Source organism: Ranitomeya imitator, chromosome 8 (assembly GCF_032444005.1).
Source record: "Ranitomeya imitator isolate aRanImi1 chromosome 8, aRanImi1.pri, whole genome shotgun sequence".
NCBI classification, from domain to species: domain Eukaryota; kingdom Metazoa; phylum Chordata; class Amphibia; order Anura; family Dendrobatidae; genus Ranitomeya; species Ranitomeya imitator.
The window spans coordinates 166,314,067-166,434,262 of NC_091289.1; the positions used below are offsets into that span (position 1 = coordinate 166,314,067).

A 120,196-nucleotide genomic window follows, 5' to 3' on the forward strand; every position below is an offset into this window, starting at 1 on the left:
ATCAATATGCATTATCTGCACTGTTATATATTATACCATCATTGATTATGTATATTGTTTTTATGGCTCTTACCCCATACCTGATACGTTATGTATGGATTTGTGCAGTGGGAATTTGCTGACACTGTGCGCCACTTTTTCCATCGCCTTTTCTTATTATATGTGAGTTATTACCTGTAATTTTGTAATAAAAATTGATATACAGTATATTTTTACATATTTGGACTTTGTATTCTACTCGTATGTCTAGTATAGGATACAGTACATTCATTCTTGGACAATGATGGAACTGCAGTGCGCGCCATGTTTTTTGACTTTTCACGTGTTTTCAATACCTTACAGCCTCTCTTACTAGGTATTAAGTTGACTGACATGGCAGTGGATGAGGGGATGGAGAACTGGATAAGCGACTACCTGACAGGCAGGCCGCAGTTTGTAAGGATGGGGGAGGTGGTATCTGGCATTTTCGGAGCAGTGTTCGGAGCAGTGTTGGAGCCCCTCCGGGTACAGTGCTGTCGCCCTTCCTCTTAACATTGTATACAGCTGACTTTCAGTATAAATCAGATTTTTGTCACCTCCAAAAATTCCCAGATGACTCAGTGATTGTAGGGGGGCATTATGTGGAACCGGGGGGAGGAGGAATATAGAAGGGTGGTTTCTGACTTTGTGGATTGGTGCCGGACTAACTGTCTAGAGCTAAATGTAAAGAAAACCAAGGAGTTGGTGGTGAGTTATGGAAGGAAAAAAGAGGAGTACTTATGGATCGCCCCCAGACACGGGGCCACGTGTTTCGATACCGGGCCTCTCTGGTTCGGTTCTGTGGTTGTCACGGTGGCTAGACCCGGTCCGCGACCCTGCTAAGGGGTGTCCAATGAAGGTGGTGGTACAGTCTGTCAGGGGTTCGTGACGCCACCTGTGGTGTTCGGTCAGGGTGACCGACGCTGCTATGGGGTCCGCTGGGGTGATGGAATGGCAGCTGGACGGTATACCTTCCCACAGGTGAAGTAGGTCCCCAGGGCTTCCCAGTGGTGTAGGTAGTGATGGTGTGAGGTGCAGGCAATAACGAGGACACCAGGTTGCAGTCTCTTTACCTCTTTACTGAAGACTTCAGGATCCTCAATCCAGAGCACGCTTAACAGGGCTATCAGAGACAGGCCGGTCTGATGGGCACTTCCAGAGTTTCCCTCGCAGGTGGAAATCTTTGCCCACCACTAGCGCCTGTGTGTTGTAGTCCTACCCTGCTGAGCATTCGGTATAGTCCTCACAACTGCTGTTCTCGTTCGTTCGTTCTCTACAGCTCTCTCTCTTTTGTTCCAGATGTTACTAGTTTCTCGTCCCCCAGTATGTTTTGGCTAGGACGCACCCGTTTGACGGGAAGGCTTGGAGGTCTTCCGGGACCCTAGAGACGCCCCTCTCCCTATGTTGCCCCCTATGTCTGCTTAGGAAATTTAAGTTAGACAGCCAACCTATAATTAACTGTCCAGCGGAGTTCAAAGTAAGGCCTGAAGTCAGTTACTCCCGCGGTGTTCCGGCCACCGGCTACGCGCCTCAGTAGGATGTTGCCTCGGTCTCACGGCACGACTCTTACTGGCTCTCCTTTTTGCTTGATCTCGTTTACACTGTTCCACAATATCCTTCCCTTCTTATCTCTTTCTTAGGATGCCGCCGCAGGAGGTGCAGGCGCGGCTCTGTATTGTTCTGTTCTGTTCGCTAGGCACCTGCCAGGTTCCCATGCCTGACAGGGACCCCCCTGTGTCTTCTCCCCGCAACACCCTCTGCCACGGGATGTTCCCTGAATCCAACCCAGTCAGCTTCTGACTAACTTCCTCCCCAGCCCCTAGTTTTACCAGTGTGAGGAGTGGCCCAATAAATAAAGCCTTTTTCTCCCCCTAGTTGCCGGAGTGTGAATTGTAATGTGTTCTGGTGATACCTGGTCAGGAGAATTCCTTCAGTGCCATCAGACGTACCGCCACTCTCCTTAGTGGCAGAGTGTCATACTGCAATGACCAGATCTCTGGGGCGCTGCACTTATCCATCAATATTGCTGGCCGGGAGGTTGAAATTGTTGAGAGCTACAAATATTTGGGGGATCACATTGACAGTAAACTCGATTGGAGGTGTCATACAGAAAAGGTTTATAAGAAGGGAATGAGCAGACTGTACTTTCTTCAGAAGCTCAGGTCGTTCAATGTGTGCAGTAAAATGCTGGAAATGTTCTACCAGTCCATTGTAGCAAGCGCCATTTTTTGTGCTATCATATGCTGGAGCCGTAGTGTGCGAGTGTGACGCCCAAGAGACCGGGGTACCCAGCACCGGACCAATGGGGTCTGTCTGTTGAGGGGGGTGTCACGGGTGGCTTGACCCGGTGCTGTGGCCTCAGGCAATGCACAGTGTAAAGGGTATCGTGAGGGAACAGGCACTTACTTGATCAGCAGCAGGTTCTCCCAGCGGTGATGATCCCAATCCTGGATAGATGGCTATTGTCCAAATGAAAGACTGAGGCACTGAAACGTTTAACCAGTTTACTTTAACAAAAAAGGATTTACAACCAGTCCTGTCACCGGAGTCTGTATGGGAACTCTGAGTTACTTTGACCCTGCCGGGGTCTTCGCCTCTTATTGTACGCAATATCTGTGTGGCCCTGCTGCTGTATGTGAACTGGCTGCCGGCCCAATCTGTCCCCTCCGGGTCCTGGTTCGACGGGCAACCCGAGTCCTTTTATCGGCTTACCCCCTCCAGGAGTACCGCTGAACTCTGTGTCTGTTGCTGCGTCCGACCCTAGTGAAGCTGATATCACCTCACGTTTTTCCGGTTGCTGTATTATATGTAATGAATACAGCCACGGATCCGGTATCCATCTTTGCGCCTGTTCTGGGTAGTGATTAATGCTACCCGGTTCTCACAATGTCCTTTTTCTCTATCCCTCTTCTCCTCAGGCCGGTGATTTAGGCCTGGTAACAGTCACAGGGCTGTTAGAGATTCAACTGTATGACCTCTCACTTTCAGCTCCTTAGCCCAACTGCCATTTCTTCTCTCAGACCAGAATGGATCAAGGGGAGTCTCTGGAGCTCCCCCTTCTGGCCGGAGGTGGTAGTGCAGTCTTGCTATTTTAGTATTTGTACTTACTGTCAGTAACTATTTTTGTGGCAAATACCCCTAGGGGTGCCACATTCCCCCTTAGTTAAGAACAGTACTCCGGGACTGTGGGACAATAACATTTTGAAATAACAATTAATATGTACAGAGTCTTAAAAATGAAAAGTTACAAAAACCACTCAAGGAAACAAAAATAGAGTTCTGTAAAAAGTCACTTCAAATAGCGTCCATTAATACAGTTCTATCCTTGAAGGTATTAGGAACGGCACTGTACTTAGTGTCCAGGAATTTAGTTCCATTTTTCCAACGGAGTTATCAATATAAAGTCTAAAGAAAGTTCAAAAAGAGCAAAAAGCAAAGTTCAAAAAGCAGTCTTTCCGGAGCTTTGATTTAGTGCCTCCGGGCTGATAAAAAGTTCAAGAATATGCAATAAGTTCATACAGACAAGTCTCTGTAGGCACTGGGCTTAAACGTTGCAGACTGATAGCAATGACTATACTACATTTTCTGTTTAACTATATACGGCATAACATATATACAATTCACATTATGAGCTTTATAGTTGGTAATCTGCATACCTGGCCGGTAATTGACCCTGGGTACTACGCTGTGATCTACGTAATAGCGGTGTCTCTTCATGTGGTGTACTACTGTCTACTGCGGATGTAGTATCTGCCCGCTCTGCTAAAGATAATTCCACGACTATGGAGTTGGCAAGTCCACCGTGAATGGGATTACTCTGACCAGGAATCTGTTCTTCCTGACCTGGAACCTCCTGTAGTACGGGGTCAGCCTCTTCCTGTCTTGGGACTTCTGGTATTGGGTTCGGTGTTGGGTAAAAGGCCACCATGGGAACCACTACTGCACCATGGTATGTTAGTAGGGTTTTGGGAAAGTCTCCTATACAGGTGTGATACACTTCCTCTTCTTTTTCCTTTACTGGTTGAACCTGTATGGGTTGAATAACTTCTGGTTCTGGCTGGACAACGTCTGGCTCTTTCAATGCTTCCGGACATAATTTAAGATTGTCTCTTGACACTAGTACAGATGTTAAGCCTCCGTTTTTGCTAATGAGACACATTTTAGGATTATCCACTCTTGTTGGTAAAACTGTGTAGGGTACGGCTTCCCACTGATTGTCCAGTTTATTGGTTCGACGATTTCTCTTGAGCACTTGGTCACCTGGTCTTAATGGGGTCGCTAGAGCATTCTGGTTGAAAGTTCGCTCTTGTCTTTCTCTAGTTTGCTGAAGGCTTCTTTCCACACTCTCTTGCACTTGGCGATACTGCTTTTGCCGTATGATATCCCAATTGGAGTCTTGGACTTCTGCGTCTGGTTTCAGAATTCCCATTTCTAGATCGATTGGTAATTGGCCGGGTCTTGCACGCATAAGGTAAGCTGGGGTGCAATTGGTGGAACTCACCGGGACATGATTATACAGATCCACCAAGTCAGGCAATTTCTCTGGCCATTGATTCCTTTCTGCCTCAGGTAAAGTCTTTAGTAGTTCTATTACAATATGGTTCATCTTCTCGCATAAGCCGTTTGTTTGTGGATGATAGGCCGTCGTCCGGATCTTTTTGCAACCATACATATTACAGAATTCTCTGAAGATCTCTGATTCAAAGGCTGTACCTTGGTCGGTGAGAACCTGTTCCGGATATCCATGGGGTCTACAAAAGTACGTTTGGAACGCTTTGGCTGCTGTTTTTGCTGTCAGATCTTTTACGGGTACTACTACCAAGAAGCGTGAATAATGGTCCACGATGGTCAAGGCATAGACATAGCCAGACCGGCTTGGTGTCAACTTCACGTGGTCCATGGCTACAAGTTCAAGTGGTTGTTTGGTGATTATGGTCTGCAGTGGTGCTCTTTGGTTCTTTTGATCGTTTCTTCTGAGGTTGCACGGGCCACAATTTCTGCACCACTGTTCGATTGATTTTCTCATCCCGACCCAATAAAATCTTTCTCTTAGAAGTACTTCTAACTTTTTCCAACCGAAGTGACCAGCACCATTATGGTAAGCTTCGAGGACCATCTTGACATCTTGTTTAGGCACGATAATCTGCCAAACCAATTCATGTGTTTTCGGATTTGTGTACCTTCTACAGAGCTTCCCTTGATACAGGAACATTTTGCCTCTCTCTTTCCAGAGTTGATGCGTCTCTTCTGGGGCATCCTCATCGGGATATGCACTTTGCTCAGTTAACAGTTCCTTCACCAACTTCACAGCCGGATTGCTGTCTTGGGTGTCAGCCCATCTATGGTGTGCTAACGGATTTAAATTCACCTCTTGTTGTTTCTGATAGGTACTTGACTGATGATGTTTTGCCTTGGGATGATGGAAGGCTGGTAGTTCAATTTCTTCAAGCTCCCCCATTTCTTCTTCTACATCTCTCAAGTGTGGCATCCGGGATAGGGCATCGGCATTTCCATTCTTGCGACCTGCTCGATACTTGATCTTGAAGTTGTAATTAGATAACCGGGCTATCCATCGCTGTTCTAACGCACCTAATTTGGCTGTGTCCAGGTGGGTCAACGGATTGTTGTCAGTATAGACAATAAATTCTGCAGCGGCCAGATAGTGTTTGAAACGTTCAGTCACAGCCCAAACTACTGCCAGTAGTTCCAATTTGAAGGAGCTGTAATTTTCTGAATTTCTTTCAGTAGGCCGGAGCTTTCTACTTGCAAAGGCGATGACTTTCTCCCGACCTTCTTGCTTTTGTGACAGCACCGCTCCTAGTCCCACATTACTGGCATCGGTGTAGAGGATGAAAGGTTGATGGTAATCTTGGTATGCCAGAACCTCTTCTTCGGTTAGTGCCTTCTTTAGTTGTTCAAATGAGTCTTCCCTTTCGTCGTTCCACTGAAAAGGAGGGTTTCGGTTTGAAGGTTTCTTCGTCTGCCCTACCAAGGTGTCTTGCAAGGGTGCTGCCAACTTGGTAAATCCTTTTATAAATCTGCGATAGTAACCCACCAATCCCAGGAATTGTCTCACTTCTTTTGCGCTGGTAGGTCTTGGCCAATCCCTTATGGCGCTTATTTTCTCGGGATCTGGTGCTACTCCCTCCGAACTCACGATGTGTCCCAGGTACTGTACCTTTGGCTTGAGAAGGTGACATTTGGATGGCTTGACTTTCATGCCATACCTGGATAAGGCTTCGAACACTTCTGCCAGGTCTATTAAGTGTTGTTCGTAAGTCTTTGAGTAGACGATCACATCATCTAGGTACAGGAGGACGGTCTCGAAGTTCTTGTGTCCGAGGCAGCATTCCATCAGCCGCTGGAAGGTACCGGATGCGTTGCAGAGTCCGAACGGCATGCGATTAAATTCACATAGACCCATTGGTGTGGTGAATGCCGTCTTTTCCTTATCTCGCTCAGCCACAGGGACTTGCCAATACCCGCTTGTTAAGTCTAAGGTGGAAAAATAATTAGCAGATTTCAAAGCAGTTAAGGACTCTTCTATCCTAGGCAAGGGGTAGGCGTCTTTATGGGTGATGTTAATAATCTTCCGGTAGTCTACGCACATTCTCATGGTTCCGTCCTTTTTTTTTACAATCACTAGAGGGGCCGCCCAGGGGCTACAGCTGTCTCTTATTACCCCGGCCTGTTTCATCTCCCTCAGCATATCTTTTGCACATTGATAGTGAGCGGGCGGTATGGGTCTATATCTTTCTTTTATTGGGGGATGGTCACTGGTGGGGATTGTGTGTTCTACCCCTTCTATCCGTCCGAAGTCCAATGGGTGTTTACTGAAGACTTGTTCATATTCCGTCACTAGCCTATACACCCCTTGTTTTTGATGGGTAGGTGTTGAATTTATGCCCACGTGTAGCTGTTGGCACCAATCCTCCATTTCTCCATCTGAGCCATTGCCTTCCACCTGACAGGTTGGTTCTAAGGGCTCAATGGTTGTGATGGCATTGTTGTCAACAGTATATAGCTTTGCCATTGTAGCATACCTTGGCAAAGTGACCTCTTCCTCTCCACAGTTCAAAAGTCGTACCGGCACTCGTCCCCGGTGTACCTCGACTATCCCTCGTGCTGTGAGTATAGTGGGCCTGCTGTCGGTGTACACTGGTTCTATTAAGGCTTGATAATCTCGTCCCTTAGTACCAATGGCTGCTCTACACCATACCAGCATTTCTGTTTTTGGTGGGATTACAATAGATGTTGGATCACTTACCCTCACACTGCCGATTTCTCCACCTGCAACTTCTACCTGTTGCCTTAACATCAATACTTTTATTTCCCTCCGGAGAACTCTCTGCTGGCAGGATTGGGCAGTTTCAGCAATTTGCTGTAAGACAGAAATGACTTCGGGAAAGCAGTTCTCTAACACATTCATTCCTATCAATACAGTTGGTTCACAGTTCCGCCGGTCAACATCAACAACAATTATACCCTGTTTCTTCAATTCTACTTTACCAATCTTTATGGTCATCTCCCTGAATCCTAGTTTCGGTACCAACTTACCATTACTGGCCCATATATCTAGTTCAACATCAGAGGGCCCTTTATCAATATCTGCATCAGCCCAGTACCTCTTATAAAGGATATACGGTATAGATGAAATCTGGGAACCTGTGTCCAGCAAAGCGTTGAGGGGCATTCCGTCCAGCACGATAGGGATAATGGGTCGTCCTCCGATGTACCTGTCGTGCCAGGGTGTTGGGCCTTGAAAGTTCATTCCTGCGAAGCGGCCCGCATTCCCAGGGGATTCCCGTTTAAATCACAATCTCGTGCAAAGTGGCCTGGCTGCTGGCAACGGCGGCAAATGGGCTGTCCATCCGGTTGGTAGCGGTCGCGGGGTCGTCCTCTCCATGTCGGGTATCTCCGGGGTCTCATCCATGGAACACCTTCTCTACAGTTTGACAACTCCATCTTGGGTCCTCTCATCTCCTGCATGGTTTTAGCCATTGAAGCAACAACATCAGTTAAAGAGTCAAGCTTTTGTTGAAGAGCCTCATTAGTACTGGGCCCCAGGGGCTTAGCAATGGCCCCGGACATAGCTGATGTCACTGGTACTCCATGTTGTTGAGGAGCCTCTGCCATGAGTTGCGCAGGATCCTGATCCCGAGGTGCCTCTGCCAGCTGGAGACGTATAACGCTCTCCTTTAATTGGGCAAATGTCAATTCAGGGTTCTTAAAAACAAGCATGCTCACATGCCCCCGGTGAGAAGGGGTGTAGAGTCCCTCAATAAATTGATCTCTTAGCAGTTTATCCGCTCCGGTGTTAAAAATGGGTTCAGCCAGTGTAAGTGATTTAAGGGCTTCCTGCAGGTTTAAGGCAAAGTCTCTCACGCCCTCATTAACTTTTTGTTTGCAATTAAAGAATCGTACTTTAGCTTTGCTGCTGGCAGTGGTTTCAAATGTAGCTTTTAATCCAGCAAATATGCGTTCAACAGTGCCTTTTAGATCAGCTGCCCATGCTGTGACTTCTCGCTTAGCATGGCCACTTAACTGCATCATCAGGAGACTAACACGCTGAACTTCACCCACAGGGAACATGTCAAAATGGGCCAGCATCTTTTCTCTGAAATCGTCAAGGGTATTAGGCTCACCTTCATACATTGGAAGCCATGGGCCACCCGGGGTATATGGCATCAGCACCGGCATGATGGGCGCCACTCCTTGCACCGCTGCGCTACCGGACTCTCTATCGACACTCTGTCTTTCAGCTGCATTAGCGTCGCCGGGTGCTGCGGCGTCTCCGTGCTGCGACATACTGTGCCCCCTTAGTTAATCCGGACCCTTCCGGTCCTCCGCTTCCGTCGGGATAGTGTAGATTCGTTCCGCTGTGCAGCAGGATCGATTTTCCCCTTGCTCTGATGTCAGAGCGCTCAGCTTGGTGCCGCCCACAATGACACGCCCCCTGCTGCTCCCACCCACCTCGCTCTGTAATGGCGGATTCTGAAGTTTTTCAGTTAGACTGGGGCTCAGGTGATGGCGTAGCTCAATTAACAGTCTCGTGCCTAACGGTTATGAAGTGATTACCTCAGGGGATGGCGGCCATCTTTACTCCATTATAACCAATGGGGAAAAGTCACTTTCAATAGTTTTCAATGGAGAATGGATTTTTCTTTAATAAAGTCAATTTTCAAGATTTTTCATCCAAGTTTTCACAGTTTTGGGCTCCAATCACGGCACACAATACCCGGTATACGGGCTGGCTAGATCCTGTTCGTGACGCCAATTGTGACGCCCAAGAGACCGGGGTACCCAGCACCGGACCAATGGGGTCTGTCTGTTGAGGGGGGTGTCATGGGTGGCTTGACCCGGTGCTGTGGCCTCAGGCAATGCACAGTGTAAAGGGTATCGTGAGGGAACAGGCACTTACTTGATCAGCAGCAGGTTCTCCCAGCGGTGATGATCCCAATCCTGGATAGATGGCTATTGTCCAAATGAAAGACTGAGGCACTGAAACGTTTAACCAGTTTACTTTAACAAAAAAGGATTTACAACCAGTCCTGTCACCGGAGTCTGCATGGGAACTCTGAGTTACTTTGACCCTGCCGGGGTCTTCGCCTCTTATTGTACGCAATATCTGTGTGGCCCTGCTGCTGTATGTGAACTGGCTGCCGGCCCAATCTGTCCCCTCCGGGTCCTGGTTCGACGGGCAACCCGAGTCCTTTTATCGGCTTACCCCCTCCAGGAGTACCGCTGAACTCTGTGTCTGTTGCTGCGTCCGACCCTAGTGAAGCTGATATCACCTCACGTTTTTCCGGTTGCTGTATTATATGTAATGAATACAGCCACGGATCCGGTATCCGTCTTTGCGCCTGTTCTGGGTAGTGATTAATGCTACCCGGTTCTCACAATGTCCTTTTTCTCTATCCCTCTTCTCCTCAGGCCGGTGATTTAGGCCTGGTAACAGTCACAGGGCTGTTAGAGATTCAACTGTATGACCTCTCACTTTCAGCTCCTTAGCCCAACTGCCATTTCTTCTCTCAGACCAGAATGGATCAAGGGGAGTCTCTGGAGCTCCCCCTTCTGGCCGGAGGTGGTAGTGCAGTCTTGCTGTTTTAGTATTTGTACTTACTGTCAGTAACTATTTTTGTGGCAAATACCCCTAGGGGTGCCACACGAGTATCTGACACTAATAAGCTCAACAAACTTATCAAGAAGGCAAGCGCGGCTGTTGGCCTCCATCTGGACTCTTTTGAGGAGGTTTTGGAGGATAGGATTCAGAAGTGTAGAGCTATAATGATCAATAATACACACCCACTATACGAGCTGTTCTTGAAGCAGAAGAGCACATTCAGCAGCCGTCTAATCCTACTAAGGTGTAAGAAGGAGAAATTCAGGAAATGGTTTGTACCTACTGCTATGGGGATGTATAATAATTTCCTAAGGGTGGCAGACAACAATGACTGATTGCAGGTGTACTAATGTCAATTAAGTGACTTATACACTTGTACTACCCACATTTATTTGGTATGTAATGTTGGTATACTTGTGCAAGATTTGTATCCTAATATTTTATGTACTGCTGTTTGTATTGCTGCTGTAATACCGTAATTTCCCCTGGGATCAATAAAGTGTATTGTATCGTATCTTGTCGTATCGTATACACGCTACAGCTTTGCACTTGGAATCATCCCAAAGGTTTTCTTTTAAATCTATATAGTAATATACTGTATCAGAAAATTAACGTGAACAGAGTGCATGAACTCAGACTTCCAAAAACATCAAAGTTTTAGGGCATGGGTTAGAAATTTCCAATTAGACACTCTTTGTTGCAGCCTACTAAACAAACAGTGATTGAAATAAATAGTGTTAAGGTACCGTCACACTGGACGATATCGCTAGCGATCCGTGATGTTGCAGCGTCCTGGCTAGCGATACCGTCCAGTGTGACAGGCAGCAGCGATCAGGCCCCTGCTGTGATATCGCTGGTCGGGGAAGAAAGTCCAGAACTTTATTTCGTCGCTGGATCTCCCGCTGACATCGCTGAATCGGCGTGTGTGACGCCGATTCAGCGATGTCTTCGCTGGTAACCAGGGTAAACATCGGGTAACTAAGCACAGGGCCGCGCTTAGTAACCCGATGTTTACCCTGGTTACCATCGTTAAAGTAAAAAAAACAAACGCTTCATACTTACCTTCCGCTGTCTGTCCATCGACGAAAGTCTCTCAGGCTGGGGGAAGAGAGGATCGGTCTTCAACTCTTGACAGGCGTAGTCGGACCCTGGAAGCTTGACCAGTGCAGGGCGCAGATTACAGCTCTGACCAGCTTAAGCCACACTCTGGGATATCTTCCTGGGGATCCGGATCATGCCAGGTGGTGACCGACACCCACTTACCACAGACTCCCTACTGAGGCCTGTTATGTTGGTCTCAGTGGAGTCTCTGGAGCACGTCTGCTCGTGCTCTCTTTTCTGGCACCAAATTCACCTGTGGTTTGGTACTCTGGGCTTTTATATCAGGGCAGCAGTTCTTACAGAGAGTCACCTGATCTCATCCAGCACACAAGGTTCGTCCCTCTGCAAATCTTCTAGCATACTTTGGTTCCGCTTGATTTGGGCTGGTCAGCAGATGGCAGTCTTTCCTCATTAATGACACCAATTTTACAGAGTGGTCATATTGTCTGGTTACATATGTATATACACAAACAGGATCGGACAGGTTCCCTGGGACCAGCGGAGAATTTTTCAGTGGGCCCTGGGGCTTTGGTGGGTCCACAAGCAGGATGCAGAAGGGGCCCGCTGCTGTGAACTGAATGTGTGTCCTCGGATGCACATTGAGTTGAAGTGTATTGCCCCATTGCCATCTCAATAGGCTATCGACCCAGCAGAGGCAGATGGCTGACTTGTGTGCACCCATCGCAGGCGGCGCATGACAGTGACGTTGCCGGTGAATGACGTCACTGTCAGGCGCAGTTGCGCCAGATATGTGCCAGATATAAGAAGACGACGCTGTGCAGTGCTGGGAGTGCAGGCAAGAAAGAGGGATCTTTTTTTCTCTTTCTAATGTCACTGTGGATGCGGCATGATCCTGGGGCCAGGCTAAGGGACCTAGAGGGTATAGCCAGAGACAAGGGACAGAGGCCCACTGGCCTTGGCTAGACCCCCTTGCCCTGGCTAGGCCCCCTGGCACTTGCTGTGCCCCCTAGGTCACCTGGTCATGCTCTCTAGGTCTCCTGGTCCTGGCTGTGCCCCCTATCATAGGGCCAAGGGATTTAGGGGGCACAGATCATGCCAAAGGACAAAGGGGGCCATGATGGGGCACATTATTAAGTAAAGGTGGCAGGATGAGGGACTTAAAGGGAACCTCTTCCGTCCCCCGTGTCCTCCAACCTAGCAGCATTCACTTATTTATGAGTAAACTACCTAACCAGCCTTGTATAACATTTTTTCTGTAAAAGTCAGGTTTTTAAAAAAGAATTATATTGTCCTCGTTTCAGAAGATGGCTCACGGACATGTGCAGTGCACCTCTGAAGCTGGGAAACGTACACCCTGCTGCAGAGGAGCAGTGATGCTGCCGAAATGTGCGGTGCGCGTGCTCAAGATTTACAGGGACTGGCAATGATGACTGCTCCTGCAAATTATGCTATTAGGCCCAAGGGGTCGTGATAACATGGAAGGAGGGGTTGATTTATCAGAGGCAACTAACGCCCCATCGACTAGTCAAAGCCCTCATTAGCATAGGAAATGAGAGCCATAGAAATGCTTTTCCTTCTTTTTACAGAAAAATGTTATACAGGGCTGTTAAGGCAGGAAGTTTACTCATAAACAAGTGAATGTTGCTTGGTTGGAGGACATGGGGGACCGGACAGGTTCCCTTTAATTACTGTATGGGGCCAGAATGAGCAACATACATTATTAGTGTATGGTGGCAAGTGGGAGACATTATTACTGCTGTAATATAATTTACTTTTAGGAGACTGCTTTCCATGAAAGGGGGGTCTTGTTACTGTGCAGGGCGTCACTGTAGCTTTTATTCTTCCTCTGGCATAGTGTAGAAGTCAGGAAAAAAGGGAGGAATGTTCTCTGGAATAGATCAGCAATAAATGACTGTTATTTCCTGTAGAGACAACTCCCGGCAAGAAGAAGAAGTGGCAGTATCTGTAAGATGAAGACGAAAAGTGAAGATATAGGATTTCACCTAGAAACGTCACTGGTGAGTCACTGTATCACATGTACACAGACTCTTAAAGCTATATTCAGAGCTCCTGTGTATGATGTCACCTGTGATCCCTGTAATACCTGTACAATATATACAGAGCTCCTGTGTATGATGTCACCTGTGATCCCTGTAATACCTGTACAATATATACAGAGCTCCTGTGTATGATGTCACCTGTAATCAGGCTCGGACTGGCCCACAGGGTAACGGGAATCCCCAGGTGGGCCCCTGTACAGATCTGGGCCCCCAACCCCACTGTATGGGCAGTACTTGGCATAATTCACTTGATTCTCTCAGTACAGAAAAAAACAGCATCTCATCATTCATTAACCAAACTGCCCAGTTTATTTTTATATAGATGCATGTAAAGAAGCTGCGGAGACACCATCACGTGTTTCTCGACGCAAGCAGTGAATAGCCAGGCCTTTCCCCGGGAAGGAACAACCACGGGAAGGGCAGCATCCTATGAAGGAAAGCCACCTATGCCAAGCATGGTATCCATCCACAGACAGCTGTTTCGGGGTTTTTGCCCCTCATCAGTGTGGAGTAGGAATCTGGCTATTAGGAGCAGTGCCTAGTAAAAAGGCTATAAAGGCACATATGATTGGCCTCGGGGAGACCAAAACATCCAACACCGCGGAGACACCATCACGTGTTTCTCAATGCAGTGATTCCAGAACACTGCCCCCATCCCTTATGGGAAATATGCAGATGCATGTAAAGAAGCTGCGGAGACACCATCACGTGTTTCTCGACGCAAGCAGTGAATAGCCAGCCAGACACGTGATGGTGTCTCCGCGGTGTTGGATGTTTTGGTCTCCCCGAGGCCAATCATCTGTGCCTTTATAGCCTTTTTACTAGGCACTGCTCCTAATAGCCAGATTCCTACTCCACACTGATGAGGGGTAAAAACCCCGAAACAGCTGTCTGTGGATGGACACCATGCTTGGCATAGGTGGCTTTCCTTCATAGGATGCTGCCCTTCCCGTGGTTGTTCCTTCCCGGGGAAAGGCCTGGCTATTCACTGCTTGCGTCGAGAAACACGTGATGGTGTCTCCGCAGCTTCTTTACATGCATCTGCATATTTCCCATAAGGGATGGGGCAGTGTTCTGGAATCACTGCGTTGAGAATCACGTGATGGTGTCTCCGCGGTGTTGGATGTTTTGGTCTCCCCGAGGCCAATCATCTGTGCCTTTATAGTATTTTTATATAGAGATATAGGTAAATTTGTGAATGAGGGCAGTGTAATATTTGTATGCAGGTGAAAAGTGGGCCCCCCAAAGTCAGTAACGGGTGGGCCCTTGGCACCCCAGTCCGACACAGCCTGTGATCCCTGTATTACCTGTACAATATATACAGAGCTCCTGTGTATGATGTCACCTGTGATCCCTGTATTACCCGTACAATATATACAGAGCTCCTGTATATAATGTCACTGGTGATCCTTGTTTTATCCGTAGAGGTACAGTATTGCAGTGTGATGCGTCCAACAGTACAAAGGTATTATTAAACCAATGTTCACTCTTAATCCCCATTTAATAATACCTTTGTATTGTTAGATGCATCACACTGCAATACTGTACAGGTGACAGCCAGATTTGGTACAAATATTGTCATCCTCTGCTGATATACAAATAAGATGGTCTTTTTCATATACGTTTATGTACTCTAAGGGATTCCTGTTGTGAATTCTGTGGCAGAGCTCCCTCCTGTGGTCACAAGTGGTACTTCGGCTGATTCTCTCTGGGAGCTTCCGTTTGTGGAGGAAACTGGTACTGCTGCTTCTGAGTTTCCTTCCTCAGGTAATCTGGTGAGGTCGTTAGGTGCTTCTCTACTTAACCCCACCTAATGCTTTGATTCATGCTTCCTGTCAATGTTCCAGTGTTGGACTTGTGTTTCTCTGGATCATTCCTGTGGCCTGCTGCTCTGCATAGCTAAGTGCTTCTTTGCTATTTGTTTCTATTTTTTCTGTCCAGCTTGTCCATTTTGTTTTGCTGGAAGCTCTGGGATGCAAAGGGTGTACCTCCGTGCCGTTAGTTCGGTACGGAGGGTCTTTTTGCCCCTTTGCGTGGTTTTCTTTAGGGTTTTGTGTAGACCGCAAAGTTATCTTTTCTATCCTCGTTCTGTCTAGAATATCGGGCCTCACTTTGCTGAATCTATTTCATCCCTACGTTTGTCTTTTCATCTTACTCACAGTCATTATATGTGGGGGGCTGCCTTTTCCTTTGGGGTATTTCTCTGAGGCAAGGTAGGCTTGTTTTTTCTATCTTCAGGCTAGTTAGTTTCTCAGGCTGTGCCGAGTTGCATAGGGAGCGTTAGGCGCAATCCACGGCTGCCTCTAGTTGTGTTTGGAGAGGATCAGGGATTGCGGTATGCAGAGTTCCCACGTCTCAGAGCTCGTTCTATTATTTTGGGTTATTGTCAGATCACTGTATGTGCTCTGACCTCCATGTCCATTGTGATACTGAATTGCCTATCATAACAGTACAGGAAGCCAAAAGTACTAATGATTCTCAATAGAGGGAAAAAAGAAGTTCTGAGACCATTTTTTTTTCTTGGCTTTGTGTTTTGTCTTTTTTTTCCCCTAGACATTTGGGTGGTTCAGTACACAGGTGTAGCGATGGACATTAGAAGTCTGTCTTCATTTGTGGATCAGCTCTCGGCAAGAGTACAAAAGATTCAAGACACTATTGATCAGAAATCTATGTTAGAACCAAGAATTCCTATTCCTGATTTGTTTTTTGGAGATAGAACTAAGTTTCTGAGTTTCAAAAATAATTGTAAGTTATTTCTGGCCTTGAAACCTCGTTCCTCTGGTGATCCAGTTCAACAGGTTTTGATTATTATTTCTTTTTTGCGTGGCGACCCTCAGGACTGGGCATTTTCTCTTGCGCCAGGAGATCCTGCATTAAGTAATATCAATGCGTTTTTCCTGGCGCTCGGATTGCTGTACGATGAGCCTAATTCAGTGGATCAGGCAGAAAAGAATTTGCTGGCTCTTTGTCAGGGTCAGGATGAGATAGAGGTATATTGCCAGAAATTTAGAAAATGATCAGTGCTCACTCAATGGAATGAATCTGCGCTGGCAGCTATGTTCAGAAAGGGTCTCTCTGAAGCCCTTAAGGATGTCATGGTGGGATTTCCTATGCCTGCTGGTTTGAATGAGTCTATGTCTTTGGCTATTCAGATCGGTCGACGCTTGCGTGAGCGTAAATCTGTGCACCATTTGGCGGTATTACCTGAGCTTAAACCTGAGCCTATGCAGTGCGATAGGACTTTGACCAGAGTTGAACGGCAAGAACACAGACGTCTGAATGGGCTGTGTTTCTACTGTGGTGATTCCACTCATGCTATCTCTGATTGTCCTAAGCGCACTAAGCGGTTCGCTAGGTCTGCCACCATTGGTACGGTACAGTCAAAATTTCTTCTGTCCGTTACCTTGATCTGCTCTTTGTCATCATATTCTGTCATGACGTTTGTGGATTCAGGCGCTGCTCTGAATTTGATGGACTTGGAATATGCTAAGCGTTGTGGGTTTTTCTTGGAGCCCTTGCAGTGTCCTATTCCATTGAGAGGTATTGATGCTACGCCTTTGGCCAAGAATAAGCCTCAATACTGGACCCAGCTGACCATGTGCATGGCTCCTGCACATCAGGAGGATATTCGCTTTCTGGTGTTGCATAATCTGCATGATGTGGTCGTGTTGGGGTTGCCATGGCTACAAGCCCATAATCCAGTATTGGATTGGAAATCCATGTCGGTGTCCAGCTGGGGTTGTCAGGGGGTACATGGTGATGTTCCATTTTTGTCAATTTCGTCATCCACCCCTTCTGAGGTTCCAGAGTTCTTGTCTGATTACCGGGATGTATTTGTTGAGCCCAAGTCCGATGCCCTACCTCCGCATAGGGATTGTGATTGTGCTATCAATTTGATTCCTGGTGGTAAATTCCCAAAAGGTCAACTGTTTAATTTATCCGTGCCTGAGCACACCGCTATGCGCAGTTATGTGAAGGAATCCCTGGAGAAGGGGCATATTCGCCCGTCATCGTCGCCATTAGGAGCAGGGTTCTTTTTTGTAGCCAAAAAGGATGGTTCGCTGAGACCTTGTATAGATTATCGCCTTCTTAATAAGATCACTGTTAAATTTCAGTACCCCTTGCCTTTGTTATCTGATTTGTTTGCTCGGATTAAGGAGGCTAGTTGGTTCACCAAGATTGATCTTCGTGGTGCGTATAATCTGGTGCGAATCAGGCGAGGCGATGAATGGAAAACTGCATTTAATACGCCCGAGGGTCATTTTGAGTATCTAGTGATGCCATTCGGACTTGCCAATGCTCCATCAGTGTTTCAGTCCTTTATGCATGACATCTTCCGAGAGTACCTGGATAAATTCCTGATTGTGTACTTGGATGACATTTTGATCTTCTCGGATGATTGGGAGTCTCATGTGAAACAGGTCAGAACGGTTTTTCAGGTCCTGCGTGCTAATTCTTTGTTTGTGAAGGGATCAAAGTGTCTCTTTGGTGTGCAGAAGGTTTCATTTTTGGGGTTCATCTTTTCCCCTTCTACTATCGAGATGGATCCTGTTAAGGTCCAAGCCATCCATGATTGGACTCAGCCGACATCTCTGAAAAGTCTGCAAAAGTTCCTGGGCTTTGCTAATTTTTATTGTCGCTTCATCTGCAATTTTTCTAGTATTGCCAAACCATTGACCGATTTGACCAAGAAGGGTGCTGATTTGGTCAATTGGTCTTCTGCTGCTGTGGAAGCTTTTCAAGAGTTGAAGCGTCGTTTTTCTTCTGCCCCTGTGTTGTGTCAACCTGATGTTTCTCTTCCGTTCCAGGTCGAGGTTGATGCTTCTGAGATTGGAGCAGGGGCTGTTTTGTCGCAGAGAGGTTCTGATTGTTCAGTGATGAAACCATGTGCTTTTTTTTCCAGGAAGTTTTCGCCTGCTGAGCGGAATTATGATGTGGGCAACCGAGAGTTGCTGGCCATGAAGTGGGCATTCGAGGAGTGGCGTCATTGGCTTGAAGGAGCTAAGCATCGCGTGGTGGTATTGACTGATCATAAGAACCTGACTTATCTCGAGTCTGCTAAGCGTTTGAATCCTAGACAGGCTCGTTGGTCGCTGTTTTTCGCACGTTTTGACTTTGTGATTTCGTACCTTCCGGGCTCTAAAAATGTGAAGGCGGATGCTCTGTCTAGGAGTTTTGTGCCCGACTCTCCGGGTTTATCTGAGCCGGCGGGTATCCTCAAGGAAGGAGTAATTGTGTCTGCCATCTCCCCTGATTTGCGGCGGGTGCTGCAAAAATTTCAGGCTAATAAACCTGATTGTTGTCCAGCGGAGAAACTGTTTGTCCCGGATAGGTGGACAAATAAAGTGATCTCTGAGGTTCATTGTTCGGTGTTGGCTGGTCATCCTGGAATCTTTGGTACCAGAGAGTTAGTGGCTAGATCCTTTTGGTGGCCATCTCTGTCGCGGGATGTGCGTTCTTTTGTGCAGTCCTGTGGGATTTGTGCTCGGGCTAAGCCCTGCTGTTCTCGTGCCAGTGGGTTGCTTTTGCCCTTGCCGGTCCCGAAGAGACCTTGGACACATATCTCTATGGATTTTATTTCAGATCTTCCCGTCTCTCAAAAGATGTCAGTCATTTGGGTGGTCTGTGATCGCTTTTCTAAGATGGTCCATCTGGTACCCTTGTCCAAGTTGCCTTCCTCCTCTGATTTGGTGCCATTGTTCTTCCAGCATGTGGTTCGTTTGCATGGCATTCCAGAGAATATCGTTTCTGACAGAGGTTCCCAGTTTGTTTCGAGGTTTTGGCGAGCCTTTTGTGGTAGGATGGGCATTGACTTGTCTTTTTCCTCGGCTTTTCATCCTCAGACTAATGGCCAGACCGAACGAACCAATCAGACCTTGGAAACCTATCTGAGATGCTTTGTTTCTGCCGATCAGGATGACTGGGTGTCCTTTTTGCCTTTGGCTGAGTTCGCCCTTAATAATCGGGCCAGCTCGGCTACCTTGGTTTCGCCATTTTTCTGCAATTCTGGGTTCCATCCTCGTTTTTCTCCAGGACAGGTTGAGTCTTCGGACTGTCCTGGTGTGGATACTGTGGTGGACAGGTTGCAGCAGATTTGGACTCATGTAGTGGACAATTTGACCTTGTCCCAGGAGAAGGCTCAACGTTTCGCTAATCGCAGACGCCGTGTGGGTCCCCGACTTCGTGTTGGGGATCTGGTTTGGTTATCTTCTCGTCATATTCCTATGAAGGTTTCCTCTCCGAAGTTTAAACCTCGTTTCGTTGGTCCTTATAGGATTTCTGAGGTTATTAATCCTGTGTCTTTTCGTCTGACCCTCCCAGATTCTTTTTTCATACATAACGTCTTCCATAGGTCATTGTTGCGGAGATACGTGGCACCTATGGTTCCATCTGTTGACCCTCCTGCCCCGGTTTTGGTGGAGGGGGAATTGGAGTATATTGTGGAGAAGATTTTGGATTCTCGTGTTTCAAGACGGAAACTCCAGTATCTGGTTAAATGGAAGGGTTATGCTCAGGAGGATAATTCCTGGGTTTTTGCCTCTGATGTCCATGCTCCCGATCTTGTTCGTGCCTTTCATGTGGCTCATCCTGGTCGGCCTGGGGGCTCTGGTGAGGGTTCGGTGACCCCTCCTCAAGGGGGGGGTACTGTTGTGAATTCTGTGGCAGAGCTCCCTCCTGTGGTCACAAGTGGTACTTCGGCTGATTCTCTCTGGGAGCTTCCGTTTGTGGAGGAAACTGGTACTGCTGCTTCTGAGTTTCCTTCCTCAGGTGATCTGGTGAGGTCGTTAGGTGCTTCTCTACTTAACCCCACCTAATGCTTTGATTCATGCTTCCTGTCAATATTCCAGTGTTGGACTTGTGTTTCTCTGGATCATTCCTGTGGCCTGCTGCTCTGCATAGCTAAGTGCTTCTTTGCTATTTGTTTCTATTTTTTCTGTCCAGCTTGTCCATTTTGTTTTGCTGGAAGCTCTGGGACGCAAAGGGTGTACCTCCGTGCCGTTAGTTCGGTACGGAGGGTCTTTTTGCCCCTTTGCGTGGTTTTCTTTAGGGTTTTGTGTAGACCGCAAAGTTATCTTTCCTATCCTCGTTCTGTCTAGAATATCGGGCCTCACTTTGCTTAATCTATTTCATCCCTACGTTTGTCTTTTCATCTTACTCACAGTCATTATATGTGGGGGGCTGCCTTTTCCTTTGGGGTATTTCTCTGAGGCAAGGTAGGCTTGTTTTTTTCTATCTTCAGGCTAGTTAGTTTCTCAGGCTGTGCCGAGTTGCATAGGGAGCGTTAGGCGCAATCCACGGCTGCCTCTAGTTGTGTTTGGAGAGGATCAGGGATTGCGGTCTGCAGAGTTCCCACGTCTCAGAGCTCGTTCTATTATTTTGGGTTATTGTCAGATCACTGTATGTGCTCTGACCTCCATGTCCATTGTGATACTGAATTGCCTATCATAACAGATTCCTTACCAATTGATATACAGGTTTCCACAGTGTAGATATACTGTAAAAACGGGGTCAATCCCTTCTCCCCTTCTACACATATTTTGAGTCCTATGTTAATCCCTATTATCTATATATATAATTGCCTAAGGGTTTTTCCGTCTGTCTGTCTGTCCTGGAAATCCCGCGTCTCTGATTGGTCGAGGCCGCCAGGAATCGACCAATCAGCGACGGGCACAGCGACGATGATGTCATAATGGACGTAGACATCCTGCGTCTGATTGGTCGAGGCCGCCAGGCCTCGACCAATCAGCGACGGGCACAGTGATGATGATGTCATAATGGTTGCCATGGCGATGATGATGTCATAAAGGTTGCCTCGACCAATCAGCGACGGGCACAGCGACGATGATGTCATAATGGTTGCCATGGCGATGATGATGTCATAAAGGTTGCCTCGACCAATCAGCGACGGGCACAGCGACGATGTCATAATGGTTGCCATGGCGACGATGATGTCATAAAGGTTGCCTCGACCAATCAGCGACGGGCACAGTCTGCCGCGAATTCTGGAATCATCATTGTCCATATACTACGGGGACATGCATATTCTAGAATACCCGATGCGTTAGAATCGGGCCACAATCTAGTTTTATATATATGTCTGTTGTGTTTGTTATCTCATTGAGACTAAAGGTCTATTTTAAAAGGATTATTAAAAGATATATTTTAATCTTACCACTACCTTGCTATATACTATATCCGGATTGGTAGCTCCATTTATTTTCATGGCAACCAGAAAGATCCAAAGCTGAACGGCACTAAGGTATTACTCAAAATATGTGTCCAGATACGATCCTCAAGAGCTGATGAAAGTTGTTATACTGCAACCAGTATCTTCTGCTTGACGCTTCATTTTCTTCATTTATTTTCATACCTGTATTATCTGTACACTGACTCTATATGCTGAGCTTCTGTGTATAATATTACTGGTGATCCCTATATTACCTGAACACTGACACTATATACAGAGCTCTTTTGTATAATGTCACTGGTGATCACTGTATTACCTGTACACTAACACTATATATAGAGCTCTTGTGTATAATGTCATTGGTTATACCTGTACTACCTGTACATTATACACTATATACAGAGCTCCTATTTATAATGTCACTGGGGATTATTGTATTACCTGTACACTGACACTATACACTATACTGTACACTATACACTCCTGTGTATAATGTCACTGGTGGTAATAACAGTGTTGTTAGTATTGTAAGTTTTATTCATGACCAGTATTGTAGTATTCGGTCACTGTGGTGGTAATATGTGGTCTGGTCATGGTGTGGCTGTATTTCTCCCTTTTATGTGGTATTATTTGGCCATTATGTGGGGATAATATCTGATCTGGTCATGGTGTGGTGGTATTTGTTCCTTGTATGTGGTAATATGTGGTCTAGTCATGGCATGGCAGTATTTTTCCCTTGTATGTGGTATTATTTGGTCATTATGTGGGGATAATATCTGATCTGGTCATGGTGTGGTGGTATTTGTTCCTTGTATGTGGTAATATGTGGTCTAGTCATGGCATGGCAGTATTTTTCCCTTGTATGTGGTATTATTTGGTCATTATGTGGGGATAATATCTGATCTGGTCAGGGTGTGGTGGTATTTGTTCCTTGTATGTGGTAATATGTGGTCTAGTCATGGCATGGCAGTATTTTTCCCTTGTATGTGGTATTATTTGGTCATTATGTGGTGAAATATGTAGTCCAATCTTGGTGTGTCAGTATTTCTCCCTTGTACATTATGTGGTATTATTATAACTTCATTTAAGTAAAGAACACCTTTAATGCAAACTATTGTAATTGTACATTCCTGTAATGATGTGTTTTACAGTTGATGCTCCACTATAACGGGGATAATAGCTAACAGGTATTTGTATGTACAGTTACGTCCATATATATTTAGACAGAGACAACATTTCTCTAATTTTGGTTATAGACATTACCACTATGAATTTTAAACAAAACAATTCAGATGCAGTTGAAGTTCAGATTTTCAGCTTTCATTTGAGGGTATCCACATTAAAATTGGATGAAGGGTTTAGGAGTTTCAGCTCCTTAACATGTGCCACCCTGTTTTTAAAGGGTCCAAAAGTAATTGGACAGACAAAATAATTTTAAATAAAATGTTCATTTCTAGTACTTGGTTGAAAACCGTTTGTTGGCAATGACTGCCTGAAGTCTTGAACTCATGGACATCACCAGACGCTGTGTTTCCTCCTTTTTGATGCTCTGCCAGGCCTTCACTGTGGTGGTTTTCAGTTGCTGTTTGTTTGTGGGCCTTTCTGTCTGAAGTTTAGTCTTTAAAAAGTTAAATGCATGCTCAATTGGGTTGAGATCAGGTTACTGACTTGACCATTCAAGAATATTCCACTTTTTTGCTTTAATAAACTCCTGGGTTGCTTTGGCTTTATGTTTTGGGTCATTGTCCATCTGTAGTATGAAACAACGACAATCAGTTTGGCTGCATCTGGCTGGATCTGAGCACACAGTATGGTGGCTCTGAATACCTCAGAATTCATTGGGCTGCTTCTGTCCTGTGTCACATCTATATATATAATTGTCTAAGGGTTTTTCTGTCTGTCTGTCTGTCTGTGTGTCTGTCTTTCTGTCTGTCTGTCTGTCCTGGAAATCCCGCGTCTCTGATTGGTCGAGGCCGCCAGGCCTCGACCAATCAGCGACGGGCACAGCGACGATGATGTCATAAAGGACGTAGATATCCCGCGTCTGATTGGTCGAGGCCGCCAGGCCTCGACCAATCAGCAACGGGCACAGTATCGACGTAGATGTCATAATGGTTGCCATGGCGACGATGATGTCATAAAGGTTGCCTCGACCAATCAGCGACGGGCACAGCGACGATGATGTCATAATGGTTGCCATGGCGACGATGATGTCATAAAGGTTGCCTCGACCAATCAGCGACAGGCACAGTCTGCCGCGAATTCTGCAATCATCATTGTCCCTATACTACGGGGACATGCATATTCTAGAATACCCGATGCGTTAGAATCGGGCCACAATCTAGTCATCAATAAACACTAGTGACCCAGTGCCACTGGCAGCCATGCATGCCCAAGCCATCACACTGCCTCCGCCGGGTTTTACAGATGATGTGGTATGCTTTGGATCATGAGCTGTACCACGCCTTCGCCATACTTTTCTCTTTCCATTATTCTGGTAGAGGTTGATCTTGGTTTCATCTGTCCAAAGAATGTTCTTCCAGAACTCTGCTGGCTTTTTTAGATGTTTTTTTAGCAAAGTCCAGTCTAGCCTTTTTATTCTTGATGCTTATGAGTGGCTTGCACCGTGCAGTGAACCCTCTGTTCAAAACAGCTGACATGTCCCGGCTTTGATGCGGGCTCACCGCCGGAGCCCGCATCAAAGAGGGGCTTCTGACCTCGGACGTACTATCCCGTCCGAGGTCAGAAAGGGGTTAAGGATGGCTTGTTTCACCTGCATGGAGAGCTCCTTTGACCGCATGTTTACTTCACAGCAAAACCATCCAAATGCAAGCACCCCACCTCAAATCAACTCCAGGCCTTTTATCTGCCTAATTGAAAATGACATAATGAAGGGATAGCCCACACCTGTCCATGAAATAGACTTGGAGTCAATTGTTCAATTACTTTTGGTCCCTTTAAAAACAGGGTGGCAGATGTTAAGGAGCTGAAACTCCTAAACCCTTCATCCAATTTTAATGTGGATACCCTCAAATGAAAGCTGAAAGTCTGAACTTCAACTGCATCTGAATTGTTTTGTTTAAAATTCATTGTGGTAATGTCTACAACCAAAATTAGAAAAATGTTGTCTCTGTCCAAATATATATGGACGTAACTGTAACTGTAAGGTAGGTTCCTAGCATCAATTGTAAAAGTAAAAAAAAAAAAACAGTACATACTTACATTCTGGTGTCTGTCCCCCGGCATCAGCTTCCCTGCACTGTGTCAGCGCCGGCCGGCCGTAAAGCAGAGCACAGCGGTGACGTCACCGGCCCTGCGCTTAGTAACCCAATGTTTACCCTGGTTATCCGGGGACTTCGGCATCGTTGGTCGCTGGAGAGCTGTCTGTGTGACAGCTCTCCAGTGACCACATGATGACCTAAACAGCGACGCTGCAGCGATCGGCATCGTTGTCTATATCGCTGCAGCGTCGCTAAATGTGACGGTACCTTTAGACTAACACTGGCAATCCTGTTTGCCAGAAGCCAGTATGTATAGGGGAGGCGAGTGGCCAATTCTGAGCAGTTGAGATCATTCAGGTAGGAAAGCTTCATAGATTCTGAACTGCACAGTTTAACCCCTGCACTGCTAACATAATCCTGTACCGTTTAATATGAAGGAGAAGTGCTTCTAATCAGTGCAGGAGTACGTGAAATCAGACGCTGCGGTCTTCTAGTCCCTCTCTGTCACGGTAAACCTGTGACTGTGCCATATAACACAAGGAAAACCATAGAAATAGTCAAACACTCTAGTAAATTTGCAAAAATAAAGCAAGCCGCATTTGAATTTAAATCAATTTTTCTGTGTCATTATAAAATTAGGAGAGGTGATAAAAAAATGAAATTAGAAAATTAAAAGTAGCCGTTCCGTATTTAGTTACTGACTTTTATTTGTTAATGACTTTCCAGTTAGTTCTTCTGTAATACCATTAAAATTAATAGCAGTTCCAGTGAGTTAATTATAAAGCCACAAATGCTACATTTGATTTATATAATCATGGTTACAAGGCTTCCAAGGACTTTAGTATTATTGAAATGGCCTGATACACAAGTTGTTCTTTTCTTCGAACTGAAATATTTCATTTTTATTACATGTTTCTCTACAAAAGAGAGGACTATGAAATGCTTTGTATAAAACTTCTTTACAATTGCTGTAGAGATTTCTAAGTAGCTTACAAACAAATATAGATATAATAGAGTTAATCCCCTTAACGACCTGGGATGTATATTTTTGCCACAGCCCTTTTGCTTAGGGCTGTATTGAACCTGGTTCATCCACAGCAGATTCCAGCTGCGTTACATTGCTGTCATCTGTCCCTAACCGCAGAAGCCAGGGTTGAACTCCGCTGTTGTTAACTATTTAGTTGCTGCTATCAGTTACCGACAGCAACTTTTTATGATGTAATTTTCTATGTGCACATGAACTGCAAATTCGCCATATACTGCAATACTACGGTATTGCAAAATATAGTACAAGCTGATCACAAGTTCAAGTCCCTTACAGGGACTAGAATATAAAGTAAAAAAAAGTTTTAAAAATATATAAACTTTGAATCAACCCTCTTTCCCCATTCAGAAATATAGAAGTTAAAAAATGACAACAATAATCATATTTGGCATCAAGGTGTCCGAGAACGTCCGTTCTGTCAAAACATAATATTCTTTAAATTATTAAATGACGAACATAAAATAAACCAAAATACTAGACCTGCTGGTTTTTGGTCACCTTAAAAATACAATAAAAGTGATCAAAATATCACATGTACCTCAAGATGGAATCACTAAAACATCAGCTCAATGTGCAAAAAAAGAACCCTCACTCATTTCCAAGGACCAAGAAATGCTAACGTTAAGGGTATCAGAAAATGGCAACGTGAAGAGAATTAAAGAAAAAAAAATATTCAGAAGTTTTGTATCGTAATCATACTGACTTATACAATCATATTACCAGTTTATTTTTATTGCACTACAAACCCAAACAACAATGGCGTAATTGTGTGTTTTTTTCATTTCACCATATCACAGCATTTGAAACTTTTGTCCCATCTTTCAGTACGTTATTTGGTAAAATGAATGGTGTAATTCAAAACTACAAATCATCCCACAAAAAAACCAATCTCTCATATTGCCATGTTGATGGAAAAATGAAAAAGCAAATGGCTCTCACTCATACATTTTGGAGGGTCATCAGGCAGCCCTCTAAACGCTTGGCAACATGTTGCTCATACTACTGTCAGCAGCCTGTATGGCCTAAACATGCCACCATGACCTGCAGCATCTCTGGACTTGTCTCCCATTGAGCATATCTGGTACGTCATTGGTTGGCAATTGCAAATGGCACTGCCAGCAGCAAATCTTGATTAGAAATGAGTGAACCTTTCAAGGTTCAGTTCGGCGAATATCCCGATGTTCGCCGATTATTTTCACAGAACGGGTCATCTTACGTCCCGAATCCCATTGCATTAAATGGGAGGCAAATCCAAACAGATATACAACATCTTAAGGAAGGGGGGCAAAAAACTTTCCAAACAGCTCAAATTTGGGGCAGACACCAGGAAAAGTGGCATCAATTGACCCAGTGTACAAATAGTATAATTGCACAACATGGATGCATGGGACAGGGCTTGGACTAGCATTTCTAGCTGAAACATTGACAGGTGGATGAGTGACAGGCGTAGGCCTGCTGTCACGGGGCTACCACGACAGAGAGGTTCCAGAGAACCGCAGCGCTCTGGGCCTCATTCACACAGTGAACAGAAGCTCTTGACCTGTATTCTGACCTAGCTGCTTTGTGCCAGCAGTGCAGGAGTTAACCTTATTGCTAAGCTGCTGAGAGCTGGGTCTCTCAGCTGAAGTGGATTTTGTAATCTGATCCTCAATATACACCCAGTCCTGACTTCAGCTATTGTCAGTGATCAGTTCTACTGCCTGGCTTGGAGGTTGAAGGAGCATAGTGTTCTAGTTGGAGGTTTATTTACAGAGATTGGTGTCTGCTGTTTTGGTTGCTTGTTTAACCTGTTTTCCTTCCTAGTTTATTCCTTCTCTTCCCTTCTCTGTGTTTCCTCTGTGGTTGTGTGAGCATTCGGTGAGTTTGAGACTGTAAGTTACCTTGTCTGTATACCCTGTTATTTGTTGTATTGTTACACTGGTGCAGTCCACCTCCTTTTGGGGGGAGAGGGGGCCACTCATAGGGCCTGCACAGGAGACAGGGATACACTGGCGGCTCAGGCCTCCTAACCATCATAGGTACCCCTGAGATAAGGGAAAGCCAGGGCCCCATTATAGTGGCAGGGACAGGTGCGGGTCCCAGTACGCCATCCTGCCCCTTTATCGCCGCTTACGGCGTGACACCTGCTTTCTGAAACATCTGCCAAATTCAAGCAACACACATGAAGCCATCCCAACTTGGAGTCCAAACATTTCCAAGAATTAGAGGCAGACACCAGAGAAAGTGGCATCAATTGACACTGTAGAACATTTTATAATGGCAAAGAAGCAGTGAGTCATGGGCCAAGCATGAGGTATCGGGGTCTGTGCCAGCATTTAGAGCTTTGAATTGAAGTTTCAATTAGGACTAGGTGGATGAGGGGGCGGTCTAAACCTTCTTTGCTGAGAGCCCTGATATCTCATGCGACAGCTCCAACTGTTTTTTTTTTCCAGCAACACTCAGGTGGCACAAATATCAACTTGGTAGAGTGCTAATGTTAGAAAAATGTAAGGATAGTAGCATAGCTAGTTGACTGATCAATTGACCCACAGTAGAACATTTTATAATGGCACAGTAGCAGTCACCATGGCCCATGTGTGAACAGGTTGTGGGATGCAGTGACAGACAGGAGGCAGAACAAGAGTTAACAGGTTTATTAACAAAGGGATTACTCCACGCAGGGAGGTGAAGGGTAAACAGGTATTTGGCATGAGGAAAAGGCCCAGAATAAGGACAGGTTAAAGTAAACAATGTTAGTAGATAAAGCAACTGTTATGAGAGGTTAAACTTATCAGTCCGAAGGCTTCTTTGCTGCAGAGTCTTAAGGTACCGTCACATTTAGCGACGCTGCAGCGATCCAGACAACGATCCCGATCGCTGCAGCGTCGCTGTTTGGTCGCTGGAGAGCTGTCACACAGACAGCTCTCCAGCGACCAACGATACCGGTCCCCTGGTAACCAGGGTAAACATCGGGTTACTAAGCGCAGGGCCGCGCTTAGTAACCCGATGTTTACCCTGGTTACCAGCGTAAAAGTAAAAAAAAACAAACACTACATACTTACATTCCGGTGTCTGTCCCCCGGCACTGTGCTTTCCTGCACTGACTGTGAGCGCCAGCCGGAAAGCACAACGGTGACGTCACAGCTGTGCTCTGCTTTCCGGCTGGCCGGCGCTCATAGTGCAGAGAAGCACAGCGCCGGGGGACAGACAGCGGAAGGTAAGTATGTAGTGTTTTTTTTTTTTACTTTTACGCAGGTAACCAGGGTAAACATCGGGTTACTAAGCTCGGCCCTGCGCTTAGTAACCCGATGTTTACCCTGGTTACCAGTGAAGACATCGCTGAATCGGCATCACACACGCTGATTCAGCGATGTCAGCGGGAGATCCAGCGACGAAATAAAGTTCTGGACTTTTTACACTGACCAACGATGGCACAGCAGGATCCAGATTGCTGCTGCCTGTCAAACTCAACGATATCGCTAGCAACGTCACGGATCGCTAGCGATATCGTTCAGTGTGACGGTACCTTTAATGCTTAACGGTGGTACAGAACTGCAACACAGGACTAGGGTAGAAGGGGCAAAACTGACCCTGCACTATGACTAGGCTGATACCCTACGATGGAGTGGGCGACCCATTCCTTGCGAATAGACCCACCGACGATCCTAGGTTAATCTCAAGCGAAAACCTATAGATAGGGGGAAGGGGTTCCCTAAAAGATCTAAGGACTGGGTACAAAAACGGGTCACCTCCTAACAGAAAACACAGAGAAGGCTGCAGATACCAATAGAAAACAGAAACTAAGACAAGCTGAACCAGAGGTTCCAGCACTGCACAAATTACACACACAGAACACAAAGCAAAGCACCAAGCTAGAGCTCAAGCAGATTAACACTGATGTCCAGCAAGGACTGGGAGGCAGGTGCTGGTTAATAAAGAGTGATACAAACACCTGACCCAAGACAAACCCAGTACCAGAGGAAAAAGACCAGCAGCCAGAACTCCACAAGAAAATGGCAGATAATCACAAACTAAACAGATTCTATTGCATTGACAATATTGTGCTTTACTTTTTAACATCTATTATATGCCTGAGATCCTATTCCGATTGTGGAGTGAATGAAGGACTCCTTTTGATCATTTGATGTTTCGTTGGATTAATTGAACCATATAAACTAGCAGAGTTGCTCTCTCCTTTATATGAATGAAGGAGAAGATATGGACCTTTTGGTTTAGGTTCCATGGAGCAGGTTTATCCCAAATATGGAACTATGTTGTCATAGAGACATCATTGGCTCTTTACTTGCCAGGTGAGGGAGATTTACCGCTTCAATGACATCTATGAATACCATCCCCCTCAATATGTCCTTTTTTGTCTTTCTATAGCCGTGCCCTCAGAGACGCCTCTATGACGCATATAGTGTCACTCTAACTCATCGACTCGAATAGGTTGGTGTGGGAGGTGCTCACCCACTCGAATAGGCTGGTGTTAGGGTAGGAGTCATTACATGGGGCACGACAGGGGATTTTAGCGATAGACATATTCATCTCTTCCCCCTTTTTTTCCAGCACGGTGCTTCCATGAGCAGGTTCCAAAGACATACTGATGGGGAATTTAGATTGTGAGCCCCAACGGGGGACAGCAACGATAATATGTGCAACCTGTAAAGCGCTGGGGAATATGTTAGCGCTATATAAAAATAAAGATTATTATTATTATAATAGGTGTCTCAAGATATTGGTGAGATCCTTCCAATTTTATAATTGCATTGGTTACATTGTAGGCACTATATATATATATGTATATATATATATATATATATATATGTCATATTTGTTTTGTAGCCATGTATGTTATATGTATTGTCTGCAGGTTTTTATATTAAACTGATACCCGATTGGGGATTTAATTTGATCTAATTAAAAGTTGTGTTTTAAGGTACAAATGTCGCTGTCTTTGCCACCAAGTTAGATCAAGGTGCAGGAACTTCAGATTGCGGCTTTAAGCTACAGCAGAATGGATGAACATCCATTTCTATCACATGGAATTTGCAATGAACTTCGCCAAAAATTCAGATAAATGTGAAATTTTCATGATTCAATGTGCATGGCTCCAGCAAAATGGCGACCAGCCGGTTCACCAATTTGTCGGATTCTCTTGAGGGATGAGAAGGAGTTAAAATAAAAAGAAAATCATTCTCAGCTGTCCTAGGTCTTCAACTGACTCCTTGTCGGCCCCGCCACTGTTTTTTGGTCCCACGGCAATTTTAGGTTCTTACAGCACTGAGACTTAAGCCCTCACTTGAGCTGTGGCACATGTCATTAGTGTCAATGATATGTGTCGCTACTCATGCAACGACGTGGCCCTCAGCGTTAGAGGACCAGATAAGCTGCAGAGCAGGTACAAGGAGTCAGGTGAGTATATCACATAGGTGAGTATAGAGACTTCCCTCTTACTTTTACTATGGCTTGGAGTCAAGAGACAACTAAGAGAATAATAAACATCTTTTCATGGCAATTGAGCAAATTTAAAAGTGATTCAACTTAATAGAATTGTATTCGTGCTCAATAGAATCAGCGGACAGATTTGCATAAATCTGTCTAGAGCAAATCCTGGGAACTTCCCTCATCTCTATTCGGGAGACACTGATGAAATCCAACTGATCCACATTAAATCCTATTGCAAACATTGCAAAACATGTTCAGACAAAATCTGTAAACGTGTAAAGAAAACATGTCAGCCCATGAAAAATACAAACACAAGGGTTTGGCTTCATGTTTCCAAAGACGCATTTGCTACTTCATTCTGTAAATAATAACATTTTCAGAAACCCAAACTTTAGAACAGAAAACATTTCCTTGATCACTTCTTCCCCTTAATTTACACGATAGGGGTGCTATATTAGCTCAGGACACTCTCAAATAATCATGTAGCACAGAGAGAAAAAGAGCACAAAAAGTCCCAAATAAAATCCAAATAATAATTTATTCCAAGAATACAAGTAGACACTACAAAATAACCACAAAAGAATCAAATAGACAAAGTGGAATAGCTAACATTGCAGGTACAACACCCAGATACCGCGTATATCAAAGTGGATGGGAGGACACCAACTACCAATCCCACAGACAATGTGTGATATGCTATCACGTTGGGTAAATAATGTCACTGGTAGGAGATATCAAAGTGCTCAGAACAATAATTTAACGCAGCTTCTAAAACGGTATATCCATAAATACAAAGTCAAAATATAAGGTGCTGCTATAAGAAAACTGAAAAGCAGTGAGACACTCAACCAGTAACAACGTAATCCAGCACAAAATTAGGTATGTATCACTTTAAGATACATTCACATTAGGGGTGTGCAATGATATCCTTACCCATAGTCTCCACTGCGTTCATCTGAGTAGTGCAGCCCCAACGCGCTTTTCGCATTGACTCACAACACCCCACTCGGAACATACAGTATATTATTGCATGTGCTTGTATGAATTAAAGGGAACCTGTCAGCAGGATTGTGCTCAGTAACCTGCAGACAGTGTCTGGTCGGCGCCGTTATACTAATTACAATGATACCTGTGATGAAATCCCTCTTGTGGTTGTTGTTTAGTCTTTATTTTCAGTTTTGAGTTAATGATACGCTCGTGCTCCGAGGCGTTCATGTGGTGCTCTGATTAGGTATTCACCAGTATGGCTTCTGACAGGTCACTGATCCCTCACTGACCTGCCCCCTAGTTTATATAATGAATATTATATATAGCTTGGGAAAAATTCCCCTACTGCAGACAGGCGCCAGCAGTGGAGCCTGCGCTGCAACATGATCGCATATGTAATCATATGTAAAGTGTATATAATTCATTTGTTTGATGTTTTCCTAAAATTCATTAAAAAAAATCAGTTTGAAAATGCCATCAGCTGTGCCTGCGCAGTAGCAGCTATTGGTGATCCAATAGCTGCTACTGCGCAGGCACCAGTGGTGCCATCTTGCTAGAGAAAATAATTTCCTCATCCAAGGTGGCGCCGCCGGTGCCTGCGCAATAGCGCTATCTGGTATAGGAGAGACGACCCTGCCCGTGAGGGCTCATGCGGCACCCCAGGGTCCTGGTCGGCGCAGTGGTATTGCTTTCCTCTCGGGGGGAGTGATGCTACTTTTGGAGGCAAAGAAGGATAACTGCATCCAGGTATCACAAACATGCAACACATTTCACACTCCAGGCCACCGGGGGGAGCTTCTGCTCCTATTTATTAGGTCACTCCCCATATATATATATATATATATATATATATATATATATATATAACTGGTAGTCTGCAGGGAGAGTTAGAAAGTTCCAGACCAGAGTCTGAGGAGGATGGAAGGTTAAAGGAGCTGTGCATGCCCTCAGAGCTGCAGCTCCCAGAAAGAGACATTGAAAGGCAGAACTGTATTGCAGCGAGCGTGCAGGAAGTTGAAGCAAAGGAGAGGATACCAGAAGGGGACCAGCCCCGCTCAAGCTGACTCCTTCTGAGGCGCAACATCCCAGTAGCCGGAACACCAAGGGAGTAAGGACCTCTACGCCTTATTTCAGAGACCGGCAGGACAGCTAATTGCAGGTTTCCTGTTCGCACCTACACCCAGGAGGCACGGTGACAACTACAGAGCCGGGTTATCTAAGAGACCCTATAAGCAGGCTCAAGTCACCAGTCATACGGGTATTGTCCTATCCTATATGGGGGACAGAGAGAGCAAAACACCACATCTGTGAGACCCTTATGTGAAGCCATAGGCAGTAAGGGACTACACCACTGCAGCGCAAAGAAAGGCTACTGATTTCCACCTGGATAAAGGAACTCTGGACTTGCCTCCAAATCGGCCGGATTCTGCCTGCCCTGTGATCTGGTGCCCTGGACTGTGGATGCTGAAGCCGTCAGTAAAGGTAAAGAGACTGCAACCTTGTGTCCTCGTTCTTCTCTTCGCCTCTCACCACCCACCATCTACACACCGGGAAGCCCTGGGGACATACTTCACCTGTGGAAAGGTATACCATCTAGCTGCCATAACATCACCCCAGCGGACCCCTTAAAGCAGCGTTGGTCACCCTGACAGAATACCACAGGTGGCGTCACGAACATTCCCCTTAAAGACCATTCCCTTTTACACGGACATCCCAGGGCCATGGGCTGGGTCAGCCACCGTGACATCCCCCTGTGAACCGAAGGACCCGGTAGCAAGTACCCCACGGCCCTTGGGGGGCGATCCACTCACAATCTACAATAAGTGAGGATAGAGCTGGCAGTGCTTTTGTTTCCACACTAAACCACCATTAAATGTAAAAGGCCATACTTTTATGGTGATTTGGCATATAACTGTACATGGCAACTTTGGAGAGGGCATCTCTGATACTATATCAGACTAGAATTTTTCTGTCCTTATGGTTGGGGGGATGCACAGAATGGCATCACAGGATGCAGGATGTGCACCCCTGCTCTATAGTAACTAAAACTCACCATATACATTAAATAGCTGTCGGCCGATCATTTGGTTTGAATCCATCTCGGCAGGCTCTCCCACACACTGGAGCACCTATTCAGTAGAGTTCCCTAATAGAGCTTGGTGTAGAGTGCCCTTATAGAACCTGATGCAAAGTGCCCTAATAAAGCCTCGTCCGGAAAGCCCTAGTAGAGCCTGGTGTGGAGTGCCCTAATAGAGCCTGGGGCAGAGGACCGTAACGGAGCCTAGTGCAAAGTGCCCTAATAGAACCTAGTGAAGAGTTCCCTAATAGAGCCTGGTGCAAAGTGGACTAATAGAGCCTGGTGCTGCGTAACTTAACAGAACCTGGTGCAGAGTACCCGAACAGAGCCTGGTGCAGCGTACCCTGACAGAGCCTCGTGCAGAGTACCCGAACAGAGCCTGGTGCAGAGTACCCTGACAAAGTCACTGGTAAAGTGACATGTTTCACTTAAGGCTATTAGCTTCAATGATTTGAAACCAAAAAGTTCGCTGAGAGGGGTTAATTGGCCATTTTAAGGGATGGGATTTTAAGTGAACAAGTAAAGAGCAGGTGGGAGGTTTTTCACCATATCTTCACCCCAGGTAAATAGAAGGTAAATAGTCGGCCTTCACAATCATTAGGTGCTTGGTAGGCCTGTAGAGTGTAAGGCCCCTTTCACACATCAGTTTTTTGCCGTCAGTCACAATCCGTTGGCTCGATGGATCGACAGATCCGTCGCAGATTGTGAAAAACTGATGTGACAGATTTGTTTTTTAGATGAATCCGACTAGCGGATCTGGCTAAATAAATCAGAGCATGCTCAGTTAAAAAAAACAGAATCCGTCGCTGTCCATTTTTTTCAACGTACACAAAAAAGTTACTTTGTCTGTTTCTCCGGCCACTGGACTAACAATTTGCGATAGATCCGGCGAACGATGGATGAAACGTGAGGCCATCTGTTGCAATCCGTTGCTAATACAAGTCTATAAAAAAAAAAAACGGATCCGGTGGCATCAGTTGCCGGATTTGTTTTTTTCAGTGCTATGGGTCCTGATAAGGAAAACTGAACCATTGTATGTTTTGGTAAGACTGAGCCTGTATACCATTTTTGGCATGCTTCAGTTACCATCTTTTCAAGATCTGGGCAGTATCTTATTCTCTGTAACCACTTGTAATTCTTTTCGCTCCCAAGATGAGGCTCTCTCAAGTGGGCCTCTCGAGCAGCTACTGGACCTAATGACATAGGAATTACAACCTGATGGCAGTGCTGCAACTGCGACTGTAAGTAGATCTTACAACACAAAAGGCCCTGAATCACACTCAGTTTATCCCATTGACACTACAGGTTTTTTTTCCTTTGAGGACAGCCTTGCTCAATCCTCAGGACGGGGCTAAATATTGGCCTGTACTCTGCGTTTCACCCACTGCACATCTCTGTTGTCATTCTGGGTCTGTTCCCAATCCATGGGGCTTTTCCGAGCACCGTGGGCATCCTAGAGGCCAATCCACTTGAATGTATCATGCTCTGGAGGACAGGCAGTCGGCCTAGGCTGGGTGTCTCAGTGTCCTCGAGTTATTCATTGATACACCTAGCCGTCGGGCCCAACGGAACATGGGAAGTGGGTCTGCGTTTCCATTTTCCCTTCCTGAACGGAAATTGATGCTTTAGTTAAACTTAGTCAGCTGTGCCATCCACCTCTTTTCTTGCTCCCCAAGTTTAGCATTTACCAGGTGGGCCAATGTATTGTTGTCAGTCATTGCTACCATTTCAGCCCCCGTTAGGTCCTCTGCAAATCGTTCTATCAAAACCAAATCAAAGCCAGTAACTTTATCCTGAATGAACTATAATTTGCAGGGTTACGCTCTGTCTCTCTTTTGGTACGGTTTCCATAAGCGACCACTCTCTCCCGGTCATCCTTTACTTGCAATAACACTGCTTCCAGACCATTAAGACTTCCGTTTGTGTAGAGCAGCAATGGAGCATCAAACCAGTAGATCGACACAAACTCGAAGTTCATGTCACCCAGGCAATGTTCCATTAGCTGCTGAAATGTCCCAGGTGCACTTGAAAGACCAAATGGCATTCTGTTGAACTTGTAAAGACCCACCAGGAGAATGAACGCTGTTTTCACCTTGTCTTTCTCTGCTACTGGAATTTGCCAGTATCTGCTGGCCAAATCAAGGGTGGAGAAGTGCTTAGCTTGACGCAGAGTGGATAGTGATTGTAGGAGAGGATAGATATCATATATTGTGAGAGCATTCAATTTACTGTAGTTGACACAGAAGCGGATGGGACCATCCTCCTTATGCACCAATAAAACTGGCACCACCCGAAGACTCTTGCTCTCTCATAAGACCTGGTTGTCCATCATGCTGGCCACGATGTTGTTTACTTCTTGGTACACTTTTGGAGGGATCTAACAATAGCATTTCCGGATTGGAGGAATATCCCAGGTTGGAATCTCATTCTCAGTGGTAGAGGAGCATCCAAAATCTTCTTCTCAACGTGAGAAGGCCTCCTGAAATTCCAATAGGGTGTCTTCCAGAAGCTTTTGCTGGACAGGGGTCAGTGTTCACCAATCTACCCCATCTGATCCATTATGATTCTGCCATTCCACTCAGCAGTCAGATTTTCTTTCCCCGCTACTTCAACAGCATAAGTCCAGGCTGAATACCGATTTGGCTGGAGGTTTAACCCTGATCTTTGGAGTAAAACCCCTTCAGGCACAGACTTCAGCCAGCAGCTTACCCCGGGGTATAGCGACTTCACTATCCAGCATGATAATGCAATGGATGGGCACAAAGCCATCTTCCACAGTTGCCAGCACACGGGCCACAAATGGTCTTTACTGGGACCCCTCTTTGAGTTTTGGCTGAATAAGCATCACCACGGGTATACGTGAGGGAACTATGACCAGGCACACAGGGTGACTGGATGAGGTGCTTTTCTGAAAGCTGCAACTTCTCAACACCTGCTGCAGGACCCTCTGTGTTGGCCAGTAGGTTGTCATGTGTTGCCAGTACCGCGGCCCTTCTTCAATGAACAGATGGTGATGCAGATCCCATAATATGTGTATTCCCAAGGTCACGTCCATTCCCCTCCTTGGGGGTGATCCACCAGAACCACTCTTTTTGTGCCAATGTCTTAGCCACAAAGCTTCACTCTGATCCATACGATTCCCTTCACAAACAGCTGGCCATTTTTGTCTAATATTTTAATTTGTTTGGTGATCTGAAACATTTAAAGGGAACCTGTCACCCCGTTTTTTGAGATTGAGATATAAATACTGTTAAATAGGGCCTGCGCTGTGTGTTACTATAGTGTATGTAGTGTACCCCGATTCCCCATGTATGCTGAGAAATAACTTACCAAAGTCGCCGTTTTCGCCTGTCAATCAGGCTGGTCAGGTCGGGAGGGCATGTTCACAGCGCTGGTTCTTCCTCAGCTTTACGTTGGTGGCGTAGTGGTGTCCGCATGTTGAGGTGACTAATCCACTGTGGGCACGTGAACAAGCAGCGCGCGATCTGCGCTGTCATCCCTTTCGTCGGTGGGGGGCGGCCATCTTCCTGGGGCCGCGCGTGCGCAGATCGAGTGCTCTGCTGCACGGGGCTTCAGGAAAATGGCCGCGGGATGCCGCGCGTGCGCATTAGAGATCGCGGCGGCCATTTTCCCAAAGCTGAGTTTGCATCTCGGCTTTGGGAAAATGGCCGCCGCGATCTCTAATGCGCACGCGCGGCATCCCGCGGCCATTTTCCTGAAGCCCCGTGCAGCAGAGCACTCGATCTGCGCACGCGCGGCCCCAGGAAGATGGCCGCCCCCACCGACGAAAGGGATGACAGCGCAGATCGCGCGCTGCTTGTTCACGTGCCCACAGTGGATTAGTCACCTCAACATGCGGATACCACTACGCCACCAACGTAAAGCTGGGGAAGAACCAGCGCTGTGAACACGCCCTCCCGACGTGACCAGCCTGATTGACAGACGAAAACGGCGACTTTGGTAAGTTATTTCTCAGCATACATGGGGAATCGGGGTATACTACATACACTATAGTAACACACAGCGCAGGCCCTATTTAACAGTATTTATATCTCAATCTCAAAAAACGGGGTGACAGGTTCCCTTTAAGTGTGACAAACATGGAAAAGAATAGGAAATCGGGAAGGGGGCAAACACTTCTCCACACCATTGTATAGAACAGAATGGTATATGCTAACTATTAAAACAGTGTGAGGCAGTGAGGGGGATCTGGTATATGTCCCTTAGGATTCATATAGAGACATATTAATCCTGCTGGAACGCATTGTGTTTACAGCAAAACATTTGTGAATTACAAGGCAAAATAAAAGTGTGGATTTGGTCAAAGTAGTTTAGGAAAACCCGACATGTGCTTCTGTTTTTGGAGGGATTTCAAGGTTTAGTAGTGGGGCAAATCCCTCCCTCCACTCTGGGTTTTGGGAGTGGTTCTATGTCCATGCTTCCCATTTAAACTCTCAGTTTTGACTTGGGTGTGTCAGTCTGTGGTTTTTGCAAGCTGCAGAGCAGGTTGCTCTGTGCAACCCAGGGCTGTTTGAAGCTAGCACAGTGCCAGGGACTTCAAAGTGTCTGACATACCCAAGAGATAAGGTAGTGACATTGCCAAAAGCAACAGGTTTGAACGCGGACTGATTTTTGAGGACCCAGCTGTGAATTGGAGGATATCATTTATTATTTATTTATTAGAACTTTCTGTTGTCCCTGTCTATCTAGCAATTGAAACACAACTATCTTCTACATTGGCATCCACAAAATGGACCAGTCTTAAGGACAAGACTGACAAGATTCTAGCGGACCATCAAAAATTTCTGGAGGAAAAGAAACGTCAAAAATTCCAACGGGATAACAACGACTATGCACACAACAGGGTATATAAATAGAGCGATACTGCAGGCAACAATCCATGGCGCCGTCCATATCAGCGCAAGACAGGCTCCTTCAGCACGGAAAGCGACTCATCCACAGGTTCAAACAGATCCCGTTTTTTATCAAAAGGCCGCAGGGGAGGACACCAGCGTACCGACCGACAAGAAGATCCAGAAAAAATGACCACCCGGTCGCAGGCAAGACACCTAACCTAGTTATCAATATTTCAGGTTATACGCTCTCCCCTGCGGAACTCAGCCTACTGCAGAAAGGACTATCATTTTGCCCTACCCCCATCTGGGATAGCTTCCAGCTGGAGAGGGACCTGCAACGACTCTATCATCTAGTGAGACTCAAGACTCACTTTGGAACTCTCACGGGAGGCTCCGAGAACAGTGTGTCTCCTAACGGGGACGTCTCTGTTGCGGAGATCCCCCTCACATCACTGGGACTGAGGAACCCTAGTTCTTTCAGCCCACCCCAGACGTTCCATGCCGTAGAAACATTTATTTCTTTTGTGGATAAGGATGTTAAGGACCTATCCCACCAACACCGCCTGGGTCTCTCCCCTACACGTTCAAATCTGACACCATCAGAGAGACAGGCACTCTTGTCATTACAAAACAACAAAACTATAGTTGTCAAATCAGTGGACAAGGGTGGGGCCTTAGTCATCATGGATCGTACACTGTACTCTACTGAAATATTACGCCAACTATCAGATACCAGCACATCTAGTATTATCCTGAGAGACCCCACCTTCGAAATCCGCAAGAAAATCCAGTCTGTCATCAATACTCACATTGACAATGGCACAATTGACCAACAGACAGCAAAATTCCTTACCAATCCACACCCTATCACTCCAGTGTTTTATATCCTTCCAAAAAATACATAAATCTCTAACCGACCCCCCGGTCGCCCCATAGTGGCATCCACCGAGTCCATACTTTCACCCCTGTCAATTTACTTAGAAAAAATTCTGACACCATTAATCAAAACTACCAAATCCTTTGTATTGGATACAGGACACTTTCTTAACATAATACGACAACAGGTTAGTGTACCTCCCGACAGTCTCCTAGTCACCATGAGCGTGAATAGTCTCTATACGTCCATTACTCACGAAAAAGGCATCACAGCAACCAAACAGTTGTTAGAGAATTCGGGCAAACCTACTACTTCTATACACCTCTGTCTAAACCTATTGAAACTGGTCCTATATGAGAATTATTTCCTCTATGAGGATACCTACTATGTACAGTGCCAGGGGACCGCAATGGGTTCTAACGTTGCACCGGCTTACGTTAATTTTATTTCCCTTTTTTTCCCTTCATTACATTTGATTTTTTGCTCATATTTTGCTTATCTCATGCCTACATATTCTTCCCTAACAAGAAATGTCTCCATATTGTTTATTTTGTTTGTCCATAGTGGGCCATTCACCTCTAATCCCCTTTGTGCCATTAACCCCATTTACAGTTAGGTCCATATATATTTGGACAGAGACAACCTTTTTCTAATTTTGGTTATAGACATTACCACAATGAATTTTAAACAAAACAATTCAGATGCAGTTGAAGTTCAGACTTTCAGATTTCATTTGAGGGTATCCACATTAAAATTGGATGAAGGGTTTAGGAGTTTCAGATCCTTAACATGTGCCACCCTGTTTTTAAAAGGACCAAAAGTAATTGGACAGATTCAATAATTTTAAATAAAATGTTCATTTTTAGCACTTGGTTAAAAACCCTTTGTTGGCAATGACTGCCTGAAGGCTTGAACTTATAGACATCACCAGATGCTGTGTTTCCTCCTTTTTGATGCTCTGCCAGGCCTTCACTGCGGTGGTTTTCAGATGCTGTTTGTTTGTGGGCCTTTCTGTCTGAAGTTTAGTCTTTAACAAGTGAAATGCTGCTCAATTGGGTTGAGATCAGGTAACTGACTTTGCCATTCAAGAATATTCCACTTCTTTGCTTTAATAAACTCCTGGGTTGCTTTGGCTTTGTTTTGGGTCATTGTCCATCTATAGTATGAAACAACGACCAATCAGTTTGGCTGCATTTGGCTGGATCTGAGCACACAGTATGGCTCTGAATACCTCAGAATTCATTCGGCTGCTTCTGTCCTGTGTCACATCATCAGTAAACACTAGTGACCCAGTGCCACTGGCAGCCATGCATGTCCAAGCCATCACACTGCCTCCGCCGTGGTTTACAGATGATGTGGTATGCTTTGGATCATGAGCTGTACCTCGCCTTCGCCATACTTTTCTCTTTCCATCATTCTGGTAGAGGTTGTTCTTGGTTTCATCTGTCCAAAGAATGTTCTTCCAGAACTGTCCTGGCTTTTTTAGATGTTTTTTAGCAAAGTCCAGTCTAGCCTTTTTATTCTTGATGCTTATGAGTGGCTTGCACCGTGCAGTGAACCCTCTGTATTTACTTTCATGCAGTCTTCTCTTTATGGTAGATTTGGATATTGATACGCCGACCTCCTGGAGAGTGTTGGTCACTTGGTTGGCTGTTGTGAAGGGGTTTCTCTTCACCATGGAGATTAATCTTCGATCATCCACCACTGTTCTCTTCCGTGGGTGCCCAGGTCTTTTTGCATTGATGAGTTCACCAGTGCTTTCTTTCTTTCTCAGGATGTACCAAACTGTAGATTTTGCCACTCCTAATATTGTAACAATTTCTCAGATGTTTTTTTTTCTGTTTTCACAGCTTAAGGATGGCTTGTTTCACCTGCATGGAGAGCTCCTTTGACCGCATGTTTACTTCACAGCAAAACCTTCCAAATGCAAGTACCACACCTCAAATCAACTCCAGGCCTTTTATCTGCTTAATTGAGAATAACATAACAAAGGGATTGCCCACACCTGTCCATGAAATAGCCTTGGAGTCAATTGTCCAAATACTTTTGGTCCCTTTAAAAACAGGGTGGCACATGTTAAGGAGCTGAAACTCCTAAACCCTTCATCCAAATATAATGTGGATACTCTCAAATGAAAGCTGAAAGTCTGAACTTCAACTGCATCTGAATTGTTTTGCTTAAAACTCATTGTGGTAATGTCTATAACCAAAATTAGAAAAATGTTGTCGCTGTCCAAATATATATGGACCTAACTGTACATTTACATTCAAACTGACAGCCCTCTCTTTGTTGACTAAGTGCTCCGCCCCCCATTAGTCATAGGACTGTTAGGCCTGTACTGGGCACTCCTATGCCTTAAGGTACCATTACACTAAACGATTTACCAACGATCACGACCAGCGATACGACCTGGCCGTGATCGTTAGTAAGTCGTTGTGTGGTCGCTGGAGAGCTATCACACAGACAGCTCTCCAGCAACCAACGATACCGAAGTCCCCGGGTAACCAGGGTAAACATCAGGTTACTAAGCGCAGGGCCGCGCTTAGTAACCTGATGTTTACCCTGGTTACCATTGTAAATGTAAAAAAAAAAAAAAACACTACATACTCACATTCTGGTGTCTGTCACGTTCCCCGCCGGCCGCCGTCACCTTCCCGCACTGACTGTGTCAGCGCCAGCCGTAAAGCACAGCACAGCGGTGATGTCACCGCTGTGCTTTACGGCCGGCGCTCACAGTCAGTGCGGGAAGCTGACGGCGGGGGACGTGACAGACACCGAAATGTGAGTATGTTGTGTTTTTTTTTTTTTACTTTCACAATGGTAACCAGGGTAAATATCGGGTTACTAAGCGCGGCCCTGCGCTTAGTAACCCGATGTTTACCCTGGTTACAAGTGAACACATCGCAGGATCGGCGTCACACACGCCGATCCAGCGATGACAGCGGGTGATCCAGCGACGAAACAAAGTTCTGGCCTTCTAGCTCCGACCAGCGATGTCACAGCAGGATACTGATCGCTGCTGCGTGTCAAACGAGATCGCTATCCAGGGCGCTGCAACGTCACGGATCGCTATCGTTCTCGTTCAAAAGTTGCTCAGTGTGAAGGTACCTTTACTCCTATACAGAGACCATTGTGCAGCCTCACACTGTGCCATCACTGCCACAAGTGGGCATCCTCTTGCCCTCATTTGCGTTCAGCGCTCAGTGCGCATGCGCGGACCCTGTGACCGCGTCACTTCCGGTCCGGGAGTATGTACTTCCGGTCCGGCGGTATTTTAGGAGGACATGCAGGCATATCACCACCTCCAATCCAGGACAGCACAGTTGGGCACGGGATGCGCCGCTGACCCCCGGACACAGGACAGAGTAGGTACACGGACCCTCCGCCCCCCCTCCACCCTCTGCTTGCCACCGGGTAATATAACCCATTATGCTCATGTTACCTGCAGGACAGCTCCACATGCTGCGGCCCACCCTAAGCAGGATCCCTCTATTTATGCCACAGGAGCATTCACTGGACCCATTATAAGGTACCCTAAATACATTTCTCTAAACATGTGCGGCATTCCTTATGGCTATACCCTCTACTTGCCGTTTGGTAGTATAATCCATTTAGCTCATATTACCTGCAGGACTTCTTTATATGCTACGGCTCACCCTAAACAGGACCCCTCTACCTACACCACAGGAGCAATTATTGGACCCACTATAAGGTATCCATAACATATTCCTTTATACATCTGGGGTTTCTCCTGTTTGGGGTTTCTCTTCACAGCCATACTTATCCCACACACGCAGCCCTAGGGGTACTCGGGACCACTGAGGACACACCCCATTAGATTCTATACCCCATTGTATTATTCCTTCACATTTTACTGGGGTCATTGCAATATCTCCATCACCAAACGTGTCTGGAACACACCCTCTTCCCTCCCATCCCCCATACTCATTCAGGACTAAAGGTACCGTTACACTAAATGACTTACCAACGATCACGACCAGCGATACGACCTGGCCGTGATCGTTGGTAAGTCGTTGTGTGGTCGCTGGGGAGATGTCACACAGACAGCTCTCTCCAGCGACCAACGATCAGGGGAAAGACTTTGGCATCGTTGAAACTGTCTTCAACGATGCTGAAGTCCCCGGGTAACCAGGGTAAACATCGGGTTACTAAGTGCAGGGCCGCGCTTAGTAACCCGATATTTACCCTGGTTACCATTGTAAAAGTAAAAAAAAAAACAGTACATACTCACATTCCGATATCTGTCACTTCCCTCGCCGTCAGCTTCCCGTACTGACTGTGTCAGCGCTGGCCGTAAAGCAGAGCACAGCGATGACGTCACCGCTGTGCTCTGCTTTACGGCCGGCGCTGACAGTCAGTGCAGGGAAGCTGACAGCGGGGGACGTGACAGACATCGGAATGTGAGTATGTACTGTTTTTTTTTTAACTTTTACAATGGTAACCAGGGTAAATATCGGGTTACTAAGCGCGGCCCTGCACTTAGTAACCCGATATTTACCCTGGTTACAAGTGAACACATCGCTGGATTGGCGTCACACACGCCGATCCAGCGATGACAGCGGGTGATCAGCGACCAAAAAAAGGTCCTGATCATTCCCCAGCGACCAATGATCTCCCAGCAGGGGCCTGATCGTTGGTCGCTGTCACACATAACGAGATCGTTAGCGGGATCGTTGCTACGTCACAAAAAGCGTGACGTTGCAACGATATCGTTAACGAAATTGTTATGTGTGAAGGTACCTTTAGGCTGTCTGAATACATATACACTTTGTAATGTTGGTATTTTGTTATAATGACAGGTTATGCCTTAAAAGGACCATTGTCTTGCCTTCTATCACTGCCACTCCTATGTCTGTGTATCACAGAGTTAAGGTAAACATTATATTTCGCCTAAACAGTGGTTAACTGATGTACTAGAATTACCTCTTAGCTACAGGCTTACTTTTCGCTGCTCCGGACAGTATTCCCTTCATCGCCTCTGGTTGCCTTATATATATTGTACATAATATATTTTATATTTTGGTGTATGTTTATTATTTTGTCTTTTTTGTTCCTATTTGTTTTCTTTTACGTATAATGTTATGTCACATACAGCTACTTATACTGTTTATTTGCTTTCCTAGTAACCCCATGAATAAGACCCGGGAGGGTCGAAACGTCGGGTTTCTATCTACGAATTATCACAGTGGCAATTGTTGACTTGTTTTCTTGAATAAATCTGGCATATACCTTTTTGCATCATACCAGTTTCGAGTGTGCAGTATTTTTTCTTCCACTACATCCCTGCCTATCTGTCACACTGTGTAAACCCCACTGCACTACAACAGCAAGGAATGAGGGAAGTGACCCAAAGGGAATAAAAGCTAGTGTAAGGCCATGTGGTCTGTCTCCCTCTCTGTCTCTCTCTCTTCCTGATACATGCGGTCCACTTCAAACGAGGGGCTTCACCAGGGGTGAACCTAGCCACACTGCTGCCTGAGGCGAACTTCAAAACGGCGCCCCCCCAAACACATATACAGTACAGCCCCCCTATAGGGCTCCCATCTCTTATACAGTCCCCCCATACATTACATGAGTGATAACTATTGTACATTCTACAATAGGTCATAAATCAGACAGTAAAGTCCTCCATACAGTATTCTGGGCACCATAGTGCTCCTTACTGAATAATGAGCCCCATATATTGCTCCAAACAGTATAATGAGCCCCATATATTGCTCCATACAGTATTGTGGGCACCGCACAGCGCCCCATACAGAATAACATGCCGCATATATTGCTCCATACAGTATAATGAGCCCCACATGATGCTCCATACTGTATAATGGCCACACAGTGCTCCATACTGTATAATGGCCACACATGATGCTCCATACTGTATAATGGCCACACAGTGCTCCATACTGTATAATGGCCACACATGATGCTCCATACTGTATAATGGCCACACAGTGCTCCATACTGTATAATAGCCACACATGATGCTCCATACTGTATAATGGCCACACAGTGCTCCATACTGTATAATGGCCACACATGATGCTCCATACTGTATAATGGCCACACAGTGCTCCATACTGTATAATGGTCACACATGATGCTCCATACTGTATAATGGTCACGCATGATGCTCCATACTGTATGATGGCCACACAGTGCTCCATACTGTATAATGGCCACACATGATGCTCCATACTGTATAATGGCCACACAGTGCTCCATACTGTATAATGGCCACACATGATGCTCCATACTGTATAATGGCCACACAGTGCTCCATACTGTATAATGGCCACACATGATGCTCCATACTGTATAATGGCCACACAGTGCTCCATACTGTATAATAGCCACACATGATGCTCCATACTGTATAATGGCCACACATGATGCTCCATACTGTATAATGGTCACAAATGATGCTCCATACTGTATAATGGCCACACATGATGCCCCATACTACAGTATATAATGGTCAAACATGATGCTCCATACTGTATAATGGCCACAAGGTGCTCCATACTGTATAATGGCCACACATGATGCTCCATATTGTATAATGGCCACACATGATGCTCCATACTGTATAATGGCCACACAGTGCACCATACTGTATAATGGGCACACATGATGCTCCATACTGTATAATGGCCTCACATGATGCTCCATACTGTATAATGGCCACACATCGTTACTCCTACACACGCGGCTGTGCTCCGTACACCTTGCACACACGGCTCCACTCCATACTCATGCGGCTCTGCTCCATACACCTCGCACACACCCGGCTCTGCTCCATACACCTCATACACACCTGGGTCCGCTCCATACACCTCATACACATGCAGCTCCGCTCCGTACACTGAATTCACACCCGGCTCCGCTCCGTACACCTCTTACACACCCAGCTCCGCTCCGTGCACCTCATAAACACCCGGCTCTGCTCCGTACACCTCATACACACGCGGCTCCGCTCCGTACACCTCATACACATGCGGCTCTGCTACGTACACCTCATACACACGCGGCTCTGCTCCGTACACCTTGTAAACATTCAGTTCCACTCCATATACCTCATACACACACAGACGGCTCCGCTCCATATACCTCATACACACACGGCTCCGCTCCATACACCTCATACACACACGGCTCCGCTCCATACACCTCATACACACACGGCTCTGCTGCATACACCTCATACACAAACGGCTCCACTCCATACACCTCATACACACACGGCTCCACTCCATACACCTCATATACACACACGGCTCTGCTCCATACACCTCATACACACACGGCTCCGCTCCATACACCTCATACACACATGGCTCCGCTCCATACACCTCATACACATTCAGCTCCGCTCCATACACCTCATGCACACACAGCTCCACTCCATATACCTCGTACACATTCAGCTCCTCTCCATACACCTCATAATCACACGGCTCCGCTCCATACACCTCATACACACACTTACCATGGCAACCAGCACAGCAGAGTCCTGCAATCCATGGAGGTCCTGATCATGTGACCCCCTGACTCCTCCCCTCCTGTGACCACATCACAAGTCCTGTTTGCACAGAGCAGCCAATATGTGGTGTGCTGCTCTGTGGGTGCAGGCATGATCGGCTGATATTGTACACCGTGGGTTGTGAGCAAGGACACGCGCACCGCACTAGTGACAGCAAATGTCAGGGATTATGGAGAGTCAGCACCAGGTGTTCTGACCGCCGTTCTGCCGCCCCCTGTCTTTCAGTGACGATTGCCGCCTGAAGCAAAGGGCTCAACGTGCCCCATGATAGCGGCGCCACGGGGCGTCACATTGAATAGCGTGCTGTGAAGGACCTAGGACCCAGCTGGAAGCTGATACCCCCTGATCCCAGCGCACCCATGATCAAACATCAACCGTAATTGACATATATTCTGCTTATATCTTTTGTCCTACCACTATTGTATTTGCATATCTGACAATTGTTCTTATAGCGTATTGTCTAGTGTGTCCTTAAGATGATTAAATATATAATTTAACCTTGGGCTGCTCTTTTATCTTGATCCATGAATCCACACGTCTGTTTCTCGGTGTAATTTTCCATGCTAGCGGGGCTGGTTTCTGGCCTAATATAACTCTGTTAGCGAACCAGGCGTATATTGAACAAGGAACTGATGGCAGTCCTACCTGTCTGACCAGGCGCTATTTCACTGGTGCTACTGAAAGGAGCCTCTCAGCCTGTCAGGAATGTGGTGCCACGTCAGTGTCTGCGTGGGCCAGATCTTCTCACTCTCCGTGCCTCCCTGGGTTTGAGTGGACAGGGGAGCGTCTATGTAAATGTAATGCAGGTGTCGGGATGCAGAGATCATGATCATGACGTGAAAGCAGCCAGGGGTTGATATAATGCTATTTATATACAGCAGTAAACTTTAAACAATTGGTGTTAGTAGAAATGCAATTTAACAGTAAAAGGAATAACAAGTCTAGAATAAACAAGAAAGTCTTTCACTACTTAATGTTAGTGTCTTTTTCAGAAAAGGTGGTGTGCCCAATCTTGGGAGCCACCATGTGAGTCCTCACTCAAAGCTCTGGACCTAGCGTGGGTCATCTAGTTTTCCCGTTAGGCTGCATGTCTCTTCCTGACATAGTCTATTAAAGTGACGGCCCTGCTCACTTACACTGTTCCTCCGCAGTTGCAGTTTAGCAGTCTCCACATGGCTCTTCTCGGATTGACCTTCGGATGAAGTCTCTCAGGTTCGAGGTGGAGAGGACTGGGCCACAGCTCTTGACAGGTGTCGTCGGGCCTAGGAGTCTTGACCAGTGCAGGGTGCGGATTCTGGCTCTGATCAGTGTAAGCTGTACTTGGGTATGTCTTCTGGGGAGTTTGCCAGGCGGTGACCGGCATCTGGGTAGCATAGACTTCCAGCTGAGGCCCGTCTCATTGGTCTCAGCGATGTCTCTGGAGCAGGTCTGCCCCGCTCCCTTCCCTGGCGCCAAATCTCCTTGTGGTTTGGAGTGCAGGGTTTTATACCAGGTAAGTCTTTCCTGTGTGTCCCTGATCCAGTTCAGCACACAAGGTCGCTCTCCCTGCAAACTTTCCAGCACACTTAGGTTCCCCTTGATTTCGACTGGTTAACAGATTGCAATCTCTCCTCATCAATGTGGGCACCTCCTGCAGAAGTTCTCCAGATATGTCAAAGCTTCTTGTTACATTAAATTGTACCAATCTGACCTTGCGTGTCCCCAGGGGGTTCAGAACTTCACGTTGATACAAGTTGAGAAACCTTACCATGTGATCCCGCTGACGGAATATTGACATCAGCTGGGGTGACGAGGTGCGGATCCTTCACACCTGTCTCCCACATGCGTAGTCTGCCTGCTGCACCAATGCCCATGGCCTGTGTGCCCAAGCGGACCTTGAGCTTGGAGGATACACCTCAGCAGCTAAGGCAAATACAAGGCTAACTAAGGAGTAGTATCCATCATTTTTAAGACAGAAATGAACAAAAGAATAAGGTAACACGTTATATGTATATATATATATATATATATATATATATATATATATATATATTGTTTTCAATTCATCCTGTCACTAGTGAAATAGTGACAGGATGAATTAAAAATAGTAATGAGTGAGTGTACTCGTTGCTCGGGTTTTCTCGAGCATGCTCAGGTGGTCTCCGAGTATTTATGACTGCTTGGAGATTAAGTTTTCATCGCCTCAGCAGCATGATTTACAGCTATTATCCAGCTTGATTACATGTGGGGATTACCTAGCAACCAGTCAACCCCCACATGTACTTAGCCTGGCTAATAGCTGTAAATCATTCAGCTGCCGTGGTGAAAACTAAATCTCCGAACACTAACAAATACTCGGAGGTCACCCGAGCAACGAGTACACTCGCTCATCACTAATTAAAAACAATCCATGCAGTGCTACTTTAATGCAACAGAGTATTTTTAATATTAGGTAGCCAATTGCTAAAGTATAAGTGTACCTAATGCTGTGTTCTTAAACCTCCCTACAGGCAACTAATGCATCTTTTCAGAGTTTGGATTCTTGGTCAATTTAAAGCCTTTGACTCAGTTTGGAGTAAGTACTTTAGGAGTTTATATCAAAGTAATAAATTGCGAGCAATTAAAATGATTCACTTACATGGATATCATTAATAGGTACATTAGATGGAAAGTGGCCAAATTGTATATTGATGAATTCAAAGCAGCATCAATATTTGTTAAAGCGACACTGTCTTTGAAAAACAGCTGTGCATTTGGGAACTTTGCCAGCTCTGTTCTCTGCAGAAATATACATGTTAATATATCTTGATGCATACAAAGAGGCATTGATCTTGCTGTTACATTATGCAGATAAATTATAAATAAATGAGTTCTCAGCTTGGAGAAAAAGATTCCAAGTTTTACTGCAAATTGTCCCTAAAATATGACTTCTAAATCACATAAGCTAAGTAGCAAAGTTAATGATATGTAAGGAAATAGAATATGTTGGCCAAAATCATTTCCATAATTGTTAAAGATTGGCCGGTATATAAAATTGTCTTCCTAGGATACATTTTGTCATCAGTCTGTCCTTAGAAAGTAAACAATTGGCACTGAGTATCTCCATCCAACTATAATGCAACTATAAGGCCGGGGTCACACTTGCGAGTGTAATGCGAGAAACTCGCGTGAGTCTCTCGTATCAATACCCGGCAGTGCACTGCCGCCGGCGGTTCGGACCGGAGCATTCAGCTGCATAGGAATACATGCGGCCGCCCACCCCGATCCCGAGTGCCGGCCTAACTCTGATCTTCAAGAGGTTCAGTTAAACAAACTTTAGCATAACACAGAATCTTGGAATACTTTACTTGATTCTGTATCAATTGATATAAAAACTTATAGTTCTTGTCAAGGCTTGGTGTCCAACTCTGCAGTCATTCTGTGAATTGTCACAGCGCGCACAGTACATGCTGTCAGAATTCTCCGATGCCGTTGATGGGAGAGGGTCAGTCATGTGACACCATGTATTTAGTTTGCATATTTTCTACAACATTTGGACTATACGTGTCCGGTCTCACCCAATTTACTTGTATTGAATAAGGTCAAACACATCTACTCAGCACATGACCGCAAGTATACAAAATGCATATCTGTGGTCACACGCCTAACCGCTCCCGGCAGTGGAGAATCCTGACAGCGAAGTACGAGCTCCACCCAGACACTTAAACTTAGCACACAGAGCTTATCATTACAGTGAAATCTATGACGCCAATTAGGGAAGCACATCTTCTTCCTTGTTATTTTCATCTGAGGACCAAGTGTGCCGGCTATTTCACCAGACTTTTGGCATTTGGCCTGCTCCTTCACTCTGGTGCTGCACTCAGTGACATCTTAGATATCACTGTAATGATAAGCTGTGTGTGCTCAGTTTAGGTGTCCGGATGGACCAGCAAACATGCTTTACTGATTTAATTTACTTACTTGAGCTCACAGGGCTAGTGAAACGGATACACTTGTTCCTTTGATAAAACAAACAGTCAGGGAAATGTCACCTTACACGAAAAGCAGCTGAAAGAGTCCCTTCCCATGACATCAGTGTATTCACTTATGCTTCCTCATCTTGTCAGAAGCTGTGTATGTGCGACCATCAGCTGTATCATCTCTACATGCCAGGACACAGCTAGTTACACAGGACACAGCCCCTGCACCTTTGTAAGATTCTCAGCACAGCAACATTTTTTTTTAACACATCCAATTGTGGAGCTTCTTAATATTCTAATACTTATTGATTACAATGTACTTTTGTTCGTGGAAGAACCCCAATAAAGTTCTAAAATAAGGTTGCATTTCAAAAGATTTCTGTTCTTTTTTTTCTCTATTTTTTCTTAATTTGAAACTAAATTAGTGATGTTAAGGATACTAATATTTTTTACCTGATTGGATTGCATCATTTCAGGACCAGTGCATTGTTTTGTGTACTCTGGTCATGAAATGATTAATGGATCTTGCCAGGACAACCATAGAACCAGCACTATAGTTCTTTAACTTTTCTGTCAACAGAATCTTAAAAAAACATAATAAAGTTCCTCCCAATATAAGCGATCTTACAATCGTTAAAGGGGTGGTCCGTAAGTCAAATAAACTTTAATTTAAATCGCTATCTATTTGATACCACTAATTTCTAATATGCTTGCATTAAACACTCCCTACTGTTCCAAAACTATATGATCCAACAGCTGTTGTGCTTTTTTTTTGCCTACTTGCCGCATTGCATGCTGGAATATTCGAACGAAGCGTCATCAGAGCAGGGAGGGGAGGCTGAGGTAATTGACGCAGCCTATGCCCCCTCCCTAAAACTAAGTGTCGTCAGTGACACTCATTTCCAGGGCGGGGCTAGTCCCTGCGCACTGTCATTGTGCGATGCACACTCTATGTGCTACCGGCTCACATCAGTAGTAATGAACCGGCAACACAGAGGAGAACACACTATCAGAAAGCGATGTCAGGATATCTGGCGTGATGAGACTAGCGCCACTCCCGCAGTCACATGTGACACTTCATTTCAGGGAGGGGGCATAGTATGTGTCAGTGACTGCAGCCATTTTCCGCTGCTCTGATGAAGCTTCGCTTGAGTATCCCAACATGCACTGGGATTTCCAAACGAAGTGTCACCCTGTAACAGTGGTGGGAGCTGATGGATTGCTCCCTGATACTCAAAGGTTAAATCTATTTGATCCTCATGTATGTCATAAAGGTATTACACCCTTGGGGGCTTGAGTTAGCTGGGACAGGGTTAACTATAATGGCCATCCCAGTTTGGGAGGGGGAACTGAGTGTCAATGGCAAGTGGAGGAAGTGACAGTCAGTGAGTGTGAGGGAAGGAGAGAGTATGCTAGCAGGCTGCATTTGGCTGCTAGGGACAGCATGAGCCTATTACTCGGGGGAAGTGGATTGCAGCAAATCCCCTTCCATGTGATTTGGGGGCCATAGGAACACTCACCTTTGTGAAGCTACAGGGAAAAGATGGACTCAGACTACATGGGGTGGAAGGTATTGCAATCCAGATATATTGCCAGAGGTCAGGAAGATCCCCAAGATCTAGGAAAGCCAGAGAGGGGGATATGCCACCTATCCCGAAAACCAGGGCTGAAGTTGTATCAGGTACCTGTGGGAAAGATGACAACTCGTTGGGCCTTATCCTTTGCATCTGCTAGTAAATACTGTACAGACTGCCAATCACAAACTAAAAGTTTGTTTTTTTTATCAACCTTGTGTCTCCTGGATTATTTGCTGCCCTGGTTCCAGAAGAAGGATTCCTGGAGTCAGAAGAGGCCTGCAGGCCAGAAGTAAGTGGAAAGCACCACATACACAGCAGCACACCGGGACTGAGACACCCCTTGTCTGTAGGATGTCAGAAAGAAGTATGGAAAAAAGTGCAATAGCTGTTAGATAGTGTAATTGGGGAACAGTAGGGAATTTTTAATGCAAGAATATTAGAAATTAGTTTAGATTATGGCATCCAATAGATTGAGATTCAGATTATAATTTAGTTGACCTCTAGATTACCCCTTTAAGATTACTAAAATGCTGCAGAATAGCACCAAACATTGGTAGACTAACAGATGTTTGCCATACTGGCAGTAAAATCCACTCTTGAGTTAATACAAAACTTTATTGGGGGAGTCTTTCTCAGTCATAGGCCTCTTTAAATTATTTACTAAAGGCTACATGTTTGTCCTTCCCGACTGATTGTCTGGGATGTCATGACCACATTCATGGTCACTTGCTGTGTAAATATTAACATGATACCTCTTGCCAGTTCTCCCATCAGGACTCAAGAGCTTACATATGGTCCACTTTCTCTTTAGACCGAATGTGAGCTGGTGGACGACTATTAACAGAGTTTATTACATGTAAAACCAGAGTTTATTAAATGTAAAAGTCATAAAAAGTGTCCCAAAGTCTTTAAAGCAGACAGGTTTTTTAGTCCAAGGTTGATGTCCAGTTTCCAGCTTATCTACTAGATTTATGAGTACTGTGCCTCGTGATCAATACACCTCATATTCCTTCTCCTTTAAAAATGTTGCTGCTAAGAAAATCTGTGGGAAGATTTGTAGTGTCTAATATATATGAGTGGATTTTATTTCTAGATGTTCCTGTCTCTTTAATCACCTGTTAATCACTAGAGGTTAATGAGTGTAACTAATGGAAGATGCACAGAATTTCTAGCACAGGGACCATGGCATAAATGTTGCAATTGACTCTGGCTTGAAGCCCAGTTTTAATAAATGTAATGAGTTTCTTATGACCAAGATCAACTATTAGAAAATGTTACAAGGCAAACTGGAAAGTATCCAAAGCATTAGAGCCTAAAGGAATGAAAAAAAAAAAATTAGGTAGATGAATACAAAGGTTTTTTTTTTATTTTGTGGAATCCAAGTTGCAAGTAGACAATTCCAATATTTAAAGGTCCTGCCGCTCCACTCCGTCTATGGCACTGAAGGTACAGAGATAGTCAGGCTCAGGGTTGCATAGAGAAGCACGGCACATGGATGACCACCTACTTGCCTTCTTCAGCTTCTTCTGACTTTGGTTTTGTAACCAGAGAGAACTAAGCTAGAACAATGGACACAAGTTCCTCACTCTTGTGGTCATCTATACAGTAATACTTTCTGGACCAAACGTCTACAAAAGAAAAGAACATGGGCTTAAACAGTTGAAAAAGAATCTGAAAATCAAGATACCTGGCTATAAAAAGATATCTAAATATTTTCTGTTTTTAGTTTCCACTGCCGATAACGTCATCAAGAAATTTGAGACAAGCTGTCCTTTTATTAAAAAAGAGACAAATGGGACACTCCCATTGAAAGTATTGACAGATGGGCTAATTTACAAGCAGGGCAGGTTTAGTTTGTGCTTATCTTTAGCTCTGTGCATACAGTCATTACACGTATGATTGCTGCCTCATCCTTGTCGGTTACCTTGTCCGACCATGGGTTCATCAGATAAAAAGAATAAGGTGTGGCGTTCATTCAGTGCTGGCTTCCAGATGGTAACGTTTCATTTCAATGTGAACAATGAAACAATTTTAGGGGATAAATATAATTTAGAATTGTGCTAAAAAGAAACTAATTTATATTCCTGAAGAAGATACTTCATCAGATTGCAGCACAATCTTTCCAGGTTTGATCTAATTACATAGAGGACAACAATCTAGCTGTGGATGCAGATTCAATTTCCTAAAATATCACAATTCCTTACACCTGCCCTCCATTAACTATCATCTTCAGATTCAGCAGGATCCGGAACCCGTGGTCACAATAATTTCATAGTGATCCTGATTCAGCCAACCCATAATGATGAGTCACGGTCACTTCTCATCTCATCCACTGAATCGCTACATAGCATGTAAAAACCCTTCCGGTGCTTCACGAGAACTAAAGCAATGTGGAAGGAAAAAATGAACATTTTACTTTTTTCACAAAATAAATTTACTTTGGACCCAAACTTTTTTATTTTCACAAGGGTAACAAGAGAAAATGGACCACAAAATTTGTTGTGCAATTTCTCCTGAGCACACCGATAGGCCTAATGTGGAGGAAAGCCACTGTTTGTGCACACAGCAGGGCTCAGAAGGGAGGGAGCACCGTTTAACTTTTTGAACCCAAAATTGTCTGGAATCAATGACAGGTGCCATGTCGCGTTTGGAGACCCCCTCATGTACCTAAAGAGTGGAAACTGCCCAATTCTAACTCCAACCCTAACACAGCCCTACCCCTGACCCTAACCCTAATCCCAACCCTCATTTTAATCACAACCCTAACCCCAACTCTAACACCACCCTAACCCCAACACCCCAACATTCAATTCCATAATAGTATACTGCATCCCATAGTCACATATAGTAGTATAATGCAGCCCCATAGTAGTATAATCCAGCCCCATAGTAGTGTAATGCAGCCTCATAGCAGTATAATGCACCCCCATAGCAGTATAATGCACCCTCATAGTAGTATAATGCACCCCCATAGTATTTTAATACAGCCCCATAGTAGTATAATGCACCCCCACAGTGGTATAATGCATCCCCATAGTGGTATAATGCACCTCATAGCATAATGCAGCCCCATAGTGGTTTAATGCACCCCCATAGTGGTATAATACACTCCATAGTAATATAATGCACCTCATAGTATAATGCACCCCATAGGAGTATAATGCACCCCCATAGAAGGATAATGCAGCCCCATAATGCTGCTTTACAAAAAAAATAGTTTCTCCTTACCTAGCTGAGGTCTAGTGGTGTCCTCCACTCGATATATCTGAGACGTGGACCGTCGTATGGCAGTGACATCATATGCCAACGACGCACCCGCTGACGTCAGCTGCTAGCCTCTGATTGGCTGGCGACTGTTAACTGTTGCCATGTGGGAGGAATCTCCTGCAAGGCAACAGATTTTAACTGCTCATGCATCTTAGGATCATGATCAGATGGGCAGGCAGAATCGTGCCACTGAGGCCTGCTGAGCAGAGGAGAGGGGGCCCGCTGCGGGCCCCCTCTGCTTGCTGGGCCCCATACATCAGTAAGGGCAGTAATGCCCTGGCGGTGGCCCTGGCTTTAGGGACTGGGCAGGAGCCCCTGTCCCAGGACACTTGATAACAGAGTATGTCAATGTGAACAATATGTCAGGTGGAACTTGCTAACAGTGATTAGTGCCAGAGATGGCAGGTATCTTGGCTCTGCTTCCTTTACTCTGGTCTGTTGAACCTTGTTTTGCTCCTTGTCTGGATTTGTAGGTGGCCTGGCATGATCCAATGTGGCCTTTATGAGGCTTACCAATAGCTGTGTCTTGGTGTTAAGACTTCTAAGTGCTTGGTAGTACTGTGTGTCTGCAGCCTCCAGGTCCTCTGCTACTGTTCCCGGTCTCCTGTCAACCTATGGTCTCCAGAACTTCAGCTACCCTACCCCAGTCACCTATTTGTTCAGTGTCTCCAGTATGTCTGCAACCTGTTTCCTGTATGCCTCACCTGCCTGTGGCACCTATGCCCGTATGCCCACCCGAACCTTGGGCTTTGAGGATCCACCTCACCAGCTGAGCCTAACAGCAAGAATTGTGTATTTTTAGATTCTTAGCCTTACTGAACACATATGCCATAGATGGACACCTGGCTTCTCAAGGAAATATGTGTACTATGGTAAGGGGACCATGTTGTACTTTTATTTTGTCATGCACATGTATCGTGAATCCACTGCACCATGGTCCAGGCTACCCTTGGAGGGGCATGGCGAAGCAGCCACCTAGTTTTTGCTAGAGCGTCTGATGGTGAAGTTAGGCTTGAGCTGCAGGTGGCCACCAGGTACCACTCCAAGGACAGTCCTCGTACTGCGGCAGCTGACCCCAAGGGTCAGGATTGCAGACACGGACTCTGAGTCCAAGGCAAGACTGAATTCTGTTGCGGCTTCAAACAGTGCGGAGCTTAGAACACTTGACAGGATAGACACTGGTGCAAGTTCAGACAGCGTGGATCTTGGAACACTTGACAAGACAGACAATGATACTGGTACTGTCGGAGCTGCTGCAGGCTCAGGAACTGGTAGAATGGCTCTAGGTTCAAGTACCGTTGAAGCGACTTCTGGCTCAGGTACAGTCAGAGCGGGTTCAGGTACTGCCAGAGAGGTTTCAGATTCTGGTACCACTGAAGCAGCTTTAGGTTCAGGTAACACAGATAACAGGAACATATTTGGATTCAGACTAGACGTGCTCAGCAACAGGTTCAGGTTCTAACAAAATAGGTTCAGGAACAGGTTTAAGAATAGATTTGGGGACCTAACAACTAACAAACAGGGACAAACCCAAACTAACACTGAAGAGGGTATTGTACAGGCACCTCCCTACAGTGGTGCACGCCTTAAATACTAGATGCCCCCCAGCTATTGGCTCGGGGCAGATTCAGATTGCGCACACTACCCCTTTAAAAAATGGGTCCAGGATCAGGAAACAGCGAAAAGACAGAGAGAGGCCGCAGAGTGGTCACAGCAGGGAGTTCGTCTGCGTCCCTGCCGGGAAGAGGGAGAGTGAACATGCTGGGGTGCCACCATTAACGTTACAGATTCCAGCTATAGAAGAAAGGTTGAAACCTGACAGAGGCTATAAACATCCCAAACAATCTTCATAATTGTATGGAGGTTTGAGCAGGGAATTCTGGTGACTGGTTATGAGGGTAGTTTTTTGGATTACCTAGATGGTTTTCTGACAGTCCTAAAAGTATTTTGGAAGATATTTCCAACTGACTCAAGATGAAGAAACAAAGTACATAAAGTGACACATTCAAATGGGACTGTGTGTTATTGTTGGAGTACTATAAGGAGGAGGAAGAGGAGGTTACGCCTAAGCCTCACTGATCCATGAGAAACTGACTCATTGTCCTCTGAGATCTAGAGAATAGTGTGTGGTGACGGAAGAGATGACCATGACTATATTTATCATTCCAAACGCTTACCTGTCTTTTTTTTCTTTTGCATGTGAGAAGCCGTAACTTTGACATTCACCCAGAATAAATGCAAGAAGGCTAGCAAGAACATGGTGTCTTCCAGGTGTTATGTACTTGTAGCCCTGTTAGTGTTCATATTGTTTATAGTGGGATTTTGGTAAGTACCGTAATTTCTATGTATTATTGTAGCATTTTCCTTATTTGTTAGCTTACATGAATTGTCTAAAAAAAAAGATAAATAACAATAACATAAAATATATATTTATGCTGACTTCGTGCATTCTGCTTAATGTAAAAATTAGATGCTCTAAAAATGGATCTCTTGGCAGCTGTTTTTCAGTTACTTGTGTCTCCATGAAAAAATAACAATCATATACATAGAGTTTTGCAGCTTTCTAAAATACATTGTTTTAACATTTACTGCGATTTCTAAGATGTCTTATTTTTGCCAGTGAATGGAAACATCCTTGCTAAAATCTAAGGGCAGATGCGAACAACTGGGTTCTCTCCATTTGAGAAAATTGGTCCGATTATGCTGATCAGCCCTTGATTAGGCTCTGATCAGAGTTTGATTAGGCTCTGATCAGCGTTTAATCAGGCTCTGATCAGAGTTTGATCAGCATGGGATCCAATTTTCTTGGATATGGAGGAAAAAAAAGTTTCTCCTCCTTAACCATTATGTCAGTCCGTGAAAATCAGACCTTACTTAAATGCCATCCCATTGCGGTCCGATTTTTTTTCGCGGACCCGTAGACATGAATGGATGAGTGCCATCTGATTCTAGGAGGCAAATTGTGCATGCTGCGATTTTTTTAAATTTTACTGTTTTATTTTCCTCGGACTTTGGGCAGACATGGTAAAATTTACTTAGAATTAAGAGGAAAAATTTTGATTTAGCTCCTAGACCAATGCCTATACAATGTACAATATCCATTTTTTCTGAATGCAGGGCTCGCTATGTGCAGGTTTATTACCTCTGACTACAGTGAGGAATGTTCTCATTCACTGACAGCAAACAAATATCCTGACAATGACGAGAAGTTTAAAAATAAATGATATTGGAAAGTTGTAAGTTCTCTTAAAGAGATTAAGCTTTATTTCTATAAGTGGGAAACCACTATAAATAATTACGTAGCTTTTAAATTAGAACAAAGGAATGCTCATTTTCTAATGTTTCTATTCAGTTCAGTAAGGTTCTGTAACTACCATAGTTTTCCTACGTAATGTGAAAAGCAATGAAGAATATTTGATCAAATGGATTGTTCATGCATAAAAATATCTCTTTCGAAATGAATGGGGTGGTCACACAATTAATTTAAATAATATTACCTGTCTACAGAATTTGTGCTAAATTTCTGATTCATAGGTGGGGGTGCTATTAATCTTGAGACCAGAAACCTCCTTAAGGGCTTGAGCAGATGACAAAAGTTTTGGGATAATGCAATTCTTCAAAACATCGGAACAAACTTGGACCAATGTTACTTAATGAGTCTGTGCACGTGTTTGATTTTTTTCCCCCCTCGAACCAAGTGGTTAGAAGAAAAGAATGACATCTTGCACAATTTGCCTCCTAGAATCAGATAGCCCTCATCTATTCATGTCTATGGATCCATGGAAAAAATATCGGACCGCACTTGGATGACATTAAAGCATGGTCTGATTTTCTTGTTCTCTCCACCTCCAAAAAAAATCATATTTCACTCTGATTAGACTGTGATTAGCATAATCGGACAGATTTTCTCAGATGGAGAAAAAATGGTGTCTGCACCTGTCCTGATTCTCGGTATGTGAACCTATGATGTTAGGCTGGTTTCACATTTGCGTTTAAAAATGCAGCGTTTTAAACGCAAACGCATGTGGTGAAAAAAACGTATGTAAACGCGTTAAAACGCCGCGTTTTTTAGACGCATGCGTTTTTGCATGTTTTAATACAAATGCGGCGTTTTGACGTGTTTACATGCGTTTTTTCCTACGTTTGCGTTTTTAAAACGCATGATGAGAAGTGTGTGACAGCTGCCAATCATCAAAATCAACAAGAAAACCCACTTTAAACAGAAATAGCTAGGGTTAGGGTTAGAGTTAGGATCCCTAGTAACCCTAGGGATCCTAACCGTAACCCTAAGGGATCCTAACCCTAACTCTATCCCTAACCCTATCCCTAACCCTAACCCTAATGGATCCTAACCCTAACCTTTAGGGTTAGGGTTAGGATCCCTTATGGTTAGAGTAAGGGTTAGGGTTAGGGTTTGGGGTTGGCTTATCAGTGTGTACTCTTGTATTTTTCTATTAAAACGCATGTGTTTAAAAACGCATGCAAACGCATGTGCTTAAAAACGCATGCGTTTACATAGACAGCAATAGGTTTTTTTGCCGCAAAAAAAGCATGCGTTTTTTTGCGGCAAAAAAACGCAGCTAGAAATTACTACATGTTGCATTTCTGCAACACAACGCATGCATAGAAAAGACGCATGCGGCGGCACAACGTGGCAAAACGCATGCAAAAAACGCATGCGTTTTTAATGTTAAGTATAGGGAAAAAAAAGCATGCTTTTTTTTCACTAAAACGCAGCGGCAAAAAACGCAAATGTGAAACCAGCCTTAGGCCATCCTACATGCTGCAGATATTTACTGCTGCGGAAATAGCTTGGAGTCTGCACATTTTGTCAAGTTCTCACGATACATTTTTTGTTGCTGCCGCATTTCTGCACCACTTACTTAAATTAGATTATTTGTGTATTTTTATTGTGTTTTTATTATGTTTTTTCTGCTGCAGTTTTTGTCTTCTTGTGCTGTCACGTTTTACATAAAACTGCTTTGTTTTGGATGCTTCCTATTACTTAGCATTGATAAAAACGTTATTGATAAAGTTATGTTTTGGATTACATGCACTTTGAGTGCACTGTATTTTGTGGATTATAAGACGCACCCCAAATTTTGAGGAGAAAAATAGGAAAAAAAATCCACTTTTTAAAAAAAATAAAATGGTGGTGCTTCTTATAATCTGTGTGTCTTATTGATTACCGGGGGTGGTGGCTGTGGTGAAGCGGGGTCCCAGGGTCGCTGCTGGAGGAGGCAAGAGTGGAGCGTTGCTACAGGCCACAGGCTGGAATGAGGGGGTGTTTGGATGTGCGGTACGCTGCTGTGGGTGTTCGGTGCTGCGGGGGCTCTGCCGACATTTTGTGAAAGCCCAAAGCCCCTCCAGCCACATGGTTTCCTATGTGGTGGATGCCGGGAAAATGGCTGCCAGGGGCAGATGGAGATCTTGGCACCAAGATCTCGGGAGATGAGATCTCAGCGAGAGAATTCTCAATACCTTGATGAAACGTCCATCACCTGTGGAATACTACGGTTAAGTTCTCACCGGGCGTCTTTGCCGCAGTTTTTTATTCTAATTTTCAGCTGCTTTTTACAGTACTAACAAAGCCTATGAGATTTCAGAAATCTCATGCACACACATTGTTTTTTTTTGTCATCAGTTTTTTTCATAAAGCATGTCACTTCTTTCAGCACTTTTTTTTAGCGTTTTTCACCCATTGACTTGAATGGGTGGTGAAAAAACGCTGAGAAAATGCAGCAAAAACACAGGTATAATTTTTTGCAGCGTTTTTTTTTTTGTGCCAAAACCTTTTTTTTAATACTAAACTTTATCAGCATGCACAATTAGACAAATCTCGCATGCAAAAACTGCCGCAAAAAAGCACAAAAAACACAGCAAAAAAGGCAAGTAAACATGCCAAAAAAACGCCTTGTGTGTACTTACATCCGAAAAGAGAACAAGAGAAAGCTATAGCCTTAAAATAGTAAACATACTTTATTTCAATCAATAATTACATAAGAAAAAACAAAATAGCAAAAAAATTTTTTAAAAAGATATGTGTGGATCCAAAGTGCAACAGATATAATCGATCCAGACTCAAAAAACAGGAAAAATCAGGGGTCATAGCATATATAAGGTGCAAATTGCAGCCTAAGGTATAGGAATATTTTTGATGATGCAAGGCAAAGTGCTAGTGTGCTTTAGTGCAATAAAGTTTGGGCAGCAAATGCAAGCTATGAGAATAGGAACTAAAGGACTACACCTATACGAGAGTGCTGTTAGTATACTATGCGGCCTAAGGCTCTTAGAAAGGTGCACAGGTCCTATTCAAGCAACCATCAAGAGTGACCCTGAAAAATAAATAAGGCACAGTGGCAGAAATGAATTGCCTGTGAGCCGTGGAGTCCTTTAGTTCCTATTCTCATAGCTTGCATTTGCTGCCCAAACTTTATTGCACTAAAGCCCACTAGCACTTTGCCTTGCATCATCAAAAATATTCCTATACCTTAGGCTGCAATTTGCACCTTATATATGCTATGACCCCTGATTTTGCCTGTTTTTTGAGTCTGGATCGATTATATCTGTTGCACTTTGGATCCACACATATCTTTTAAAAAATTTTTTTGCTATTTTGTTTTTTCTTATGTAATTATTGATTGAAATAAAGTATGTGTTAGGGGTCGAGTTCCCGCTTCTGCACAGGGGGAATCTCGAGCCACTTCCGCTGCGGTCTCCCATTCTTGTCCAGCCGCAGTGGAGCCTGCTCAGCAAGGACGTCGGTCCCAGCGTCTTGCTCATACTCACTCTGTTCTGAGAGTTAGTGCTGCTTCTCCAGTCTCTGCCATTAAAGTCAGTGCTGGTCAGCAGCGAGCGGACTTCTCTGGGACTAAGTCCTTGTCTGCATGTATTGAGCATGCCCAGCGTAAGGTCTCCCGTTGGAGATCGAGGGTCATGTGCTCAGGCTCTGCAGCACATTCCATTGGTCCTCTTGGCAGGTCCTAGAAGGGCAAAAGTGCTGTGGCCACTTCCTGTGCTGCTGCTATATAAACTGCGCATGACCGCACGGCCATGCGCTAGTATTGTCAAACAATTGCTAAGGTGTGTATGTTGTGAGTGCAAGTCGTCCTTGGAAACCCCTACCCTATTGAATGTCTGTTCGCGGAAGGTGTATGGCTGCTACCTAGCGCCCGACTTAGCCTACAGCACTAAACACACATCTCAGCGTCCTGTAGCTGTGCCTGCCAGTACGGCGCCGTGCGCCTGCCTTGCGCTTTCCATACCCGAGTCTGGGTGGTTAGTGGCGTCCGTTAGTGCGGCATTGCTCGCACTCTTGTGCACTTATATCTCTTAAGGTTCTCTACACACCCAGTTGCGGTGTTACGCCAGCAAGGGTCTAATCGGGCTTCAATCCCTTCTGGGGTTAAGTCCGCTGACCACTTGCTCGCGCACTAGTGCGGTACTGCGGTCCTGTGAATTAACAGGATCGCTTTCTTCACGCTGGGTGAGGTTTAACCCACGCGTGTATCCTTTAGTGTACCGCCATATTGTCCGTCTTGCTAGCTGCAGGGTCTTTTACCTGCACGGTGGACCTCGGACTGCGAACGCACCTAGTTTCTTACCATCTATACTTGGTGCGTTCCGCCAGTCCTTAACATAATACTAGCGCCAAGGTCTGGCTAGTATGGCGGACATTCAGCAATCTTTGCGGTATATCCAGCAGTTGGAGGGTAGGTTGAAGGTTCTCGAGAACTCAACCTCAGCTGTGGATGTTACCGCAGTTGCTGTAAAGGCTGCTGGCGTGGCGGCAGCAGCCTTGTCCACTGCCACCCCTGTTCCGACATTATCCCGCCTCCCGTTGCCAGAAAAATTTTCTGGAGATTGCAAAACTTGTAGGGGATTCGTGAGTCAGTGCTCTATCCACCTCGAGCTCCTGGCTGCACGTTTTCCTACAGAGCGGGCTAAGGTGGGATTTATTGTCTCGCTGTTGTCGGACAGGGCGTTGGAGTGGGCTACGCCGCTGTGGGAGCGTGATGATCATGTGGTGCAGAGTGCTCCGTTGTTTCTGGGCACGCTGAAAAAGGTCTTTCTAGGACCTCAACTCACCCATGATACAGCGCTCCAACTACTGGCATTAACTCAGGGTGAGTCCTTGGTCAGCCATTTTTCCGTCCGCTTCCGTACTTTAGCTTCCGAGCTGGAGTGGTCGGATAAAGCCCTTATCCCCATATTCTGGAGGGGCCTGGCTGACCATGTTAAGGACGCTCTGGCCACTAGGGAGATTCCTGCCACACTGGAGGAGTTAATATCTATTTCTACTCGTATAGACCTCCGTTTTAACGAGCGGAGGTTGGAACGAGCCCAGTGTAGGCAGAGGTTTCGGCTGGCTCCTACCTTCGCCAAACCTTTGGAATCCCCAGTCCAGGCATCTGAGTCACATGAGACCTTGGAGGTGACACGAGCGGGATCTAAGTCTCAGTCCGCTCGTGCACATAAGGTCCGTCATGTTTGCCAGCAGTCAGGACGTCTTGTCTCCAAGAGTCCTCAGCGGTCGGGGAAACGTCAGCGTCTAGTGGCAGTTGGAGGAGGTACACTAGACACGGCGACGTTTGCCTCAAAGTTGTCCTTCAAGGGGACAATTACCATAGGCCCATCCACTCTTGCGGTCGAGCTTTGCTTGGATTCTGGGGCAGAGGGTAACTTTATGTCCTCCGCCTTTGCCCAGCGTCACGCAATACCCTTGGTGATGCTCGCCCAGCCAGTGACCGTTCGAGTGGTAAATGGGTCAACACTACCTTCACAGATTACCCACCAAACCATTCCCTTCACGCTATCTGTGTCTCCATCACATCAGGAGATAATCTCCCTATTAGTCATTCCTGAGGGAATTGATGAGGTCCTGTTGGGGATGCCATGGCTTCGCTACCATTCTCCTCCTATTGAGTGGTCCTCTGGGAGAATTTTGGGATGGAGTAAATCCTGTGAAGGTAGATGTCAGAGGGAGTGCGTTCAGGTTGCTACTACACAGGTACCCGCAGATCTTTCCTCTCTCCCCAAGCACTATTGGTCCCATGCAGACGTGTTCTCCAAAAGAGCTGCGGAGACTCTTCCGCCTCACCGCCCCTATGACTGTCCTATTGACCTCTTGCCTGGTGCTGAGCCTCCCCGGGGTCGAGTCTACCCGTTATCTCTCCCGGAGACGGAGGCAATGTCCCAGTATATTCAGGAGAATCTGGCAAGAGGATTCATTAGGAAGTCAGTGTCACCGGCAGGGGCTGGGTTCTTCTTCGTACAGAAGAAGACTGGAGACTTACGTCCATGCATAGACTACAGGGGTCTTAACGCCATTACCGTTAAGAACAAGTACCCTTTACCCCTGATATCTGAGCTCTTTGATAGGCTACGGGGAGCAAAGGTATTTACAAAGTTAGATCTGCGGGGTGCTTACAACCTGATTCGCATCCGTGAGGGGGATGAATGGAAGACGGCTTTTAACACCAGGGATGGGCACTATGAATATCTAGTGATGCCCTTTGGGCTCTGTAATGCCCCAGCCATTTTCCAAGACTTTGTGAACGACATCTTTCGGGATATGCTCACCACCTCGGTCGTAGTCTATCTGGATGACATTCTCATCTACTCTCCAGATATAGACTCCCATCGGAGAGATGTTCGCAAAGTCTTCGACCTCTTACGGGCAAACTCCCTCTACGCTAAGTTGGAGAAGTGTGTGTTTGAGCAGGAGTCCTTGCCTTTCCTTGGTTATATCATTTCTGCCCAGGGTTTGGCTATGGATCCTGCCAAGCTACAGGCAGTAATGGACTGGCAGGAACCCCATTCTCTTAAAGCGGTGCAGCGCTTTATGGGGTTCATTAATTACTATCGCCAGTTCATTCCACACTTCTCAACTTTGGTAGCTCCCTTGGTCGCCCTCACCAAGAAGGGAGCAAATCCCAAGTTGTGGTCAGAGGAGGTCTCCAAGGCCTTTCTCTCGATTAAGTCACACTTCGCTAGCGCTCCCATCCTACATCGCCCCGATGTAGATAAACCATTCATCTTGGAGGTGGATGCCTCATCCGTTGGTGCTGGAGCAGTCCTTTTCCAAAAGGATGCTCAAGGTCGGAAGCATCCTTGCTTCTTCTTCTCCAAAACTTTCACACCAGCGGAGAGGAATTATTCCATCGGAGACAGGGAGTTGCTAGCCATGAAGTTGGCTTTTTCAGAGTGGAGACACCTCTTGGAGGGAGCTCGCTTTCCCTTCCAAGTCTTCACTGATCACAAGAACTTGGTGTATATACAGACGGCCCAGCGGCTAAATTCTCGCCAGGCTAGATGGTCCCTGTTTTTCTCCCGGTTCCATTTTACCCTCCATTTTCTCTCCGGGGAGAAGAACGTTCGTGCCGACGCTCTCTCCCGCTCCGTAGTGTCATCTGAGGAGGAGGAGGAGGAGCCTCGGCTTATTGTCCCGCCTGAGAGCTTGAGAACTGTAGCTCCGGTTTCGCTGGAGTCTGTGCCCCCGGGCAAGACTTTCGTGCCAGCTAACTTGCGACCGGAGGTTCTCTCTTGGGCTCACTCCTCCAGAGTGGGTGGGCATTTTGGGACCAAGAGGACATCTGAGCTTTTGGCGAGAACATATTGGTGGCCGCATATGGTCCGAGATGTCAAGGACTATATTCAGGCGTGCGTTTCTTGCGCCCAGAATCGGTCTCCTCGGCAACGGCCTGCTGGGTTGCTTTACCCTCTACCGGTGGCAGACAGGCCCTGGGAGATGGTCGGAATGGACTTTGTGGTGGGCTTACCCAAGTCGCGTGGCTGCTCCATTATTTGGGTTGTCACCGACCATTTCTCTAAGATGGTACATTTGGTACCGCTTCCTCGGTTACCCTCAGCACGGGCCTTGGCGGTGTTGTTCATGAAGCATGTTTTCCGATTGCATGGTATGCCTGATAAGATTGTCAGCGATCGGGGTCCCCAGTTCGCGTCTCGGTTTTGGAGAGAGCTCTGCCGTTTGCTCAGCATAGAGTTAAACCTCTCCTCTGCATATCATCCCGAGACGAATGGGTTGGTGGAGAGAACCAACCAGACTCTGGTGACATATTTGCGACATTTCGTCTCCCCTAGGCAGGATGACTGGGCATCTTTGCTACCTTGGGCGGAATTTGCCTTGAACAACGCCGTAGCCGATTCCACTGGCCAAACTCCTTTTCTCCTTAATTACGGCCAGCATCCGCGTGTTCCTGTGCCCATGCCCGTGTCATCCACCGATTCTAGGGTGGCAGACTGGGCGGTGGAGGCACGGGACATCTGGGACCGCACACAGGATGCCATTCGGGCCTCCAAGGAGAGAATGAGGGTTTCGGCTGATACACACCGGCGTCCCGCTCCGGTCTTTGCTCCCGGCGACTTAGTGTGGCTCTCCGCCCGTAACATCAGGCTGCGAGTTGAGTCCACTAAGTTTGCTCCTCGCTACATTGGCCCGTTTAAAGTTCTGGAACAGGTCAACCCTGTGGTTTACCGTTTGGCCATTCCTCCATGCCTTGGTATCACCGATACCTTTCACGTTTCCCTCTTAAAGCCCGTTCGTTTGTCTCGGTTTTCTGAGTTATCTGCTGGGACATCGGGTTCATCCACGGATGAGTTTGAGGTGAATGCTATTGTGGGAAGCAAGGTGGTACGTGGCAAAAAATTTTATTTGGTGGATTGGAAGGGTCATGGTCCAGAGGATAGAACCTGGGAGCCTGTGGAGCACATTCGGGCTCCGCAGCTCATTGCTGCCTTCGAACGTAGCGAGGCCCAAGGAGGGGGGGGCCATGTTAGGGGTCGAGTTCCCGCTTCTGCACAGGGGGAATCTCGAGCCACTTCCGCTGCGGTCTCCCATTCTTGTCCAGCCGCAGTTTAGCCTGCTCAGCAAGGACGTCGGTCCCAGCGTCTTGCTCATACTCACTCTGTTCTGAGAGTTAGTGCTGCTTCTCCAGTCTCTGCCATTAAAGTCAGTGCTGGTCAGCAGCGAGCGGACTTCTCTGGGACTAAGTCCTTGTCTGCATGTATTGAGCATGCCCAGCGTAAGGTCTCCCGTTGGAGATTGAGGGTCATGTGCTCAGGCTCTGCAGCACATTCCATTGGTCCTCTTGGCAGGTCCTAGAAGGGCAAAACTGCTGTGGCCACTTCCTGTGCTGCTGCTATATAAACTGCGCATGACCGCACGGCCATGCGCTAGTATTGTCAAACAATTGCTAAGGTGTGTATGTTGTGAGTGCAAGTCGTCCTTGGAAACCCCTACCCTATTGAATGTCTGTTCGCGGAAGGTGTATGGCTGCTACCTAGCGCCCGACTTAGCCTACAGCACTAAACACACATCTCAGCATCCTGTAGCTGTGCCTGCCAGTACGGCGCCGTGCGCCTGCCTTGCGCTTTCCATACCCGAGTCTGGGTGGTTAGTGGCGTCCGTTAGTGCGGCATCGCTCGCACTCTTGTGCACTTATATCTCTTAAGGTTCTCTACACACCCAGTTGCGGTGTTACGCCAGCAAGGGTCTAATCGGGCTTCAATCCCTTCTGGGGTTAAGTCCGCTGACCACTTGCTCGCGCACTAGTGCGGTACTGTGGTCCTGTGAATTAACAGGATCGCTTTCTTCACGCTGGGTGAGGTTTAACCCACGCGTGTATCCTTTAGTGTACCGCCATATTGTCCGTCTTGCTAGCTGCAGGGTCTTTTACCTGCACGGTGGACCTCGGACTGCGAACGCACCTAGTTTCTTACCATCTATACTTGGTGCGTTCCGCCAGTCCTTAACAGTATGTTTACTATTTTAAGGCTATAGCTTTCTCTTGTTCTCTTTTCGGATGTATTTATCTATTGCAAAAGCTGCCTCCCCTAGGCATATATTTTTTCTGAGGGTTGTGTGTACTTACCCTAAGGAAATCCTGAAAACATGACATGTTGTAGAGTTTGAGAAGCACTATTCTAGAGCAAGTCCTCGGAGCAATTTATTTTTGCTATGTGTAATTCTCCTATTGGAACCACTTTCTTTATACGTTACAATACGATGACTAGGAAATCTTTTGTAGCCATACCCCTGTCCCAACTGCATTGAAATATGTTGCTGCCATCAAGTTTTGCTAAATTATTTAATTTTTTCAAATGACATAGAAAAATGTCTGACATTCACATGATCTGTGTTTCCAAATCATTGCATTCTTTTTTCCTTTACCTTTTTTAAACCTCCCAACATTTTTTTTTCAAATGGGGTTGTACATTAGTTCCCATTATTGTTATCTCAAATTTTTGCAATGGTTTCTTTTAATTCTCATATCCATAGCTACAAACGTTGATTTTTTGGCAAATTCTGTTATTGCGCTATGTATTTCTTGAATTCTAAATGTTGCTTGGCTATTTGTTAATGTTATCAATCGCACAGAACCTTTTAGATAGTATATTGTTCCATTCTTGTGTAAATTCCATCTAGTAAGCTGTCGTGGAAATCCTTTTTGTATGTAACCCTCTGCGGTATCAGCTCTTCTAACATTGTTTTAGAAGTTTGTCGCGTTACCGCAGTTCAGTCTCCTTAATCAGCGGCTTCTCCAAAATGTTCATTTCATGCTTCAAATGTAAACCAACTTGGACTAGAAAAATTGTAAAATTTGTGCTTTAAGAAAATAGTAGCATTTTTAATCCAACCTATGCAAGTACAGACATTGTGGTAAAGACCGAATGAGAAGACAGAACGTACAGTCAAAATAAACTTGTTTGCTATGACAAGGGAAGTGTTACATGTATTCCTGTTAATTATATACCCAACCTCACGCTCAGGCGGGACTTGTGGGTTTCTTGGAAAGGTTCTGTGCAAACTTGTGGGAGATCACAGCGTCACAACTTTTCGACGTGCATGTTGCACACCTATCCCGAGAATCCCGTGCTCCATTTCCTTCCCCTGGGTCCGCTGCCTTCTGTTGTGCTTAGCGTCGGATTTTGCAGGTAGCCTGGAGAGGATTAAATATATCATCTACCTAGACCTATTTAAGGCCCATTTAGATGCACACCTGTGTCTTGGGATTGAGACTCCATGTTTGGTTTACTCCATTATCTGTACTTGCAATGTTTGTGTTCACATTCATTCCTGTTGGGTCCCCCTTCATTTGTCCTTACGTCTTCCAGCTTGTTGCATCAACGCCTGGAGTCTGTGTCCCTATTCGAACCTGGGGCTTAGAGGATTTCCTCACCTGGTCCTGCTTTTAGAGAATGCAGATTTTTGTACAATTCATCTAGAATGCAGATTTTTGTACAATTCATCTAGAATCAAATTCCCCTAAAACAAATTTGCTCATCTCTATTGTAAATACATTTATACTTTTTAGGAGCAATAATGGAAGGACAGCACACTAGATTTATTCACCTATAGCTGAGCCCCTGCATATTTACAGTAACAATAATTTTCTTTTGGTAATATTTGTTTTTCTTTGTGACTTTTTCCTTCTCTTATTCACAGCATACAAAATGCAGAATTAGTATTTCCATCCAAACAAGAATCGCCTATTGATTGGTCGCAGGAGCTGGTGGAGAAGTCTATAGAACTGGAGCACTGTGAGAGGAAACTGCTTCTAAAGAAAGGAAATATGAGGTAAGTCAAACTTTGATAAAATATACTATGTTGAAGACACAAAAAGAGCACAGTGAGGTCAAAAATACTTTGTTGTAAAAAAATCACAGTAATAAGCAAGTGCTTGTCAAAAGATGGAAAAAAAACAGGGTATTTAGTTGACACATTTTCTTGCAAAAAATGTATACTAAGCTGCTCCACCAGTCGTCAAGGTATACCCTTATAGAGCAGTCCTATCTAATGTATATAATACCTATCTGATGTATTTAAAACCTGATCATCTGTATAGTACCTGTATATGCAGGGTTCAGAGATGGAATATCCATGTGGACATGCAGGATGGAACAGCTTAAATGCAAATGACCCACAGAGGAGTGATGGACTCCTGTTATGAACAGGTAATTCAGAACTACAATGGACCTTAAAGTTCAGAGCACACAAGGTGACCTGACATTTACCAAAAACATAGGACAAGCTCTGAGACGTGGAAACTCTGCTGACCGCAATCCCTAATCCTAACACACCACACTAGAGGTAGCCGTGGATTGCACCTAACGCTCCCTATGCAACTCGGCACAGCCTGAGAAACTAACTAGCCCTGAAGATAGAAAAAATAAGCCTACCTTGCCTCAGAGAAATTCCCCAAAGGAAAAGGCAGCCCCCCACATATAATGACTGTGAGTAAAGATGAAATACAAACACAGAGATGAAATAGATTTAGCAAAGTGAGGCCCGACTTACTGAATAGACCGAGGATAGGAAAGATAGCTTTGCGGTCAACACAAAAACCTACAAACAACCACGCAGAGGGGCAAAAAGACCCTCTGCACCGACTAACGGTACGGAGGTGCTCCCTCTGCGTCTCAGAGCTTCCAGCAAGCAAGAAAAAACCAATATAGCAAGCTGGACAGAAAATATAGCAAACAAAAATAACACAAGCAGAACTTAGCTTATGCAGGATAGAGAGGCCACAGGAACGATCCAGGAGGAAGCAAGACCAATACTAGAACATTGACTGGAGGCCAGGATCAAAGCACCAGGTGGAGTTAAATAGAGCAGCACCTAACGACTTAACCTCATCACCTGAGGAAGGAAACTCAGAAGCCGCAGTACCACTCTCATCCACCAAAGGAAGCTTGTAGACAGAACCAGCCGCAGTACCACTCACGACCACAGGAGGGAGCTTGGCCACAGAATTCACAACAGACTCCCCAGTCTTGTAGAAACAAGAGAACAATTATAGAACCAAAAACACATGGGCTACTTGCACATTGAACAAGTCCGTAGGAACCTATTCACACCACCAAAAAACTTGAAGACACAAAAAGAGCACAGTGAGGTCAAAAATACTGTTTTTTTTCTTCCATCTTTTGACAAGCACTTGCTTATTACTGTGATTTTTTTTACAACAGAGTATTTTTGACCTCACTGTGCTTTTTTTGTGTCTTCAAGTTTTTTGGTGGTGTGAACAGTTTCCTACGGACTTGTTCAATGTGAAAGTAGCCCATGTGTTTTTGGTTCTAAAATAAACTATGTTGTCAATAAATAAGAAATAAATTAGTATATTGCCGAAAAGTAAGATGACAGACAACTACTTGCTACTGTTACTACATTCTGGTACAATCTTCAGACTCTGTTTATAGAGGCAGAAGAACACCTTCCTTACTGGGCAATTTTACATTTTTGTGCTTTTTTCCTCCCCTTCTTCCAAGAGCCATAACTTTTATTTTTTTTTAGTCTTCATAGCCGTATGAGGGCTTGTATGTTTTTTTGAAGAACGAGTTATAGTGTTTAATGGCGCCATTCACTTTGCCATGACCAGGAATATCATAAGTTCTCCATGAAATATATCACCTGCTTAACCGAGCAGTAAGTTTGAGTTTGATCGGACCATCAGCATAGTGTTATCTGAATCTCTCAGATGAGAGAATCTTAGCATGTATTGAGGATAAGATGGATAACTAAATTTCTCTATCTTCTTCAATCTGTGAATCCGCGGAAGTTGGATGTCACCCGAGTGCCGCCCGATGTTTTCCACACAACCGGACACTTGAAAGGGCGATTGGCTTCTGGTTTTGCAGTAAACATTGTAATGTTCTACAATTTATTTCACAGACAGATTAAGTCAGATAAAATAATTGGTAATTAGCGAATAACATTGGTCTAATTCTTATCTGATAAAAAATCGGATAGCATTAATACGATGTATATGCTGGTGTGAGTGAGAACTTAAAAGAATGGTCCTGCTTCAACTTTTTTAGCTCCTAGGTTCATTGATACATAGAACTACAAACTGAGCTTTACTTACTCTCCCCAGTCTTTGTTGATCATCTTCAGTGGTGATCTCACCGGTTGGCTGCAGTGTTGTCCACGCAAATGTCACCATTGCAGCCAATCAACAAAAATCGGAGTAGCAGTAGAGAGGTAGTGCTGCTTGTGAGTGTGGTATGTAAACTCCAGTTGGTTATTTTAGACATCAGCTAGCCTATGAGCTAAGAATTGTTGAAATGGGACAACCCCCCTATTGGTAAGGGGTCCATTCTCCAATGTTAAAGCTTCTCTATGTAAGATAAGCCAGTGTATATATACAGATACTGTACACGGGGAGTGTGTGGCATGTGTTATTTTGATACCATTCTTCTTTTTTTCAATAGGAAAATGGGTCTCAATGTTCTCACTCCTTGGCTCGCCCCAATAATCTGGGATAACATATATAACATCAATATTTTAGATAAGCAACACAGTGGTACAAGAATTGGATTATTTGTATTTGCTGTCAAAAAGTAAGTATACATTGGAAAGTAATGGTTGGTTCATGGTGCATGATGTGAAGTGTTGATTGACTGCCGATCGGTAACTCGCTTGCTGGTCGATGGTCATTTAGTAGTTTGCCTACACAAGCTTTAGATGTGCACTGAACGATCAGTAATAGATTATTCAATGCTCATAGGCTGTTGTTTTCAGCAGCTCAAAGTCCTGTTTACACAGGATGATGCGCTGCCAAAAAAGATTTTTTTATGCAAAACAAAACATCTGCATAATTATAGTGAAACCTGCTTTCTTAGGAATTTATTGTGCAGTGTAAAGACGTTAACTAAGCTTAGAAGAGTGGCGATGGTTGAGGTTATTTTCATAGTATTCTTTTTAGATAATACGTTAGTGTGGTTATTTTACACATCAAAACAGGAAACTATCAATAGCTTAAAAGAATGTGTAAAAATGAGTTAAGGGCTTGACTTTAAGCTCCCTTTCCTCCAAAGTCAGTTTTGTCTCTTATGTCGAACCTTTCTTTTCTTCCCTTTATTGTTTTGTTACGTTTTGGTGTTATTTAACATTTTTTTCATCTACAAAGTAGTATGTGGGCCCTTTTTTCTTAGAGAGGGAGGGCGTTGTTAGGCGGAAACACTTTATTGCATCAGTCAGTAAAAATATCATGATACCTAATTTATACGTTTTTTTTATTTATAATTTTCTTTTTTATATACTTTTCAACAAAAATTACACCCTTTGAATAACAAATCCTTATTGTTTGTGTGATCAAACTCTGGGAGTCATAGATTTTTCAATATTCTATCAATAGGGTTATCTTAGGGCTTATTTTTCTACATAAGAAGATAACGTTTTCTTTCGTACCCTTTCTGATACATCGTTTTGATCATTTTTTGTTTCCTTTTGGAAGGACACATGAACAAAATAAATACACGTATTTGAAACTGTTTGCTAAAAGACATTTTTACTGTGTTCACAATCAGTACAATACACCGTTTCCGGTTCAGTGAGGCATGATTACCTAATTTCCTTTTTTTTTCAGTTTTACACAAACTATTCAAATGAAAAGGAAAAGAGCCATAACTCTTGCTATTTTCGGTTTACAGAGTTTTATGATAACTTTTTGTTGCATAACAAACAGTAGTTTTCTTTGGTACCAGTCTGTGATATACCGTATTTAACTTTTTGATCTTTTTTAACATCATTTTTTGTGAGACGAGCTGAACAAAAACAATAAAGTTAGCATAGATTTTTTTTAAACTGAATTCACCATAAAAGATTAGAGTATGGGTCATTTTGCACATGGTGATGCCAAATATGTGTTATTTTTGCAGGTATTTTTTTTTCTATTTATTATTTAAAAAAAATAAATTAATTAACCTGTGATTTTGGTGTTCTAATTTTTTAAAACAGCATCTGAAAGATGTCCTCCCTTAGCAGATTAACCATTTACACGCAGCTATGTCCTCCACTTGTAGATTAACCTTTTAGAAGCAGATGTATCCTCCTCTAATATTTGAGTTGCATAACACACAATGACAACTTTTTCCATGGTTCATGAATAACCATATTCTGTATATCATAAATTTTAGTCACATTCTGACAAGACTTGCGGGGCTTCACTCAATATAAATGAATTCAAACTCTGACAGTGGCATTTAACATGTGTCAGCGGGGAGCGCATCATTCCAAGCTTCCCTTGGCATGCCCGTGGCATGATAACTGGGCACTGATGAATTGACATGACAGCCGGGGTTCTGCTGAAGACCCCCCGTTCCTGTCTTTATGAGCCTCCTGTGAACGTTATTTCTGCTATACATACCACATTCTATCGGATGATCGCACTTTCAAGTCCCCTAAAGAGATATTCAGTTTAAAGTAAAAAAAAGTTTCCATAATATGAAAATCCCCCCCCTACAAAACTTCAAATGATTCCCCCTTTTGCCCCATTTTAAATAAAACTATTAAAGAAAAAAAATACACACACTTGGTATCACTGCATTCTGAAATGTACAATCTATCAAAATATAAAATAAATCAATCTGATTGGTAAACGATGTAACGCACAAAAAAATCAAAACGCCCGAGTTTTGATTTTTTGGCCTCTGCAAAGTTGCAAAAAAATGCAATAATATCAATACGTTGTATCTACCTCAAAATGGTATTAGTAAAAACATAAGTTCTGGGTACAAAAAATAAGTCCTCACGTAGCCACAGATGAAAAAAAAAATGAAAACGTTATGGGTCTCAGAAAATGGCAATAGAAGCAAAATTTATTTTTACAAATTTACAAATTTTTTACACCACCTAGATAAGAAAAACTGTGCGTACTCACCTTGTGAATCATATTAACAGGTCAGTTTTACTACTTCACTTGTAATTGTTTCCCCTTTCTAGTACACTATATGGTAAAATAAATGGTGTCATTCAAAAGTATTAAAAAAAAAGCTCTCATATGGCTATATGACCAGTAAAATAAAAAAGTTATGGCTCTTGGAAGAAGGGGAGGAAAAAACAGAAGCAAAAAATGTTAAATTGTGAAATATGCTTATTTCGGATTTCTGGTCATCAGCACGTCTATCTTCAGTACATCTGGCACGTGTAGTACTTCTAGTACTTGTCAATCCATCTGGCACCTGTCAGTCTCACTCGTAGTTCCTGTCTGATCCTTGTGACTTGAAGGCTCATAGTGGAATTCCTGAAAACTTGCACAACTAACGTTTAGCGAAGCTCTTCTCTCTTCCCCCGTGTGCAAGTAGAAGGAAATCCACGAAAAATAGGACAAAAAATCAAGTATGGCTGCCTTGGCCAAATGTTAAATATGTTTATTTTGTGTATTTATTTATTCAGGACTCTTTACCAGATGCGGTATTCTAAAGAAAATGTCACAATATTTCTCATAAAAAAATGTAGTGGTTTATTGGATTGTCCACCAAAAAGCATCATTGCAGCAGAACATAAAATAGGTGAAATAGTTACAAAGAGATTGTCCATTTGTCCACATCAAAGTTTGTTCCCCATCTTTCCTGAGATTCTGAATGGTAAATGGCGTCTGTCTCTGTCATGGAGTATGGTAGAAGTCATCATGGCTAACTCACATACCAGCTGTTCATTCCATTTGCAGTCTGTGTGGAGTCTGAAGTCCGTAGAGAGTGAAGGAGAAGCCCCTAAGTAACCGCCCCCCCTTCTATGAGCCGTGGATAAATATATGTCCCATAGAGCACGTGTTCTTTCTATATGGTGTTAACTTTTACTCTGAGCTAAATATACAGGAATAGCACATGTAATGTCAGCAAAACCTTCCAAGAGGCTCAGTACAGAATTGAGTGTAATAATCAATAGTTAATATTTAACATAAATCTCCAGGTAGTGAAGGGGTGAGAGAGCTAATTAACACGTTTTGTTTTGTTAAATAACTTCAGGTTAAAACCTATTTTTGTATTTAAAAAATACCCTAACTCAATCAACATGTTTGCACCAGTAGAATAACAACACCTAAACTTCCTCCAGTGTCGGAGCTGTTCCAGTGTTGTCAACACTCGCTCTTCTGGGGCCAGCGTGAGATTGTTATGTCATGTAAGCCCTGCACCCAATAAGAGTTGGCATCACTCTCCCCACCTTAAGACATATGACTTAACAATCTCACTTGAGCACTGGGAGAGCGAGAGCTGACACCACTGGAATGGCGCTGGCCCCAGAAGTGATTATAGGTGTTGTTGTTTTATGGGTGCAAACATGCTGATTGACACAGGGTTGTCTGAGTAGTGGACAACTATTTCAATAAACTAAATTCATTTTTTACAGGTATATCCAATTCCTTCTACCATTCTTGGAGTCTGCGGAACGCTATTTCATGGTTGGTCACAAAGTTACATACTATGTATTCACAGACAAAGTTAATGATGTAGTCAAACCCAAAATGGCCGATGGACGCATCTTGCAACTACACAATGTGGCTGCTGACCAACGCTGGCAAGATATTTCCATGAGAAGAATGGAAACCCTCACGATTTTCACCAAGGAGTATATGCCCAATGAGATAGACTACCTGATATGCGCCGATGTAGATATGGTATTCAATGATCATGTAGGAGTCGAAATACTTGGAGATTTGGTAGCTACTCTCCACCCAGTATTTTTTCTTTCTGAACCAGAGTCCTTCACATATGAGCGTAGACCAATTTCTGCAGCATATATACCACAAGGGGAAGGAGACTTCTATTACATGGCCGCTCTGTATGGTGGAAAAGTGGAAGAAATTTACAAACTTAGTATGGAATGCCAGAAAGGTATTATGGAGGACAAGAAAAAAGGTATAGAAGCTGTGTGGCAGGAGGAATCTCATCTGAACAGGTATCTGGTCTACAATAAACCTACTAAGATACTTTCACCCGAATACATCTGGGATGCCAATCTACCTAATGGTGAGTTCATCAAGAAAAAGCGATTCTTAGCCGTGCACAAAAACCATCAACAAGTGAGGAACTAAAATGCTATTAAGTAAAGATAAAACAAAATATGTAATATGTTCATCCGGTGAGGAACTATAAGCAGTTCTACCCTTATATTTACAAGCTAGGAGTTAATTTATTGCACGCTCCTATCAAGGACATTGAACTTTATACTTCATCTTTTAGGTGTTGAGTTGATGATACTGGAAGTGGAGACGACTATTGCAAAGAGCAAATAAAGTTCCAGCTTTTTTCATTATGCATATGTTTATTTGCTTTGATTGGGAATTTGAGAAATTTTCAATGTTCTTTAACTTCTGGAAGAACAGCAGAGAGGAAGACGCCTGACATAGGAACATACATTTTCATGTTTTTTTTGCTTAGACACTGCTGTAAGCATTCTTTGTGTTACTTTAACATATACGAGTGATTGATTACGAACCACGCAATGGGGTGTAACCAAGCAGCAGAATGACCTTGCAATGGGGTGTACCCACGCACCAGACTGTCGTATGTGAAGACTAATAGCAAACATACATACAAGGTGTTCCTCTCCTGCCACTCCTACCTTGTGCATGAAAAAGCTCTGTAGTTAATACTGTGCGGGTAGAGCTATCCGATAGAGCTATCCATGAAGAAAGTGAACAGGTAGAGCTATTCCACAGCCCTATTCCTAAAGGAAATGAATAGGTAGAGCTATCCAAAGCGCTATTCCTCAATGTTTCTTAGCATAAGCTATTTTACATGGTTGAGCGCACTTGGGATCTAACCCCAAGGCTCTGCCCATGCCCAATGTTTGGTCCGCAGACCGCGGCTAGGAGTTAGTTCCGCTTTTGTGTACAAAATGTTTTGGCTTTTACAATTGTTAAAAAGCTTAATAAAAGACTTATTTGTACACACAGCTGACAGTAAACCATTTGTCAACGTTAGGAATAAGTTTACCTTGCTTCTGTGTCTCAAATATTTTGACCCTTACTTGTTGGCTTTTCCTTCCCATTGAGAAAGCCACATATAACTGCCCATGTGAAAACAGTGGGAGAGGAGAATAAATTCCTACAACATCCAAAGTGTTCACCTTGAACTTGACTAAGAATTTTGTTGTTCAAGGCATGAACGTCATCATTCAATGGCGTAAGAATTTCTTTTTTTGGCAATTGCTTCTACTGTTGCATCGGTAATCTCAATTGAGTACCCAAAAATAGCTGTAATTAAATCACCCTCTTCTATAAAAGAATTCGGGATTTCAATTGTGTCTTCTGGTAGACCATATATATTTGACAACTCTCCATTGCTAAGTTTCAGTAATCATGAGTTGTAATGAACTTCGTCCTGAGACGTTCTCATATTCTGTTGTAACTGGAACCGTGAAACCTGATTCCAGGATTTTGAGTATTTAATGGTGGACTGTACAATTTAGGCTCTTTTTCCACCTTCCACTGTTGGTAGGGTCTGACGAAAGTCACCACCGTTTATGAAAACTTTTCCACCAAATGGTCTTTTTTTTCCACATACAGTACAGACAAAAAGTTTGGACACACCTTCTCATTTAAAGATTTTTCTGCATTTTCGTGATTATGAAAATTGTACATTCACACTGAAGGCATTAAAACTGTGAATTAACATATGTGGAATTATATACTTAACAAAAAAGTGTGAAACAACTGAAATTATGTCTTATATTCTAGGTTCTTCAAAGTAGCCACCTTTTGCTTTGATGACTGCTTGGCACACTCTCGGCATTCTCTTGATGAGCTTCAACAGGTAGTCACCAGGAATGGTCTTCCAACAATCATGAAGGAGTTCCCAGAGATACTTAGCACTTGTTGGCCCTTTTGCCTTCACTCTGCGGTCCAGCTCACCCCAAACATCTCGATTGGGTTCAGGTCTGGTGACTGTGGAGGCCAGGTCATCTGGCTAGCACCCCATCACTCTCCTTCTTGGTCAAATATCCCTTACACAACCTGGAGGTGTGTTTGGGTTTATTGTCCTGTTGAAAAATAAATGATGATCCAACTAAACGCAAACCGGATGGAATAGCATGCCGCTGCAAGATGCTGTGGTAGCCATGCTGGTTCAGTATGCCTTCAATTTTGAATAAATCCCCAAAAGTGTCAGCAGCAATGCACCCCCTTACCATCACACCTCCTCCTCCATGCTTCACGGTGGGAACCAGGCATGTAGAGTCCATCCATTCACCTTTTCTGCGTCGCACAAAGACACTGTGGTTGGAACCATAGATCTCAAATTTGGACTCATCAGACCAAAGCACAGATTTCCACTGGTCTAATGTCCATTCCTTGTGTTCTTTAGCCCAAATAAGTCTCTTCTGCTTGTTGCCTGTCCTTAGCAGTGGTTTCCTAGCAGCTATTTTACCATGTAAGCCTGCTGAACAAAGTCTCCTCTTAACAGTTGTTGTAGAGATGTGTCTGCTGCTAGAACTCTGTGTGGCATTGACCTGGTCTCTAATCTGAGCTGCTGTTAACCTGCGATTTCTGAGGCTGGTGACTCAGATAAACTTATCCTGAGAAGCAGAGGTGACTCTTGGTCTTCCTTTCCTGGGGTGGTCCTCATGAGGGAAAGATTCTTTGTAGCACTTGATGGTTTTTGCCACTGCACTTGGGGACACTTTCAAAGTTTTCCCAATTTTTCGGACTGACTGACCTTCAATTCTTAAACTAATGATGGCCACTTGTTTTTCTTTACTTAGCTGCTTTTTTCTTGCCATAATACAAATTCTAACAGTCTATTCAGTAGGACTATCAGCTGTGTATCCACCAGACTTCTGCATAACACAACTGATGGTCCCAACCCCATTTATAAGGCAAGAAATCCCACTTATTAAACCTGACAGGGCACACCTGTGAAGTGAAAACCATTCCCGGTGACTACCTCTTGAAGCTCATCAAGAGAATGCCAAGAGTGTGCAAAGCAGTCTTCAAAGCAAAAGCTGGCTACTTTGAAGAACCTAGAATATAAGACATAATTTCAGTTGCTTCACACTTTTTTGTTAAGTATATAATTCCACATGTGTTAATTCATAGTTTTGATGCCTTCAGTGTGAATGTACAATTTTCATAGTCATGAAAATACAGAAAAATCTTTAATGTGTGTCCAAACGTTTGGTCTGTACTGTATGTCTTGGAACAAATTATCCACAGCGTTCATATTAAAACAGGGAGTCATTGTTACTTTGTCCCAAATAACGACAGATGACTCCCTAAGCTCCTTTGCTTGAAGTGAGGTTGGCTTAATTTTTGACACTGTGGTCTCATTTTTTGTAAAACTTGGAATGGTAGGTGCTACCGTTTTGTAGTAATGTAGTCGCCAATCCAGTGGAGGCTACTGAGCAAATAGACTTCTTTTCTGCTTGTAGTATCTTGTGCAAGCCGTTGTACAAAAATGTCTTCCCACAGTCTCCTGCACCGTCCAGAAAAAAACAGTGTGAGCTAGTGTCGTCTGGCTGTGATGCAGCATTGACTGCTTGCATAATTGCATCAAAAGCTGATTTCTGAGCTTCGTTAAGCATAGCTTTCAATTGCGAAGCCTCCTGCTTTATTACAGCATAATTCAGTTGGTCCAGTATTTCATCTGAAACATTTAATGGAGTTGGCAATCATTAGTCAGCACTTCATTAATATCACAAAGAGCGAGTTGCTCAGCAATTTCTGGAGTATACTACCTGCTGTAATCCTCCATAGATTCGGTTTTAGATTTTTGCCATAATGCCAATGGTTTAGCTGGTTCCCCATATACACAAATTATAGCAAATAATTTGCAAAGTTGGTAGGGCATTTGCAAAGTGATTGCATCCGTTATACCGTCTTCCCATTGGGAATCGTCTTCCAAAAGATGAAGATCAATGCACGCATTTTTATACGTGTCATGTACGACTCCATTGACAGTCCTTAAGTCAGCATAAGACTTTGTTCCTCTTTTGTGAAGTAAAAGGAGTCTTAATACAGCTCACCATCTGTTAAAGAGACTGTATACATTTGGGCAATTGTTTTCCCAAATTGAGCCCATAGTTTTTTCCATCCTTCTGGTACAGCTTTTTTTATCCCAGACATAGTGTCCAGGAATTTCACTGTACAAATACTGACGGGCGGACGCGTCAACTATGTTTAGCTCAAAATAAGCCTGCAGAGTAGAGGCTTTTGAGTCTGAAATAACCATGTTTTCAAGGTAAATACCAAGCCTTTCAATGGTATGTGAAGCATTATGCATTTTATTTTTTCTCATTCTCTACATGCCCTCAGGGGCACTTACATACCGAGAATCTAGGTACATTTCTGGTTCATTCCAGTTTAATGTATCAAACTTGATATTGGCACAGTCATGTCCTTTGTATACATATTTGAAAAGATATTTAACACTTTTTATTGAAGCACATATCTCAACATTGATTGGCTTCCAATGAAAGTGGACGGTAAAATTACTGGTGTCCCATCTTTTAGCCTTTGGTGTAATGCAGCATCATGGATGTGATCCATAACGCCGACATAACTGTCGACGCGTAACGCCTTTTGATTTTATTTTATATGTTCGATCCTGTCGGATTCAATTTTGACGTAACTGTCAACGATCAACTGTTGCGTCAACTTCCCAGCATTTAAAAGGGGATTGAGCTTGTCACAAATGGCAAGCCTGTATGCGTAGTAATGCAACAGGGTGATTTTTTGTCTTGTCGATAGTGATCCACTGGTATAGATGGTAGATGAATGTCACCAATCTCTTGATGTTGCACACTTAGGGCAATTGGAGTTGTCAAATTTATTGTCCATCCACTGTCCCCATATGGAAATAGAAGTGGACATGTCATTGCATCACACTTTCTGTGAAGAAAGCTGATTTGAACAGTTTCACTTTTGAGGTTGTTTTGTTAAGGTTTAAAGAATTGTGATGAATAAATAAATGCTCACACGAAAATTGAATAAGGCAAAAATGAATTTACTTTATAAAATATAATAAATATAAACAATCACTAAAAATAGCACATAATCAATAGTCATACATTACACTCTCAAGGTAGAAGTCCATCACTCATCATCCAGGAAGCAAGAGAGAGGACCCCAGCACATGTGCTCTGTTATATCTGTCCAGCTACCGGAGGTGTCCAGCCCCCGTATGTGGGGAATGATGTCACCTGTCTCTTGTCCACTCACAATGGTACATCCTCTCAATCCCCAATGAAACCTGATTAACCAGCTTTTTGCAACTGGAGAAGGGGCCTCATGTAGGACACATGGCAGAAATTCAACAACTGGGGGATGGGCCCCTGAACACATGTGAGGGAATTATATATATCTGATTGAAAACATATCAATATCTCTATCATTTGTATTAATTAATTGGAGTGTTGAAATAATTTAAAATATATAGTATACAACACAGAGGTGAACTCTGATGTCCCTATTAAATGGGGGTTCACCCATTGCATTTTGATAAATTACAGCTACTTCATTTCACCTTGGTGCATTGTAGCGCCTCTGGTCATCATTGTAGTCATTTATAATTGACATTGTTATTTCGAGAGGATCGCGATTTTCTAATTCAGCAATCCTCTCTTCCTCTATTTCAAATTCCCTCGTCATTGTGAAGGCTCTTGCGAGTGGGTTAATTGCTCTCATTTTCTCTCCAAGAGATGATAGCAGTGCTGGGAGGCTCTTTTTATTTGCTTGACTTCTTGTACTTAATGCTTCTTCACTGTCCAAGATATAAATCTGGGCAAACTTGGGAGTACTATTCACAGTGGGATGCAATGGGGCAGTTATGTGGTTAATTTGTCCATGAATTTGAAAACAGTATGGACCATGCCCAGGAGGTGGCGCTACTTGTGCTCCCATTGATGCCAAAGCAAGCGAGCTCTTTTATTGCCTTATATTAGCCATAAAGTTATTGGAGTGCTGATGCTCTCCTTTCATCAACTTGACTAATTGATCGTCCTTACGAGTGGGACGTAATTGAATTCACCCTCTCTTGCAGCAGGAAGGGAATGTTTTTTCCTGCGCCATTTTATCTTTGAAATTTTTAGATTGGCAGAACTTACATCGAAATGTCAGTTCGCCAGTATAGTGCTCTTCAATACTTGTCTCATCTATTTGATTCAGAAGTCCTCTAGCGGCAAATGTAACTTGCCGTCGTTGAGTGGTTCTTGCATTTTGGACACGTATTGTATCTTGTTTTCTTTTTTTGTGAAATATGTGTATCACTTTGTGCATTGCATGTTGCTCGTTGTCGTGCAGCATTAGATGCTCTATGTGATTCCGTTACTTCATTCGTTTCTCTTGCTCTGGCCGCCCTCTGTCGGGCTGCATCAGCAGTTCTTCGACAATTTTGTTTGTCTTCTGTTTCATTGAGATGCAGGTAACGCATCCGTATGCGATTCACTTCTCTACGTGCAGCAGCGCACTCAATTTGTTCCATCTTTGTAATGTTGCCTCACACTGTTGCCTCAGTGTTGCCTGAGTGTTGCAAAAAAGCGTATGCCTTAAATCGCCACCAGGGAGAGCTCCTCTCCTTAGGTATCCATGGTTATGCCCAGGCAGTTAGCTGCTAGTGGTAGTAACTATGGATACCTAAGTTACTGTTCAGCTGTGGATGACTCATTGTGCACAGACACACAGACACGTCCAAATTAGGTATATTGATAGTGTCATAGCCAGTGAGTCATGTGGTTTGGTTATTATAACCTCTGGACTTTTTTTTTTTTTTTTTACAATTTTTGACTACTTGCTGTATTTAAATATGTCCATTTTAATGAATACGGACTAAAGTATTGCATATACAGTTGTGCTCAAAAGTTTACATACAGCAAAAGAATTTTTGCTTTCTTGGCCTTTTTTCGGAGAATATGAATGAATGATAACACCAAAACTTTTTCTTCACTCATGGTTAGTGGCTGGGTGAAGCTATTTATTACCAAACTACTGTGTTTTCTCTTTTTAAATCAGAATGACAACCCAAAACATCCAAATGGCGCTGATCAAAAGTTCACATATCCTGTTGATTTTGGCCTGATAACATGCACAGTAGTTGACACAAATGGGTTTAAATGGCTACTAAAGGTAACATTCTCACCTGTGACCTATTTGCTTGTAATCAGTGTGTGCATAAAAGCTGAGTGAGTTTCTGGGATCCAGACAGACCCTTGCATCTTTCATCCAGCCACTGACTTTTCTGGATTGTGAGTCATGAGGAAAGTAAAATAATTGTCAATGGATCTATGGGAAAAGATAGTTGAACTGTATAAAACAGAAAAGGGATACAAAAATATATCCAAGGAATTGATGATGCCAGTCATAAGCGTTCAAACTGTGAGTAACAAATGGAAAATAAGGGGCTCTGTAAAAACAAAACCAGGGTCAGGTAGACCAACAAAAATGTCATCCACAACTGCCAGGAAAATTGTTTGGGATGCAAAGAATAACCCACAAATAACATCAGTTGAAATATAGAACTCTCTGAAAACTAGCGGTGTGGCTGTTTCAAGATGCACAATAAGGAGGCACTTGAAGAAAAATGGGCTGCATGATTGAGTGGCCAGAAGAAAGCCATTACTGCGCAAATGCCACAAAATATGTCGCCTACAATACGCAAAACAGCACAGAGACAAGCATCAAAACTTCTGGAACAAGGTAATTTGGAGTGATGAGAGCAAAATTGACCTTTTTGGCCACAACCATCAACATTACATTTGGAGAGAGGTCATCAAGGCATATGATGAAGGGAACACCATTCTTACTGTAAAGCATGGAGGTGGATCACTGATGTTTTGGGGATGTGTGAGCTACAAAGGCACAGGAAACTTGGTCAAAGTTGACGGAAAGATGAATGCAGCACGTTATCAGCAAATACTGGAGGCAAATTTGCACTCATCAGCCTGGAAGCTGTGTATGGGACGTACTTGAACGCTCCAACATGACAATGATCCAAAACAGAAGTCCATGTCAACCTGTCATTGGCTACAGCAGAACAAAGTGAAGGGTCTGGAGTGGCCATCTTAGTCTCCTGACCTCAATATCATTGAGCCACTCTGGGTAGGTCTCAAGTATGCAGTTCATGCTAGAAAGCCGATGAATTTACAGGAATTTGAGGCTTTTTGCCAAGAAGAGTGGACAGCTTTACCATATGAGAAAATAAAGAACCTCATCCACAACTACCACAAAAGACTTCAAGCTGTCATTGATGTTAGAGGGGGCAAAACACGGTATTAAGAAATGGAGTCTGTGAACTTGTTATCAGGGTCATTTTGATTTAAAAAGAGAAAACACAGTAGTTTGACAATAAATGGCTTCACCCAACCGCTAACCATGAGTGGAGAAAAAGTTTTTATCATTTATATTCTCTGAAAAAAGGGCAAGAAAGCAAAAATTCTGCCGGGGTATGTAAACTTTTGAGCACAACTGTACCTTTCTGTAATGAATGTAACTGTTTCTATGTTGGTTTGAGAAAATCTTTAAAGCACATCTGTCACCACATATGACTTTTAAGAATAAGTGCTCACCTTTGTATATATGAGGAAAAATATTTTCTCTGACTGTTATATCACTTGTATTCCGCATTTTTCTCAATTGTTTCCCTATATAAGTTCTCTCTAATTTTCAGTTTTCTCTGAGCTAGAAAATAGAGACAAGCTGCTATTATATCTCCTACACACAGCACACAGATTTGAGGGATTCCTGCTTTTCTTTCTCTATGTAGAAGAGCAAGGGTGTAATACAGCCGTACTAACCTGTGTAGCTGGGCTTCCATCACTACGGTGAAATAAATCACTTACAAGAAAGCAGCAGCATTATGTCTGTATCTATCTAAGAGATCGTATACATTACTATTTTCGGCTTGAATGTGATTTGGCAAAATACCGGATTGCACTGAGACTTATGTCTTTCAATGGGGCCGTGCACATTTCACATTTTTTTTGCTCGGACCAAGTCAGTCCTAGGAAAAAAAATGCTGCATGCCCAAATGTGATGGCACTTAGCAATGCAAGTCCATGGAAAACATTGGACTGCACTCAGATGACATCTGAGTGCAGTCTGATTTCTACAGACTGTCAGAATGGAGGAGATGGAGATTTTTGTCCCCATCTTCTGAACTGAGAGAATTGGAAAACACTATGATCACACTCTGATCAGAGTGTGATTTGCATAATCAACCAGATTCTGATGGATGAGAGAATATATGCTTGTTTGCACCTGCCCCAATGCTGATACTCTCTTCTTCTCCCTCCCCTTCAGTATCTGCTCTCTATTGATTTCAATAGGCAGCTGTAATGTGATCTCTCAGTGAACTGGAAGGACATCTTTTTCTTACTATGATGGATTTTATTTGTTTATCAGAGGGGATGATGAGTTCAGAAGGTGTGGGGCATGGAAGAAGTGGCTCCTAAGTGGATTAAAAATAATATTTCTTAAAGGATATTACAAAATGTTCTATATTTGCCTGTACTATTGAGTTATGCAAAATTTGTTGTAATGACAGTGGCTATTTAAGAATAAAAGCATTTTGTTGGATTTTATTGTGAATGAAATAAATATTTTTTCCTATTCAGATGCAGAAGTCATGTTCTGGAAAATCAGATTCATTTTTTAGGGAAATTCATGCGAAAAAGCTTAAAGGGAACCTGTCAGCAGGATTATGCACAGTAACCTATAGACAGTGTCAGGTCGGCGCTGTTATACTGATTACAAGGATACTTTGGTTGATGAAATCCATCTTGTGGTTGTTGTTTAATCTTTATTTTCAGTTTTGAGTTAATGATATGCTCGCGCTTGGGGTGGGTGGGGGGTGGTCTGTTGGGGGTCTTCATGTGGTGCTTTCATTAGGTATTCACCAGTATGGCTTCTGACAGGTTACTGATCCCTCACTGACCTGCCCCCTAGTTTACATAATGAATATTATATATATCAAAAATAAAACAATCACCTTCAGCAGGCATGCGCCTGCGCTGCCTTATTATCGCATGTATAATGTGCATTTAAGTATTTAATTTGATGGTATAAATGCATTCATTAAAAATAATCCATATTGTTTGTGTGATCATACTCTGGGAGTCATAGGTTTTTCAATTTTCTATCGATAGAGTTATCTTAGGGCTTATTTTTCTAATAAGAAGATAACGTTTTCTTTCGTACCCTTTCTAATACATCTTTTTGATCATTTTTTGTTTAATTTTGGAAGGACACATGAACAAAAATCAATATACGTATTTGAAATTGTTTGCTAAATTACATTTTTACTGTGCTCACAATCAGTACAATACACCGTTCCCAGTTCAGTGAGGCATGATTACCCAATTTCCTTTTTTTAACACGTTCCAGTGTTGTTAGCACTCCCTCTTCCGGGGCCAGCGTGAGATTGTTATGTCATGTAAGCCCTGCGCCCAATAAGAGTTGGCGTCGCTCTCCTCACCTTAAGACAAATTGGACATCAAGAGGAAGTCAGACCCGCACCTGGCAGCTCACTTTTTCTTGATGTCCGATTCATCCGAAAACAGAAGAAGGAAGCTTGCACTGATTGGACACAGGGCTTACATGACATAACAATCTCACTTGAGCACTGGGAGAGCGAGAGCTGACACCACTGGAGCAGCGCTGACACCAGAAGTGATTATAGGTGTTGTTGTTTTATGGGTGCAAACCTGCTGATTGAGACAGGGTTGTCCGAGCAGTTGTCAACTCCTTTAATAAACTAAATTTATTTTTTACAGGTATATCCAATTCCTTCTACCATTCTTGGAGTCTGCGGAACTTTATTTCATGGTTGGTCACAATGTTACATACTATGTATTCACGGACAAAGTTAATGATGTAGTTAAACCCAAAATGGCCGATGGACGCATCTTGCAACTACACAATGTGGCTGCTGACCAACGCTGGCAAGATATCTCCATGAGAAGAATGGAAACCCTCACGATTTTCATCAAGCAGTATATGCCCAACGAGATAGACTACCTGATATGTGCCGATGTAGATATGGTATTCAATGATCATGTAGGAGTCGAAATACTTGGAGATTTGGTAGCTACTCTCCACCCAGGATATTTTCTTTCTGAACCTAAGTTCTTCACATATGAGCGTAGACCAATTTCTGCAGCATATATACCACAAGGGGAAGGAGACTTCTATTACATGGCCGCTCTGTATGGTGGAAAAGTGGAAGAAATTTACAAACTTAGTATGGAATGCCAGAAAGGTATTATGGAGGACAAGAAAAAAGGTATAGAAGCTGTGTGGCAGGAGGAATCTCATCTGAACAGGTATCTGTTCTACAATAAACCTACTAAGATACTTTCACCCGAATACATCTGGGATGCCAATCTACCTAATGGTGAGTTCATCAAGAAAAAGCGATTCTTAGCCGTGCACAAAAACCATCAACAAGTGAGGAACTAAAATGCTATTATGTAAAGATAAAACAAAATATGTAATGTGTTCATCCGGTGAGGAACTAGAAGCAGTTCTACCCTTATATTTACAAGCTAGGAGTTAATTTATTGCACGCTCCTATCAAGGACATTGAACTTTATACTTCATGTTTTAGGTGTTGAGTTGATGATACTGGAAGTGGAGACGACTATTGCAAAGAGCAAATAAAGTTCCAGCTTTTTTCATTATGCATATGTTTATTTGCTTTGATTGGGAGAATTTGCTAAATGTTCAATGTCCTTTAACTTCTAGAAGAACAGCAGAGAGGAAGACGCCTGACATACAGTCATGGCCAAAAGTATTCACACCCCTGCAATTCTGTCAGATAATACTCAGTTTCTTCCTGAAAATGATTGCAATCACAAATTCTTTGTTATTATTATCTTCATTTAATTTGTCTTAAATGAAAAAAACATAAAAAGAATTGTCCTAAAGCCAAATTGGATATAATTCCACACCAAACATAAATAAGGGGGTGGACAAAAGTATTGGCACCCTTTGAAAAATCATGTGATGCTTCTCTAATTAGTGTAATTAACAGCACCTGTAACTTACCTGTGGCACCTAACAGATGTTGGCAATAACTAAATCACACTTGCAGCCAGTGGACATGGATTAAAGTTGACTCAACCTCTGTCCTGTGTCCTTGTGTGTACCACATTGAGCATGGAGAAAAGAAAGAAGACCAAAGAACTATCTGAGGACTTGAGAAACCAAATTGTGAGGAAGCATGAGCAATCTCCAGGCTACAAGTCCATCTCCAAAGACCTGAATGTTCCTGTGTCTACCGTGCGCAGTGTCATCAAGAAGTGTAAAGCCCATGGCACTGTGGCTAACCTCCCTAGATGTGGACGGAAAAGATAAATTGACAAGAGATTTCAACGCAAGATTGTGCGGATGTTGGATAAAGAACCTCGACTAACATCCAAACAAGTTCAAGCTGCCCTGCAGTCCGAGGGTACAACAGTGTTAACCCGTATTATCCGTCGGCGTCTGAATGAAAAGGGACTGTATGGTAGGAGACCCAGGAAGACCCCACTTCTTACCCCGAGACATAAAAAAGCCAGGCTGGAGTTTGCCAAAACTTACCTGAAAAAGCCTAAAACATTTTGGAAGAATATTCTCTGGTCAGATGAGACAAAAGTAGAGCTTTTTGGGCAAAGGCATCAACATAGAGTTTACAGGAGAAAACAAGAGGCATTCAAAGAAAAGAACACGGTCCCTACAGTCAAACATGGCGGAGGTTCCCTGATGTTTTGGGGTTGCTTTGCTGCCTCTGGCACTGGACTGCTTGACTGTGTGCATGGCATTATGAAGTCTGAAGACTACCAACAAATTTTGCAGCATAATGTAGGGTCCAGTGTGAGAAAGCTGGGTCTCCCTCGGAGGTCATGGGTCTTCCAGCAGGACAATGACCCAAAACACACTTCAAAAAGCACTAGAAAATGGTTTGAGAGAAAGCACTGGAGGCTTCTAAGGTGGCCAGCAATGAGTCCAGACCTGAATCCCATAGAACACCCGAGGAGAGACCTAAAAATGGCAGTTTGGAGAAGGCGCCTTCAAATATCAGGGACCTGGAGCAGTTTGCCGAAGAAGAATGGTCTAAAATTCCAGCAGAGCATTGTAAGAAACTCATTGATGGTTAGCGGAAGCGGTTGGTCGCAGTTATTTTGGCTATAGGTTGTGCAACCAAGTATTAGGCTGAGGGTGCCAATACTTTTGTGTGGCCCATTTTTGGAGTTTTGTGTGAAATTATCAATGTTTTGATTTTTGCTTCATTCTCTTTTGTGCTTTTTCATTTAATACAAATTAAATGAAGATAATAATACCAAAGAATTTGTGATTGCAATCATTTTCAGGAAGAAACTGAGTATTATCTGACAGAATTGCAGGGGTGTCAATACTTTTGGCCATGACTGTAGGAATCTACATTTTCATGTTTTTTTGGTTTAGACACTGCTGTAAGCATTCTTTGTGTTACTTTAACATTTAATGCGTCATAGTCATTGAATCATGTGATTTGGTTATTATAACCTCTGGGCCAGGGCCAGCGTCAGCACCCGGCACAGCGGGCAAATGCCGGGGCCCTGGAGAGAGAGGGGGGCCCACTCATGCTGTCATAGATACAGCTGGGAGAGCAAAGCAGGAGATAACATGCTCTCTCCGCTACAAAGTCACTGCTGGCTGCCTTCTCTTAACCCCTATGTGCCAGCTCTAACACAAGCATCTTCTCACTCAGTCAGTGCAGCCAGGCAGGCACACATGGGGGTTAAGAGAAGGCAGCCAGTGTGACATTGTTTGTGGGGGGAGAGAGCACGTTCTCTGCTCTGCTCTCCGCCCCTGGCTGGCTGCTGTGCTGCTGAAGTTATGAGGCAGATTCAGGAGGAGCTCCTAGTCCTACCAGTGCATGAGTGAGTGGCGCTGCTATATACTATGTGGGCTGCGCTGCTATATACTACGTGGGCTGCGCTGCTATATACTACGTGGGCTGCGCTGCTATATACTACGTGGGCTGCTATATACTACGTGGGCTGTGCTATATACTACGTGGGCTGCTATATGCTACGTGGGCTGCTATATACTACATGGGCTGCTATATACTACATGGGCTGCTATATACTACGTGGGCTGCTATATACTACGTGGGCTGCTATATACTACATGGGCTGCTATATACTACATGGGCTGTGTTATATACTACATGGCTGTGTTTATATGCGATCATGAATCGGGGTATGTGTTAAAGGGGGGGCCCACTGAGACTCTTTCGCCCGGGGCCCTCAAAAACCTGGAGCCGGCCCTGCTCTGGGCCTCTCTCTCTTTTTTTTGTACAATTTAGAACAATTTATTGCTGTCTTTAAATATGTCCATTTTGATTTTAATGAACATGGACTGAAGTATTGCATATACCTCTCTATAACGAATGTAACTGTTTCTTTGTGGGTTTGAGAAAAAAGTCTTTAAAGTATATCAGTCGCCACATGTGACTTTTAAGAATAAGTGTTCACCTTTGTATATACTGTATGTACATATGTATTCTGCATTTTTCTCAAGTGTTTCCCTATATAAGTTCTTACTAATTTTCAGTTTCCTCTGAGCTAGAAATGAGACAAGCTGCAATTATATCTCCTACACACAGCACACATATATGAGGGATTCCTGCTTTTTTTCTCTATGTAGAATGACAAGGGTATAATACAGCCGTACTAAGCAGTGTAGCTGGGAGTCCATCACTAGGGTGAAATAAATCAGTTACAAGAAAGCAGCAGTACCGTGTCTGTGTCTCTATAAGGGATCGTGTACATGACTGTATTTTCAGCCTGAATGCGATTTGTCAAAACATTGGATCGCACTGAGACCTATGTTTTTCTATGGGGTCGTGCACATGTCACATTTTTTCTTTGGATCGAGTCAGTCCTAGGAAAAAAAAGTTGCATGCCCAAATGTAACGAGTCCGTGGAAAACATAGGACTGCACTCGGATGACATCTGAGTGCAGTCTGTTTTCTACAGACTCACAGAATGGAGGAGATGGAGATTTTTTTCTCCTCAATCGAGAGAACTGGAAAATACTATGATCAGAGTGTGATTTGCATAATCAACCAGATTTTGTTGGATGAGAGAATACATGCTTGCTTGCACCTTCCCCAATGCTGATATTCTCTTCTTCCCCCTCCCCTTCCGTATCTGCTATCTATTGACTTCAATAGGCAGCTGTAATCTGATCTCTCAGTGAACTGGCAGGCCATCTTTCTCTACTGTGATAATGGATTTTAGTTGTTTATCAGAGGGGTTGATGAGTTCAGAAGGTGTGGGGAATGGAAGAAAAGGCTCATAAATGAATTAAAAATAATATTTCTTATAAGATATTACAACATTTTCTATATTTGCCTGTACTATTGAGTTACGCAAAGTTTGTTGTAATGACAGTGGCTATTTAAGAATAAAAGTATTTTGTTGGATTTTATTGATAAAATAAATAATTTTTCCTATTCAGATACAGAAGTCATTTTTTTTTAAAAATTTTTTACAGGGAAATTCATGTGAAAAAGCTTAAAGGGAACCTGTCAGCAGGATTTTCCCCATAAACCTACAGTGTCAGGTCAGCGCCATTATACTGATTAATATGATACCTTGGTTGATGATTCCATCTTGTGGTTGTTGTTTAATGTTTATTCTCAGTTTTGAGTTAATGATATACTCGTGCTCCGGGGCGGCCTGTGGGCGGTTCTTTATATGTGGTGCTTTGATTAGGTATTCACGAGTATAGCTTCTGACATTGATCCCTCAGTGACCTGCCCTCTAGTTTACATAATGAATAAATAAATTAATTAAAAAAAATCTGTCTCAAAATGGCGCGGGACTTGACTACGCAGGAGCAGCTATTGGCAACCCGACAGAGGCTACTGTGCAGGTGGCGCCATCTAGATAGAGAAAAAAAGAAAATTGCCTCCTCCAAGATGGCACCACCAGCGCCTGCAGAGTAGCATCTACCAGATCACCGATAGATGTCACTGCATAGGCTGCACCATCTTGCGAGAGAAAAAACATTTTCTCGACTAAGATGGCGCCGCCTGCGCCTGTGCAGTTGCATCTATCGGCGACTTGATAGATGTTACTGCACAGGTGCCACCATCTTGGAGGAGGCAATTTTTTATTACTCTATCACTAATGCCTAAATATTCTGAATATTCATTTCTCTTAAGTATCGGCACACGTGACCATCGCCCGCAGCAGGAAGCCACTGGCTGACACTGCGCGCTACTGAAGAGGAATGGATACTCACCACTCTCTGCGATGAACGGTCCTGGTGAGTATTATGGCAGCTGTGCTCTGCTTGTGACGTCCCATCATGCACTGCTTACAAGAATTAAGCAGCTGCTGGCAGCGGAGGAGGATGCTGCGAGGGAGCGCTGTGTAGGTGAGTGTAATGCTTTTTTTAAAATCTTTCCTGATGGGGTCATGCATACCAGGAACGGGATGGGACCAATTATAAAAGAAAAAGGATGGGACCAATCATACCAGGAACGGGATGGGGCAATTATAAAAGAAAAAGGATAGGACCACTCATACCAGGAACGGGATGGGGTGATTATAAAAGAAAAAGGATAGGACCAATCATACCAGGAACGGGATGGGGCGATTATAAAAGAAAAAGGATAGGACCAATCATACCATGAACGGGATGGGGCGATTAAAAAAGAAAAAGGATAGGACCAATCATACCAGGAACGGGATGGGGCAATTATAAAAGAAAAAGGATAGGACCAATCATACCAGGAACGGGATGGGGCAATTATGAAAGAAAAAGGATAGGACCAATCATACCAGGAACGGGATGGGGCAATTATAAAAGAAAAAGGATAGGACCAATCATACCAGGAACGGGATGTGGCAATTATGAAAGAAAAAGGATGGGACCAATCATACCAGGAACGGGATGGGGCCAATTATAAAAGAAAAAGGATAGGACCAATCATACCAGGAACGGGATGGGGCCAATTATAAAAGAAAAAGGATGGGACCAATCATACCAGGAACGGGATGGGGCCATTATAAAAGAAAAAGCATAGGACCAATCATACCAGGGACGGGATGGGGCAATTATAAAAGAAAAAGGATAGGACCACTCATACCAGGAACGGGATGGGGCAATTATAAAAGAAAAAGGATAGGACCACTCATACCAGGAACAGGATGGGGCAATTATAAAAGAAAAAGGATAGGACCAATCATACCAGGAACGGGATGGAGCCAATTATGAAAAAAGGATAGGACCAATCATACCAGGAACGGGATGGGGCAATTATGAAAGAAAAAGGATAGGACCACTCATACCAGGAACGGGATGGGGCAATTATAAAAGAAAAAGGATAGGACCAATCATACCAGGAACGGGATGGGGCCAATTATGAAAAAAGGATAGGACCAATCATACCAGAAACGGGATGGGGCCAATTATGAAAACAGGATAGGACCACTCATACCAGGAACGGGATGGGGCAATTATAAAAGAAAAAGGATAGAACCATTCATACCAGGAACGGGATGGGGCAATTATAAAAGAAAAAGGATAGGACCAATCATACCAGGAACGGGATGTGGCAATTATAATAGAAAAAGGATAGGACCACTCATACCAGGAACGGGATGGGGTGATTATAAAAGAAAAAGGATAGGACCAATCATACCAGGAACAGGATGGGGCGATTATAAAAGAAAAAGGATAGGACCAATCATACCATGAACGGGATGGGGCGATTAAAAAAGAAAAAGGATAGGACCAATCATACCAGGAACGGGATGTGGCAATTATGAAAGAAAAAGGATGGGACCAATCATGCCAGGAACGGGATGGGGCCAATTATAAAAGAAAAAGGATAGGACCAATCATACCAGGATCGGGATGGGGCAATTATAAAAGAAAAAGGATAGGACCACTCAAACCAGGAACGGGATGGGGCAATTATAAAAGAAAAAGGATAGGACCAATCATACCAGGAACGGAATGGGGCCAATTATAAAAAAAAGATAGGACCAATCATACCAGGAACGGGATGGGGTAATTATGAAAGAAAAAGGATAGGACCAATCATACCAGGAACGGGATGGGGCCAATTATAAAAGAAAAAGGATGGGACCAATCATACCAGGAACGGGATGGGGCCATTATAAAAGAAAAAGCATAGGACCAATCATACCAGGGACGGGATGGGGCAATTATAAAAGAAAAAGGATAGGACCACTCATACCAGGAACGGGATGGGGCAATTATAAAAGAAAAAGGATAGGACCAATCATACCAGGAACGGGATGGGGCAATTATAAAAGAAAAAGGATAGGACCAATCATACCAGGAACGGGATGGGACAATTATAAAAGAAAAAGGATATGACCAATCATACCAGGAACGGGATGTGGCAATTATGAAAGAAAAAGGATGGGACCAATCATACCAGGAACGGGATGGGGCCAATTATAAAAGAAAAAGGATAGGACCAATCATACCAGGAATGGGATGGGGCCAATTATAAAAGAAAAAGGATGGGACCAATCATACCAGGAACGGGATGGGGCCATTATAAAATAAAAAGCATAGGACCAATCATACCAGGGACGGGATGGGGCAATTATAAAAGAAAAAGGATAGGACCACTCATACCAGGAAAGGGATGGGGCAATTATAAAAGAAAAAGGATAGGACCACTCATACCAGGAACGGGATGGGGCAATTATAAAAGAAAAAGGATAGGACCAATCATGCCAGGAACGGGATGGGGCCAATTATGCAAAAAGGATAGGACCAATCATACCAGGAACGGGATGGGGCAATTATAAAAGAAAAAGGATAGGACCACTCATACCAGGAACGGGATGGGGCAATTATAAAAGAAAAAGGATAGGACCACTCATACCAGGAACGGGATGGGGCAATTATAAAAGAAAAAGGATAGGACCAATCATACCAGGAACGGGATGGGGCCAATTATGAAAAAAGGATAGGACCAATCATACCAGGAACGGGATGGGGCAATTATGAAAGAAAAAGGATAGGACCACTCATACCAGGAACAGATGGGGCAATTATAAAAGAAAAAGGATAGGACCAATCATACCAGGAACGGGATGGGGCCAATTATGAAAAAAGGATAGGACCAATCATACCAGGAACGGGATGGGGCAATTATGAAAGAAAAAGGATAGGACCAATCATACCAGGAGCGGGATGGGGCAATTATAAAAGAAAAAGGATAGGACCACTCATACCAGGAACGGGATGGGGCGATTATAAAAGAAAAAGGATAGGACCAATCATACCAGGAACGGGATGGGGCCATTATGAAAGAAAAAGGATAGGACCAATTATACCAGGAACGGGATGGGGCAATTAAAAAAGAAAAAGGATAGGACCACTCATACCAGGAACAGGATGGGGCAATTATAAAAGAAAAAGGATAGGACCAATCATACCAGGAACGGGATGGGGCCATTATAAAAGAAAAAGCATAGGACCAATCATACCAGGAACGGGATGGGGCAATTATAAAAGAAAAAGGATAGGACCACTCAAACCAGGAACGGGATGGGGCAATTATAAAAGAAAAAGGATAGGACCAATCATACCAGGAACGGAATGGGGCCAATTATAAAAAAAGGATAGGACCAATCATACCATGAACGGGATGGGGCAATTATGAAAGAAAAAGGATAGGACCAATCATACCAGGAACGGGATGGGGCAATTATAAAAGAAAAAGGATAGGACCAATCATACCAGGAACGGGATGGGGCAATTATAAAAGAAAAAGGATAGGACCAATCATACCAGGAACGGGATGGGGCCATTATAAAAGAAAAAGCATAGGACCAATCATACCAGGAACGGGATGAGGCAATTATAAAAGAAAAGGGATGGGACCAATCATACCAGGGACGGGATGGGGCCAATTATAAAAGAAAAGGGATGGGACCAATCATACCAGGAACAGGGATGGGGCAATTATAAAATAAAAAGGATGGGACCAATCATACCAGTAATGGGATGGGGCCAATTATAAAAGAAAAAGGATGGGACCAATCATACCAGGAACAGGATGGGGACAATTACACCAGAATAAGGATAGGACCAATCAAACCAGGACCGTGATGGGGCAATTATCCAAGGTCTGGATGAGGGGGCCATGCATACCATTATAGGGATGAGGGGCCATGTGTATCAGAATGAGGATGAAGGGACCATATACACTGTGTGCAGAATTATTAGGCAAGTTGTATTTTGATCACATGATACTTTTTATACATGTTGTCCTACTCCAAGCTGTTCAGGCTTGAGAGCCAACTACCAATTAAGTAAATCAGGTGATGTGCATCTCTGTAATGAGGAGGGGTGTTGTCTAATGTATGAGAAAGATTTGGGCCAGGGAGCACCACAACTGGGCGAAAAACCAATAATACTCAAAGCAACAAATATACTCAGGGGTGCCACTCAATGCATAGCGAAAAACCATACAAGAAGAGCAAGAAAAAAGAGACTATGCAAACAGGGCGCACACCCAAAAAATACTATAAAGTTACAAAAGTACAAAAATTTATTGAGAGCAAGACAGAAAACACAATCGAAATAAAAACATGTTAAAATACAACTAACACACCACTGGTCCCATAGTGAATAATCATATAAAGACGGCCCAAATAACAATAATGTATTTATATGATTATTCACTATGGGACCAGTGGTGTGTTAAGCTACTTTCACACTAGCGTCGGAATCTCCCCGTCGCAATGCGTCGGGCAGAGTTTCCGACGCTAGCGTTTGATGCACTGCACAACGGGTGCAGCGGATGCATTTCTCCGGCGCATCCGCTGCCCCATTGTGAGGTGCGGGGAGGTGGGGACGGAGTTCCGGCCGCGCATGCGCGGTCGGAAAAAGCGGTCCGTCAGGAGCAAAAAACATTACATTTAACGTTTTTTGCTCCCGGCGGTCCGCCACAACACGGCGCAACCGTCGCACGTGTTGATGAGGATAGAAGATATTATTGTGGACACAGACACCCTCTTGGCATCTATCGATGTTGAGGCTTTATACAGCAGTATACCTCACATTGTGGGTCTACAGGCTGTAGATTTCTTTCTTAGGTCCAGAGGGGTTCAGTTTACTGAACATAGTCGATTTGTCAATCGTCTCCTCCATTTCATCTTAACACACAATTACTTCCTCTTTGAGGGGAAGTTCTACCACCAGCTCAGGGGCACAGCTATGGGCAGTCCATGTGCCCCTACTTATGCTAATTTGCTCCTGGGCTGGTGGGAGGACACGGTGGTCTTCAGTGAGGAGAATTTGTCTAGATGGGGCCCCCAGATAATTTTCTGGGGGCGCTATATTGATGATGTCCTGATTTTGTGGTCAGGAGATGTGGCCTCCTTTAATGTCTTTGTTAAGGGTTTAAATAATAACAGCATGGGCCTCAGCTTTACCTCCGAGATCAATGGTGATAAAATTAACTTTCTGGATGTCACAATTAGCAAGGAGAGGGATGGGCACTTAGCCACCACCATCTACAGAAAACCCACCTCGACAAATAATCTTTTGAATTGGAACAGTCATCATCCATATGGGCTCAGGAGGGGGATACCCAAAGGGCAGTATATGAGAGCAAAAAGAAACTGTTCATCTGACGCCTCCTTTTATACTGAGACACGAGATCTAAAAAACAGATTTCTTAAAAGAGGGTACCCTATGAAGGTACTTCGTGAGGCCTTTAGACAGGTTGAGACAGTCCCAAGAACTCATCTATTACATCCTGTAAGTAAGGTTGATGAGGACCCTCCTCTGAGACTCATTGGAATGTTTGATGACTGTTCCAATGAGGTGAGAGACATCATTAAGAAGTATTGGGATATCTTATTGGCGGACACAGACATAAAAGATTGTCTCCCAGAAACACCTATGATCACCTATAGAAAAGGAAGCTCTCTTAAGGATCAACTTGTACACAGTGTTTTTTCACCCCCCAAAAAAAGTGAGACATGGTTGGATAAGAGACAATTTGGGACTTTTCGCTGTGGAACCTGTTCCTTTTGTGGTTATCTAGATACTGGTAATCGTTTTTCCAGTGCTAACACAGGTCAGGTATTTGAGAGCAGACATTTCGCAAATTGCAAAACAAGTGGAGTTGTATATCTGTTTAAGTGCACTTGCCCACTAAACTATGTGGGGAAAACAAAAAGGGAGTTGAGAAGAAGGATAGGGGATCACCTGGGTGACATTAGACATGCCAGGGATACCCCAATATCTAGACATGTTCGGATGGTACATCATAGTGACCTCAAGTCTTTTACTTTCTGTGCCATAGAAGTGGTAGTCCCTTCCATCAGGGGCGGTGACTGGGATCGAAAGATCTTACAAAAGGAATTGAAGTGGATCCATAGACTGGATACGGTCTTCCCGAATGGGTTGAACGAACAAATGAACTTTGGCTGTTACTTATGACTCCATTATCAGTTGATGTTATTTTGGCAATGAGAAAATCTGCACCATCGACCCTGAAATGGGTCTAATTGGTTTATAAATATCTGTGATTCCTTGGACCGAATATTGTTAGTACCTGTGGAATTATTTTGTCTACGGAAGTTATCTGTGGGGGTGTGTGCGTTTTGAGATTTTGTCACTGTATAGACATGTGTTTGGTTCTTTATTTATAAATATGTTAGCTCACCTATTATATAAAAATAAAAAATGATCACAGTATGAGCATTATGTCTATATTGACGTTCTTAAAGCGGCGGGTGACATTAATTATGCGCAAAATATCAATGAGGCCTTATGGTAGGCACATGCGCAATCATAGCGCTGTAGTAAGAATTTATTTGGCTTTCATGATTATTTATAACTGACTGATTGTGCGCAGTGCTCGATATTTGGGAATTTGATTATGATATTATTATCTTTATAATATTAACCGTGCATGCATTGTTTACATCTTAACTGATGTCCGCGCTGTTATATCTAACCTATTTAACCAATATTCCTTATGACCAATTGCACTGAGTGTGCGTATTCTATCGGCACTTATGCACTAGACCTAGTGGTGCTTTTACCTGGTTTGAGGAGAGGAGGCTGCCCTGTTGTTCTTAACTATGCCGTAATTGGCGCATGCGCTTTGGCATGTGTCACTGTTACGTTGTTGTCTCCATGGCACCAGCAAAATACGTGCTCATTGCGCGTGCGCTGGTATATAGTGTCTACATCACTATGGTTACTCAGTATCCTTTTTGATTATGCCTACTGAGCATGCGTCTATATCACTATGGTTACTCAGTTTCCCTTTTGATTATACATACTGAGCGTGCGTACTCTATCGGCGCCATAGACTAGTTGTAAATGGCGCCTCAGCTGTATGTTAATCTGGGGAGGCCCTCTGAATGTTTATTACGTCACGATCGGCGCATGCGCTTTATGGTTTAGGGATGAGAATTATCCCTCGCTGAGTAATAGGGGTTTTATTTTGTGCCTCTGCGCAGGCGTACTAGACGCATTAGACGTCACAGGATGCATGACTGTTGTGAATTCTGTGGCTGAGTTCACTTCTGTGGTCACAAGTGGTATTGCAGTCTCTGGGCTTCCTCCCTCAGGTGTTTTGGTGAGCTCGTTGGCTGCCTTGCTATTTAGCTCCACCTGAGTCTGTCTTCCTTGCTCCTTGTCAATGTTCCAGTGTTGGATCTGAGCTACTGCATCTTTCCTTGGGCCTGCTGCTCTGCTAGATAAGTGCTTCTAGTTTGTTTTTTGTTTTTTTCTGTCCAGCTTGCTATTGTCTTTTGCTGGAAGCTCTGAGAAGCAGAGGGGTGCACCGCCGTGCTGTTAGTTCGGCACGGTGGGTCTTTTTGCCCCTTTGCGTGGTTTTCGTTTTAGGGTTTTTTGTAGACTGCATAGTTCTCTTTGCTATCCTCGCTCTGTCTAGAATATCGGGCCTCACTTTGCTGAATCTATTTCATTCCTACGTTTGTCTTTTCATCTTGCTAACAGTCATTATATGTGGGGGGCTGCCTATTCCTTTGGGGTATTTCTCTGAGGTAAGTCAGGCTTGTATTTCTATCTTCAGGCTAGTCAGCTCCTCAGGCAGTGCCGAGTTGCATAGGTAGTTGTTAGGCGCAATCCACTGCTGCTTATAGTTGTGTGAGGATAGATCAGGTACTGCAGTCTACAGAGATTCCACGTCTCAGAGCTCGTCCTATTGTTTTTGGTTATTGCCAGATCTCTGTATGTGCGCTGATTACTGCACGCTGTGTTGCCTGATTGCCAGCCATAACAGTACAAGGAGCCACACCAATGATTCCCAATAGAGGGAAAAAAGAAATCCTGACATCATTTTTTTTTCTTAGCTCTGTCTTCAGTCTTTTTTTTCCCCTAGACATTAGAGTGCTTCAGGACACAGCTGTGGACATGGATATTCAGGCTCTGTGCTCCTCAATGGATAATCTCGTTGTAAATGTACAAAAGATTCAAGATACTATTGATCAGAAATCGATGCTAGAACCAAGAATTCCGATTCCTGATTTGTTTTTTGGTGACAGAACTAAGTTCCTGAGCTTCAGAAATAATTGTAAGCTATTTTTGGCCTTGAAACCTCATTCTTCTGGTAATCCTATTCAACAGGTTTTGATTATTATTTCTTTTTTGCGCGGCGACCCACAGGACTGGGCGTTTTCTCTTGCACCAGGAGATTCTGCATTGAGTAATGTTGATGCATTTTTCCTGGCGCTCGGATTGCTTTACGATGAGCCTAATTCAGTGGATCAGGCTGAGAAAAATCTGCTGGCTTTATGCCAGGGTCAGGATGATGTAGAAGTATATTGTCAGAAATTTAGGAAATGGTCAGTACTCACTCTGTGGAATGAATCTGCACTAGCGGCTTTGTTCAGAAAGGGTCTCTCTGAAGCTCTTAAGGATGTAATGGTGGGATTTCCTATGCCTGCTGGTTTGAATGAGTCTATGTCCTTGGCCATTCAGATCGGTCGTCGCTTGCGCGAGCGTAAATCTGTGCACCATCTGGCGGTACTGCCTGAGAGTAAACCTGAGCCTATGCAGTGCGACAGGACTATGACTAAAGTAGAACGGCAAGAACACAGACGTCTGAACAGACTGTGTTTCTATTGTGGTGATTCTACTCATGCTATTTCTAATTGTCCTAAACGCACTAGGCGGTTCGATAGCTCTGCCGTTATTGGTACTGTACAGTCCAAATTCCTTTTGTCCATTACCTTAATGTGCTCTTTGTCATCGTATTCTGTCATGGCGTTTGTGGATTCAGGCGCTGCCCTGAATCTGATGGATTTGGATTATGCTAAACGTTGTGGATTTTTCTTGGAGCCTTTGCGGTGTCCTATTCCGTTGAGAGGAATTGATGCTACACCTTTGGCCAAGAATAAGCCTCAGTACTGGGCCCAGCTGACCATGTGCATGGCTCCTGCACATCAGGAAGTTATTCGCTTTCTGGTACTGCATAATTTGCATGATGTGGTCGTGTTGGGGTTGCCATGGCTACAAACCCATAATCCAGTATTGGATTGGAACTCTATGTCGGTAACCAGCTGGGGTTGTCAGGGAGTACATGGTGATGTTCCATTTTTGTCTATTTCGTCATCCATTCCTTCTGACATCCCAGAGTTCTTGTCGGACTTTCAGGATGTATTTGAAGAGTCCAAGTCTGATGCCCTACCTCCGCATAGGAATTGTGATTGTGCTATTGATTTGATTCCTGGTAGTAAATTCCCTAAGGGTCGTTTATTTAATTTGTCCGTACCTGAACACACCGCTATGCGCAGTTATGTGAAGGAGTCCCTGGAGAAGGGACATATTCGCCCATCGTCGTCACCATTGGGAGCAGGGTTCTTTTTTGTAGCCAAGAAGGATGGTTCGCTAAGACCGTGTATTGATTACCGCCTTCTTAATAAGATCACTGTTAAGTTTCAGTATCCCTTGCCATTGATTTCTGACTTGTTTGCTCGGATTAAGGGGGCTAGTTGGTTTACTAAGATTGATCTTCGTGGTGCGTATAATCTGGTGAGAATCAGGCAGGGAGATGAATGGAAAACGGCATTTAATACGCCCGAGGGTCATTTTGAGTATCTGGTGATGCCGTTCGGACTTGCCAATGCTCCATCTGTTTTTCAGTCTTTTATGCATGACATTTTCCGTGAGTATCTGGATAAATTCTTGATTGTTTACTTGGATGACATTTTGATCTTCTCAGATGATTGGGAGTCTCATGTGAAGCAAGTCAGAATGGTTTTCCAGGTACTGCGTGCTAATTCCTTGTTCGTGAAGGGATCAAAGTGTCTCTTCGGTGTGCAGAAAGTTTCATTTTTGGGGTTCATCTTTTCCCCTTCTACTATTGAGATGGATCCGGTTAAGGTTCAGGCCATCCAGGATTGGACTCAGCCGACATCTCTAAAAAGTCTGCAGAAATTCCTGGGCTTTGCTAATTTTTATCGTCGCTTCATCTGTAATTTTTCTAGCATTGCCAGACCATTGACCGATTTGACCAAGAAGGGTGCTGATTTGGTTAATTGGTCTTCTGCTGCCGTGGAAGCTTTTCAGGAGTTGAAGCGTCGTTTTTGCTGTGCCCCTGTGTTGTGTCAACCTGATGTTTCTCTTCCGTTCCAGGTCGAGGTTGATGCTTCTGAGATTGGTGCAGGGGCGGTTTTGTCACAGAGAGGTTCTGGTTGCTCAGTGTTCAAACCATGTGCTTTCTTTTCCAGGAAATTTTCTGCTGCTGAGCGTAATTATGATGTGGGCAACCGAGAGTTGCTGGCCATGAAGTGGGCATTCGAGGAGTGGCATCATTGGCTTGAGGGTGCTAAGCATCGCGTGGTGGTATTGACTGATCATAAGAACTTGACTTATCTCGAGTCTGCCAAGCGCTTGAATCCTAGACAGGCCCGTTGGTCGTTATTTTTTGCTCGTTTTGATTTTGTGATTTCATACCTTCCGGGCTCTAAAAATGTGAAGGCGGATGCTCTGTCTAGGAGTTTTGTGCCCGACTCTCCGGGGTTATCTGAGCCGGCGAGTATCCTCAAGGAAGGAGTCATTGTGTCTGCCATCTCCCCTGATTTGCGGAGAGTGTTGCAGAAATTTCAGGCTAATAAACCTGATCGTTGTCCGGCCGAGAAACTGTTCGTCCCTGATAGGTGGACTAGTAAAGTTATCTCTGAACTTCATTGTTCGGTGCTGGCCGGTCATCCAGGAATCTTTGGTACCAGGGAGTTGGTTGCTAGATCCTTCTGGTGGCCATCTCTGTCACGGGATGTGCGTGCTTTTGTGCAGTCCTGTGGAATTTGTGCTAGGGCTAAGCCCTGCTGTTCACGTGCCAGTGGGTTGCATTTGCCCTTGCCGGTCCCGAAGAGGCCTTGGACACATATTTCGATGGATTTCATTTCTGACCTTCCCGTTTCTCAAAAAATGTCGGTCATTTGGGTGGTCTGTGATCGCTTTTCTAAAATGGTCCATCTGGTGCCCTTGGTTAAATTGCCTTCCTCCTCTGATTTGGTGCCTTTGTTCTTCCAGCATGTGGTTCGTTTACATGGCATTCCTGAGAATATTGTTTCTGACAGAGGTTCCCAGTTTGTCTCGAGGTTCTGGCGAGCCTTTTGTGGTAGGATGGGCATTGACCTATCTTTCTCCTCGGCCTTCCATCCTCAGACTAATGGCCAGACCGAACGAACCAATCAGACCTTGGAAACATATCTGAGATGTTTTGTTTCCGCTGACCAGGATGATTGGGTGTCATTTTTGCCGTTGGCTGAGTTCGCCCTTAATAATCGGGCCAGCTCGGCTACCTTGGTCTCTCCATTTTTCTGCAATTCTGGGTTCCATCCTCGTTTCTCTTCAGGACAGGTTGAGTCTTCGGACTGTCCTGGTGTGGATTCTGTGGTGGACAGGTTGCAGCAGATCTGGACTCAGGTAGTGGACAATTTGACCTTGTCCCAGGAGAAGGCTCAGCTTTTCGCTAATCGCAGACGCCGTGTGGGACCCCGACTTCGTGTTGGGGATTTGGTTTGGTTATCTTCTCGTCATATTCCTATGAAGGTTTCCTCTCCTAAATTTAAACCTCGTTTTATTGGTCCGTATAGGATTTCTGAGATTCTCAATCCGGTGTCTTTTCGTCTGACCCTCCCAGACTCCTTTTCCATACATAATGTATTCCATAGGTCGTTGTTGAGGAGATACGTGGCACCTATGGTTCCATCTGTGGAGCCTCCTGCCCCTGTTTTGGTGGAGGGGGAATTGGAGTATATTGTGGAGAAGATTTTGGATTCTCGTGTCTCTAGACGGAAACTCCAGTATCTGGTCAAATGGAAGGGTTATGCTCAGGAAGATAATTCCTGGGTTTTTGCCTCTGATGTCCATGCCCCAGATCTTGTTCGTGCCTTTCATGTGGCTCATCCTGGTCGGCCTGGGGGTTCTGGTGAGGGTTCGGTGACCCCTCCTCAAGGGGGGGGTACTGTTGTGAATTCTGTGGCTGAGTTCACTTCTGTGGTCACAAGTGGTATTGCAGTCTCTGGGCTTCCTCCCTCAGGTGTTTTGGTGAGCTCGTTGGCTGCCTTGCTATTTAGCTCCACCTGAGTCTGTCTTCCTTGCTCCTTGTCAATGTTCCAGTGTTGGATCTGAGCTACTGCATCTTTCCTTGGGCCTGCTGCTCTGCTAGATAAGTGCTTCTAGTTTGTTTTTTGTTTTTTTCTGTCCAGCTTGCTATTGTCTTTTGCTGGAAGCTCTGAGAAGCAGAGGGGTGCACCGCCGTGCTGTTAGTTCGGCACGGTGGGTCTTTTTGCCCCTTTGCGTGGTTTTCGTTTTAGGGTTTTTTGTAGACTGCATAGTTCTCTTTGCTATCCTCGCTCTGTCTAGAATATCGGGCCTCACTTTGCTGAATCTATTTCATTCCTACGTTTGTCTTTTCATCTTGCTAACAGTCATTATATGTGGGGGGCTGCCTATTCCTTTGGGGTATTTCTCTGAGGTAAGTCAGGCTTGTATTTCTATCTTCAGGCTAGTCAGCTCCTCAGGCAGTGCCGAGTTGCATAGGTAGTTGTTAGGCGCAATCCACTGCTGCTTATAGTTGTGTGAGGATAGATCAGGTACTGCAGTCTACAGAGATTCCACGTCTCAGAGCTCGTCCTATTGTTTTTGGTTATTGCCAGATCTCTGTATGTGCGCTGATTACTGCACGCTGTGTTGCCTGATTGCCAGCCATAACACATGACCCCCTCTCGGCTGTGTTACCGGAAGTATTTGGGACACGCACGCCGGTAAGCAGCTGTGCCCGCTTTTGTTAAGTGTTTAGCCTTTAAAACGCACACGCTATGACATATGTCTGGGAGCACCATATCCACGAGGGATCTACCCGAGGGTGATGCAGACTATCTGGTTCACATGCACCATTTATGAAGCTAAGTAACCCTATGTGTATGTCTGATAAACTCCTGATGAACCTCCGGTTATATGCGGAGGGGAAACGCGTTGAGTTGGAAAAAAGGGGGTACCGTGGTTGTTTTTTGTTCAAATGGTCATATTGATTTGGTTTAGGCGATGGGGTCTTGGGAGAATTGTGTCCTTCTAGTATGTGCTTATACTCTGGATCATTGACATCTAAAACGTGGGAGGTCATTTCACCCGTAAAGTCATTGTACTGTATGTTCTCTTATATTGTTTTGGTATTTATTTATTACATACATGTTGATTTAGATAACTTGAGAATATGTGGAGTATGAACGATTAGCACTATTTATATGAAAAGGACACCCCATTACCAACTGGGTATCACATATCCTCGTGATATATGCCCCTATATATCTGCATAACATCCTGCCTGCCCTTTAATTTAGGGTAAGATTAGTGTAGCCATCGTGGAGCGGGGGCACCAGTAGCATTTAGGGTGCCGACCCCCGCGGATAGGAAGTTTTAGTGCAGCTAGCATAATAGGGTATCTGGGTTACTCCTATTGACCCACCATTTTTTTTGAGTTGCACTGTATATTTGTCCTTTCTATTCCCTATCCCAGTAGGGCCCACTAGGGGTAGCAGGGAGAGTCGACGAGGAGCGGGGGCGCCATTGCGCAGGTGTAATAGGGTGCCAACCTCCGCTGGTTAGGTAGGGTGTTTTTTAGTCTAGTGTAGGGATTGGCACTAACTTGGCCTTTCCTATGGTATGTTGTTAATCTTGGTGATGGTGTGGTTGTGCACATAGTTGGTATTTAATACTTTTATAAGATTATATTAATAAAGATTAACTTTTAATTCTTGGGATTTTTCTGTGAGCTTTTCTATATATACCCAAGGTCGTATTTTTTTCTCTGTGAAAATTGTCAAAGCGTCGCAATGCGTCGCCAATGTTAATCTATGGGGCAAAAACGCATCTTGCAAACAACTTTGCAGGATGCGTTTTTTGCCATAAACGACGCATTGCGACGTCTGGCAAAAAACGCCAGTGTGACAGTAGCCTTAGTTGTATTTTAACATGTTTTTATTTCTGTCTTGCTCTCAATAAATGTTTGTACTTTTGTAACTTTATAGTATTTTTTGGGTGTGCGCCCTGTTTGCATAGTCTCTTTTTTCTTGCTCTTCTTATGAGGGGTGTTGTCTAATGACATTAAAACCCTATATAAGGTGTGCTTAATTATTAGGCAACTTCCTTTCCTTTGGCAAAATGGGTCAGAAGAGAGATTTGACGAGCTCTGAAAAGTCCAAAATTGTGAGATGTCTTGCAGAGGGATGCAGCAGTCTTGAAATTGCCAAACTTTTGAAGCGTGATCACCGAACAATCAAGCGTTTCATGGCAAATAGCCAACAGGGTCGCAAGAAGCGTGTTGGGCAAAAAAGGCGCAAAATAACTGCCCATGAATTGAGGAAAATCAAGCATGAAGCTGCCAAGATACCATTTACCACCAGTTTTGACATATTTCAGAGCTGCAACGTTACTGGAGTAACAAAAAGCACAAGGTGTGCGATACTCAGGGACATGGCCAAGGTAAGGAAGGCTGAAAAACGACCACCTTTGAACAAGAATGACTCCAAGCTTCAACATACGCTCCACCTCCTTGGAGATTACTTCTCGACGGGCCTCAGGAATTCGGTAGGGCTTCATGTTTACCCGCACATGTGGCTCTGTCAGGACCTCGTGCTCGATGACCTTCGTGTATCCTGGCAACTCTGAAAACAGGTCCCTGTTCTTCTGGAGTAACTCCCGGCACTGCTGTTTCTGGGCCTTCGATAGCGTCTCCGCTATAGTAACCCCTCCAACCTCATCTTCTGGGTTGCTTAGCAAAGATGGAGCTACTGCCGGCTCTCTATCTTGCCATGGCTTGATGAGGTTGACATGGTAGACTTGAATTGGTTTCCATCTTCCTGGTTGGTGAATTTTATAGTTTACCTCACCAACCTTCTCGACGAACTCATATGGCCCTTGCCATTTGGCCAAGAACTTGCTCTCCACCGTCGGAACTAACACAAGAACTCGGTCTCCTGGATTGAACTGCCTAACTCTTGCAGACCGGTTGTAGACCCTGGCCTGAGCTTCTTGTGCCTGGAGGAGGTGTTCTTTCACGATAGGCATCACCTTTGCAATCCTAAGCTGCATCAGGGCCACATGCTCAATGACGCTTCTGTGGGGCGTGACTTCGGCTTCCCAGGTTTCCTTGGCTATATCCAGGAGTCCTCGCGGATGTCAGCCATATAGAAGCTCAAACGGTGAGAACCCTGTGGAGGCCTGTGGAACTTCACGAATGGAAAACATCAGATATGGTAAGAGACAATCCCAGTCTCACCCGTCTTTCTCTATAGCTTTTCTCAGCATGCTCTTCAGTGTCTTGTTAAATCTCTCAACAAGGCCATCTGACTGGGGATGGTACACCGAGGTCCTCAACTGGGAGATTTTCAGGACTTGCATAACTCCCTCAATCACCTTGCTCATCAAAGGTGTCCCCTGGTCAGTCAGGATCTCCTTCGGCAGACCTGTCCGGGAAAACACATGGACCAACTTGCGGGCTATACTCTTCGAGGAAGAATTTCTCAAGGGAATTGCCTCAGGATAGCGTGTGGCATAGTCCAGGATGACTAATATATACTGATGGCCCCAGGCTGATTTAACTAAAGGACCGACCAAGTCCATGGCAATTCTCTCGAATGGCACCTCAATAATGGGCAATGGCACAAGGGGGCTCCGGAAATGAGGAGTGGGAGCAGTTAGCTGACATGTAGGGCAGGGCCTGCAATAGTTCACTATTTACCGGTGACACCCAGGCCAATAGAACCTCTGCACAACCCGTTCCTGCGTTTTTTCCACCCCTAGGTGTTCACCCAAGATGTGTGAATGGGCCATGTCCAACACCTTCCGTCTATATGGACCCGGCACTACCAACTGCTCACCAACTCCTCCCTTATTTTCATGACCCGGTACAACAACTCCCCACTCATGAGAAAATAGGGAAATCTTGTGTCTGCCCCCGGCTCCTGTACCACCCCATTAATAACTGTGACATTATTAAAGGCTTCCCTCAGAGTGGGGTCCCTATGTTGGGTAGTCCCAAAATTTTCACCGGTTACCTCTAACTCCAGAATGTCAGATGCAGGGGACACCTCCTCCTCATCCCCAACCAGAACACAAAAAGGAAACCTGTCTGTCTCTGGGTATGGCGACACCTTTTTAGGGTTCATTGGTTCTCTACTCTTGCTAGGGACCTCAGAACTTTTTCCCCACAAATCCCAAAGCAAAAAGAAATCCCGGCCAATAATTATAGGGTGCAACAAGTCCCGAACGACGCCGACTACATGGGACTCAGTGCCACATGCCATTTCAATGTCCACCCTGGCCATAGGGTAATCCTTTGCATCACCATGTATGCATCGCACACCGACTTTCTTTCCCGGGAGCAGGTGGAGAGGAAAAGTGGCCCTCACCAGGGTCACTAAGCTCCCCGAGTCTAACAGCGCTGTTACTACTCGACCATTCACCTTTACGGGACACACTTGAGGTCCCTCGTTGGGCGGAGAGTTCACACTGCAGGCTGGATACGCATAGTATGAACTACGGCGTCCGATGCTGCAGTCCATCTGCTCAGTGGTCTGGGAACAACGGGCAGCTATATGTCCTGGCTTGTGGCGCCTCCAGCAAATAATATCACCCGTAGGGACCTTGGGCACCACCTCCCCCGCCCTTTGTGACCTTATATGCCCCACCCCTTTTTGGGACTCAGCTCCCTTCTGGGACCCCCAGTACGGCATGGGTTGCCACCCGAAGGAGCCTTCCAACCCTTGGTATCTCTCAATCAGTCCGATCAGCTCATCAGCATTCTGGGGATCAACCTGGGCAACCCAAGTCTGTATAGGCCTCGGGAGGGAATGGACAAACCGATCCATCATCACCCGTTCTACCATCTGTGCAGGTGTAGACGACTCTGGCTGCAGCCATTTCTGGACCAGGTGCAACAGATCAAACATTTGGGAGGGAGGTGGTTTGTCCTGGTGATAGGCCCAGCAGTGAATTTGCTGTGCCCTGACAGTCAGTGTCACCCCCCAAACGTGTGAGAATCTCGGCTTTCAATTTGTGATACTCCTTGGCATCCTGCAAGGTCAAGTCATAGTACGCCTTCTGGGGTTTTCAGGTATGGCGCCAGTACCTCTGCCCACTGCTCTGGCGGAAGTTTTTCTTTCTCAGCGACCCTCTCAAACACCGTCACGAAGGCCTCAACATCATCCCGGGGGTCATTTTCTGCAATGCGCGTCTTACCGTCTTCCGGACGTGGGTGTCATCAGCCAGACCTGGGGTTGGGGCGCTCGTCTTGCCCTGGATGGCGGTTGCCAGAAGCTGCATCTGTTGCCATTGCTCCTGCTGGCTCTGTTGCATCTGCTGCCGATGCTCCTGCTGGCTCTGTTGTATCTGCTGCATCAACAGCCTGTTGGTCTCTTGCTGTATCTGCTGCAGTTGCTCCTGCCATTGCTCCTGCTGTGACTGCATCTGGACCAAGTGTTTCAGCAGGTCCTCCATTTTCCCCGGCAATGCTTGCTGGCTTGCAACAGACTTGACCCAGGACAGTCAATAATAGACTTACGTCTCCGCTGGGAACGCTGCCCGCACGTCTACCACCAATTGTAGGGATTTCACTCACTCGGGTGCGACGGCTGACACTCAGGAGGCACGTTCCTTTAAAAGTTCACAGGGTTTATTGCTTCATAAACCACATGGCAAAATAACAGAAAGCAAATAGTCTTTGGCTCAGGGAAAGAAAAGCAAGTGTCTAGTCCTTCAGGCTCAGTCCTGGAGCCTTAACACACTCTGGGGGGTTTCACCTCCACACATATCCCCTGTGTAAAGCATTAGCCTCTCTTATATGGAGCTAACCACACACAGGAACCCATCACATGATTAGACATGTGGTTTGACATCACCACAGGTCTTGAAACACATATATATATGCATAGTTATGTGCAATAAAGAAAACACTCTGGGCTACATCACAGCGACAAACCACCTATGCAGTGACGCTGCTATCATGAAGCAAGTTGAATGCTTTGCCTCAAGCGGCAGAGCATTCCTAAAGACGGGGCGGCAGAGCGGCAGCTAGAACACGTGGTGCCGACTCTCCCTGCAATCCCTGCTCTGAGTCTCTGATACTTGCTGACAGTGCAGACCTTGCAGTCAGTGACTTGTGACACACAAACAAGCTAATGTGCAGCGTGCCTGGCAGGTGACTCACTGTTACCACTCAGCTGAGGTGCAGAGGCATTGCTCAGTCTCCTGACCTGCTGGCTGCTGTGCTGGGACTTGGAGCAGTAACCGGCAGCAGTAAGTAAATGTAACGTAACTATAAAAACATCTTTCGCCACCCCCCCCCCCCCATACCCCACATGCTGCTGCTGAGCACAGCTCTGTCACTCATGGTGGCCGGCAGCAGTAAGTAAAGTAAGTTAAGTAACTATAAAAACATCATTCGCCCCCTCATCCCCCACTGCTGCGCCTGCTCCTCACCCCCCACATGCTGCTTTTGAGCACAGCTCTGTCACTCACGGTCCACAGCCTCCCTCCATCAGATTATCAGACTCAGAAGTAGATAAGCTACGCTATGTGAACCAGCGGGGCTGTGTGTGGGGGTCTATATATATGTATGCAGAAGGAATGGGATAGATAGACAGAGATAGTCTAGATAGAAGGAATGGATTTAGATAGAAGGAATGAGATAGATATATCTATTCATATATCTATCTATAGATATATCTATGCTATGGATAGATGTAGATAGATATCTATGTATCTATCCATATATATCTAACTATCCATATATCTATCTACATCTGTCCATAGATATATCTATAGATAGCTATATGAATAGATATATCTATCTCATTCCTTCTATCTATCTCATTCCTTCTATCTATCTATCTATCTATCTATCTATCTATCTATCTATCTATCTATCTATCTATTTCATTCCTTCTATCTATATATTTATCTAATTCTTTCCATCTATCTATCAATCAATCTATCTATCTCATTCCTTCTATCTATAGATCTATCTGTCATCTATCTATCTCATTCCTTCCATCTATCTATTTTCTATCTATATTTATATCTTTCTATTATCTTTCTATCTATTATCTATCTATCTATCTATCTATCTATCTATCTATCTATCTATCTATCTGTCTATCTGTGTGTGTAATGGAGTGTGGGTTGGACAGATGTAAAAGAGGAGGTTGGACAAGAAATTACATCAGAAATCTTTTTTTGTTCAATAATAGATCTTTATTTAGCTTTCAAAAACGCATTAAAAAACACATCAAAAAACGCTTTAAAAGCGCACCAAAAAGCGCATCAAAAACGCACCTGCGTTTTCTGCCAAGAGAAGTTCTAAGACAAGTATGGATTGTCTAAAATGGGGAGGCTGTTTAAGAGTGGACATTAGAGTATCTAAGACTTGGGATGATGTACAGTATGCACTTATAATGTGCGCAGCACTGGTTTTTATTGGTGTATTCATTTGTGTCTTTTGTATAGTTTTTCTATTGTTCAAGACCTTGAAGTTCTACCTGGCAAGAGGGATTGTTGAACTATTTTCATTGTTAAGGCCCAGCTGTTGATTTCTGAAGCTGAAACCATACAGTGAGTAGTATTCTTAAAATCCTTTATTTTCTACTACATAAACAGAAATGTAACAAGTGCAAAGATCGATGTTTCAAACAGGGGCGGACACAGACAGCCTGGGGCCCCTGTGCAGAAAATGTGTCTGGGCCTCCCTCCTTTTAAGGCGACAAATATATTTATATATATATATATTTATATATATATATATATATATATATATACTGTATATATATATATATATATATATATATATATATATATATATATATATATACATATACATACATACATACACACACACACACAGTGGCGTAGGAAGGGGGGTGCGGGGGGGGCGGTCCGCCCCGGGCGGCACAATGCTGGGGGCGGCCGGCGCTGCAGAAGAAGATAAAAAAAAAAAAAAAAAAAAAAGACGCCCCTTTAAATCTTCGGGCGGCGCCGTCCGCCGCCACGACCAGGGCCAGCTCCCCCCACCCCCGGGTCCCGCCCCCGCCCCCGCCCCCGCCCCCCGCTCTATACTCACCTCGCCTGGTTCCTGCGGCGCCGGCAGCTGCAGCCTCCTCTGACTCTGCGACGTCTCAGAGCAGAGGGCGCGATGACGTCACTACTGTGCGCGCCGCTCTGCCTCTCTGTCCTGAGCGTCGCAGAGCCGGAGAGACGCTGACTGCACCGGACCTGCGCTGGGAACGGGAGAGGTGAGGATTTTACTTTTTTTTTTTTTTCTTTATTTCTGACTGTCTGGGGCTGGGGCTGGGGCAATGCTGGAGACCATGGGGCAGAATGCTGGACACACTGGGGCAATACTGGAGACCATGGGGCAGATTGCTGGACACACTGGGGCAATACAGGAGACCATGGGGCAGATTGCTGGACACACTGGGGCAATACTGGAGACCATGGGGCAGATTGCTGGACACACTGGGGCAATACAGGAGACCATGGGGCAGATTGCTGGACACACTGGGGCAATACAGGAGACCATGGGGCAGATTGCTGGACACACTGGGGCAATACAGGAGACCATGGGGCAGATTGCTGGACACACTGGGGCAATACAGGAGACCATGGGGCAGATTGCTGGACACACTGGGGCAATACAGGAGACTATGGGGCAGATTGCTGGACACACTGGGGCAATACAGGAGACCATGGGGCAGATTGCTGGACACACTGGGGCAATACAGGAGACCATGGGGCAGATTGCTGGACACACTGGGGCAATACTGGAGACCATGGGGCAGAATGCTGGACACACTGGGGCAATGCTGGAGACCATGGGGCAGATTGCTGGACACACTGGGGCAATACAGGAGACTATGGGGCAGATTGCTGGACACACTGGGGCAATACTGGAGACCATGGGGCAGAATGCTGGACACACTGGGGCAATACTGGAGACCATGGGGCAGAATGCTGGACACACTGGGGCAATACTGGAGACCATGGGGCAGAATGCTGGACACACTGGGGCAATACTGGAGACCATGGGGCAGAATGCTGGACACACTGGGGCAATACTGGAGACCATGGGGCAGAATGCTGGACACACTGGGGCAGTACAGGAGACTATGGGGCAGAATGCTGGACACTCTGAATACTGGAGACCATGGGGCAGATCTCAGGACACATTGAGGCAATGCTGGAGACCCTGGGGCAGACTTCTGGACATACTGGGGCAATACTGGAGACCATGGGGCAGATTGCTGGACACACCGGGGCAATACTGGAGACCATGGGGCAGAATGCTGGACACACTGGGGCAATACAGGAGACCATGGGGCAGATTGCTGGACACACTGGGGCAATACTGGAGACCATGGGGCAGAATGCTGGACACACTGGGGCAGTACAGGAGACTATGGGGCAGAATGCTGGACACACTGGGGCAATACTGGAGACCCTGGGGCAGATTGCTGGACACACTGGGGCAATACTGGAGACCCTGGGGCAGATTTCTGGACACATTGAGGCAATGCTGGAGACCCTGGGGCAGACTTCTGGACACACTGGGGCAATGCTGGACACTGGGGCAGATTGCTGGACACACTGGGGGTAATATACTGGACACACTGGGGCAATGCTGGACACTGGGGGTAATATGCTGGACACACTGGGGCAGACTGCTGGACACACTGGGGAAAGGCTGGACACTGGGGCAGATTGCTGGACACACTGAGGGCAGATTGCTGGACACACTGGGGGTAATATGCTGGACATACTGGGGCAGATTGCTGGACACACTGGGGGTAATATGCTGGACACACTGGGGCAGATTGCTGGACAACATGGGGGTAATATGCTGGACACACTGGGGCAGATTGCTGGACAACATGGGGGTAATATGCTGGACACACTGGGGGCAGGACTTGAGGCATGGGCAGAATGTAGATACGGGGCATGATTGGAGACACGGGGCAGGATTGGATCATGGGGCAGGACGGATACGATGGAGGCTGGTGGGGCAGGATGTGGAGATCATATGGGGTAGAATGGATACTCATGAGGGCAGGATACGACAACATATGGCTGGAGCCAGGAATGAGATAAACGGGGCCAGGGTGGGGAATATTATTACCATAGGGGATAATTAAGGGATATTATTACTGCAGTGATGTATTTATTTTATTTTTTGAGTATACTGTTTTAAATGGGGGGGCGGTCCTGTTACTGTGCAGAGTGACACTATATCACCTTTTTTTCTTCATGTGGTGTAATGTAGAAGTTGTGAAAAATTAAGTAATGTGTTCTGCAAGCGGAGCTCGAGATAACTGTGTTATTTCCTGCAGAAACGAGTCCTGGCTGGAAGGAATGATGGCGGTCTGTGCTGGATAAAAGATGAAGGACTTCACCTAGAGACGTCACTGGTGAGTCAGTGTTACCTATACACTGACACTATACACTGTATACTATATAGAGGTCCTGTGTATAATGTCACCAGTGATCTCTGTATTACCTCTACACAGACACTGCATACTAAGTACAGATCTCCTGTGAATACTGGCACTTATGGTGATAGTATTGTGGTTTTTTTTTTTATTACTGATCAGTATTGTAGTATTCAGTCACTATGTGGTGGTAATATGTGGTCTGGAAATGGTGCGGTGGTATTTGTCCCTTGTATGTAGTATTATTCGGTCACTATGTGGCCTGGTCATGGTGTGGTGGTATTAAGTCACAGGTGTGGCATGTGGGGGTGACACCATTAGGCCCAGTTTAAGTTCTACAAAACAGGAAAACCATTTTTGGTAACCTTTGTGTGTATTGAGCTGGAGGGGGAGGGAGGGTGGGGGGGGGGGCAAACTCGGGAACAGCCCCGGGCGGCAAAAGCTCTAGCTACGCCTCTGCACACACACACACACACACACGGACTGTACTATACATAAGTGAGTACACTTTATACTAAAGCGTCCCTGACGCTGGGGGACGCGACAGGAATGTAAGTATGTAGTTTTTTTTTTTTACTTTTACAATGGTAACCAGGGTAAACATCGGGTTACTAAGCGCGGCCCTGCGCTTAGTAACCCGATGTTTACCCTGGTTACCCGGGGACTTCGGCATCGTTGGTCGCTGGAGAGCTGTCTGTGTGACAGCTCTCCAGCGACTAAACAGCGACGCTGCAGCGATCGGCATCGTTGTCTATATCGCTGCAGCGTCGCTAAATGTGACGGTACCTTTAGGGACTGGGTTAGGCATAATAATGGACAATAACGTCATCCTTCACCTTCCCCTGTTCCTAAATCCATTATGAATCCCTCTTCCTCCCATCCCAATCCCCCACACCCCTCATTGTCCTCCACCCCCTCGCATTCCATTATTACCCTCTTCCCCACCCCCATTATTGCTTTCTCCTCACCATCACATTATTGCCCATTTCACCACCTCCATCATTGCCTCCTCCCCATCACCCCATTATTGTCCTTTCTACTGCCACCATTATTGCCTTCTCTCCCACCACACCATCATTACTGTCACACCTATTACGGCGATAAAGGGGCAGGACAGCGTATTTGGAACCAGCACCTGTCCCTGCCACTATAAAGGGCCCTGGCTTTCCCTTATCTCTGGAGTACCTATGAAGGTTAGGAGGCCCGAGCCGCCAGCGTATCCCTGTCTCCTATGCAGGCCCAATAGTGACCCCCACTCCCCCCAAGGGAGGTGGACTGCACCAGTGTATAACTATACAATAAACAGGAAAACAGACAATGTAAAGGAAAACCAAACTTAGCTTTACCCCTTCATGACCTTGGGATTTTTCGTTTTTCCGTGTTCGTTTTTCACTCCCCTCCTTCCCAGAGCCATAACTTTTTTATTTTTCTGTCAATTTGGCCATGTGACGGCTTATTTTTTTGTGGGACGCGTTGTACTTTTGAACGACATCATTGGTTTTAGCATGTCGTGTACTAGAAAACGGGAAAAAAATTCCAAGTGCGGTGAAATTGCAAAAAAAGTGCAGTCCCACACTTGTTTTTTGTTTGGCTTTTTTGCTAGGTTCACTAAATGCTAAAACTGACCTGACATTATGATTCTCCAGGTCAGTACAAGTTCATAGACACCTAACATGACTAGGTTATTTTTTACCTAAGTGGTGAAAAAAAATTCCAAACTTTGCAAAAAAAAAAAAAAATGTGGTAGTTAAATGCCGCTGTCTGCGTTTGACAGCGGCATTTAACTAGTTAATAGGCGCGGGCAGATCGCGATTCTGCCCGCGCCTATTACGGGCACATGTCAGCTGTTCAAAACAGCTGACATGTCCCAGCTTTGATGCGGGCTCACCGCCGGAGCCCTGCATCAAAGAGGGGGATCTGACCTCAGACGTACTATCTTGTCCGAGGTCAGAAAGGGGTCAATGCTGCAAGGCATAGCACAGCAGAAAGAAACAACAGATACAACGGACACAGCTGTAGAACAGCAGTTCCCAGCTAGCTCCTACTCCTGGCTTGGTTGCTGAAGAATGAACTAACACCGACAGCCAGCTGATGAACCAGGTGACCTCTTAAAGGATGGAGGGAGTGATCATCACAAGCATCAGCTGAGCCAGCAGCAATGCAGTAACATCAGCAGCCATCGGGGGGAAGAAACTGCATTAACCCCCAATGACCAGAAAGGAAAAAAGGTCTTAAACTGAGCAAACCAGATCTGCCACAGATCCAAACATGGATCGTGACAATTACCCATTCCACCACCTCCATCATTTCCTCCTCCCCCACCACCCCCATTATTGCCCATTCACAACCTCCATCATTTCCTCCTCCCCCACCACCCCCATTATTGCTCAATCACAACCTCCATCATTTCCTCCTCCCTCACCAACCCTAACATTACCCTCTCTGTCAACCCAATCATTGCCTTCTGCCCCATTATTGCCCTCAACCTAATCACTGCCTACTGCCCCATTAACTCCATCATTGCCGTCTCCTCCACCTACACACAGACACACACAGCACCATTCACCTCTCTACACACACACACACACACACACACACAGCACCAGTCACCTCTCTGCATACACACACCTCACCACACGGTATCCCAAATGATCGCACCATCGCCGGCAGCTTCCTGTCTCGCACAGCCGTGGTGCTGAATGTTGATGTCATTCAGCCGCTACTGTGCGAGTCATAACAGCTCCAGATCCAACCTGGCGGGCATGCTGGGACTTCTGCTCCATCGGGTATATGGCGTCAGCTTGTGCTCTGTCCCCCAGTTATACAGCAGACGTCTCGTCCTCGTTGCTTCATATCCGTACACCCCCCACCTCGGGAACGGACGCCGCTCCTCACCTGCACCAGACTGCACGGCTGGCCCCTGGGGGCCCCAGTTGTGCTTGTGGTTGCCATGGTGTCGGGAGCAGCCACGCAAATGGGCCTCTGAATTTCCTTGGATTTTGTGGCCCCGCCCCCCCACAATGTGCAGAGGATTGTGGGAGGATCGTTCAGTCAGCACTCGCACTGCAGCAACCCAGCAAGAAAAGGCAGGAAGTGAGAGTGAAATGGATCAATTCCCTGCAGCTCTGCTCCCATTTTCTGTTGCATGCAGCGGAGTGCAGGGATTGCTCTCTAGC

The 120,196-nt window shown here is 44.6% G+C and overlaps 2 protein-coding genes across 6 annotated transcripts; both read left to right on the top strand.

Moving 5' to 3' along the window:
• The first annotated feature begins 13,132 nt into the window (after positions 1-13,132).
• On the top strand, positions 13,133-92,773 carry LOC138648233 (histo-blood group ABO system transferase 2-like). Of its 5 annotated transcripts, none has more exons than XM_069737785.1 (8): positions 13,133-13,221; positions 48,654-48,811; positions 49,992-50,056; positions 58,492-58,609; positions 70,752-70,883; positions 73,517-73,645; positions 77,436-78,055; positions 88,791-92,773. In XM_069737785.1, the coding sequence occupies exons 3-8, from the start codon at positions 49,999-50,001 to the stop codon at positions 88,892-88,894; spliced, it is 1,161 nt and encodes a 386-aa protein (XP_069593886.1). In that variant the 5' UTR covers positions 13,133-13,221; positions 48,654-48,811; positions 49,992-49,998; the 3' UTR covers positions 88,895-92,773. The 5 variants fall into 5 exon arrangements, with proteins under 5 accessions (XP_069593886.1, XP_069593887.1, XP_069593885.1 ...); XM_069737784.1 differs by lacking the exon at positions 13,133-13,221 and adding an exon at positions 47,746-47,878; XM_069737786.1 differs by lacking the exon at positions 48,654-48,811 and having other exon boundaries at positions 13,159-13,221.
• Positions 88,892-92,773, top strand: LOC138648234 (histo-blood group ABO system transferase 2-like). Its single transcript, XM_069737789.1, has one exon. The coding sequence runs from the start codon at positions 88,906-88,908 to the stop codon at positions 89,473-89,475; it is 570 nt and encodes a 189-aa protein (XP_069593890.1). The 5' UTR covers positions 88,892-88,905; the 3' UTR covers positions 89,476-92,773.
• Positions 92,774-120,196: the final 27,423 nt, after the last annotated feature.

Coding starts and splice junctions, on each gene's coding strand:
- LOC138648233 (XM_069737785.1), top strand. CDS start 49,999: ATGCATCTTTTCAGAGTTTGGATTCTTGGTCAATTTAAAGCCTTTGAC. Junction 58,610..70,751: donor TTGTTTATAGTGGGATTTTG/GTAAGTACCGTA, acceptor TCTTATTCACAG/CATACAAAATGCAGAATTAG. Junction 78,056..88,790: donor GGATGCCAATCTACCTAATG/GTGAGTTCATCA, acceptor TATTTTTTACAG/GTATATCCAATTCCTTCTAC.
- LOC138648234 (XM_069737789.1), top strand. CDS start 88,906: ATGGCCGATGGACGCATCTTGCAACTACACAATGTGGCTGCTGACCAA.